The sequence below is a fragment of the Saimiri boliviensis genome, chromosome 6 (genome assembly GCF_048565385.1).
Source record: "Saimiri boliviensis isolate mSaiBol1 chromosome 6, mSaiBol1.pri, whole genome shotgun sequence".
Classification (NCBI taxonomy): domain Eukaryota; kingdom Metazoa; phylum Chordata; class Mammalia; order Primates; family Cebidae; genus Saimiri; species Saimiri boliviensis.
This window is the reverse complement of record NC_133454.1, coordinates 8,582,365-8,704,260: the sequence shown is the minus strand read 5'-3', so window position 1 is coordinate 8,704,260 and position 121,896 is coordinate 8,582,365. Positions and strand designations below refer to the sequence as shown.

General features: G+C 44.1%; 1 protein-coding gene across 2 annotated transcripts; it reads right to left on the bottom strand.

Annotated features, from left to right (window-relative positions):
- Positions 1-14,776: 14,776 nt before the first annotated feature.
- Positions 14,777-82,060, bottom strand: SMCO4 (single-pass membrane protein with coiled-coil domains 4). Of its 2 annotated transcripts, XM_074400345.1 has the most exons (4): positions 81,924-82,060; positions 38,489-38,565; positions 15,654-15,785; positions 14,777-15,558 (listed from the first exon to the last, which is right to left on the bottom strand). In XM_074400345.1, the coding sequence occupies exon 4, from the start codon at positions 15,481-15,483 to the stop codon at positions 15,304-15,306; it is 180 nt and encodes a 59-aa protein (XP_074256446.1). In that variant the 5' UTR covers positions 15,484-15,558; positions 15,654-15,785; positions 38,489-38,565; positions 81,924-82,060; the 3' UTR covers positions 14,777-15,303. The 2 variants fall into 2 exon arrangements, with proteins under 2 accessions (XP_074256446.1, XP_039318174.1); XM_039462240.2 differs by lacking the exon at positions 15,654-15,785.
- Between the last annotated feature and the right edge of the window lie 39,836 nt (positions 82,061-121,896).

Sequence of the window (121,896 nt, the reverse complement as noted above, 5' to 3'; positions counted from 1 at the left end):
CTGATAAGCCTGTTAAGTCTGGGCACCACCACTCACGCCTATAATCTCAGCACTTTGGAAGGCCGAGGAGGGTGGATCACGAAGTTAGGAGTTCGAGACCAGTCTGGCCAACATGGTGAAACCCGTGTCTCTACTAAAAATGCACAAACTTAGCCAGGTGTGGTGGTGTCCCAGCGACTCGGGAGGCTGAGGCAGGAGAATCACATGAACCCAGGAGGCAGAGGTTGCAGTGTGTCCAGCCTGGGCAATAGTGCAAGACACCATCTCAAAAAAAAAAAAAAAAAAAAAAAAAAAAGACTGTTAAGAGGATGAAAAGAAAAGCTAATAGAAAAAAATATTTGCAAACCACATATCTAACAAAGGACTAACACCTAGAATGTATAAAAATTTCTTAAAACCGAACAGAAAAAAAGGAAGCCTCCAATTACAATATGGGTAAAAGACGTGAAGATGCGTTTTCCTGAAGAGAATAGATAGGTGGCCAATAAGCTCATGGAAAAGTGTGCAACAGTAATAGCCATTAGGGAAATGCAAATTAAGCCACAGTAAGACATCACTATACACTTATCAGAGTAACTAAAACTAAAAAATAATGACAACCCTAAATACTGACAAGAACACAGAGAAACTGATCACATTGCTGGTAAAATGCAGAGTGGTACCACTCCTCTGGAAAATAGTGGGACATTTTCTTTAAAAACTAAACATGCAACCACCATACAACTCAGCATCTCTACTCTTCAAAATTTACCCCAGAGAAGTAAAGACTTATGTTCACCAAAAAATATATATGTGAATGTTCAGAGCAGCTTTATTCATACTAGCCCAAAACTGGAAACAGCATAGATATCTTTCAACTGGTGAATGATTTTTGAGAAAGTGATACCTCCATCCCAAGGAATACTACTCAGCAACAGAAAAAAACAAAGACCAATTGCTTCATGCAAAACCTAGAGGACTCTGCAGAGCATTAGGCTGAGCAAAAACAGGTCAATCCCAAAAGGTTCCATTCTGTACTCTACCATTTATATGACATTCTTGAAATGACAAAATTATGGAAACAGAGACCAGATTAGTGGTTACCAGGGGCTACAGAGCGGGTGGGAGCATGAGGGCAGGGGATGTGGCTATAAAAAGAGAAGCTAAGAGGTCCCTACAACCATCTGTTCTGTATCTTGACTGCATCAACGTCAATGTGCTGATCGTACTAAGATACTGTACTGTAGGTTTGAAGTTAATATTCAGGGGGACTAGGTAAAGGGTATACAGGATCTGTCTGCATTATTTCCTACAAGTGCATGTGAATCTACAGTTATTTCAAAAAGTTTAGTTTTTTTAAATAACTATTCTTAGTTTTCCATCTGTTCTAAAGCAGGTGGCAGGCTGGATTTGGCCCACAGGCTGTAGTAGTTTATAGAGTTTAGTGCAAACACCAAGAAACACTGTATGTTCATTCAATGGTATTTTAAATGCTACCACTACAGAGATCCAAACTGAGAGGTCCTAAAATGTGTTTTCAATCATTTGGTTCTTACAATTGCTATAGCGGTTTTGCTACAGGGACAATGTCCATCCCAATCCTAATTGAAAAGGGACAGGAACAGTGAGTATGTAACCTCTAGATTTGGAACCTTCAAAATCCTCTTTGTCTTAATATCACCACCGTGAGTTCATCTTCTCTGGTTATATTCTTCCATAGACTACATCTTGGATTCTCATTATATCATGGAAGCTGTGTGTGTTTTATTCAAACGTGTTGCAGGCCAGGTAAATACGATTGTTCTTTGAATAGGAGATCTATTTGAATTGTATATATTGGTTTTAACTTTCTCAGCCCTTCCATTCACAATCTGTTTTGGCCTCTGTGCAGCAGAAAAACAAATTTTAAACCATATTTAAAGCATCTATATTCACTCACATTAGGAAATTTATTTTGATCCAAACAGCAATCATTATTCAGTCATTCCATATGGCCTCTGTTTCCTTTGCATCACTATTTAATGTTCTCTTATGTTGGCTTCTGTCCTTTTAAAAATGTATTATGATCCTTAGCCATCTGCTTGTATTTAAGGGGGGACACTAAAAAGCTCTGTGCCCATAGGTGGGCTCAGTGGAATTTACTAACCCAGAACTTTACCGCAGGAGAATCCAAATAGATTTCTTTGAGTAGCCCTCAATGTTAGTGTCCTTAGGTCTTTTCTCTTGGATCTGTTACATTTCTCAGTGAGGCTGCCTCTACTTTTCTGTCTGAAGGATATACTCTTCCTTGCCACATTCTGGGGCGGCCAGGTGGAAAAAAGGATTGAGGACGTTAGCATTCCATATGTATATTACTTGAGCCCACATTTGTAGTACAAGACCTCTTCCTTCAACTATACCTGCTGCCTTAAGCCAAGAGATTCTGTGTTCTACTCTCTCTTGAGAATGAATCACCTGCCTTCTGCCATGGCTGGGGAAAGAATCTGGTAGTTTAATGAGTTCTTAGACTGGCTTTCTACCAGTCTTTTTTCTAGCTTTACCTTTGCAGTCACTTCCATAAGAACCTGGTTATATCCATTCCTGGGCTTTAAGAGGATGTGCAGTGACGGTTGAGCTGATTTTGAGATGCTCTCACTGCCAACTTTAACTCATTTTTCTCAGGTCTACAAAGGCAGTCACCATTCATCCATTTGTTTTTCATCTTTCAAAATGGAGCTGTTCTTACCTCTGCCCCCTTTCTCTTCATGCTAGTGATAGAGACAGGAAGCAGAGAAATTCTAGGCAAGAAAGGGTGGGTCCCTGGCAAAAACCTCACCCTCAAGCTGAAAAGCCTGGAACTGTGGACCAAAGTGAGAACTTTTAGCCCTGTTCTCCTGCTCAAATGTTGCCTTTTCCTAAACTACCCATGGCCCCGCCCCTCCCCTTCTGTGCGCCAGACTCAGCCAACAGAAAGGAGAAGCAGCTGGATGTCAGGACTACAGCTGGATGTCGGAGAGAAGCAAATTGACTTTAGACCGACAGCTTAATGGCACAACTTCAGAGAAGAATCCAGCTGGAGATGGCCAGACTTCAGAGGAAGATTACCTTCCCACCCCATTTCAGCTTCCCTTCCCACTGAGAACCACTTTCATCAGCAATAAAATTCCCCACATTTACCATCCTTCAATTCGCTCATGCAACCTCATTTTTCCTGGACAGCACACAAGAGCTCAGGAGCCGGAAGTACAGATACAAAAGGCTGTCACACTGTCCCTTTGCCCTTGCTGCCTCATGTCATGAGGCAAAGGGCCCACTAAGCTGTTAACACTTAAACCAGGCGTCCCCAAACTGCGGCCCCCTGAGGCCATTTATCCGGCCCCCCGCCGCACTTCAGGAAGGGGCACCTCTGTCACTGGTGGTCAGTGAGAGGAGCACAGTATGTGGCGGCCCTCCAACGGTCTGAGGGACAGTGAACTGGCCCCCTGTGTAAAAAGTTTGGGGATGCCTGACTTAAACCATCTGCAGATGGCAAAGCTGAAAGAACACTGTAACATTCCTTGTGGGGCTTTGGGGGTCACAGGCACCCCAACCTGGACACTGCCACAGGGCCTACATGGAGTTTCCTTCTGCCAGCACCGAAGCAGCCAACCAGTTCCTGCACTCACACACTCCAGTTCCTACCTCATTTGCTCACGTACTCCCCCTTGCAAGGAGTTGACAGTGGCAGGCTGAGTAAACGAGGTACCCCCATCACAAGTCTTGCAAAGGGGTCAGGGAAATATCCGGCTTCACTAGGAATGTATGTCTCTTTTCCTTTTACTTTACTGTGGTTTTACCTTTAGGAGGGAGCATGTATTCAACTCACCATCATTAACCAGAAGTCTTCATTCAGCCTTTATCTCGAATAATCACAGCCTGAGCCAACACATAGGAATTGTGGTTGTAAGGGTTTAACATGACATCTAAGTTTGTTAGCATTTTTTTTTTTTTTTGAGACGGAGTCTCACCCTGTTGCCCAGCCTGGAGTAGAGTGGTGCAATCTTGGCCCACTGTAACCTCCACCTCCTGGGTTCAAGCAATCCTGCCTCAGCCTCCCTGGGTTTGTCATCATTCTTATTCAGTTAAGTACTGGGACATAGGCTCCTCTCCCATGCCTACTTCATGCACATGGACTCGAGTTATTCTCACTGTAGCTAGGATTATTTCTTATCATTACTACAGGTAATGACTAAGGCAGGGGTCAAATCCCAAACCTAACTTGAAGGACGAAGTACAGTGATAAGATACCCTTAATTGGATATGAAATCTTCTTCAAAATTCATTTTCTCCTGTTATTTTGTTATTTTATTTTTTAACACCAGTATTTGGGGCCCATCTTCTCCAGTTCTAGGCTCTCCTAATGCCAGATATTTAATCAGAATCTATCAGGATGCTCCAGGAAGAGGTAGGAGATTGATCCAGTAAACCCTAAGGACCTATTCATCTCTAATGTTCTCAAATTCAAATAACTTTTTTAAGGTAGTCTGAAAATTATGGCCGGGTGCAGTGGCTCACACCTGTAATTCCAGCAGCACTTTGCAAGGCCAAGACAGGTGGATCATCTGAGGTCAGGAGTTCGACACCAACCTGACCAACGTGGGGAAATCCCCATCTCTCCTGAAAATACAAAATTAGCCAGGTGTGATGGCACATGCCTATAATCCCAGTTACTCAGGAGGCTGAGGCAGGAGAATCGCTCAAACTCGGGAGGTGAAGGTTGCAGTGAGCCGAGATCGTGCCATTTCACTCCAGCCTGGGCAACTAGCATGAAACTATATATACATAAAGATAGTCTGAAAATCTCATCATGAAATATAGACCTTAATTGCTATGTAAATATGGTCTGGGCTCCATGCAGCAAGTTTACATATTGGCAGTAGCCTAAATACCAGCCTCAGGGAGATATTCCCTCAAGGTTCAGCAGTGCAGTGGAGCCGATGACAGTGACGGGCAGCAGCTAAGCAGAGCTCCTGGGACGCAGTTCAGCAGGGGTCCACCCTTGTGGTGGGTCTATCTGGAGGCATGTCATCCTGCCTAGGTACAGGCCACTCATAAATCCAGGGGAAGTTAGGATGGGACATAACACAACGTAATCCATTTCCTCACAGACCATGGCTTACTTGGAAGTGTGCACGAGGGTAATGGGAATTGGGAAGAACTCTTCATATTTATTTAGCTCAACATTTTGAAAGTTGACAAATTATCTACATATGCATTTATGTATAAAGGAAAGGATTTAGAGCATGCTGCTTTTTAAAAGCTTTGCCAATTTGATAGGTAAAATGATATTCTATTGTTACTTGAACAAAAATTGTTGTTTACAGAGTTATGCTGGTTTGTTTCTCCCACCCCCCCCCCCCATAAGCTTGCAGGTCATTTGCATTTTTCTTTTGTGAATTATCTGCTCTTTCACTTTTTCAAAAATACTTATTGATATTCTCTTTTAGCTCCTAGGAAAATGGGGTTAACAAGACAGATAAGTTCTTTTTGTATCTCAAGGAGCTCAGGATTTAGAGGAAGGAAACACACATTAAGTAAATAATTTTTGTAAATATTTCTGAGACTTGAAAAATACATAGCCTCTGCTTTTAGGAACAGAGTTTAATATGTATGAGTCAGATATTTTTTTTGCCTTCTAAATCCTTATCTTTTATGTACCTGCTCTGATAGAGAGCTTTTTTTTAATGCTTTCTGCTCCCATTCAACTCTAATAGGTTGTAACCACGGCTTCCTCTGTTTCCCTGACAATTTCCTGTTTGTAGATACATGTTTAAAGCGATGAGTTTTTCTTTGAGCTCTGTTCTAATGGTATTGCTTTTTTCTAGTGCATCACTGATATACTTTTGTCCATCTTTTTACTTTCAACTGCTTTGAATCACTTTAATGTAGATCTTTTCTATAAGATGTACATTGGGTTTTCCTTTATATTCCAATTTAAGTCTTTTTTCTTTAAATAAGTATATTCAGGCATTTTCACAGATAGCTAGCTATGTTTGGTCTTGCTTCTGTCATCATATGTGACACGATACTATTTCCATCAATGGCTCAAAATAACTTCCAATGTATATATAACTTCCAATATGTATAACTTCCGAAGTATTCAGAAGCTGTACAGCTTGTGTTTCCTTCACTCATGTGTGCTGTCATGATTTTGTAAGTTTTTATTTTGTCTTAGTTGTTTCTAATGGTTACTTCATTATTTTTTTCTCTTGTCTTTCGTCAGGAAAGGTTTTTCATTTGTTTTTCAAATGATTGTTATATATTTCAGGCAATTTCCTGATTTTTCAATTTCAGCTTTTATTTTAGATACAGTGAGTACCTATGCAGGTTTGTTATCCAAGGATATTGCACCCAGGTAGTGAGCAGAGTACCCAGTAAGTTTTTCAACCTACACTCCTCTCCCTCCTTTCCCTCTCTAGTAGACCACGGTGTCTGTTGTTCCCTTGTATACATCCATAGGTGTTCAATGTTTAGCTCTCACTTCTAAGTCACAACATGTGGTATTTGGTTTTCTGTTCCTGCATCAGTTAGGATTATGGCCTCTAACTCCATCAATGTTGCTGCAAAAGACATGATTTCATTCTTTAGGCTGCACAGTATTCCATCTATCACATCTTCTTTATCCAGTTCACACTGATGGACATCTAAGTTGATTTCCCATCTTTGCTATTGTGAATGGCATGGCAACGAACATGTGTGCATGTGTCTTTTTGGTATAATGGTCTATTTTCCTTTGGGTATATACCCAGTAATAGAATGCTGGGTCAAATGCTAACTCTGTTTTACAAATTCTTTGAGAAATCTCCTAACTGCTTTCCGCAGTGGCTAAACTAATTTACATTTCCACCAATAATGTAAAGCGTTCCCATTTCTCCATGGCCTCTCCAGAATCTGTTGGTTTTTGACTTGATAAAAATTATATATTATCATGTATATGTTGTTTTGAAATATGTATACATTATGGAATGGCTAAATGGAGCTAATTAACATAAGGATTACCTCACAGAGTTGTCATTTTGTGATGGGAATACTTAAAATTCCAGTAATTTTCAAGAATACATTAACTGTAGTCATCATGCTATATAACGTGATGATCTCTTGAACTTAATCCTCCAAACTGAAATTTTGTATTTTTGACCAATACCTCTTAAACCCCTTTCCATCCAGCCCCTGTAACTCTTCTTTGAGTTCAACCTTTTCAGATTACACATATAAGTGAGACCATGTAGTATTTATCTTTCTGTGCCTGGCTTATTTCACTTAACATAAAGCCTTCCAGGTTGATTCATATTGTCACAGGTAACAGAACTTCATCTTTTTAAAGGTTGAATTGTATTCCATTGAGTATATACTTTTTCCTTTATCCATCTGTCCACTGATGGACACTTAGGTTGGTTCCATATCTTGGCTATCATCAATAGCGCTGCAATATGTACGGAAGTGCAGATATGTCTTTGACATGCTGATTTCATTTCCTTTGACTAGGTACCCAGCAGTGGGATTGGCAGGTCACATGGTAGTTCCACTTTTAACATCCTGGGGAACCTCCTCGTTTTCCCTAATGATTGTACTAATTTACATTCCCACAAGCAGTATGCAAGTGTTCCCTTCTCCACATCCTCTCCAACACATTTTTGCCATTTTAATAACAGCCATTCTAACAGGTACAAGGCAATATTGTGGTTTTAATTTGCATTTCCCTGACTGGTGAGGTTGAACATTTTTTCATATATCTGTTGCTCAGTTGTATGTCTTTTGAGAATTGTCTATTAAGGTCTTTTGCCCATTTTCTAATTACAGTTGTTTTATTACTATTGAGTTCCATATGTATGTATATATATTTGGGGTCTGGGGTTTAAAACTATTTAAAAATTCATGTGAGTATATAGTATGTGTATATATTTATGGGGTACATGAGATGTTTTGATAAAGGCATGCAATGTGAAATAAAAACATCATGCAGAATGGGGCATCTATTCCCCCTCAAGCATACTTCCTTTGAATTACAAACAATCCCACTACATTCATTATTTTAATATACATTATTGACTATAGTCACCCTATTGTGCTATCAAATAGCACATCTTGTTCATTCTACGTATTTTCGGTATCCATTAACCATCCCCCCATATATATTTGGATATTAACCCCTTATCTACTTGAAAATTAAGACAATTAATGTTTTTAATGTGCACTCTTAAAAAATGTATATTCTCGGCTGGGTGTGGTGGCTCACGCCTGTAATCCCAAAATTTTGGGAGGCCGAGGCCGGCTAATCACAAGGTCAGGAATTCAAGACCAGGCTGGCCAACATAGTGAAACCCCATCTCTACTAAAAATACAAAAAATTAGCCGGGTGTGGTGGCGGGCATCTGTGATCCCAGCTACTCAGAAGGCTGAGGCAGGAGAATTGCTTGAACCCAGGAGGCAGAGGTTGCAGTGAGCCGAGATCGTGCCATTGCACTCCAGCCTGGGCAATGTGTAAGACAAAAACAAAAACAAAACAAAACAAAAATATATATATACACACACACATTCTCCATTGAGTGAAAGGATCTATTTTTATGTATCCTATCAAGCTTATTAATATTATTCAAATTTTCTGTATCTTTGCTCCTTTCAGCTGTACTTTATTTTTTTAACCATTCTGTAGGTTGTCTCTTCACTCTGTTGATTGTTTCCTTGGGTCAGAAGCTTTTTCATTTGATGTAATCCCATTTATCTGTTTTTGCCTTTGCTGTCTGAGCTTCTGGGTTCATATCCAAAAAAACCACTGCCCAGACCAGTGATACAGAATTCCCCATGCTTTCTTCTAGCACCTTTATTCATTAATACTCTATTTCCTTAACTTCTATCTACTGACACCATACCTAAGCAACAGTAAAACAGTGTGCTTCACTTCAAACTGCTCTTACACCAAATGAGCTGGTTATATTATTACTCTTTATTCTTTCAGTACTTACTCTTACACCTCAAAGTATATTATCAGTTTTAAATAAAGTTCTAACATTAAAAGAGCAAGAAAGAATACATGTGCCACCTTGTATCTTCTCACTTTCAACTTGTTATACCATTTCTGAAACCGTGGTTTGCACAGTTGATTATATCTTAATCCCGTATCAAATTATTTTGCTGTCGCTTCTCCATTTCTCTTGTTCGGACATTATCCTCTTATAGTTTCTTCATAAAATACTCATGAGAAATAGTTCCTAATTTTTCAATGTTTAGAAATGCTTCTGTATTGCAGTTATACGTGTTAGTTTGATGTGTTCCCTTGATAGAATGTATTCTATTTAATAAAGAGAGGAATATTTCGTATTTTGCTCAAATGATGTATCTCCCAGTACCAAGAACAGTAGCTGGTCCATAGTTGTTACACTGTGAATAGTTATTAAATGAGCAATATATTATATAAAGGAAAAATACAAAAGAGCTCTTCGGTCGGTCTTTTTCCCCCTGAGAACTTGGTAGGCATTGCTCTTCAAGTGCTACATGGTAGAGACGTTTTAGGCTAGATTTCCATGCCCACCACAATGTATTTTTGGTTTTTAGCAATTTCACTCTGACATGCCTAGGTCTGGTTTTGTTTATGCTACTTAGGGCTTATTTAATTTCTTGAATCTGGGGGTTATTTTCCATCAAAGTTGAAAATCATGCCAATTTTTATTAATGTTTTTCATGTGCACTCTTTAAAAAATCTATATTCTCCGCTGAGTGAAAGGATCTATTTTTATATATCATATCAAGCTTATTAATGTTATTCATATTTTCTATATTTTAGCTCCTTTCAGCTGTTTGATCTATGAACTTCTAAAAGTGCTTCCTTAACAACAACTAAAATTGTGATGTATTTCTCCTCATGGTCCTGTCAAGTCACTTGCTTTATATATTTTGAAGCTATATTAACATACACATTCATGATCATAGTATCTTTTTTATTAGAGTACTAGTATGTGTCGTTCTTTGCCCTTTGTGGCATATCCACTTTATATTTCTTTAGCTGATGTGAAAACTGTCGCCATAGCTTTTGTTCATATTTGTCTTCCTTATATTCTTTCCTTTTTTTCAACGTTTTAGGCACTTTAGCTTTAAATATGTCTTTGTAGATATTGTTACAGCTTTTAAAATCCAATCTGGGAGGACTGTGTGAGAGAAGGCAATTTCAATGTCTCTGGAGAAATGGGTGGATTAAATAGGTGGGCAGACCGACAGAACCAGGTGGAGACAGAGGAATTTCAAGGTGGAGGAGTCTGCAAAAGGAGTTCATAATGGGCTTTAATTTATTCCAACCCAAACTGGTTGGTGCCTTTGAAGTTAAGTCTGATCACACATGGCTTAATATGCTTCCTGAAAAAGCCGGGGTGATCCGCGTGTGTCCAGCTGTGCCTATTTCCATTGGAAAAGGAATATTCAAAGGTTGGATGAAAGTTTCCTCGTGAGAAAGTTCAAAAGAGACTACCTTTATGAAACAATGGGGAAGTACACAACAAGGGAAGGAAAGAGAGACCCCTACCCATGACATTACTGAGCATCCAAATGCTCTCTTAGCGCTGCATTCCTTACGTTATTACTCAACAGTTCAAGGGACTAACAGCTTTTTGAAAAGACTGGCTCCTTTCCAAAGAACTGGCAGGCACGGAGATGATACACATGACCTGACTGAAATACACTGAAGTCAGGGACATTTGCCTGTAATGAGAAAATACTCAGAAGAGGACTGCCTGCTGAAGTACATTAAGATTCATAAGAAAAAATTAGGCCTGAAAGACTAAGAGGTTTGCCGGGTAGAGGCAAACCATATGTGCACAGTTGCACTGCCTGATATTTGGAGCATGGAGAAAGGGGAACACGGGTCCGGAGGATGTACAAACCCCTCACAATTCTAGTACAGATGCTCTCAAAAGATTTAGATGACGCTATTCATGTATTTTATTGATCCCAAAATTCTGTATCTCATTTCTAATGTTTAAGCAAAAGTCCGTGGCAAACATGGTGCAGAGCACAGAATTAGGCAGTTTCAAATACATTCAAAATAAAGCAGACATCTTCGGAAAACATCCTACATGGGATATTTTCAAGGCAGACCTGTAGGGAATATGATGGTAGACGGCCAGTAAAACGTTTAAGAGCCATCATTTCAAAAGATTTCCTGATTTTTCTACCTCTGACAAGTAAATAATGGTGCGAGACCCTTTTGGGGAAGAGGGAAGGACAATCATCTCTCGAATTTTCCTAGCAACCTACTGCAATGTCTTAACCATCTCCAGTTCACAGATGACCTGGCTCCAGGTTTCCCCATCTTACGTCATGAAGGACAAAAGGGTGCATACTTGCTATGTCTTTGAACTGACCAGGAAAAATTATAGCTGGCGGCCTCAGAACCAATCAAACTGAACTTAACCTTTACAGGTTTAGACTCATGACCAGTTGGTAGCAACCACTCCATTTATAGAGCACTGGGAAGATCGCAAGGAGAGACACAAGCTCCCTTGTAGCTTCTATCCTCAAACCTCTTGTACCAGGTGCCGCTGGTGCTCCAAGTAAATCTATCATTTCAAAATACCTATGTGAATGAATAGATGCACTTGTTCTCTGAGCTCCAAGTAAATCTATTCAATCACATACGTATTCTGTTAACTCTACGTTCACAGAATCTCTGGGATACAAGAGCTCTCGGTAGATTCTACGGTCCAACATACCTATATGAGGCGCCTGGCCAGTGTCATGCTCTTGAGTGGCAGACTGGGTCTGGACCCTTCTTCTCTCAGTCTCATACCCTCCACAATGACAATGATCATCACCACGATTTTCATTGGTCAGAAAATGAATACACAAACACATCTTTGTATCAGGACTCAAAAAAAAAATACATCAAATGACACCTTTTAAACCAATGACAATGGTTTCTATTCTTGTTTCCAACTCGATTCCTCTTTCAGAATATGCTCTTCAAGAAACATTAGGCTTGGTAATGAGGACTCTGAAAGCCAAGAGTCCCAAATTCTACTGCAGAAACACCAGCATGACTTTTTGTGAAACTCCTAATAAATAATTCAGTATTGCCCTGAAGCCACTGAGTAACTGGAAATAATTTGGAAGCTGGTGTCTCAAATCATTACCAAGTACACCCACGCAAAAATACTATTTCCCACGAGAATTGTTAAAAGTTCCGCCCAGCAAGTCCACAGTAAATTGGCATCTGGTCCCTGCCAGGTAACTCACATCAAAATTGTTATCTTTTAAAAGTCCGTTTTCAGCCTGCCTTCTCCAAGCTCGTCTAGTAGTTGCCTTCTGAAGGTCCAGTTTAAACCCAGTAGGCCCCCGATAGATAACAAAGAGGAAAACAGTGGTGAAAATAGAGTCACAAGCACCTAAAGGATCTTTTACAGGGTGTGGCGTGGCCGTTTGGCCAGTAAAGTATTGGGGAACAGGCCTTCATTTATATTCTGAGTTTTTGAACACACTGACGAAGAGGGAATGGCCATTTATGGGGCCTCCATAATGTACTAGGCACAATGTATGCCATTTTCATATTTCAATATATCCTCCCAACATCCCCTCGATAATAAACCTTACTTCACAGATGTGAGGCAAGTGAGGCTCCGGTCATGGGGCCTGAGTAAGGTCATTCAGCTAGAAAGCAGCTGAAGTAGAATTCGAATATATTGGTTTCCCAAAGATCATATTCTTTTCACATCATACGCCAAATCTCCTAAGCAAGAACACTGACGTGTTTTAAGTAAGGAGCCAATGGAAAAGATATTTCTCTTATGACTACCGGTTGAGGCTTCTCTTTAAGCAACAGACCACAGGCTGAGTGGAGTTAGTGCCCACAGGGCAGGCCAAACTCACAGCCCACTTGTCTAAAGATGGCATCAAAGGCTGTTCACCATGACCAGGTGAGGACTGTTCAAATACCTTGGGCAGGCAAGGCTTCCTTAGACCAGGAGAGTGCAGAAAATTACTTACTGAAAGTCAACAAGATTTGAATGATGAAGAAGAGCATGGACTCTGAAGCCAGGCTGCCTGGGCTTAAAATCCCATCTCCTGTTTTGTTCCAAACAGTCCAAGGCATGTGTGCACATCAGGGTGTCTGGATGTGGGGGCAGTGCAGATGGACGGGCAGGAGCAGCCAGGTAGCGGGGTTTGCTGAGGCATGCTGCATCTATTTTTGTGTATGTTTAAAACATGCCGTAACAAAGGCTTAAGAATAAACAAACCAGGGATCCTCCACTCACTAGCTGTGTGACATGGACAGGTTTCCCGGTCTGCCTCAGCTTCCTCATTTGTAAGATTGAGTGCTAATCGTACATATCTCATGAGGCTGTGTGAGACATAAATAAGTGTGAAATATCAAGCTACTTTTGTTTATATAGTAACTACGAGTAACTTGATTTGGCTTTACAAATACACTGTTTCAACTTAGCCCTTCCTACAATCCTATGAGGCAAGATCATCTCTAAGTGGACTCAAAGGGGTTCCAGCAGCAAAACCTGCATCAAAACCCACGTTTGTTCTAAAAGCCTTATTTTCTACTAGAGGGCTCACCTTCCTAAAAGTGACTTTACCAGTTCTTTACAGACAGGGAAACAGATTCAGTGGGGTTAAATAATCCACAATGCTGAGTGGTAGCCTGGGAGGGAACTAAATGCAGATCAGCTAATTCCAAGACGCGCAGACTGGGCTCTTTCTGCTGGAGTGGACGGGCTGTCCTTGCCCCATTCTCACAGCATCTGCCCTGGGAAGGGGACTCGCCAGCCGCCCAGTGGCCGCTGCAAGGAGCAGGATGGCCACAGATACCTGCCTCCTCCCTCCAGCCCCTGAAAGAGCAAGTCCTTGGGGTGGTGGCCTGCAGTCTTTTCTCAGGCCAGCAAGCTCTGAGGCTCACAACAGAAACAAATAAAAGGGAGGAAAACAGAAACCTTAGAGGAACTTGATGCTAGCAGCCTCTGAATTTGGTTAAGTATTTTAGCGAATCTCTTTCCAGGGCCATGGGCCCTTGAGCGAGCATGAGGAGGTACCAGGTCTCTCTGAGACCAGCTCATGGAGTGGAGAGGGCTGCAAAGCTGTCGGGCTCTCCAGGCATCAGCCAGAGAGTCCTTCCTTTCAATAGCTGCTTTGTCCTTTCTGAGAGATTCACTCCAAGAAGCCCCAAATCTCCACTAACAGCCTCTGCCATCGGTGAGCAAGTTGCGCAGCCACCAGGATTAGAAGAGCACTTCTCTCCCCACAAATCTCCATAATCAGCAACGACAGGAGAACAGACATCCTCAGAACAGTAACCATGAATCTGACTTCCAAAAAGGGGCTGCTCCATCAGGAAGCAGGACCGCATGAGCAGCGCTGTTAGAATAAAATGAGGCAACCATTCCAGCCAATTTGCACTGAAAACTCAGCTGGAATGCCAACAATTTGCATCCTTTCAGCTAAGAACAAAATCAAGCCCGACCTTTACTTCCAGGACCACTCTGTATTACTGTTTGCACAAACATATGGAATTAAAGTAGGAAAAACTAACTGGGGTAAAAATCACCTGTGGTCATATTCCAATTAGAACTCTCACTTCATAAAGCAGGCCAATTAATCCATCCTTTCTGTCCCTCTCCATCTTAAAACCATCATCAAAAAGCATAATTTTACTCGAAAATGATGAGCAGAGGGAGTGCTGGGGAAGGTGGAGAGAGCCACAGGAGAAAGGGAAGGAGAGGGAAGAGGGGCAGACCCGGGGCACAGGGAGTCCCACAGACAGCACCTCCTACAAAATATGATAAGCATCCACTTTAAGGCTATTATCTCCTTTATTCAAAAAATAAATATTTCACTTTGATTCAACATATTTCAAATCACATTAAGCACAGAGAAGAAATACAGTCCCTTTGGAGATTGTGAGCACGTGCTGGAAAGAGGCATGATCCAAACCATGGGAATGAGGTGAGTGCGGATTCCAGCTGCTTCCTGACCTAGAGGGTCCTCCCCTCTCTTCAGGTGGAGCTACTTAACTATTTTTAGGAGAGAAAAAGAAACACACACACACACACACACACACACACACACACGCACCCTTTGAAGTCTGAAAGGCACATGAAGTGGACCATAAGGTGTATGGCACATTCACTGATAAAACATCCCCTCCCTCCCAAGAAAAGCAGAGATACTTTAATCAAGTCAAAGATCAGAGAAGACAGGGTGCTCCTGCTTATAGCTCAGCAGCATGAACATCTCTGAATATAAAAGCCATTTTTTGTTTGCTTCCCCCTCCCGCGCCTCCTCTCCCTGCCGATGGGGTCTGTGGGCCAGCTGCAGGGCTCACTCGGTGACGGTGGGGCGTGTGGCCACGTACACAAACACCACGATCAACAGCACGACCACGGCCAGCGTGGGCAGCACCACCGTGGTGATCTGCTGCCGGGCCTCCTGCATGGCTTGCTTCCGCTCTTTCTTGTCCTTGGAGGTCTCCTTCTTGGGCTTCCCTTTGAGCTGCCGCATCTTTCCTAGAGGATGCTAGGAGGGTGTGTCCAGAGGGATTCCAGGAAGGGCCACACTTGTCAAGGCTGGAACCTCCTGTAGGGGGAAGAACCATGACCGTCAAGAATAAACCAAGTGGGAGAAAAAAGAAATCATAAAGGCAAAAACTAGGAAAAATATCTGCAACTTACATGACAAGGGGCTAAGAACAGAGGCCACACCAGGCTCTAAGTTCCCTTGGGATTAGCCCCCTAAGTAGTGGGCACTGGGTCGATGGTATGCTGTGAGAGGGGCCTCTGCTCCTGGGGCAGCTGGACAAGGTCCTGGATACCAGACAAATAATACTGTGTTCTGTGCATGCCACGAGGCGAAAGGACTGGGAAGCACCAACGACGCCACCTCCACTCAGAGAAGTGGCTCTCCCTTTCATGGCTCAAGCCACTTGCTTTTCTGCTCTAAGTTCCATGATCTCCCCAGCCGATCTCCAGCACGGAACTGCAGGCAGCCTGCAGTCTCCAGGCACATGGCGCCCCTCCTGCCCAAGCCAGGCCAGCCTCATTAAGGCTGCAGAGAGCCCAGGGCATCAACCTCTCTCATCTCATTGTTGGTTCCTTGGTCCATTCATCCAAACCTTCCCAAGCACCCACCATGTGCCAGGCATTGCTCAAGGAGCTGAAGAACGACTCAGTTGTGTCCCCACAGAGGTCACAGTCTAGGGAGAATGATGGAGACCTCAGTCATAATAACACTGAAGGGAGACGGCTGAGCCCACAGTCCTGCTACCTGCTCAACCTGGGATTCTCTTGTGAACTCTGTGGCTCACCGAGGTGCCAAAGAGGTGAGTTAGAACTTTCAGGGGCCTGAGGAATGAATAAAAACCTTTGGAAAACTACAGAGAAACATCTCTATTAAAGTTGGCTTCTTAGCTTTAAGCAAATGAAACAGACTTTAGCTGATTTAAACTGAGTTTACTTAAAGGCCTTGGGCATCTTACTGATTCCCAGAAAAGCCAAAGAAGGGAAGCTCAGAAAATGGGCAGGACATTATGCTGTGCTGCCGTAACTGGAGCCCAGCTCTCACACTCCCAGTGTGAGGATGCCAGAGCCTGTGTCACCAGCCGTCAGCACTGGACATGGGCACTGGAGCAGGAGGTGATGAGCCAACATGACCGCCCCCAAAAACTAGATATGGCTGCTGGCACACTCTCCACATGAACTCACCACCACCCGGCTTTCTGCATCACCAGCTCCCATGCATGTGCGACTGGCCAAGCCCAGGCTCAGAGGCCCACAGCCTACCCTTCCAATTTGTACATCGGGAAGAGTACTTTCCAAATACAGTGAAGGAGTGGGGCAGATGTCCACTGTAATATCCTGGGAGACTAGCAGAGAGTTACCAGTTCTTGGAAGCAGAAGAGCACTGTATACCAATGTTGTATACTGTCTGCCCTGTTTTTTCCCAGGGTAGTGGGTGACCTGTCATCTTCTTAAGAAGGTGACATTTACACCTAAGTGACCGTGGCAGGTAGCAGAATGTGGATTCCGAGTTAGGAAAGGTCTTATTGATACCATCTTGTTTTTTATGAGAGATCCTTACTCTTTTACCATTTCTCTAATTCCATTTTGACCGCAAAACCTTTTTTGGATCATTCACAATCAGGCAGAGTTTCCTAAGGTATGAGATGACAAATATTATAGTGCCAGGATGGCATTAACGCCAATCAAGAGCAAATATTAAGGGAAGCACCATTTGGCAAAAGTGTAATTTCCTTCGTGAATCAGGAACAAAGAGAAAAAAAAAAAAAAAAAAAAAAAAAAACTCTACTATTACTTTCTGAAGGCCTGAAAGGTTTAAGAACCCCAGGCTTTACCAATTCTTTTCAAGTCTTCCAAAGGACTTCCAAACACACTTGCCTTCAAATTCAGGACACCGCTTATAAGCTAAATAGCTTTGGGCAAGTCACTTAACTCCACCACGCCACCATCTGAACAATGAGAACAGCTTGTCTTAAAGGATGACTGCAGAATCTGGAAAGCAAATGCATCTGTATGCAGAGCTCTACCCGCCTGTAGGGATGCGGTACAGACAGGCTGCGACATCTCCACCTGGTAGCCGGGCAGCCGGGGATGGGAGCACTGAGCTCCTCTAAGCCTGCCCACCTTCGTGGGACCATGGTGAGGATGGAACAGGAAGCTGTATAACTCAAGGCTGGGCACAGAGCGGATGCTGAATTCATGCTAGCTGACATCCCAACACCTGGAACGCACCCCAACAGCCCTGTGAGTTGAACAGACAGGATTTATTATCTCCATCACAGAAGGGAGGAAACCAAGGCGCAAAGAGGAAAAATGTCTTGCCAACAGTCACCCAGTTTGCAAATACTTGTACCGTGGCTTCTAACAGAGCAATGGACAGCATTCCTGTTCAAGGCTGCAAACAGCAGCCCATTCTCTCTGACACAGACACAAAAACTCATTTAAAAAGAAGCCATTAGCAGCACTCTGATTCATGGCCATTTCCTTGGGGAGCTAACGGCCTGTTGAAGCCCACTGCTGTCTCTCCCAAATCCCTCACAGGACTGGCAGGTGATATCCTGGGCCTGCGGCTAGCCATGCCCTGGCTGTCTGGCTAGCAGTGCTGGGCCTGACTTCCCTCCTGCACTTCAAGCTGCTGTCTGCATCCGCCCACATACGTGCAGTTGACATTCAAAGGCACCAGCCTCCGCGATGACCAGTTCTCAACATTTGTAAGATGCATTCAGAAGTTCCTGGAGACATGGAAAAAAGCCTCAAGCTGCTGGAGCTGGGGCAGTCTGGTCAGGATTAAAAGGGCAAACATGCCCATGTGAATCCTGGGTGCTTCATCAGGCTTCAGGAGGCAGCCCTCTGCTCTCACTCACCTGTGACCTGGGGCAGCAAGGGAAAGCGTCTCTGAGATAACAACTGGGGAGAGGACCCTATGGTGACAAAGGAAAAGCCAGGAAAAAAGCTGGGAAGAGCACCAGGCAGAGGGCACAGTGGCCTGGGCTGGGAAGAGTGGCCTAAACCAGGCAGGGCAGGGCTTACGGAGGAGTGAGAGGAAGGAGGTGGATTTGGGGGAGGGGAGAAGAGGGAGGAGCAGAGGCACTGCAAGCCATGGCAAGATTATTTCAACAGTAGTAGGTGCTGAAGGGCTTTCTGTAGGGAGGTGCCGAAAACTCCCTCTGGCTGGTCAGTGGGGAGTGGATGGAGAGGGAATGCAAAGGGAGGCTCTGGGGCAGTCTGGGAGCGGGGGTGCTGGTGGTGGCTTGGACGTGGGGAGGGTCAGTGGTGATGAAGAGGAGGATGGAGTTACGTTCTGAAGGTATAAGGGACAGGCCCCAGTGACTGACTGGACATGGCAAGTGAGGGAAAGGGGGACCCAAGAACGAATCCAAGGTCTGGAGCTTGCGCCACCACGTGGGTGGTGATTCCATGTCCTGAGGAGCAAGAATGGGCCTGGGGAGGAGTGGGCACTGGGGAAGGGCGGAATGAAGAAGTGCACTGAGTGCTCTGTGTGTGCCTCTCTGCATGTGAGGATGCCTTAGACGATGTCACGGAAATAATATCAAGAAGGCGACTGGATAAATGAGTCAGGGGCTGGGTCTGGGCTGAAGATCTATATTTAGAAGAAGTCACCAACTATTGGATTATGAGAGATCATGGCCAAGGCAGGCAGAGAAAGGGCCCTGGACTGAGCCCCGAGGCCCTCTGACAGCTACAGGGCAGGTAGGGGAGGAGCAAGCAGGGAGTACTCAGAGAAGTGAGGAAAAAGAGAATCTGCCGTCGTGGGGACCAAGACAGTGAAGAAGGTCAACTGTCAGAAGAGAGAGGCACTCGTGCCAGAACGTAAGTGATCCCACTGCTTCCTTCCTTGAGAACATCTGGCCAGGGAAAGCCCGTCCATGGCACAAGCTCAGTGCAGAGCTGGCTGCCACTCTGCTGTAGGCCCCTCCATCTTCCAGTAGCTTGTGATGACGGGTCTCTGCATGCCAACGTGCCAAACATCAGCAGGGCAGATAACTGCTTCGAAGTTCTGTGAGAAGTGTGTGTGTGGCCAAAAGGGTTGTTCTTTCTTTTTCTTTAAATAATAAGAGAAACCAGAGAATGATGTTTGAGGGGGCTAAGAGAATGGGAGAAGGCCCTGACGCTGAAAAGAGAAGAGGTCTCTGTAGGAGCAAGACGAGAGGCCCAGGGGACAGACCTGCCTTTCAGAGGCAAAGTACCGTCCAAACTCAACGGGAGGAGGGCAGGAAGATGGCACTGGGGTGGCAGGGCGGCTCTGTACCGTGTGGGTTGGGGGACTAGAGGCTTCTGTTTTTTCAGTGAAAGAGGAGAGGGCTTCAGCTTCAAGTCTGGGCAGTTCGGAGGCAGGCTCGGGGAAAGAGAAACCAAGATGCAGTCACCTTTGGAGGGTGGAAAGGCAACCTTCACGGCGCACTGTGCATGTCCGCCTCTCTCTGGGCTAAGGACTGCCTCTGCATGGCTCTGGGCCCAGGGGCTGCCCAGGGCCGCCTCCTGGCCAGGGCTGGCTCAGGCATATCTGCTAGGACCCCTGAAATGCGGGGTTGCCTAGAGGAGAAGCCAGGCCAATTGGCCTCTACTTCAGGAATCTAAGAGACATGAAAGGACACTGAAGTTGGACAATCACACAGAAGTAGTCACTGGGAAAGCCGGAGGGAGAGAGCCCTGGGGGCGGAAGCAGCACCCCTGAGAGGCCACAAAAGAAGCCGCCTCCACGCTCTCCTCCTTCTAGTCCAGTCCCCTGCGAGGCCCACCTCTACACAGACTCCTCTCCTCAGGGTACGCTGACATGTCTCTGTGTAAGATGAACACCTCTTTCAACTTCAGCTGGCTCCAGGGGGTCTCTGTCCCTTCTGCTGGAAAGAGCTCTGCCTAAAACAACTGCTCCAGTTTCACAATGAGGAGTCCTGCCACTGACACAAAAGAAAGGAATGGCAGAGTCATAGGTCAAACCCACATCTGTGACTCTGAAGCCCGGACAGGCCCCGCCTTCCGGGGTGCACCCCACTTATCTCCCCGTCCTTCATCCACTTTGTGCCCCCATCATGGTTCAGCAGCCCCTTGCAGAGAGAAATAAATGAAGCTCACATGCTCAGCCTGGCTTCTGCCTTGCAAGGAGCTCAGGCAGGATGGACGCTGCAGCCTTCAGCTTCTCAAACGCCACTGCCCCACGGCCTCTAGCTTCCCTTACGGCCTCTAGCTTCCCTAGCCAGGGAAATGGAAACTTCACAAATGCCTGAGTTCTAATGATTCTAATGAAACTCCGCCCACTATGCCCCTACCCCCCACCAGCACACACCCATGGCAACTGGTCAGCATGGGAACATTCCAAATGGTCCCCAGCATGTGTGGGCAGGAGACCAGAGGCAGAGAGGAGGAAAGCGGGACACATTCTTCAGCACAGAATGTTTGTAATTTGTTTGTGTGATTATAACTTTCCCATCTTTTCCTACTAATGTGTATAAAGATACGCATGTATGCACACATGCTAACTTCTTATAGGTACTTTCTTCCGATTTGGAGATTATAAGGTACACAGTGTTAGATCCTAGTAGGGAAAGGTAGGAACGCAGGTTTGAAATCGGGTTTGTGCCTCAGCTCTGCCCCATCTGGTTAAACCACCTTGGACAGGGTACTAAATCTCTCATGTCCCGACTCTCCTCCTCTGTAAAATGGGTAAGAAACCTGTTTTGTAGAGCTATCAAAAAATTAGAAATAATGTATTATCTGAATATGTAGTGGATGAACAAGCCATACCAGAGGCTCAAGGAATGGTACACAGTGACTTGCCGTCCAGGGAGGTCTGTCCCGTGGAGATGTACATGAATCTGAGAAGCACCAGGGAATTCTACGGTTTTCATCATACGACCCAGGGATGACAAAATCCCGCAGTTTTTTCTCTTTTCCCTGAGTTACCAATCGGCTGTTGGGCGGGTCTGTTCAAAGGTCTGACGGGAGAAGGCTGGTTCAGGTTCTCAGGGGCAGCTTTAGGACAACGAAGATCACTTCAACTCCCGTCACCCCAGACCTGCTAACCATGTGCGGCCCAAGGCAGCAGCCACCAGCCACGTGTTGAACACTTGTAATATGGCTGTGGTCCAAAATCAGCTGTGCTATGGAATAAAATACAAGAAAGAATGAGAAATATCTCATTCAAAGTTATTCATGCTGATTACGTGTGGAAAAAATATTCTGAACATACTGGGTTAAATAAAATCTATTATTAAAATCAATTTCACCTGTTTTCTTTGTTTTAATGTGGCTACTAGAAAAGTTCTAAATTCCATGAGCAACTGGCATTATACTTTTACTGGACAGCTTGCACCATAGTCAGGGGCTCACCCTGCCCTCCTGTAAGCTTTCCACATCATAGGCTCAGCCCACAATGCTGAGAACTCCCTAAGCCTTCACAGCCCAGCCCCATTCACTCTTTACAGCATCACCACACCCAAATGACCCACTACTGCCACCACATTTGAGCACCCCCGTGGGCTCGCACCTCCCTGCCTTTGCTGATGGAGCATCTCTGCTGGAATGCCCTTTTCCTTACACTGTCATCCACATGCGCAGTCTCTCATCCTTGGATAACCAGCACACATGGCCTTCGCCACCTCCTCCACGCAGAAGCAACAGCCACCTCCTTGGTGCTATCTCAGCACTTGGTGCTATCTCAGCACTGACTGGCAGCTACTGCCTAGCTGGCTGGGGCCTCTGACGTCTCCACTTCTCAGGGACTGCAAATGTGCCTTGCTGGTAATAATATTCTCCTGGGCTGGCATGATGCCTTTTATGTAACAGGTGCTCAACAAACATCTGCTGGACTGAATATCAAAGATGGAATATTTTAAGACAAGCAGTTCATCTTAGGCAACTAACCATTGGGTTAGAATAGAAAATTATGTAATAATAAACTAGCTAGCTGCCATTTATAAATACTTATTTCATTCCCACCACAATCATACAAGATTGATATTTTTATCCCCATTTAAATGATGAAACTGAGATTCAGTAAAGTACACTGTTGCCCAAGATCAAAGACTGCTGGGAACAAGCACAATCTCAACACCACTATAAACCTGCAATAAGCACTCATTAAATATTTAATGAATGACCAACTGAATGAGGATTTTAACTTAGACCTCATTTCAAAGCCCACCTATCCTCTCTGTGTGACCCCACAGTGCCTCCCAACCACCCCACAAATAAGAACAGCAGCTGCCACTTCCTGAATGCTCAGTACCTGTCAGGCAACTGCACTGAAGCCCTCCACAACACGCAAGGCTCACAGCGGCCTTCACCCCATTTTGCAGAAAAGGGAACAGGGGCTTAGAGCAGGCCCCAGGTGGTCAGAAAGCCAACAGCGCAGCTGGGATTCCAACCAAGCTCTGTCTGGCTCAGAAACTGTGTTCCTCCCACTCCACGCAGTTGCTGCTGGGAGCCCAGGCTATTCCCTACAAGGCATGTGGTCCAATGGGATGCAAATCAGGAGTCCATGCCTGGTTCCTGGCTGTCAGCTCTGGCAGCTGAGGACACAGGGAGGGGTGTGAGAGGAGCACAGGCCCTCTGAGTGTGTCTCATTTGGCAGCAAGTAAAGTCTGTTGCTTACAATCAGGCTAGCCCTGACGCCTGGAAGGTGCTGCCGCAGGTCGGCTGGGCAGTCGTTCTAGGTTAAAAGATGCATCACATCCTGCTTGAGTTCTCAGTGTGGGCGAGGCTGCTCTCAAGGTCCCCAGGAAAAGTGCAGCTCTCTCCACCCACCCTTACACTGCCCAGGGCCAACAGCACGGAGAGAGCCAAGGATGTCACAGGATGTTGAAGGGGTACCTGCTGAGAACAGCATGACCAGACCTTGTGTCCATGCTAAGTCTCTGCACGTCAATTACATCCCACAGTACAACCCATGCGAGAACAGTAATTAAAGCCCAGACAGCCAACCACTAGCCTATTCTCAATGCTGTTCTCCTTTTCTGAAGTGTCAAAGCTCTCCTGTCTTCAGAAAAAAAGCTTTTAAAGTGCTCTCTAAATGGCTGCATGCTTCTCCCACTTCAAAATCAGGAACACAAATTAATAAACAAGAAGGGTATATATGGGGAAAGCTCCACCATCCCTTCTTGTAGCTGTGTCATTGTTACAGCATGAAGCATTAGAAGGGCCAAACTGCTCTATGCTTTATGCTATAAGCCCAGGGACACTGCCCTGGATTCAGGGAGACATAAATTCTGCACTTGAGAACAGCAGCTCTGTGGTTCATCAAGTGTGCTTGCTTCATTTTATGTCCCTGGTATTTAGTCATAATGGGTCTGTGATCACTTGACTCTAGTCTGCTGCAGAGTGGGGGCAGGGGGCAGGCAGGCTGCCAGGAGAATTGTGCAAGATAGGACTCTTGACACCCGCAAAGCACCTGCTAATAGCATGTCTTCCCCAGGAACATATATATCAACAACGACAGCCACACAGGTGCCAGCTCCACTGCTCCCTGCTACGGACAGGCCACAGGGGTCTGGAAAGCTCTCAACCTGAAGGCCAGTGGGTGTGCGGAGGGAGAAGAGATCACAGCTACAGACAGATAAAAGATACACACACACACACACACACACACTGTACACACACACACACACACACTCCTCACACCAAGGGCAGAAAGAAGAAAAAAATGTCATTTGGTGGCAGTCGCAGCAGTATCGGCTACTCCCAAATAAAAATCCAGGAACACAAAAGAACTTCTGAGTGGGTTGCTGAATGATAGACATGAAAAGCTAGGGTTCTCAATAAATTAGATAAGACACATTTTTGGAGGCAGACTTGGATTTACAAAGTGCTTTTCTGTGCATTATTCATTTCATCCTCAAAGTAACTGTGTCATGTATTATTGTCCTTACTTAACAAGAAAAAGCAGCACATAGTAAGTTAAGTGCATGGCAGGGTACCAGTCCCACCTTGGCAATTCTAGGGTCTGTGATCCTGGGCAAGCAACTTAACCTCTTAAGACCCTCAATTACTCTACTGTCAAGCAAAGATAAAAGTATCTATCATTCAAATATTTTTTAAGTGTCCCCTATATGTCAGGGGACAATGTTGAGGATGCAGCTATGAACAAAACAGGCAAAAATGTTGCCTTCAGGTAATGAAGCAGTCTTCATTCCCAGGGAATGTGGAGAGACAGACAACTAACAAATGGATAGAGCATGTGTCAGAGGATGCTATGTGCTGCTGGAGGCAAAGAGGCTACAAATTTAGAGTAACTCATCAGGGAAGGCTTCATGAGAAAGTGACAGTGGACCAGATGAAAGGACTTGTGCAGACTCCTGGGAAGATCTCCCAGGCAGGGCGGGACCCGGGCTTAGGCCCTCAGGTAGGACATCCTTGCACGTTGGAGAAGCACACAGAGGCCAGCAAGTCTGGAGAAAGCAAAGGGAGTGCTGAGGGGTCAGAGCAGGAGCTGCAAAGGGTGAGATGGGCCACGGGAGGGTGCTGCTTACATTTTAAAAGAACTCTGTGTGGACAACTGACTAAAGCTATGAAAGGGCTGAGACAGGGAAATCAGGGAAGATGGTAACGAATTATTCAGGTGAAACCTGACGGTCCAGGATAGGGGCCAATGTGGGGCAAAGTGGTCTCATGGCGAGTGCACTTTGAAGGCAGAGCCACACAATTTACCGAGATTGGAAATAGAGTGTGAAAAAAAGCAAAAGGACTAAAGGCTCTCTGGCCTGAGCGACTGGAAGAACGGAGTTGCCATTGAGGGAGGTGGGAAGTTTAAAGGGGATGCGTGGTGGCTGGGGAGAGCTGGAGTCTGACAACCTATCAGCCATCCCGAGAAGAGACACCAAAAGGCAGCTGGAGGCATGGGCCTGCAGTGCAGAGAGAATGAGCTGGAGACAGGACGTTGGGAGCTATGGGCCCGTAAAGCCAGGAGGCTGAGTGTGCGCAGAGCAGAGGACTGAGCCCTGGAGCAATCCAACTCTGGGGAGTTGAAGAGGAAGCAGCAAAAGACTGAAAAGCGAGTCAAGAAGAAAACTAGAAGAAGATGGTGGCTCAGAGGGCAAATGAAGAAGGCGTCCTGAGGAAGGGGGAGCTGGCCATTTGGTTTGGCCACATGTGGGTCCTCCATGACTTGCAGAGCAGTTTTGGTGGAGAGGGGTCAGAGGCAAGATTGGAGTAAGTCTGAGGGAGGGTGGGAGCAGGCAGATGGGAGGTGGTGAGGACAACTCTTCTCCAGACTGCAGTAACAAGTGCACAGGGAAGGCTCCAGGGCAGTGCTGGGCTCAAATCCTAGTTACGCCACTTATAAAACCTGCAATCTAAGGCAGGTCACTTAATCTTTCTGTGCCTCAGATTTCTCACTGGGGCTAATAACTGGACCTCGCAAACTGATACACAAGAACAGTCACTGGTACATATTAGGTATAAGTATTGGCTGTCATCATCATCATCATAAGGAATAATGACAAAGTAATTATGTATGAAAAATAACTCCTGGAAGAAGAGCATCCACTTAGGAGGCACGGAGAGGAGGGAGATGTTGGAAGTCTCAAGAGAGAGAAGCCACAAGCAGCTGTCCAGGAGGCAATGAATGAATGGGAGGAGTGGCACGCACATGGCTCGGGGCCCACTGCAGTGGGGGCCACACAGCTTGAAGCAGGCAAGTCAGGATGGCACCAGCCGCCCAGGTGTAGGCACAGAAAAAGTAGAGGGTTCCATTTAACCAGGGATGGGGTTTTTATCAGGCAGGTACAACAAAGTAAGAGAAGGACAACGTAAGGTCGATATGAGATTACAAAAGAAAAGCATCTGGCATAGGCACAGTGTCTAAAATCCGACCACCGTTCAAAGAACTTAAGTCATGTGTCCAAGGAGCCCCCTCTCTCCACACCTGTCCCTCACCTGTCCCCCCATACCCTTCTCTCCTTCCATCCCCAGCGCAGAGAGTGCAGGACCAGACAACAATGGTGGACTCTCAACTCTGCTCTTTCAGCTAAGCCACATCCCTCCCTTTCCACTTGGAGGTGTTGTCACATCCCGCAGGCCAAGTTGTGACAAGGTGTCTCTCTCGTCTATGAGAATACTTTCAGGCCCAGGGCAATCTAGAGACCAAAGCAGCCCATGTAAGTGCAGGCTAGTCCTCATAAGCTCCTTCCAAGAGCCGGGAGCAAAGGAGGCTCCTCCTGCCTTGAGGAAAGGCTGCCTATTAAGGACAGGCCCTAAGACTGCCGGAAATCCTCCAGGTCCAACGCACAGCCAACTCCTCTCACGGAAGGTGGTCAGGAACAAGGAGGAAGCAGAGCTTTTGAACAGAACTTGTTATTTAACCCTGAACCCTGGAATCAGAGTTGAATTAATAGCCATCAGCAACCCAAAACACAGCAACTTTGTCTTTAACTAGTTGACCTTCAGTAAATTCAACCATTAAAAGGAAAAAAATGATAACTAAATAAAAAAGAAGTTACTTGAAATTCCTCTAAGAGGCTCCAAAACAATGGCTTTTGAATTACTTATGATGTGCAGAAAGAATATAACAGCAGCACATGCAACACAAGTGAAAGCAGAGTTTTAGAAAATATGTATGTTTATACACTCTGGTATTTCATTTAAAAAAATGCTGTTTGTGATTCACAAAACGGATTTCACAATCAGTCAAGGAGTTGAGACCTGCAGTTGAAATACACTGGACTAGGCCGACCTACCAGTGAAGTCTCTCATAGACTTCATATATTTAATGGTTAAGTCCCAATGGTTAAATGGCCCAGGTGAGGTGGAAACACTAGCTCCAGAGGTCTATATATTCAAAGGGCATAAATTGCAGGTTGAAGAAGTGCTAGATTTAGCTGTGGCTCTAAAAGAAAGAACGTGAACCAATGCGTAGAAGATACAGGGAGCCAGACTGAACTGCCTTTGGGGTGGGGAGCTTTCTATCTCCTAGAGAAACCAAGCAGAGTCTGAAAGATGAATGGGATGCTGAAGAAGGGACTTCAGAAATCAGATCAAAGAGATGGACCCAAGAGTTACTGAAGTCTCTTTCCATTCTGACAGTCTTCTCTACCTTGATGAATAGGTGGCTCTAAGAATGAAATGGAAGCAATGTGTGTGAAAATGCTCAGAGAAGTTACAAGCTCCTCTATATACCATCATCCTTAAATGGCAATTCTTTATCCAAACCTGTAGGTTCCCTCGACTTCATTTGCCATTCAATTAGGTACTCTAAAACAGCAGGTACTAAAAGTAAGCAAGGCTAATTCATCACTTCCTTTATGGCGGCTCAACTCTAAGGCAAGGCTGGGGGAGAATTCCTGAGAAAGCACGCAAGCCATCCAACGGTGTGCACTGGGTTTTCTTAAGGCAGTGCTTCTCCTAACTTGTCCATCTGAAATATGTGGAAGTAAATGAATGCCTATCTCTGGAGGCCGTGTCTAGGGCATGGCCAGGGAAAGAATAAAATTTCATTTGGCTCCTCCGTTACCTTAAAACGCCAACTGATCACATGTAACATCCACCTGGTTGTTTACTTATCACGTGCACACACAGTGATAAAGCCTTCTGTGGCTCTCACTGATCCTTGACATCCCCATGCTGTGGGCTCTGCTGCATGACAGGCCCCCACCTTAGAAGTGAGAAATGAGTTTTGAGATTAAGTAACTTGCTCAAGTCCACCAGGCAAGTACGTGGTGAGGCAGAGTCAAACCTAGGCAGTCTGGTTCCACAGCCTGCTCTTAACTACAAATCGATACTGCATTCTCCTCTAACAAATACCAGTTTTTATTGTACAATTTTTAAATGTTATTTCTCCCAAATATTTGGGTTAAATGTGACCCTCGAGGAAGATGACCACACTGACCCTGTAGCTTGGCCGCCATGCTGGCACACTGGTGCACTGGAACTAGAGAAACACAACTTTTGACACAACTTGCCAGCCTGTCCCCATGTTTTTGTGACCAGGCATGGGCTAATAGCCCCTTCTCTCCTAGACACCTAACACAGCCCTCAAGTTCTTTTAGGCACTAACTTCATCAACAACCAAGATGCCACAAGCGCCAGTTGTTTATAACATCTTTAAAATGAAAAATTCATCTCTCAGCTAAATTACAGTAAGTTAATTACAGAGCCTGGCTGATGGCAGACAAACGGAAAGAGCAAGGGACTCACTGAATTTATCAAACAGGAACAACAAGAGCACACACCAAAGGTTGTGTATCCAACCTTCCCCCAGTAAAGAAGCTAGGGACTCACCCCAAAGAGAGGCGAGTAAGCTCCAGCATCAGTTCATTTATCCAGCTAACAGTTGCTGGGTACCAGTGTTGTCAACTAGCTAACCATGCACAGATACATTCACTCACTCACCAATTCACTCATTCAAACACTTCCTGAGCACCTACCCCATGCCACATGCTGATTAGCTGTTATAAATGTACAAACGGATTGACTGACTGGTCCATAGGAGCATTTACTGATTCACCAAATACAAGGCAGCCTCGATATGCTAAGTACTGTCCTGGTGGCTGGAAAGAATAATGAAAACAAAGCTCCTGGTCTCACAGAACTCACATTCCAATTGAGAGAGATAAACAATAAACAAATAAATGTGTAATATGTCAAGGAACAAACTACTATGAAGAAAGACAAAAGCAGTATATGGTGACCAGGTAGTGGACGTGCTGTAATACAGAGAGTGTCACAAGGGACTGCCCCACTGATTAGAGAGCAGAGGCCTGTAGGAAAGGCTGGGGCAAGCCCCAAGGAGCTCTCGAAGAAGAGGGTGCCAGGGAAGGGCATGGAGGGCAAAGTCCACAAGGCGAGAACATCCTGAAAGTTTTAAGGAATAGCAAGGGGCCAGGGCAACCGGAGCAGAGGGGGCTGATGTATGAAGCAAGCAAGGGGAAGAGCCGAGGAGCTAAGACAGCAGGTTCAAAAGGGATTCTGCAAATGCACCATGCAAGTGTCAATGCTTACCATATGTGCTTCCCTACAGACCTCTGATTCCTGAAAAAATTCAAATATTTTGCAAAAGACAGGCAGTAAGCTAATCTGCTATCAAATATTTACAGAGCGGTGTGTCAATGTTCTCCAGATCTCTTAAGAGTCTATTTTAGGGTAGGAGAAAGGGAATGATCCCATCAGAAAACGAACTTGAGGCCAGGAGCGGTGGCTCAAGCCTGTAATCCCAGCACTTTGGGAGGCCGAGGCGGGCGGATCACGAGGTCAAGAGATCGAGACCATCCTGGTCAACATGGTGAAACCCCATCTCTACTAAAAATACAAAAAATTAGCTGGGCTTGGTGGCACATGCCTGTAATCCCAGCTACTCAGGAGGCTGAGGCAGGAGAATTGCCTGAACCCAGGAGGCGGAGGTTGCGGTGAGCCGAGATCGCGCCATTGCACTCCAGCCTGGGTAATAAGAGTGAAAACTCCGTCTCACAAAAAAAAAAAAAAAAAAAATGAACTTGAGCTGTTGAAGTTGCATTGTCACTAACAAAGTGATAAATATTTGATCTTTAATTTAAATGTCCTCCTTTTTGCTGAACTTTAAGTTGATTTACCAGTTAACGAGATTGGTTTGGGCAAATGACACAGAACGAGAAGGCTTTTGGGCGCCAAAGACAAGGTTTACTGATCTTGCCAATGGCCCAACTGCGGACTGCACAGAAGCCTCCAGGTCAGCAAAGGTCAGACCAACTCCTCCAGCCTTAGGTCACTCAGACCACCATGGGGCCACTGTTAACTAAGGCAAGCCTGGGCGACGGAACAGAGGAAAGCTCTCCCAGTCACCTTCTACTCCACCTTCCTCTTGCTGCCCCCGCCTGCTCCTAGTTAAAAGCTTACTAAGGGCTGCTCATTCTCCTCTGTGCTGACTCTGGAATCTGAATATCATCCCACCCCGAAGTAAAACAGGGGCTGCACAGACACCGCACGCATACCCATGCCTGTGTATTCTCCCTGCCATCGCTGAGTCCTCAGCAACTCCACCCAGATGCCTCCCTGCCTCCAGCCTCCTGATTCCTCAGTCTCCAGGGAATGATTTCACAGAAACCCATATCTGATCTTAGTTCTCTAACTAGAATGTGTTCGTGGGTTCCCCGCTGTCAACAAAACAGGGTACAGATAGGAGCTGGCTTTCAAGGCCTCTGTGCTGAGCCCAACCCTGACCTCTGACATGGCATCATGCGCAGCTGCTCTGTCTGCACACAGTGGGAGAACAAGGTGCACTCAGGTCCACTTCCAAGCCTCCTCATCTTGGCCTGCTTTACGTACTTGCTGGATGATACAAGACTGTACCTCTCACCAAGGATGCCCAAGCCAGAAGTTTGAGGATCTGCTAGACACCACCCTGTAATTCCCTATATCGGACTGTTCTCCATTATCCTAAACATCTCTCAAACATACCCCTCTCTCCTTCCCCACAGCCCTCATCTTTGTTGATGAGGAATCCCGTGATAGCCTCCTCCAGCATTTTTCTGCCTTCATCTTACTGCTTTCTTGAGACTTAAGTAATGCAAACACTCACTGCCCACAGAGGCAGGGCAAAGCATGCCACCCTTGCTCATCCCACACATTTCTCCCTTAGCAGCAAAAAATAACGTGGTAATAACACTGAAGAATCACCAGAGAAGCAAACGTGGGAGACAGAGACATCTTTTGCAAAGGGATACAGATGACACATCTAAACCTCATACCTCTTTTGAAGTCTAGTTATCGTAAACTCTGAAGCCAAAACACATTCCTAGCATAAATAGGCATCACTTCATAGTTCAGGGTTAACAATCAACCAAATCATGTTAACCAAATAGTAAGAAAGCCAAGTTAACAGTGTAATTATACTTCTAGATTCCCAGGAACTTTAGTTGCTGTCACAAATTCAAGACCTCACTGATATTGCACCGTCAGAGTGACATTTTCAAAACCAGCAAGAATCCAACTGCCTACAACCATGCTCAGCAGGCACCTGGAATGCACCACTGCTGAGCATGGCTACCCAGGGGAGTACAACTGTTCAGAAACTCCAGCAGGGAACTAATGTAATACCAATCACGTGTCAATCACTTGACAACATACAGCCTGTAGTTATACCTAAAATGTTCAAGTCTGTGGAATTTTAAGTCTCATACCCATTAGAAATAACAAAAGGACTGCCAGAGCAATCAGACAGGCAAGAAAAAGAAATAAAGGTTATTCGAATAGGAAAGGAGGAAGTCAAATTGTCTCTATCTGCAGATGACATGATTGTATATCTAGAAGACCCCACTGTCTCAGCCCAAAATCTCCTGAAACTGATAGGCAACTTCAGCAAAGTCTCAGGATACAAAATCAATGTGCAAAAATCACAAGCATTCCTATACACCATTAACAGACTTCAAGAGCGACACATCAACAACGGACTGCCATTCACAATTGTTACAAAGAGAATAAAATACCTGGGAATACAACTAGCAAAGGATATGAAGGACCTCTTCAAGGAGAACTACAAACCACTGCTCAACGACATAAGAGAGGACACAAACAGACGGAGAAACATTCCATGTTCATGATTAGGAAGAATCAATATCGTGAAAATGGCCATATTGTCCAAAGTAATCTACAGATTCAACGCTATCCCCATCAAGCTACCAATGACCTTCTTCATGGAACTGGAAAAAAAACACCTTAAACTGCATATGGAACCAAAAGAGAGCCCGCATAGCCAAGTCAATTCTAAGCAAAAAGAACAAAACGGGAGGCATCACACTACCTGACTTCAAACTATACTACAAGGCTACAGTAATCAAAACAGCATGATACTGGTAACAAAACAGATATAGACCAATGAAACAGAACAGAGGCCTCGGAAGCAACACCACACATCTACAACCATCCAATCTTTGACAAACCTGACAAAAGCAATGGGGAAAGGAGTCCCTGTTTAATAAATGGTGTTGGGAAAACTGGCTAGCCATGTGCAGAAAGCAGAAACTGGACCCCTTCCCTATCACCTTACACTAAAATTAACTCCAGATGGATTAAAGACTTAAACATAAGACCTAACACCATAAAAACCCTAGAAGAAAACTTAGGCAAAACCATTCAGGACATAGGCATAGGCAAGGACTTTATGACCAAAACAACAAAAGCATTGGCAACAAAAGCCAAAATAGACAAATGGGACCTAATCAAACTCCAGAGCTTCTGCATAGCAAAAGAAACAGTCATTAGAGTGAATCAGCAACCAACAGAATGGGAAAAAATTTTTGCAATCTACCCATCTGACAAAGGGCTGATATCCAGAATCTGCAAAGAACTGAAACAGATTTACAAGAAAAAAAAAAAAAAAAACCCATTCAAAAGTGGGCAAAGGACATGAACAGACATTTTACAAAATAAGACATATATGAGGTCAACAAACATATGAAAAAATGCTCATCATCACTGGTCATTAAAGAAATGCAAATCAAAAGTACACTGAGATACCATCTCACGCCAGTTAGAACGGTGATCATTAAAAAATCTGGAGACAGATTCTGGAGAGGATGTAGAGAAATAGGAACACTTTTACATCATTGGTGGGTGTGTAAATTAGTTCAACCATTGAGGAAGACAACGTGGCGATTCCTCAAGGACCTAGAAATAGAAATTCCATTTGACCCAGCAATCCCATTACTGGGTATATATCCAAAGGATTATAAATCGTTCTACTATAAGGACACATACACACAAATGTTCACTGCAGCACTGTTTACAATAGCAAAGACCTGGAACCAACCCAAATGTCCATCGATGATAGACTGGACAGGGAAAATGTGGCACATATACACCATGGAATATTATGCAGCCATAAAAAACAATGAGTTCGTGTCCTTTGTAGGGACATGGATGAAACTGGAAACCATTATTCTCAACAAACTGACACAAGAACAAAATCAAACACCACATGCTCTCACTCACAGGTGGGTGTTGAACAATGAGAACATATGGACACAGGGAGGGGAGCATCACACACTGGGGTCTGTTGGGGGAAATAGGGGAGGGAAGGCAGGGGATGAGGAGTTGGGGAGAGACAGCATGGGGAGAAATGCCAGATACAGGTGATGGAGAGGAAGGCAGTAAATCACACTGCCATGTACGTACCTATGCAACAATCTTGCATGTTCTTCACATGTCACCCAAAACTAAAATGCATTAAAAAATAAATAAAATAAATAAGAAATAACAAAAGGACTTTCATATCTGAATCAGATCACTGACTTTCAGTAGAAGTCTTAGGAGTACAGACAATGCCTACAGAATCCCTATTCTAAAAGACAAACCCAATCCAGTAACTCCCCATTATAAAATTCTACAGTGGCATTCTACTGCCTTTAGAGTAAGATCCAAATCCCTTGCTTAACCTGGTCCCCAAGGAAGGACCTGCACAATGTGGCTCCTGCCCACATTTTAGCTCTCAACTCTGACCCCACCGTGCCCTCCACTGCAGCAGCTACCCTCCTCGGGGTTCTCTGGCATGCCACGCCCTTGCTGACCTCCCAGGCTTTTATCCCTGCAGCTGTCTGAAATGCCCTTCGCACCCCTTTTGTCCCAAGCATTCCTTCTGCTTGGCAAAAAAAAAGTAACAAGCATTTGGTACTTGGGGTCTCTTTCAAGACCCATCTCAAGAGTCACATGACTTTCTACTCCCAAAGGTGAGTGAGGGGCCATCTCGCTATACTCCCATGACACTGGGTAATAAACCCTATCACAACGCTCATCACGCTATAAAATCACCTTTGCTGGCATTCCCATCACAATCTTTGCTGTAACTCATCGGGGACCCACCAACTGAGTATTTAAAACATTTCAACTTCAATGTCATACAAAAGCTGTCTAAATTTTAGGCCACAGTGCACCAAACATCTGGCTAGAATTTCAGTGTTTCCAATAAATACCTTGGGGAAGGCCTCAGAATGGAGAGTATCATGCCTAAAATGAAATTCAGGTATGTGCTTTTCAGGTGTGTGCATGGCGACATGTGTACACACACGTAAACACACACACAGAAGAGTAAGGCTCAAGGCTAAGGAAAAGAAACAGGCTTTAAGTTAGGAGAAACACATTTAAAAAGGAAAGCTGTATGCTAATATTTAGCTTTGTTTCTTTTTCCCTTGTATAATAGAATGTCAGTCTTTCCTTGTACCAACCTAGAACCACGTTTCCTAAGCTAAAATGCTGTTGCACATTTTTATGTCTAAAATGTTGGTGGGGGGTGGGGAGGCTGCTGGGGGAGTACCAGGGGGCATTGCAATTTCAGTTCATTACTTATTGGCTATTAACATATTAAGGTTCCAAATGAAATAGTGGTCCGCTTCTGTGTTCTAGGAGGTGTTATTCCAGTGTTTGGAGGAACAAATCACTCCTTGTTCCAATTCCCTTAACACAATATTCATTCTAAGTACACCTTTGAGAGCCTGAGTTATTTTACTGTGTTTGGAAAATTGAAGTCACTGTAATCTTCCAGGGAAGTCAAGAGCGAAGGGGTGAGTGTCACAAACTACAACAACATGGTGCCAACAATGCTGTGCCTCTGTAGCCAGGCCTAGGGCCAGACGGTGCAGTCCTCTCCATAGGCTGCGCTGGGCTTATGTGTTTCATCGAGTACAGGATGAGGTCACCAACAGGTTTCAAGCAAGGGAGTGAAATGATGTCACAAGAATTTTTAAAGACTGCTGTGGGTCCAAAGTGATGAGAGGAATAGAAGAAAAGGGGGAAGCAGTCAGGGTAGCCCGTTAAAAGGCTTTGGCAGTCAGTCACCTTGGCAAAAAATAATGTTGGCTTGGACTTGGGGGTGGACGTGGGAGGGCCATGGATGAACTCAAGATCTACTTAAGGAGAGGCATCATTAGGACTTGGTGCTTTGGAGGACGAGAAAGGAGAATATTAACAGATGACTTCCCAGTTTCTGGCTTGACAAAGTGAGTTAACTACTATGCACCTTAATAAGATGGGGGAAGGTAGGAGACCTAGAACGGGACTATGGTAGAAGCAGACCAAGAGTTAAAATCTGGACACAGTAAGCTTGAGGTACTCATGAGATACCAAGTTTGCTAACTGCTACGAAGGGTGTAAGAATGCTACAGAACACAGAGGAGTCCTGGGGCCAGCCTCAGAGGTGACCCCTGCCCATCCTCTCATGCTGCTCAGAGGTCCTGCCACTTTGCCAGTTCAAGGTGGGCACAACCACTGAGGAGCACCTGGGACCAGGCTCAGCCAGAACACCTGTGGGTAGCCTCTATAAGGATCCTCATTAATGTAGATCCAGCTTTGGGGTTAAGAAAACAATAACCTTCACAGTAAAATACTGCTTACATCCTGATCCTGCCACAACTGGAAGTAAATGTACAGCCTGATGTTTCCTTCAATTAAAGCATCACAATAGGCTTGCAGATTTCTCGATACTGATGTTTCAGATTCCCAGCTAAAGGTTGCTGGCATCTGGTCTTAGGCCCCAGCGCTTACACTGTGAGGAGTACCAACCTGTTTGGGGGATTCCAGGTTAGAGTTTCCCACAGGAAATTAATCTAAGACAGTATCAGAGGAAGGTTTCTCAACGTAAAAAGACCATAGAGGATGGCCTGCTTCAGGAAAACAACAATTCACTGAAATCATATCCTGCTCTTAAGTTAATAGCCTCCCTTCTAGAATAGAAGATGGTTTTTTACTATGATGGTTCTATTTTCCCATTTCCCCATCAAAGGACAAATCAAAATGTCACTTGACAATCCGCTCTTTCATTAAAAGTTGAGCCATTTTTTAAAAACCACATTTAACTAAACAAATCCACATGGCAATAAAGCACTGTGCTCAGCTTCCTTGACTGATAGAAACCATTTGCAATTATTTAAAAGAGAAGGAAGGGAAAGAACATCATCGGATACAGCTGAATTAAGCTGATCAAACCCATTAGTGTCTTCCAGTTTACTCAGAGTAAGGCAATGCAGCATTCATATAAACTAATTAAATTTCTTGTATATAAATTAGCCTTAACAAAAACAAAACTTTCAAGACTGACTGGAAGGTCTCAAGAGGAACACATCTGCTTTTTCAAGAAAGTTGCCTGGCTGGGGGTGGAGAGAGCACCAGGGTCAGACTCTCAACAGATCAAGACTCCCCTCCTTCAAAGGTACACTAAGGGTGGGGAGGAGAGGGAAGAGACTGTTTTGTGAGTCTGGTAGTTTGCCATGGCTTCCAAAGGGAAGGACCAAGATGGGATGGGGTGGGAAAAACTGAACCCCATTCACATCAGCTCCTGACCTTATGCAAGACATTAAACTTCTGAGCTTATTTTCCAACTTTGAAATGCGAAGTTACCACTTGCCTCTGCCTGCTTCTCAGGACTGGCCGGAGAAGAAAATCTGCTGCTATGTGTCAGAGCACCTTGCAAAAGAGAAAGCACGCTACCTATGAGAGAGACAACTGCTGGTTACTGTTAGGCAGAAAGGGTGAGTCAAGTCTTCCAAGATGACGGTGACCAACTCAGCTGATTTTTTCTTTTTTGAGAACTGTCAATTGATTATTTATTTTGTCAAGTATACTTGATTTGCACACACTTGCCAAGTCTCACAGGATTCAACCACTTGGATAATTTTTTTATTGATAACAGGATATACATATTAAAAGCCTCACACTGAAGCCCAAATCACACATCCAACCTGGACAACAATGTGCAAATGACTATGCAAAACAATCTCTCAAAATGTGTGTCTCCAGGATCACCCACAATCTACCCTTTGTCCCTCTGGCTGCGATGTATAAACTGATAAAATTAATAAGAAACTTCTCTGGGATCTTCAGCAGGTACGGTAAACAGTTTGAGAAAAGGAACCTGCTGACTTGTTCATTTAAAGGACAAAGGTTGGGGGCAGGGAGGTGGGTTAAGACCTAAGGTCACTGAGTGAAGCAGTTGAGAGTTTGGCACAGATGGAGACGGCAATCCACCAGCAGCAAATAGAAGGGGCCCCAACCCCCACTCACACCCTCACAAGGTGTGACCCTGCTCTGGTGACCACCGGCTTCCAGCTCTGCCTGTCACCCCCCTCCCCACTTCTGGATTCCAGCTCTTAAGATGGGCATAAAAAATCAGACAGAAAAGTTTTGCTATTAGCTTTTCACCAAGAGCCAAAGGAGAAGTAGAGAAGAGATCAGGAATCTCGGATCAATGCTCAAAGATCAGAATGTATTTAAGAATGATTTCTAGTACAGACCCAGTAAGGGTGGCATGTTGGGGGTACAATGTGGGTCCACACAGGAGCAGACCTCTCGTGGGGAGTCTCCTTCATGAGTCATTTGACAAATGTTTTTATTTACTTATTTATTGATTGATTGCATTTTAGGTTTTGGGGTACACGTGAAGAACATGCAAGATTGTTGCATAGGTACACATGGCAGTGTGGTTTGCTGCCTTCCTTCCCTCACCTATATCTGGCATTTCTCCCCATGCCATCCCCCCCCAACTCCCCACCCCCCGCTGTCCCTCCCCTGTTTCCCCCCAACAGACCCCAGTGTGTAGTGCTCCCCTCCCTGTGTCCGCGTGTTCTCATTGTTCAACACCCGCCTATGAGTGAGAACCGACCATGACCCAGGCACACTTCAGATGTGCCCTCGAGGAGCATGCTGGGGAAAATACAACAGGTCATGAGAATAAAGTGTGGAAGTAAGTACCATGATGGGGAGTGGTATCATGAACCTCTACCCAACCGGCCAAGAGAGAGAAAGGGTGAGGCCATCAGAGGAAAGGCAAACGCGACCATCAACGTCACAGGAAGGAGAACGTGCACGGGGGTTCAACAGCAGGGGAAATCACCGCCAGCCCGGAGGAGATCCTCCGCAAAGGAGGCGGGTAGCATCTGACAAAGAACTTGAGGGGTGAAGAGGAACCCGGCCAGGCAGAGAGAAGGGGTAAAATATTACACACAAAGCTGGGCATATAGGAGGAATGACAGGGACGGTGACCTCTCCCCAGACACGAGTCTCCCTTGTAAGATCATTTTTACCTTTTCTTCAACGTCGAGAATCGTCGCTTGAATAATTTCAGCAAACTGATTTTCAGTGCAGGTGACTTGAGTTATTCCTGTTGAGAAATTAGAAGAAAGGGTATAATAGGCGATAGGGTGAACCCCTCCACAGACTTCTTTTTTGAGCCCCCCACCCCCCTGGCCCCTCAGCTCATGCTCAGAGAGCAGTCACACGGTTCCTCTCTCACAACTGACTTAGGGATGGACAACTGTCACCACCCTGCTCCAGAGGGGCAGACAGACACACATACCCCGGCACACACAGGCATGTGTGTGATGGGCAGAACCACACAGCCCCTGAGTTAGAGGGGCCTTCCCAGTCCCATCCCAAACAGGCAGTCAAGCTTTGCTCCCTGTATTCCTGAGATTCCTACAGCAAACTCTCTGCTAACTTAAGCTGCCATGAGAGCATGGCTGTTCCCTGCAATCAAAAATCACTGATTTTAATGAGGGATATAGGTTTGGGACTAGAAAAAGAAATGAAAGTAGAAGGTGAAGGAACAAATGCTTTTGAACCAAAGCCTTGAGAAAAATAAAAGATGATGAGAAAGTGACCCAGGCATCTGAACTACTGTTCCATACCATCAGAGAGGAAAGGAAGAGAGATGTGTGAGAGTCAAAGGACAGCCAACAAATTAACTCAAAACCTCAATGGCATTAATGTTAAGATGGAAACCCAGATACTGGGGGAAGGGGGCTTTTAATATGGGTATTACCCATAAAGCAAAATAATAAGAGTTTCACTGAAAATAAAAAGGTGGAAGACTCCGAAAAGTTGTCTATAACAAGCCAGACATAATTGAGTAACGGTACAATGCCTATCATTACTAAAATACATAGAGTCACTCAAAGATGAATCTTGGTTTACTCTGATTTTTGTTTTGTTTTGTTTCAGACAAACATTTCATCGACTCAAGGTGTGGTTGTGGTAGATCAGCAATCAGTGCTGAGTTCAGCTGGGCTTTTTCTTCTGGTCTTGCCTGGCTTATGTATGTGGCTACAAGCATCTGGTTGCTCCACTGGGCCAGATGTTCTCAGATGACCGTCGATGTCAGCGGTTGGTGCTGGCTGCTGTGCTGCCTTTATATTCTCCTTCAGTAAATGTAAACAGCTGCTGTCCTTTCCCCCACCCCCAGGAGCTTCACAAATGTATGCTCAACCTCTATCTCGCCATATTTTTCCAGTAGTTCCTGAGTTGGGCAATCATGAACTTATGTACTGTGGAGATGTAAGAAACTCACCTCTGTAGCCTCTTCTACTAGGGAGCACTGATTCTGGCCAAGTTTAGAGATTAAGGTATGTAAAAGGGAGGGAGGGGAGGTAGAACCGGAAAGGGGAAGGGAGTTGGTTATTCAGGAGTCAGGAATGCCAAGTAAAGGAGTTTGGACTTGATCAAAGCAGCATGTTGTCTAGTCCCCCGTCTCTAAGAGATAAGTCCCATTCTGAAAATACGGGAAGTTAAAAGAGGGCTCCAGAGGGAAAATATGACCCGAGTTAGAAGGTCCACAAAGACGGAAGCAGTCAGCTGGAAACTAAGTCATCAGTGAACTGTGACCTCTACCCTTGACAGGGTTCTTTGCCTGTTGCTGTTGGCTCAGTAGCTGCACCAAAGGCTCTACCAGTTTGCCCTGGTTTCTGGGCCTTCTGAGCAGCTTGTTGCTCCAGGGGCTCACTGGAGCATCAGCTTTCACCAGGCAGGATACAGAACAGTAATGGGGATACCGGCTGGCCTCAGAACAGGCTAAAGGGCAACTCTGCTGTCTGCTCTCCCCAGATCTGGCCCTGTCTAAACATTCCAAGCAGCAGAAGCACCTGCTGCTCGTCCCACACCTACAGCACTTCCTCTCTCTGGGCCTCAGTTTCTTCATTCACAAAATGATGGAGACTAGATCAGTGGTACTCAAAGGGGGTTCTGCAAACCAGTGCCAGCTCTGTTGCTGGGTCTTGACCAGATAAGTACAGAAATTGGAAGTGCGAAGAAGCTTTTACAGCAATATGATATTGTTACAGAGCCAAGCACATAATCAGCGGAACTGTCTTGGACAGGGCACAGACTAGTATATGAGTTTCCTGAGGCTGCCATAATTATCACTGGATGGCTTAAGAAATCTATTAGTTGTGAAGGTCAGAAGTCTGAAATGAAGGAAGAAGCAACACCATGCTCCCTCTGGAAGCCGTAGGGGAGAACTAGTTTGTTGCCGCTTCCAGGTTCTGGTGGCTTGGCATTCCCTGGCTTGTGGCCACCATCATCCGACCTCTGCCTACATCTTGGCAGACGCCTTCTCCTCTTGGCACACTGCCTTCTCCTCTCTGTCAAATCTCTCTCTGCTTCTCTCTTATAAGAATATTTGTGATGGCACTTAGGGCCTATCAAATAATCCAGGATGATCTCACCTCAAGATCCTTACTCAGTCACATCTGCAAAACTCCTTTTTCCAATTTAGGTAACATTTATAAGTTCCAGGGATGTTCTAACCTAAGCATATCTTTGGGGCCACCACTTAGCCGCTAACTAGAACAGATCTGGCTACTGTTGAATTTGTAAGTGACCAGCTGCACATGGTGTACACTGTGCATTTCCACTGGGGAAACACAGCCACCCTATGTTTCTGAATAGCCCGAACAGCAGGGACCAGATGACCTCTAATGCAGCAGATTCTCTTGAGCATACACACTCAGAACCCCTGCTACGCCTCTACAGTCCAGACTGCAATGGGCACCCTCTAGGGAAGGAAAGCAGGCAGCAGGTGACCTGGGAGACAAAGTGCAGATGCAGACTGTTCCCCCAGCTTCTCCCAGGGTTGATCTCCCAGATAATCTGGCGAACAGTGCAGGAGCTACCCCTTCCCACCCCATACTCCTGGCCTTCATGTGGCCTTAGTCGTAAAGTGATTAATCTGTTTTCTGTTCACATGTACCTCCCTCACCCCATCAAATGCTCAGTTTTAAATGTCCACATTTGAGAACAGAAGAAAAACTATGGTATTGAAGGCCCTATAAACCTAGCCTTGCCCTGGTACTAATATCCTTTCCCCCAACACTTCTCCCCCAACCCCAAAAACACTCAGCAAGTTTCCGGGCTTCATCACAGAATGGAGAAGGCACTTAGTGACTTCACAAAGCAAGGATTTCATTTTGTGTTAGAAGTTTTCTTCCATGGTCAGAATACTCCTTATCGAATGAACCACAACGTGTAGAGTCCCTATACTGTTACATTTCAGCCTTAAAGGGCAGACTATGTCGAAGTACCTGAGAGTACTGAAAATGATAACATGTGATAATAGGTATGGCCACAGTACAACAGGTATGCTCACCATTCAACTTTCTGGAAAGCAATTTAACAAATTCTTATTAAGTGGCTTAAAACTGTACACGCTCTTTGACACTGGAATTCCATTTCCAGAACTCCACACTAAGGAATGAAGTGGAACAAAACTTAATACTACAAGGCAACATCATAACTGAGAAAAAAAATGAAAATGAAACTTATCCAACCAAAGGACAGATTAGACAAATTATGGCAGATTCATTGAAAAACTCTTATGCAGCCATTAAAATGACATGACAAAGAACTGTTAATAAAAATAACAACTATAATAATAACAGCTACTCCTTACACACGCCAGCCACTAATCTCAGCTTTTTAAGTGTTTTGTATATATTAATCTTTGTAATTTGTATACCAACTCCAGGAAGTAGGTACTATTATTCCCGTTTTACAGATCAGAAAACAGAGGTACCAAGAGTTAAGGAACTTGCTCAAGGTCATCCTGCCAGTAAGAGACGGCACTAGGATTAGATCCCATACAGTCTGGCTCCAGAGCCCATTATCTTAAACCCTCTGGAAGGCTAAATAATGGTCCCAGAGATGTCAGGTCCCGTATTACTCCATTTTCATGCTGCTGATAAAGACATACCCGAGATTGGGTAGTTTATAAACAAAGAGAGGTTTAATGGACTCACAGTTCCATTATGAGGCCTCCCCAATCATGGTGAAAGGCAAAAGTCACACCTCACATAGTGGCAGACAACAGAGAATGAGAGCCCAGTGACAGGGGTTTCCCCTTATAAAACCATCAGCTCTTGTGAGACTTATTTACCACCACGAGAACAGTGTGGGGAAAACTGCCCTTATCATTCAATTATCTCCCACCAGATCCCTCCCAGAACCCACCGGAATTGTGAGAGCTACAGTTCAAGGTGAGTGGGTAGGGACACAGCCAAACCATATCAGGTCCCAACCCTGAAACCTGAAAATGTTATAAGGAAAAATGGTCTTTGTTGATGTGATTAAGTCAAGAATTATGAGATAAAGCTGTATTCTTGGTTATCTGGATTGGACCTAAATTCACATGTCCTTATAGGAAAGATAGATTTCACATACACACACACACACACACAAACACACACACACACACACACACACACACACACACACACACACAGAGTAAAAACGGAGGCAGATATACGAATGACAAGACCACATGCCAAGGAATGCTGGCAGCACCAGAGGCTGGAAGAGCAAAGAGTGGAACAGATTCTCCCCTATAGTCTGCGCACATGGAGCATGGTCCTGCTTATACCTGGATTTCAGACGTCTGGCCTCCAAAACTATGAGAATAAATTTGTTATTTTAAGCCACTCCATTTGTGGAAAACTATTAGAGCAGCAACAGGAAACTAATACAAGTCCATGTTGCTCTCAACACAAGAAGAAGTATTCATATGTTAAATGCAATAGGAAGAAATCAAAATTTATACATAATGATTAATTACGTATATAAAAATACATGCAAATACAACAAAATGTTTATAGTGATTATCTCTGAAGAAGGATTATGGGTAATTTTCAGCATTATGCCTTCTGCTACTTATCCAAATTTCTACAATTAGTCTGAATTATTTTTTACAAAGAAAAGAAAGTTATTTTTAAAGTAGGAATCCATGATATTTCTGCAACTCTAACTTAATCAAAGAAGATTAGAAATCAAGAGGTCCAAAACTCAATGGGAATTTTCCTAATTCAATCTCAGAGCAACAACAAAAAATTTAGCAACCTGGATACATGCCATTCCCTAAGTGACTATACACAGCTCTTGGTCTCTCAAAAGCCTGTTGGTTTTCAGACTCTGGTAGGAACATGATGGCTTCTTTGAAGTAAGATAACCTGAGAAGGTAAATGTTTTCCTGCTTATCTACCCATACAAGAGGGGGAATGAGAGACTTTTAAGCATTCCCAGAGCTCATCAAGCCCAAAGCCCGTGGCCACGTGCCAAAACCAAAAACACCAGTTACTAAACATGTAAATGTTTGATTTCTCTGTAGGTGACTTCACAGAATGAAACATCAAATCAAACACTGACATAATCTTCTTACAAAAGTCCTGACTCCAAGGCTGTTCTGTTGCAACACCCTCCTGCTATCATCTGCCCAGGCAGTCACCAGACCACAGGCCAATTTTACTGTATCAACATCATGTCCTTTGATTAAACATATTCATACAAATAGTATATTAACATTTTCCCCAATGTGTGGGCAGTACTGGATCAAAACAGAAAGATGTGTTTTTCTGTTTTGCATGGTGGGGAAGGGAAGTCATCGTATCCCTCTAAAATGGGCCAGGTCAGAGCCGGGGTACAGGAAATGCATGTTAAATCATTTTATTGAGTTCCCCTGTACAGCACAGTGAATTAGGGCAGTGGGTAAGGAAACCACAGTGTAGGATTTGTCCTTCAGTCCAGGCTTTTCTAAGCATATTTATGCATTCTTCATGCAGTCTATCAATGTATACAAATATCTACTAAACATGAGGCACTAAGAGAAAGTTGTCTCAAGCTGTAACAGATCATGTCTTCAACATGCTACACTCTCAGATGATGCAGCTGGGCAAACGGACATCTTTACTGATCTTCAGCAGTCTGGATCCCAGAGCTGCCAGCACTGGCAAAATGCTGAGAGGAAGATCTAAATGGGCCTGGCAGAGCTTTGAAAATGAGCAAAACAACAAAACAAATGACTTAGCACCATGTACCTTCCTAACATAACAGTAATAATTTCAGTAACTATTTCATTAATGTTTGTACCTCCCACTTAATCTTCTACTCCATATAAAGTAACTTTCCCCAAGTCTGTTTTTTTTTCACTTGCTATCATTCTATTACCCAACCTAGCAGTGTCTAACTTTAAGAAATATTCATTAAATAGCTGAGGTATAAATTAATGCAGAAGAATGAATATAGGTCATCAATTTCCTCATCTGTAAAAATGAAAAGGCCAGACTATGTGATTATTTCCCAAAGAAAACTCCAAGAAACCTAGTCCTATAAGTTATGCCAAAAAAAGAAGGTTCACAGGTTATTCAGCTTAGGAAACGCTAGATTCTATAGCTTCCCATTCCCCTTAAAGATTCACAATATACACTTTATACAATAAAGGAACTTGAAAATCCTTCAATGAAAAATGTATTTGAGCATTCTCAAATCCAGCTGACCACAGACGCCTTTTCATCCACACTTAACTGGTAGGTATCACAGAGAATCAATGTTCTAAGGAAACCATGGGAAATACTAACCCAAACTCTTCCTTTGTTAAAAAAAAATTTAAAAAAAAAAACAAAAAAAAACTGTATTAACCCCTTGCAATGATGATGATGATGATAATGATGATGATAGCTAACATTTAACGAGTGATTAGCTGTGCCAAACATGGTACTTGGTGCTCCTGCCCACCAAGATAAATATGAAACCTGGCCCACGTCTATAGGATGAGATCACTGCACACGATTATTATAACCAGTCCTAGCTGAATATACACACACGTGCATTTATACACACATATACACCTATACATGTGTAGATGTACACATATGTGTGAATACGCACATACACAAGGGGAGGGAGAGGTGGTAGTGAAGATGAATGTTCTGGGCAAAGGAGGCATGGAGCCAAGATATGGAAAGCAAGAGAATCTGGAGCACACAGATAAATGGTGAGCAGTTTAGTCTTACCCACCAGTTTTTTAAGTGTGGCCCAAGACCCCTTCTGGGAGTCCTGCAAGGTCAAAACTATCTTCAACTGTGTTGACACTTACAATGCTGGTGCAAAAGCAAAGGCAGGTAAAACTACTGGTGGCTTAGCGTAAATCAAGGCAGTGGCATCTTAGTGTATCAGTAGTCATTATATTCTCTACTGCCATCCACACAGCTATTATCCACCCCCACCCAGCTATTTTTTTAAGTCAATTTTACCTGAGTGTCCTTGATGAAGCAGTAAAATTACTAATTTTATTAAATATTGATTATTGAGTACACATCTTTTTAACATCCCACATAATAAAATGTTCAGCACTTCCACTGCAGGCCAGAGTACCATGGTTGTCTTTGGGAGGAAAAAGGACTTGCATGACTAAGCTGCAAGCTCAGTCACTGTTTTTCACAGAAAATCATCTTTACTTGAAAGAATGAGAAAAACTATGATTATTCAGATTTGGGTATTTATATAGACACTTTGTTAAAAATAAATACAGTGAGCCTGTTATTTCAAGGAAAACTGATGGTATTTGTTACTGAAGACAAGTTTTGGGCTTCCATGCAAAAATTAAAACTTTGGGGCCGGGTGCAGTGGCTCATCTCTGTAATCCCAGCACACTGGGAGGCCATGGAGGACAGATCATCTGAGGTTAGGAGTTCGAGACCAGCCTGGTCAACATGGCGAAACCCTCTCTCTACTAAAAACACAAAAATTAGCTGGGTATGGTGGTGGGTACCTGTAATCCCAACTATTCAGGAGGCTGAGCCAACTGCTTGAACTCAGGAGGCAGAGGTTGCAGTGAGCCGAGATCGTGCCAGTGCACTCCAGCCTGGGGGATAGAGTGAGACTCTGCCTCAAAACAAACAAGTCAAACTTTGGGAAACTTGTATCCAGTATTTTGAGCTTTAGAGTATCCCAATACTTAAAAGACTTTTCAGATGAGAATGGCAGTGACATTAACAAATTTGACATGTTGATATTTTTCCAAATGGTGATATTACATGTGATATTTTGATATTTTCCAAATGACATGATGCATGATGTTACAAATGATGGGTGAAAAAATCCTTTCAAAGTACCCGATAGGACAATGGACTTCAATGTAACAGCATTATGAAAATTTCATTGATTGGTATCAGATTCTATGTTGCAACAAACCTTTACAGCTGGTCAAGTTCTGATATAGTTAAAACACTATCCACAATTAACAGAAAGGGTTATCAAAACACTCCTCCCTTTTCTAACCACATGTCTGTGTAAGGTTGGATTTTCTCCATATAGTTCAACTAACAACATATTGCAACAAAATGAATGCAAAAGCATTTATGAGACTCCAGCTGTCTTCCATTAAGACAGACATTAAAGAGATTTGGGAAAATGTAAAACAATGTCACTCTTCTCACTAAATGTTTGTGCTTTGGAAATATTTTTCAGTAAAAATGTTACTTTATGTTATTATATATAATGGGTTCATTGTTATATTTAAGCAAGTTTAATAAATATTTTTAAATTTCTTTAATTTCAATTTCTAATACAGTAAATATTGCTAGATACAATCGACATAAACAAAATTTCTTTGAGGAATCTCACTAATTTTTAAGAGTTATGTAAAGGGGTCCTGAATCAAAGTTTGATAACCGCTGATCTAGGTTACAGGGAGGCAGGCAAAGAAAGGGGGACACCATTGGTCTCCAGCACTGGGATGGGGCATTCAGAGCTGATGTTCAAGAGCCTATCGAGGGTGTTGAGTACCAAAATGGTATGGACAGATTTGCCTTTTAGAAAAAGCAAGAACAGCATGAAAGTGTCTCTGCTCCATGAACGTATAATTCTGAAAACGAGTAAGTATAAGAAGTCAAACTGCAGGGCACTGAAGGTCCATTATTACAAACTAAAAAATGAAATACAAATTTCTATAAAAGAGCGGGAACAGAAGAATATTAAAATTTAATGATTTAAGAAGGAAGAAAAGCAGGGTCTTGTCAAATAGAATTGCAACCAAATGGAATTCTGCAAAATGAGGAAAATCATCAGTAACAAACTGCAGGGCTTTAAACTTCTAAAGATGCCGGAATCAAGATGCATTTCAGGCAAGTCTGGAAAATAAAAATAAAGGAGTCAGCAAAGAGCAATAAACTACAGCAGTAAAGAGGGAAAATGAATGCAGCCCAGAAAAGATGAACAGAAGTATTTAGAAATAAAAAGAAGTAGCAAGGAGAGGAAATCGGTTCCTATTTCCAGAGCATGGACTCTCCAATCATCACACACTCCACTACCGTAGGTGGGAAGAGATGGAGCAGGAAACACCTCCAGAGCAAAGCAGACCTCTGCAGAGCCTGGACGAGCAGACCCACTGAGCAATGACCTCACCTAGGTAAAATTGGGTTATGCCAATCAAGAACAGAGGCCATACAGAAGAGACAAAAGACAACTATTAAAAATTGCTCAAGGCTGGGTGTGGTGGCTCATGCCTGTAAATCCAACACTTTGAGAGGTCAAGGCAGGTGATTCACTTCAGCCCAGGAGTCTGAAACCAGTCTGGGCAACATAGTGAAACTCTGTCTCTACCAAAATAAAAAAAGTTAGCTGGGCATGGTGGCATGTGCGTATAGTCCCAGCTACTCGGGAGGCCAAGGCAGGAGGATCGCTTGAGCCCAGAAGATCAAGACTGCAGTGAGTATGACTGCATTGCTGTACTTCAGCCTAGGCAACAGAGTGAGACCCTGACTCAAAAATGAAAAACAAAAATTGCTCACAAGGAGCTTACAAACGGCCATCATGTTCTAAGTCAAAAAAAAAAGCAATTAAAGCAATTATGGGAATGTAAACTAGTACAACCACTATAGAAAACAGTGTGGAAATTCCTTAAAGAACTAAAAGTAGGACTACCATTTTATCCAGCAACCCTACAACCCTGGTATCGACCCAGAAGAAAAGAAGTCATTACATGAAAAAGATACTTGAACATGCATGCTCATAGCAGCACAATTTGCAACTGTAAAAATATGGAACCAGCCCAAATACCCATCAATCGACAAGTAAAGAACCTGAGCTACACATATACCATGAAATACTACTCAGTCATAAAAAAGAAAGAAATAAAGACATCTACAGCAACTTGGATGGAACCAGAGATCATTATTCCAAGTGAAGTAACTCAGGAATGGAAAACCAAACGTCCTATGTTCTCACTCGTAAGTGAGAGCTAAGCTATGAGGGTGGAAAGGCATGAGGGCTTTGGGGACTTGGTGGGGAAAGGATAGGAGCAGAGGGAAGGGTAAAAGATTGCACACTGGGTACAGTGTACACTGCTCAGATGATCAGTGCACCAAAATCTCAGTCATCACCACTAAAGAACTTATTCACGTAACCAAATACTACCTCTTCCCCAAAAACCTACTGAAATGAAACCAAAAAAACCATTAAAAGAGTAGTAATAACTAAATGAGAAGGAGGTCCTATAGAGAACTCCAAACAAGAGACCTTGGCAAGTTTCTCAAACTCTCTGGACTACAGTATCGTCTTCCATAAAATGGGGAGTCCACCACCTACTTGACAAGGTTGGTGTGAGCAACACGGACTCTGTGAGCACAGGTCTGGCAAAGAGCAGACACTCAACAAGTGAAAGCTGCAATTATTATCACTCTAGTTAGGATCTCAGGGCTAAAGTGGGACTAATAGTTGTCACTGCACTAGCCTAGGCCAGAAAGCTCTCCAAGGTCAAATATCAAGGTTTTAACAATCACCAACCTGTGAACCTAAGAAGTACTTTAAATGGCTCTGGCCTAGGGCTACAGTTGCTCTGCTGATGAATAAACTGCCCTTGACCAACCAAGGCCTGGATCTAGGTGGAAAGGCACACTGTCAAGCACAAGGAGACCCAAGTAAGAAGAGATTTTAAAAACACAAACAGCCCCTTTTCCTTAACAGCCAACACTGTCATGCCAGGGACCTTTCACATACTATTACCTCCGAATTGTCAAAATCAGCCCAGATGTAGGCTTGTATGCTGTTACCACCCTGACCCCACTGCACTCCACCTTCCTTTTATGGGCCAGGAAGCTGTCTCATGGCTGAATTGCATGAATTGGTATAGTCAGGACCTCCACCTCTTGATCTGGGGCCCAGGACTCCTTCATTAGACCAGACTGCCCACCCTACGGGGACTGAGGACCTGCCCAACAGATGTAAGCCAGCATATCCTCATCTAGTTAGAACAGTACACTGGAGATCCACAGATCAAAAGACAAAAACAGGCCAGTGCAGTGGCTCACACCTGTAATCCCAACACTGGGAGGTCGAGGTGGACGGATCACCTGAGGTCAGGAGTTTGAGACTAGCCTGGCCAAGATGGTGAAACCCCATCTGTATTAAAAATAAAAAAATTAGCCGGATGTGGTGATGGTCACCTGTAATCTCAGCTGCTGGTGAGACTGAGGCAGGAGAATCGCTTGAACCCAGGAGACAGAGGATGCAGTGAGCCAAGACTGCACCACTGTACTCCAGCCTGGGCAACAGAGCAAGACTCTGTCACAAAAAAAAGACAAAAACAAAAAACCCACTCAAAAGATTTGGACCCACCCACAGAAACAGACATGTCCAATTAAAAAAAAAAAATGCTTCCTGGAAAGTTAAGACAGGAAGAAGAAAGGACTATTTTGACAGAGATAGACAATTCAGCCAAAAAATGAGACCCCTTCCTTCCGTCACCTCCCACAGCTAATCAAACGCCCAGTTACTGTCTCCCTGATTGGAATGCCAGATGCTGCCCTAGAGACTGAGGATGTGAGCCAGCCTTTGTGCCCCTGAAGTCAGCAAGGAACTACGGCAGGTTCTCAAATAGCATCATTGCATTATAATGTTGATAAAAAGAAAAAAAAAATCAGTTCCCAGCAGACGCCACTCTCTGTGTGGAGTTTGCCCATTTTCTCCATGTCTGTGTGGGTTTTTAACTCTTGTTTATATCAAGTAGCCTACAGTAAAATTGTTTTCATTATACATGGTTTCACTTCAAGACACAGTTTCTGAGAACCCATGTATGAGGTTAAATGAGGACTTACTATACAGTCATGCGCCATGTAATGATGTTTTGGTCAACAATGGACCGCATCACGACAGTGGTCCTCTAAGATTACAATGGAACTGAAGAAATTCCTACTGTCTAACGATGTCACAGCCATCACAAAACCGTACCACAAAGCATTATTCCATGTTTGCAGTGATGCTGGCATAAGCATACCTACCGCACTGCCACACGAGGGTGTACAATGCTGTCCCAGGCCTTCACCTTCACTCACCACTCAGCCACTGACTCACGCAAAGCAGTCTCCAGTCCTGCAAGCTCCATTCATGCCAAGTGCCCTATGCAGGTATACATTTTTCAAATCTTTTATACTGTATTTTCACTCTACCTTTTATATGTTTAGATACACAAATGCTTACCATTGTGTTATAAGTGCCTACAGTGTCCAGTATAGCAACATGCTCTATAGTTTGTAGCCTATGAGCAACAGGCCATACCACACTGTCCAGGTGTGAGCAGGCCACACCATCTAGGTCTATGTAAGCACACTCTACAAGATTCACACAACAAAATCGCCTAATGACGCATTTCTCAGGATGTATCACTGTCATTAAGTGAGGCAATGACCATATATCTTGGTGGCTGCGATTAAGTGCTATGAACTTGCAATACAGGGTACTATGGGGGCAGATCATGAAGGGGCCTAACTAAGTCTGAAAGGCCAAAGGCAAAGTCTCCAAGGTCTTTCAAAGCCTGGCACATCTAGAAGCTGAAAGGTAGTGAGGCAGGAGGATGGTAAGCAGGCCCCTGAGAGGAGTGGGGAAGCCAGATTACAGAGAGACTTATGATCAGACTATATACTCTCCTAAGAGCATGGGACCCATTAATAGTGAAGAATCATCCAATTTGCATTTTATAAGCCTATTGTGGCTACAGTATATAAGTCTGGGGAAGATAAGAGTAGATGTATAGGAGTCTGTGAAACAGAAACTTCAACTTTTTTTTAATCATAATGCAGGGGTAAGAAAGACACTTTACTATGCAAACCCGTAGACACACACACACACACACACACACACACACACACACACACAGCCTACGGAGAAGGAGGCCAGCTTGGGCTAGTACACTAGCATTCTCTGTGACCCTGGGCCAGCTTCTCAAATTCTCTGAGCTTCAGTTCCCTCATTTATAAAATAAGGATAATAATAATGGTACCTACTGTATAGGTACCCACTACATAGTCAACATATGTGAAGATCTTAGCAATGTTCGCCTTTTGCATGTGTGTGTGTGTGTGTGTGTGTGTGTGTGTAACTATTACATACAAAAAAAAAGTTTCACAAAATAAAACTCAAACTTACTATATGCTATTTAATGTCTTCCATTCTACTATTTTTTATTTTCTTAAATGATGGGGGGAGGAAACTTCTAAATTAATATAAGAATGCAATGAGCCATGACCTGCAGTTGGAGTTGGGTTAGACTTTGGTGACAGAAATGGAAGCGAGGGCAACAGAGTTCCCAGGACTTGGTGGTTAATCAGATACAAGTCATCAGGGAAAGGGAGGTATCAAAGATGCTCTCAAGCCTCTAGGTTGATGACAGAGACAATTTTGAGCTGGGGAGCCCAGGAGGAAGAGCAGGTTTATCTGTGAGAGGAAGGAAGACTGGACTCTTCAGTGGAAGAGGATTTGGGTCGAGGTGACAAAAGGAACCTTCACTTCCACACTTTCCCAAGCAAGGCACTATACAGAGAGACTTCACATGAGAATCGTAGTTATTAATAAAGAAGGCATTTTCCCAGATTGCTCCATCAGGTGGACAGCCTTTCTGAACCAAGTGCAGCAGTAAGTGACTGAGGGAGGACTCTGGGATTTGGGACTCCAGCCAAAAGTCTTTCCTTATCTGACCAATAAAAGCACTAATCACATTTAATTAGAGTCCATTTGCCCATCTGTTTCCTCTTCTAACCAAGCTGCTTCAGGGCAGAGACCGCCTGGTTTCATCGATCTCTCTATTCCCGAGACCTCCTTTGAATACTGCCCCACATACTGCCTGTAGTAGGTGCTCAACAAGCATCTGCTGAATGAATGGCCATGACTCCACATGATGGAACTCATGAGGCGGCCATTTCCAGTGCAGAAAATTAAAGTGGAACAAATGGGAGAAGGGGTGTAGAATCTGTTAGGAGAATTCTGATCATTGAGGGCTGTAACGGTTCAGGTAAAAATGAGTCTGCAAAGAAAATGCTAAACTCTGGAATGGGCAATGGGCATGAGTCATCAGTATAATGATCAGAAATATTAAGCAGGTCTGGGAAGGAATCAGGAAGACAAAAGAAAAACAAAACAGGAAAAATGAGGTTATATATAAATATAAATACATAAAATTTGGTTTCTACCAAAGATCACCCTAAGTGTTTAATTCCTGGTATCAATTCCCTTGCTACCTTTGTCCATCAGCTCTACAACTCTAAGAAGTCTCCTTATGTCCAATCCTCTGCCACCCTCCAAAGCCCAGCGGCTTCACATACTACTTTTTTCTATATGTACATGATTTATTTCCCTAACAAACAGGAATCGTGTACCAAACTTCTTATCCACTCCACTGCCACCCCTTGCACAGACAACGCACTCAATAGTATAGTCAATTAATAGCTGATTAACTGATTTTGGCATGCACATCTAGCCTCATTCCCTTTAGTTGCAAATGGCTTACTGAAGGTATCATTTCTTAGAGTAACAGCTGCATTTGTTCAGCACCTACCATGTACCAGACATAGCTAAGGACTTTAAATACATCCTCTCCTATAATCTTCCATCTGCAGGATTGTGGTAATTATCTCCATTTTACAGACTTCAAGATTGAGGCTGAAAAAGACAACACAGTTAACTAAGCAGCAATGCTGACATTCAAACCCAAGGCTACTTAACTCCAAAGCCAAATAAATGTACCATTACTCTAAGATTTTAGCACTGTTATCCCTGGCACAGAAACATGAAGAAAAGCTGCATCTGACCTGGAGGCAGTACTTTCTGCTCCCCAAATATAATTAAAACTCATCTCAGAGAAAGCTTTTTTTAGGCTTGAAAAGGCCACAACTTATCAAGAGCCATTCATTCATTTCCTACAAATACACAGGTCAGGTCAAGGAACTCTGTGATTTCAAAAAGTGGAGCATGTTAATGGCATCATTTGTTTCTGAAAGATATGGTAAGAAAACCAGTGATGTTCATAACAATCAGATCATTAGTGACAGGTAGTTAGTAAAATAATCATAAAATGCTAAAGCCTCCATATCTCCTATGTTATACGCCTCCCAAGCTTCCATGTTCATTATTTTATTGGATCATCTCTGTAAATGTGAGGTAATTATTTGTATACCATTGTATACATGAGGAAAAATATCACAGTAGAGAAGTTCAATGAGTTAAAAGAAGGTCATGTCTGTTACTCAGGACCCTTGGTTGTAAATAACAAAATACTTTGGCAAAAGAAAACTTGGCAATAAGGAGGAGCAGCCACACAGGTGGAGGTTCCCAGGAGAACACGTTCCCTTCTCTGCTTCTCTCTTCCTACAACTTCCTCCTACTCCAAGCCAGCTGGAGCAAGCAGCTTTCTCCTCCAGACAGGAAATCAGGGTCACTGGAGCTTCAAACTCCCACTTCTCTGGCTCCACCACCCCAGAAGAAAAGGCTCTTAGGCCTCAAGTTCAAAATTCCAGGGAGATGAGTTTGAATGAATGTATACTATGTTGCTGTACCTCTCCCCAGCCCTATGATGGGCAGAATGGCAGCAACACACAGCAGCTCTCTCCAAAGACAACTACCCATCAAATCCTCTCCCCTCTCCAGTCTGACCCCTTTTAATAGCTTCGACCTGGTAAGGGGTCCAAATGCAGTAAAACTGGCTCTGTTTTTCCTCTGTAATTTCTTTTTTTTTTTTTTTTTTTTTTGAGACGGAGTTTCGCTCTTGTTACCCAGGCTGGACTGCAATGGCGCGATCTCGGCTCACCGCAACCTCCGCCTCCTGGGTTCAGGCAATTCTCCTGCCTCAGCCTCCTGAGTAGCTGGGATTACAGGCATGCGCCACCATACCCAGCAAATTTTTTGTATTTTTAGTAGAGATGGGGTTTCACCATGTTGACCAGGATGGTCTGGATCTCTTGACCTCGTGATCCACCCACCTCGGCCTCCCAAAGTGCTGGGATTACAGGCTTGAGCCACCACGCCCAGCTTCCTCTGTAATTTCTACACAGGAGGCTGCTTCACATTCATTTGGGACAGGGAGATTCCCCATCTTAACATCCCATTACATGGCTGCAATTCCTGCCTTGAATTTTCCTGAGGCGTTCAGGTTCTCATAATCAATTCTTCCTTTTACAAAAAAAAAAAAAAAAAAAAAAAAAAAAAAATTATTATTATTAAAATTATACCAAAACCAAGAACACAGGAGACCCAGAACCATGCTTGGCAGGTCCCAAGAATGGATAAGGGAGAAATAACGCCTCTGAAGATGGAGGATACTAGTCCCAAAAGAAGGAAGGGGAATGAGGCAGATAAAATAAGTAGAAATCCCGTATATACAAAGCTCTGCTCTTCCGATCCCAAGTCCAATAAACTTGCTTCTTTCTAGACCACAGTTTACATTATCTGGTCACTAATTGTGAAGTACCAACAGTAAAGAACCGCCAATATATAAAAGATGCTAATTGTGCATAACAACATTTAGGGCAAACACAATTAGAAGAGAGAGATCAGCCAGGTGCAGTGGCTCAAGACTGTGGGGTCGGGGGGCGAGCGGTGAATCACTTGAGGTCAGGAGTTCAAGACCAGCCTGGCCAACATGATAAAACCCCATCTCTACTAAAAATGCAAAAATTAGCTGGGCATGGTGGTGGGTGCCTGTAGTCCCAGCTACTCGGGAGGCTGAGGCAGGAGAATCACTTGAACCTGGGAGGTGGAGGTTGCAGTGAGCTGAGATTGCATTCCAGTGTGGACAACAGAGCAAGACTGTCTCAAAAAAAAAAAAAAACAAAAGAGAGAGATTTACATAACTATTTACATTCAGCAGTATCCTAATACCAGAAATCTCTACAATTGTGTGCTAAGAAGAAACAGAAATGATTTCTTTACCAGTGAAAGTCCAACTAGCCTTCCCTGCCTCACAGCCCTCTGCCTTCCATCTTCCCTTAAAGCTGGAAGATGGGAGCCTCTCCTTAAGTTCAGGGTTTCTTTGTCCTCTACTCAGCTAGAAAGTTCATCTGGGCCCAGGCGATGATTAAGACCTTTCTTCCAAAGAAGAAAGCAGGAATCAGAAACACAAAATAAATTTACAAAGGTGATGCCGGTAGCTCACTCAGTTTCCTACAAATAACGGAGAGCTAACAAAAGATGCTGGCACGTCTCCATTGATGTGTGCTCAATACTCTCTCAACAAACCAGCTCCAGAATCAGACCACCCAAGCACGAAGCAGAGAGCTCAGAAAGGGAAGTGGGCAGGGGTCCTTACCCTACTGCTGCCTTAAGACTGCCATAATCCAATTGATTTTCTTCTTCTTCAATTTAATCAAGCTCTTAATTGACCCCTTGCTGTCTGGCTGGCACTATTCTAAAAGCTTTATAAATATTCTTTGTTTTGGTTGGTAGAAATCAGCTCCCAACAGCATCATTGGCTGCACAGGGTTATGGCAACTACTGAAAACAAATCTAGAGGATAAGATTTTTAAAATTCTTCTCAAAGGTCTCACCTAAACCTAGATGGCTGAAATCAACCCCAATTTCTCTAGTTCTAGCACTTTGCTTCTCTCTTGGAGTCCACTTTATTCTTCTCCTTCCACAGAACAGAGGTAAAGGTTAACATTTATTAAGCACTTACAGTGTACCAAGCACTTTATATCCATTATCTTCGCTGATTCTCACAGCAACCCTAGAAAATAATGCTTTTAAGCTCTTTACAGAAGAGAAAACAGGCTGAAAGGGGAGGCAACTCACCAGGCTAACTTGCCTCCAGGCCGAGTGACAACCCAGCCCCAGTAGGCTGACTCCACATCCCTTCTCCTACCCGCACTCAAGTACTTTGTTAGAGACCAATTGTTGTATGGTGTCTCTGGAAAAGCCATCTTTCGCAAGAACACATATGCTCCCCCTCCAAATTGCTTTTAATTGAAGTGAAATGCATAGAACATATATCAGACACTGTAAAGTACGTAACTTATGGCATGCAGACATTCACAGTGTTGTGCAACTACCACTTCTAACTAGTTCCAAAACCTTTTCATCACCCCAAAAGAAAATCAGCATCCTCTTGGCAGTCAATCTGCACACCCTCTTCCCTCCAGCCCCTGCAACCACGACTTTGCTTTCTCTATGTATGGATTTACCTATTCTGGATAATTCATAGAAATGGAATTACATAATATGTGGCCTTTGGTGTTGGCTTCTCTTAACCAATAACATGTTCTTAAGGTTTATGCAGGTTGTAGCATACATCTGTACATCATTCCCTTTTATTGCTGAACAACATTCCATTGTACAGATACGGAGATACCACATTTTGTCTATCTATGTATCCACTGATGGACACCTGAATGAATTACTTCTACCTTTGGCTATTGCTAATAGTGCTGCCATGAACATTTGAGTTCAAGGAATTATGTCCCCGACTCAATTCTTTTGAGTATATACCTAGGATGGAATTGCTGGGTCTTATGATAATCCTATGTTTAACTTTTTGAGGAGTCATTCCCTTTAAAATATTTTTAAAATTTGAAATTCTACAAAGGAAAGTCAAAAGGAAACTGAAAACAAAATGCAAACCACAATGAAATCAAAGGAGATAAAGCACATATTTTTCCAGTCTCATGTCATTTGAGTAAGTTCAAATCTAGGCCAAAGAAACCCAAACAGTACACATCTGTTTTTGAAAGGCTAAGAACACCACAAAGAGAAAATTAAGATATGTAATTCTACCAAATAACTAAGAAGGGGTTGCTGTATCTCCAGGATATTTTTAAAAACAAAATCACACCTAAGCCAGGGTTCCACTAGGAGCCCTGTGGTTGGTTACAATACTTCTCAACCAAAGAAAACAGTCAAGAAGACAAGCATGGGCCATAAACAGGGGCAGCTTTCTGTGATCAGAGAAGACCGAATTCCCCATCCTGGCTCTCATTTTTAGTAAGACCATTCTTCTCTTTGGAAAGGTCCAAGTCCCTAATGTCAAAAAATGCCAGCACTCTTTTAAAAACCATCTTGTGTCCCATCCCTTAACAGACTATTTCTAATAAGTTCTAAACCGTCAGCACTAGTTTAAGAATGGCTTGCTGGAAACTTAGTCTGGGACCAAGGGAAAGATACGCAAGCAAAAGAAGCAACCCAGGGTGCACATATGCCCTCGTCCTGCATCTGGTCTTCCAGCAGTTTTTATGAGGCCTAGTGAGCAATGATCTTAACTGGGAGGACCGTGGCAATATGGGAATGCGGAGGGACTGTAACAAAAGACGATGCATGAATGCCTTTAAATTACACGAAAAAAAAAGTTATTTGAAGAACACAGAAAGCTAACTACAAATGAGAAGACTGAATCTTACACAAGCAAGACACTGACATGACAGGGATGACTGGCAAATCAGGTAACAGGCAGGTGAGTTGGCAGCAATCACTGGGCAGGTGTTCAATTAGGCAGGAAGTGGGCTGAAAACAACTCAATTAATTCATTGTGCATGCCTGTCCATGAGAACAAGATAAACCTAAAACATCAATGACCAACCAGAGATTAACTCCACAGCTCCACCTTTTGCAAAAGTAGGGGTAACAAAGATGCATGTGCAAAATATAAAATTACACCAAGATGAGCTCTGGTAAGCTCTTTAAAAGTTCGAACTACAGCCGGGCACGGTGGCTCAAGCCTGTAATCCCAGCACTTTGGGATGCCGAGGCGGGTGGATCAAGAGATCGAGAGATCGAGACCATCCTGGTCAACATGGTGAAACCCCGTTTCTACTAAAAATACAAAAAATTAGCTGGGCATGGTGGTGCGTGCCTGTAATCCCAGCTACTCAGGAGGCTGAGGCAGAAGAATTGCCTGAACCCAGGAGGCGGAGGTTGCGGTGAGCCGGGATTGCGCCATTGCACTCCAGCCTGGGTAACAAGAGCGAAACTCCGTCTCAAAAAAAAAAAAAAGTTCGAACTAAAACCAAAGCAAGTAAGGAAACAAGGCAAGAAGGTAGCTTATTATGGATTCAGAAAAGCCATTCCTTTCTCATGAGTGGCTTGCAATGGCCAGCCTCAGACACACGCAGCCTCAGTGCTTAAGTTGGAGAGCATGACAGGTACAAACACAAACATATTTTAAAAATCAACAGTGGCCAGGCACAGTGGCTCACGCCTGTAATCCCAGCACTTTGGGAAGCCAAGGTGGGTGAATCACAAGGTCAGGAGTTCAAGACCAGCCTGGCCAACATAGTAAAACCCTCTCTCTACTAAAATTACAAAAAAAAAACAATTAGCCAGGCATGGTGGTGGGTGCCTGTAGTCCCAGCTACTCGGGAGGCTAAGGCAAGAGAATCGCTTCAACTCAGGAGGTGGAGGTTGCAGTGAGCCAAGACTGCGCCATTGCACTCCAGCCTGGGCCACAACGCAAAACTCTGGCTCAAAAAAAAAAAAAAAAATCAACAGCAAAGTGAGGCGCTCACATTTACTTGTAATATCCCCTATGTGTGAGGCTCTCCCAAGCTGAGACTTAACTCTAATGCCAGACCTACAGTCTGAACACACTAGAAAAAAATATAAAACCATGAGAAATCATTTGGCAGAGCCAGAAAAAGAAAGCTACATTATGAAAATAAAGTCAAGGTAAGAAAAGCAAAGGTTATCAGGGCCAACATCTAGCAGACCCACTGCAGGATCTTACTGGAAAACAACCCTGGCAGCTCACATGGCATCATGCAGGACTGATGAGAAACAAAACATGCTTCAGGCAGAGTAAAACGTTTGCACTAGAAGCATCTGGACAACTCCCTTGTTTGAGAGAAAAGAATCCTGAAGTTCAGAGGGGTTCAGCAACATATCCAGAGGAACTATTAGCAACAGCAAAGCCAGGTCTATAATTCTGGGCTCCTGGAAAGATCTTTCACTAAAGATAATGATGATGATGGTAACGGCTCTCATTCACTAAAGTTTAGGAGCAGGCACTGCATTGAGGGTTTTACATGTTACCCTGTTTAATCCTCTCAACAACTTATAAGGTAGCAGTTCTCTTACTAACCCATTTCATAGATGGGGTGCAGACAGGTTAAGGTACCAAAGTCAAACACCTTGTTGGAAGCACAGGTAGGACAGGAACCTAAATCCAGCTAAAAGTTTGTGCTCTTAACCATTATATTTAACTGTCCCTAAACTATACTGCTTCCACACAAGAGAAAAAGGCTATTTTCAATCAAAGTATAAACCAGTATCTACCATTAGATAATTTTTCATGTCTACTACCTTTCCCTATCAAGATACAATCAGCACTTAGGGATAAAAAGAACAAAATTATTTTGACTTTGAGGAGAAAGAAGGCTCAAGACTGTCCAGCCTGGAAAAGAGAACTGAACAGAGATCCAGACTTGCAAATTAGGGGCTAAAGCCAAAACCAAGTCTCTCTAGGATTTCTATTGCACTCTGGGAGTGCCTTGCACCTTCAGTATGTCACATATTTTCATGGAGTTCATTCTAAGTGCACATGGTGCTGCTAGGCTCAATGAATGATTTCAGAAATCAGGATTTATCAAATCTTGGAGTTTCCACTAAAATTCTCACTATGCCAGACACAAAACCACCAGTTTAAGCATACATATTGCTATATTCAGTTTTAGGAAACTGTTGTTTTTGATGAAAACACAAAGCACCTGCCTTTCCTAAGAAATGTCATTTAGTCTCAGACTCCACTACGCAGCCACATCTCTGGAAGATGCTGTTTTCTCTAACTAGCAAAACCAGGACATATTTTTGTATGCACACACCTGCTCTGTTGCAACATTCACTTCCTTTCACAACCAAACCACAGATTAGAGCTACAAGTTTAACTCAAGATCAACAACCATGACAGAGCTGCAACTCTAGAAGGGGCCTCCTGCAGCGGGCCTGGTTCCAGGTCGTGCCCTGGGACCCAACAGGAGTCACTTCATCTCTCTTAATCATAAAAGGAGGGCAGCAGATAATGCTTACTAACTGTTTGTCAGATGCCAAGCACTGTGCTAAAGCCACCTAACTTGAGCTATCTCATCTAGTTGTCACAATACCTCTGAGGTAGGTGCCCTTATTATACCCTGCCTAAAGATAGACAAAGCGAGGCTTAAGGAAGTTACCTAAAGTCACATAACCACAACACTGCACACACAGAATTCAAACGCAGGTTTCTCAGACTTCAGAGCCCAAGCTCTTAACTATCACACTGTGTGTCTTTCTGCTTTCCTCATTCATAAAGCAAGAGCAAGAGTACCCTGTCATTCCCTTGTAGAGAGAGTATTCTGCAAATTGTCCTTAACATCATTCTGACTTTTCTTCCAGTCTGAAGAGTGAACTGTTACAAGTTCTCCCAGACAGTCCAACCAATCAGTTAAGTATTCAGCACTGGACTAAGGATGAAGGAACATAAAAGAGAAAACATCCCTGCCACCAAGGACTTTGCAATCTAGCCAATACTGATCGAAACTATAAAGATATTCTGACCACTGATCCACAGTCGGAAGTGTATTTCTATTATGACCTGGGAGGGAGGTACCTAAATAGAGCCTCACTGTGTGTGACACACTGTTATTTTTCACTGCTCTATTTCATTTAAAAATGTATCAACCCACTAAATCAACTCTGTGACTGTAGATTATGATTAACAGTTTGAAAAGCCCCAACTCTTAAAACAAAAACAAAACGTCAGGAAGTTCTTCGTCAGACCTAGTTTAAGTTTCTTGGACTATCAGGTTAATTAGATTCGTATCCCTGGATATGTCCTCAGGGGCAGGTGCACCAGTATATCCGATCTCTGAAGGATGTAAAAAGTGGACTCCTGCAGGCCCGCATTCAAATGCTGACTTTCAGGCATATTAGCCATGTGACTTCTTCAGACCTTGGTTTATAAAACAGAAGATAATACCACTCACCCCTCTGGCTTATTACAAGGGACCTACCTGGTACTGGTTCTGTTTTTCTCAGCAGAGAGGCCATGGGCATGGAGGCAAGGGAGACAAATCTGGTCGTGTAACATGACAAGTTTACACAACAGAGGACCAGCGGCAGCCAATTCTGCCCCTCGGCCTGCTACCACGGTAAGTGATTAGAAGTCCTTCATCTTTTATGTAGGTGTCTGTTGTGTTCCACATGAAGGTATAATACTAAGATGCCTAAGATATAACAGGGCATAGGCCAAGTCTCTGCCATTGCAGAGCTTGCTGTCAAGCTGGGCCAGTGGCCAGGTAAACAGGTATCTGTAACTGACTGTACCAGGTGGTGTAACAGAAGTCTGAGAGCCTGATGAGAGACTGTCTCATGCAGGGAAGTCTAGTCCTTGATTCCACTTGCAATTCTTTCGGCATGAAAATCCACACCTTGCAAATTTCTAGTTTATAACATTAAGACTTAAAAACCACCACCACCACCCTAAGGAAATGAATCCTTGTCTGTAGCCACAGCAATAAGAGGTCTATCAACTCTAGGTCTATCTCCCCTATGAGACACTAAGTTCCTTGAGACCTAAAGTAAGAGAATTGTTCAAGATGACACAGCAAGTACACAAAATTGGAATCCCCAAAGATCAAAAATTGCAAGTCACTTTGCTGTTTCCTCTGGAACTTCCCCTATACTTATCTAGGCTCAAACATAAAAACGAATGTGGAAAGGAGAGAGAAGGAAAGGGAAAAAAGGTCTGTCGTTAAGTGACCAAAAATGTAAGAGCTGGGCAAGCATGGTAGCTCAGGCCTGTAATCCCAGCACTTTGGGAGGCCAAGGCAGGAGAACTGCCTGTGACTGCATGCAGTCCCAGCTACTCAGGAGAATCTCCTGAACCCAAGCTGTGATATGCCACTGCACTCCAGCCTGGGTTACAAAGTGAGACCCTGTCTCAAAAAAAAGTAAGACTTAACCACTAGACCCTGAGTAGATCTTTTAAGAGGGAAGCACGCCGGGCATAGTGGCTCATGCCTAATCCCAGCACTCTGGGAGGCCAAGGCAGATGGATCACCTGAGCTCAGGCATTCAACACCGGGATGGGCAACATGGCAAAACCCCATCTCTACCAAGAATATAAAAAATTACCTGGACATGGTGGCAACATGCCTGTAGTCCCAGCTATTCGAGAGGCAGAGATGGGAGAATCGCTTGAGCCTGGGAGGCCAAGGTTGCAGTGAACTGAGATCATGCCAGTGTACTCCAGCCTGGGTGATGGAGCAAGACCCCATAGGAGAGACCAGAAAATCTCAAATTTAAATTTTTTAAGTCTTTTCAAGATGATTATACAATCAGTGAAAGTGTATGTGCTAAAAGTGCTGATATGCCCAATATGTACATTTAAAACACCCCGCTTTCTAAAACCGTGTTTTGGCATTTCCTCATTTTAAAAGATACTGGGCATTACTGAGAAGCTGTGTGGTTAACATGGACTTCCTTGGTTTTTGTTTCCAGTAGATGAAGCAAGTATCAGCACCCCATTCTAAAACCAAAAGAAATGGGAAAATCTTGGAAAGATTCTAGCTGAAATAGGGTTTTTAAGCTTCATCCTGTCAACCTTGTTTTGGGGGTGGAAGGGTGCAGGGAGATCAGTTAGTAATGCCCTTCAGGGGAGGGGAGTTTCTCAGGCCTCAGCCTCTGTAGCCGAAATCTGTGCTTTCTTCAACCCATCCTGGTTGAACAATAAAGGTAAACAATAACAACACATTGAGCCCTGAGTGATCTCACATACACTACCTCATTTATATCTTACCACAGCCTCTTTCAGATAGTACTATTATCACCAATTTACAGGACACGGACTCAGAACCGGTTCAGTAACCAGCTCAATCTCACACAGCCAGGAAACACAGCTGGGAGGGAACCTAGGATGGGCGCACGCATTCCTGCATTCCTGCATTCCTGCATTCCTGCATTCCTGCATTCCTGCATTCCTGCATTCCTGCATTCCTGCATTCCTGACGGAGAAGAGAACCCCACTGTGCACGCGAGCCCCAGGGCATTTGAAAAGGTCATTCTTTCCCCTTCAGAATACAAACTGATTTTAAACAGACACCTCCTCAGCTGTGTTTTATGAAATTTAGAAGGGAAGCTATGGTATAGAAGTATGCTACTTAAGAGTGTCACATCTGTGACTTCCCTGAAGAATCCCCATCCGTAAAATGGAGATGACGATGACTCCCTAGGAGCACTGGACAAGACTTTCTGAGCAAAGTCCTGAAAACTCTGACACTCAGCAAACACAAATGACCTGAAGCAGCAGCATTACTGCCATCCCCTGGAAGTATCTTATGGGGACAGACTGAAGAGAAAGGCAAAACACACACTCCCCACTACAAACTTGTGTTTAGTCCTCCAAAATGCAAGGAAGGCATGAATACTGAAGATGAGGAATGGTGGGCCATCAGCTGGTGCACACAGAGGAGGTGGTGCATCCAGTGCAGTCACCACCTGCGTTAACTCACAGATCTCGCCCTCTCACTGCACTCATCCAAGGTCTTGAGCAAGGACCCACAGAAAAAGAGTGAATCAGGAAGAAGTCCAACAAAGGGTGAAATCTCAGAATGCTGCGATCCAGTCACATCAGGGTGACATTGTAAAACCTAACTCCAGTTCCACAAAGACAGATGCTGCCCTGGGCTGGGAGGCCCACATTCCCGACATCCACGGCCTCTACTCAGAGGAAGGCTGCACTCAACTCAGAGCGGCTAAGGAGCCGCTACTGCACTGTCACTCACAGATGGCCAGAACACCTTCTTCCAGGGCTCCTAAGACCACTGTGCTGTGGAGCAAAAGGCCACACTCTGATCAGAAGATCTCAGGTTGGAATCTCAAGCCTTGCTACTTACATGCTGACTGGGTCTGTCAGCAAATTATTGCTCCACTTCGATTCTCAGGTTTTTTCCTCTGTAAAATGGGGAAAATAGTAACCACTTTCTGAGCTTGTTGTGAGGATTAAATGAGATAATCTGCAAAAAAAAAGGCAAGGCACACAGCAACTGAAGCTATTATCCAACTTGAAGCAGAGGCCCGCTAATATTGAGCAAAAATTAAAGTTGATTCCTTGAGAGAAAAAAAAGTTCCATGAAGTTAGGGAGGATCAACAATTTTCAGAATATTTAAGCAAGTGAGGTAAAAAAAAAAAAAAAAAAAAAAAAACAAACCACTATACTCCTCCCATTCCTAAAGGGTTTTAAACCCACCCGCTCCTGGCTCTCCTGCAGGAATAGAGTAGTGTCTCGTTACCTCTAGACTCTTCACACTTTATAAATACACCCTATGACCAGCCAGAGAGTGCGTGCTGCCAACCTCCTGGGCAAACAAGTCCAACAGGATTGGATCCGGAAATTAAATGTCCATGCAGCCCAGCCATCCTCAGTTCAAAATAGGTATCTGTGACCTACTTAGTCTTCGAGTACCATTCTCAAAGCCAAAAAACAAGACAGGGCCGCTGACTTCAGCAGAGCCCTGCACAGACCCCGGCTTTCCCGTCCGATGAAACGTGCACTGCAGCAGTGACGGCTCAAGAAATTATCTCAGTGTAGCTGGACAGAAACCCCAGCTTGGAAACAGCTAATTCAAATTGTTGTAAAAAAGCAAAAAGTCACAGAAGTCCCCTCGATAGTTTATCCCCTCTGACTATCCCCAGTAATGTATCTTCATCCACTTGGACTGAGGGTTATACTCTCATGACAGGGACTTCTCAAGCTGTCTATCCCGAACACTCATAATGGTTTGAGTATACATATCTTCCCCATAAAACAAGGGGTTCTGTCTACCGTACCTTGATGTTCTACAAAGCATCATGCACACAAGGGGTCCAATGAGGAGCAAGCACCACGCAAAGGGACCCTTCCCCTCCACACGGGCCAATCCCCAGGCTCCAGACCATTCATACGGTTGGCTGCTCAAGATTAGAGAGCAGAAACAAACATTTGCTAATAAAATGAGGCAGACAGGCAAGACCAGGGAAAGTTGCTGAGTGCTTTCAACCACCGCAGAGTTACAGAACGACCTCCTAAATCACAACTCATTTCACCAGTGAGATGTGAGTTTTCGGGAGAGTGAATCCAAGTAACTTGGCAGGGACAGATTCCGGGGAAATCCTAGAGCACTCGGCATTAGGCAGTACAATTCTAGGTAGACAGGGGAACGTGACACTTCACCAGTGAAGCGATGGTGGGGGAAACAAGCTGGTGCCAAAAACAAAACAAAATAAAGCAAACCTGCTGCTCTTCACATCCCCATCTGCGAGGGCAGCCGCACTCTCCTCCCGCACCACTGTACCGTCACAGTGCCCATCACAGAAACGTCCTTGAGAGCCCTGTTGTTTCCTTAGCACTTTCCCCCCACATGATGACATTTAATCATCACCACCATCCTGGGATGCAGGTAGAACAGGCATTTTTATCACCCACCAAGAAATGAGGAAATGGAGGCCAAAGTATGTCTACCACATGGCAAAATCAGGACTAAAGTACAGACTAACCCCCAAGTTCAACATGCGTCCTCCAAAATAAACCAGACCTGACAAAGCCACATAGCTGAGCTCTAGGCCGCTGCCCTTTCCACGGCACTCCTGAGGACCTTGTAGAGACAGAATTCCAACACACAACCCTCTCAGCACCACAGCCCACTCTTCAACCTTCTCCAGAGACAACAGAGCGCACAAAGTAACCGTGGCGGCCGCCGCAGGCAGCACCTGCGTCAGCCACACATCCCAAGTCAGGCTGACCACCACCTCACTGGCAAACACACACAATCCAACCCTTAGAATTTTAAAAAAGAGACACATACTTAGCAAATGGTTTTCTACAGTCAAATGGTGGGCAGGGGCAGGAAAGCGATCATGGACTCCAACTGCCACACACCACAGATCCCAGGAACCTGTGACCTTTCTGGGTATGTCAGTTCTGGGTTCAAATCCCACCTCTAAAGCTGACTAGCTCTGTGATCTCGGGAAAGTAGCTTTGTTTCTCTAAGTCTCAGCGTCCTCATTTATTACATAAGGGGTTCAAAACAAAAGATCTCTCAGGGGATGTGGTTAAGGTCACAAAACTGTACACATAAAAATGGTTGGAAAGGCAATTTTTTTTTCTTGAGACGTGGTCTTACTGTTGTCCAGGCTGGAGTGCAGTGACATGACCACAGCTCACTGCAACCTCAGCCTCTGGGGCTCAAGAGATCTTCCCAACTCAGCCTCTTAAGTAGCTGGGACTACAGGCACACAACACCACGCCTAGCTACATTAAAAATTTTTTCTGGTAGAGATGCGGTCTCACTATATTGTCCAGGCTGGTCTCCAACTCCTAAGCTCAAGTACTGCCTCAGTCTCCCAAAGTGCTGGAATTATAGGCATAAGCCACTACACCCAGCCTAAAAAAAAAATTTTTATGTATACTTTTCCACAATAACAAAAATTAGGTTAATATTTGTTTGCTTTTAAGAAACAGGGTGTGTTTTGCTATGTACCCCAAGCTGGTCTCAAACTCCTCGGTTCAGGTGATCCTTCCAACTCAGCCTCCTGAGTAGCTGGGTCTATAGACACAAGTCACCACGCCCAGCATATTTGGTTTTTTTTAATAGGAATGTCATAGGTTCACAGTGAGAATTAAGTAAAATATTGTAATGGCAAGTTCTTACATTGTCTGGCACATACTAAATCCTAAAAAATAGCTGTTTATTATTAATCATAATTTTAGTAATTATAAAGACAGTACATGCTCAATGTAAAAAAAAAAATGCTTAAAAATAAGTCTCCTATAATATCAAAATCTAGAGATGACCACTAAAATAAAATTTTTTTTATAGTATTTTTCCTACACATAGATATTTCTTAACAGATCTGGAATGTAATCGATATAAAATTCTGTAGTTATGATCCATTCTTTTCTGCCTTACTTGGAAACGCCAAAGCTTCTCACAACATCATCCAGAAATAAAAAGGCTTTGTTCAAGGAAACGATGAAAGTTGTGTGAAACCTGAGAAAAGAACAAGGAGACCAGGTTGAGCAACTGGAGACACCCGCCTCCAGAACCAAAGGAGATTTAGCCAAATCCTCCACCATCTGCTCCTCGTCTCTGCCTCCAAGTTGACCCAGAAAGCAAGAACTCTGGGGGTCTGGCTAGACAGGCCATCAGGGAGCACCAGGGCTGAAGTGCACTGAGTTTGGGGAAAGCTCTGTATTTATCAGGCTGGCTGGGACAAAAAGTTCATACGCCCTGTGCCTAGACTGGTACTGCCCTCCAAGAGCTCCCCCTGCAACCAGGGAGACTGGAGCAAGGGGCTGCCCAGAGTGGGTACAGGGGTGAGGAGAGACCCTCATGCCGATCATTTCATCCAACCCTCCAGATTAAAGACGAGACAACTGAGGCCTGGGGAGGCAAGTAACTGATGGAAGGCAGCAGTGATGAAGTCAGAACTTAATGTTCCAGTCCCAATCTGGACACCAGAAGATCAACTTCTCAGGGTTCTAAGTGAAATCACAGCATGCTGCCTGCTCAGGGACCAGCAAAGATGTCAGGACCCACATCCAATATATCCGGTCCATCAACAAGTATATATTTACTAGCTGCTGGGGGCATATCAGCGGAGACAAAAGCCACCCCTGGGTATAGGACAAGGAGGCTGTCTTACGGGAACACTTGGAGCCCTGTCTGGCTCCCACTCCTGGGCAAGGCCTCCCTGTTCTAACTATAACATGGAACCAAAGACAGCCTCCACAGGTTCTGAGCAAACACTACCTGAGTCAAAACTTCCTGTAGCACTCTGGCAGAGAAAGGCTGTGCAATTTAAAAGGCAGCTCCTCGAAGGAAGCTCTTTTGATGTGCTAAGGGAAGGACCCTAAAAATAACTCTGAAAAAGGAACTACACACTCACAAGACACATTTGTAACACTCACTTTTCTAGCTAGGAATTGTCTTCACGACTTTCATTTTGGATGGGTGTATTTTGTTTGGGAGGAAGGAGGGGCCCCAAAGGGAACTCCTGAAATACTACAGAAGAGCAGCTGCTCCTGGCACTGGAGAATTCTATTTCCATCTCAACTTACACATAATTATCTTCTAAAGCGATGCTCCCCAGAGGGGTAACAGCAACATCGGCCTCCCAGATAACCTTCCCAAGCAGGCTGCTTCTGGCATTATCTCGGTAAGTGGAGGCAGGAGAGGGAGCCTGAAATCAGGCCCCGCCCACAGCCCACTTCCCCAGAGCCCTCATTAAATAAGGGCCAGGCCCCTTCCTTTGGATGCCAAAGAGGAAATTAAATGTCAACCAGATAAAAATATTTCCCTTCAACTCCAACACCAAGAAATCTGAAGTTGTGATTCCCCAGTAACCAGGCAAAAGGAACTGGCACGGGCCTCAGACCAGAAGGCCAGGTCTGCTGAGGGCCAGCCTCTGCCTGGAGTTCCTTCCTCTTTTTAATGACCCATACTGAGATTGCAGGCTGAAGTGTTTTTATGACAAATAAGAACAACACTGTATGAACACTTTACAGGCCAGTTACAAGGCTGGCAGCAGAGGCCCCTGGGCCCGCATACCAAGACCACACAGCCATCTACTCACTCTCTCCAAAGGTCCTCTTGGATGTTCCTCCCTGTTCTATATTTTCAAGGCCAAATGTGGCCCGCTGACCAGGCGAGCTGACTCAACTGTTTTCACAGCATAGTGATTTTATACACAGAAGAATCCTGGAAGCACAGAAGAGTTTGCACAGCTTGCACAGTGACCTCAGCATTTTCTAAATCTACCCAAGTAAAAGACCACCTGAATGGCAGACACAGCGTTCACCAGGCAGGCCCAGGGCTGGCAGGGTCATGAGGGGAAGAGCCCATCAGTTCACATGTATGAGGCTGTGCAGCTCACAGCAAGGCAGCTATGCACATGGAGTTTCCTAGCAATTTCTGCCACCCTAGCCTTGTCTGTTTGCTCTCTCTTCTTCACGTCTATGGTTTATGTGTGGGTGGGTGGGTAGGTAAAAGGCATACCAAAAGGAAAGGGTGGTGGATCAAGGGTCAGTATAGCACTAACATTTTTTAAAAATCTGCCTAGAAACAGTTGCTGCAAAATATCTAGGCACACACAGAGCTCAGCTACATCCATACGAACTTGGAAAAGTCCTCAATGAGCTGGCCCACACTACCTGCTTTTATTCATGCTCACAGGGACAACAGTGGCTTCCACCTTACTAGAGCAAAGGCCACAGTCCATGCAATGAAGGACCTCTTGATCCTCACCCTCTTCTATGCTCTCAACTTCTCCCTGTCCTCCCGATACAATGGACTAAAATTGCAGTATCCCTGCACTTCAGGGCCTCTGCACGTGCTGTCCCCTTTACCCAGGATGCTCTACCTCCACACAGCAGCTCCTCCCTCTCTCCCAAGTGCACGCATTCCCTCTCAGCAGGGTCCTCCTTGATCATCTCACCTTCTTCTCTGCTGCGAGACTCTTCTGCTTTTTAGCAGTCACCAACATCTCACATACTACCTGGGCAGAACAGAGTGCCAGAAACCTCATGTCCACCTGGAACCTCAGAATATGAGCTTATTTGGAAATAGGGACTTTGCAGATAAAACCTTTTAAGATGAGGGTGATGGCTAATTTCATGTGTCAACTTGACAAGGCCACAGATGTGCAGACTGTAGGCCAAAGATTATTCCTGGTATGTCTGTGAGGGTGTTTTTTTGGAGACGATTAACATTTGAATGGGTAGACTGAGTAAAGCAGCTTGACTTCCCTCATCTAAGTCAATCAAATGATGACCTGAACAGAAAAGCCTGAGTAAGAGGAAACTCCTTCTGGTTGACTGCTTGAACTGGGACACTGGTCTTTTCTGCCTTTGGACAGAAATGAACGGAGACAGCAGCTCTTCTTGGGTCTCGAGCCTGCTGTCTTTTGGACTAGAACTTACACCACTGGCTCTCCTGGGTCTCAAGGCCTCAGTACTTGGATTTGAACTTATATCACTGGCTCACCCAGGTCTCAAGCTTCCTGACCACAGCTCTTACAACTTCTTAACCTTCATAACCACGTGAGCCAACACCTTATAATAAAAAATCTCTTTATACACATACACATGACCGTATTGGGTCTGTTTATCTGGAGAACGCTAGCAGAATGAGGTCATACTGATGAACAGTAATGTGCAGACAGGTAACACTAATATATTGTATGTTTAAAAATGGTTAAGATAATAAATTTTATGGGTTTTTTGCCACAGTTAAGAAATAAGGCAGCTGTGAAAGAAAAATAAATCTAGGGGCCCCAAAATCTAAGCTAAAGGGAAAACTCAAGCTGGGAACTGCTTAAGGTAAACCTGTCTCCCTTTCTATTCAAAGTCATTCCTCTGCTCACTGAGATAAATGCCTATCTGCTTTCTTCCTTTGGAAAGGCTAATCAGAAACTCAAAGGATTTGTCTCTTATCTACCTATAACCTGGAAGCCCTCTCCACATTTGAGTTGTCCCGCCTTTCTGGACCAAACCAATTGTTCCTCTTACATATATTGATTAATGTCTCATGTCTCCGTAGAATGTATAAAACCAAGCTGTGCTCAGACCCCCTTGGGCACATGTCGTCAGAACCTCCTGAGGCTGTGTTGTGGGCGTGTGTCGTTAACTTTGGCAAATAAAACCTTCCTAAACTGATTGAGATCTGTCTTACAGGGTCATACTAGAATAGGGTGGGCCCTAATCCAATGACTACAAGAAAACAGAAACACAGATTACAATGGCTAATTTCAGATGTCAACTTGACTGGACTAAAAGATATCCAGATAACTACTAAAGTACTACATCATCTGGGTGTTTCCAGAAAAGACTGTCATTTGAATCAACGGACTGAGTAAGAAAGACTTGCACCAGCACATCCTGCCCCCAAACCCCTAGGTTCTCAGGTCTTCAACTTCAAACTGAGACTTACGCCATCTGCTTTCCTAGTTCTGAGGCTTTTGGACTTGGATGGAGTCCCACTACCAGCCTTCCTTGTTCTCCAGCCTGCAGACCACCTGTCATGGGACTCCTCAGCCTCCATAATCATGTGAGCCAATTCCCCTAAAAAATCCCCTCTGGGCCAGGCACGAGGGCTCATGCCTGTAACCCCAGCACTTTGGGAGGCCGAGGCGGGTGGATCACCTGAGGTCGGGAGTTCGAGACCAGCTTGACCAACACGGAGAAACCCTGTCTCTACTAAAAATACAAAACTAGCCAGGTGTGGTGGTGCACGCCTGTAATCTCAGCTACTCGGGATGCTGAGACAGAATCACTTGAACTCAGGAGCAGAGGATGCGGTGAGCCGAGATCACACCACTGCACTCCAGACTGGGCAACAAGAGCGAAACTCTGTCTTTAAAAAAAAAAAAATCCCCTCTCATCTATCTATATCCTATTGGTTCTGTCTCTCTGGAGCACTCTGACTCTCTCTCTCTCTCTCTCTCTCTATCTCTATCTCTCTCTCTCTCTCTCTCACACACACACACACACACACACACACACAGACACACACACACAGGGGAACACCATGGGACAGCAGAGGCAGAGACTGAAGCTACGCTGCCACAAGCCAAGAACACCAAGGCCAGCCAGCAACCACCGGAAGCTGGAAGGGAGGCATGGAACAGACGACTCAGAGCCCCCAGAACCATGGGGAAACTTTCTTCTGCTGTCGAAGCCATTCCGTTTCTGGCACTTTGTTATAGCAGCCCTGGGAACCTAATGAACATGCCGTGTATTTTAATCACTATTGTCTGTCATCTTCATTAGAAAATAAGCCCCATGAGAACAGGATTTTGGTTCCTTCTGTTTGGTGCACAATCCCCAACACCTAGAACAGTGTATTTCCTGAATGAATTCTGAGTGGAGGATAAGCCTAGAAGGCAGGTAGGGGTGCTGTATTAATCCCGGAGGGCAAAACAGGGAGGCAAATGTCCTCACTTCAGAGACACAGAGCCAGGGAAAGACTGAATTGGGAATTGGATCTTACTCATGTATTTGACTGAGTGCCACACCAGTCCCCAGGATAGCTGCTCCATGCGTAAAAGGTAACGACATACGTGGCATGATGGGAAAGAGGGAGCAGGATCCAGTCTTGGTCCTCCCTTCAGTTACAGGTGACCAGGGGAATGAAGACATCAACCTGTGGCTGGTACTACAGGAACAGAAGAGCATGCGTATCTCAACCTCATCTCACAAGAACCTTGGGAGGAGTAAACGGCAGATCCTTGCAAAGTGCTTAACACCGTGTCTCTTTCCTGCATCTGGCTATGAGCAACACATGGCGCTGTGGAGAAGGGAGCAGAGAGCTGGGCCCATGCGCGCTTTCTCCTGGCCAGCTGTGTGACTTGAGGCAGACACTCTGCCGTTCAGCCTCCTTGAAATAAATGGCAGAGGTTGCACTAGCAACCCCCTAGCCCTCAGTCTACCTGAAAAAAGAAGAAAAGGCCTCTGCGTGTGGGGCTCTGGTGTGCACAAAGCAGGGGTTCCTGCAGGAGAAATGGTGTTGGAAGATAACATCCCAACTCAACTCCCCTGCCCACCTAAGGCCTCCGTCCAAGCCTCTCACCTTCATCCCTTTTAGTTCCCATAGCCCCCACCCTCATCTGCCCTAGGCAGCTGCTAATCTCCTGACCTCTCTTTAAGGTTACCAGATTATGTCTACTTTCATAGTTAGCAAATATAATATGTAGTCACCCATTTTAAAACAATTATTGGCCTTGTGCGGTAGCTCACGCCTGTAATCCCAGCACTTTGGGAAGCCGAGGCAGGTAGATCACCTGAGATCAGGGATTCAAGACCAGCTTGGCCAACAGAGTAAAACCCCATCTCTACTAAAAATACAAAAATTAACCAGGCGTGGTGGCACACGCCTGTAATCCCAGCTACTAGGAAGGCTGAGGCAGGAGAATTGCTTGAACCTGGGAGGTCGAGGTTGCAGTGAGCCGAGATCACACCACTGCACTCCAGCCTGGGCAACAGGGTGAGACTCTGTATCCCCAAAAAAAAAAAAAAAATTATATATATATATACACACACACACACACACACACACACACACACACACACACATATATGGGGAACACAAATAGGTAGAGTTACTTTAAATTACCAAGTACTAATCAGGTGATATGCTGAGATTTATGAACATTATTTTTTTAATCTTCATAACAACCCTGTGAGGCAGGTATTAATTATAACTCCTAATGTACAGGAAAAAGCTGAGGCCCAGGGAGATAAAATAGAGGCTCAAGTCGCACAGCCACAACGGGCCAAATGGCAGCCGGGTCCAATGTGGCTCGGCTCTGCAGTCCCTTTGCCCCCCAGGGGTTCCCCCTCCCCGACTCCTGCCCTCTGCCCCTCTGAGGGGTACGTAAAGGACTCTTGTCCAGTAAGCCAGGGCTTCCTGAAGCCCACTGTGTGGCCCAGCCCTCAGGGAGGGCCCTGAGATCAGCCTATTCATGGAGGCCACAACACGCCTCCTCTACCAGCCCATTGTGCCACGCTCCTCAAACACCTTCGAAGAAATCACTGCTTCTCCAGAAAGCACTCTGCTAAGGGTTAAAGCCCCACAATACTCCCCCAGCAAGCCAGGAGAGGGGAACAATCACATGCAACTAGAAGAAAAGACCTGCTTTACCACATTCCTGGAGGCTTTTCCAGAAAGCAACAGTGCCTGATTTTCCAGCACACAGTCTTTAAGTGTCCTCCCAGGACTGCTCCCCAGTCTCCAATCCATGCCTCGGCAGTGCAGGACAGACTGATCTTAATCAATATCTACATACCCTTGGTTCCTCAGATGAAAGGTCTGGAGAAATACCCTGGCAAGTTACACCAAAATTAAAGTGACCTATTACCATACCTAGCATCTGGGAGAAAGAGAGTGTGTGAAACCAGGAGCTCTTACGTCCAGGTGCCACAATGCCACCACTGGTAGCATGATGCTCACACCACCCTGAGCTCAGCCATGATCCTTGAGGGTTTGGTTCCCTCATCTTCTATGGTTACTACGGCCCCACCACTCTGAATGTCTCAAATCTCAGCACTAAGAATCAAGAAACCAAATGAAGAGTTTTACAACCCCATCAATAATAAACGAAATATCTACTAAACAACGATCCATTTATTTCACCCAGAAGAATGGCAGTCCATACGCTACTGGTAATAGGAACTAGTACCTCTCTTGAGAGCACAGTATGGGTACTGCTGTAACATTTTAAATAAATTCAACATTTGACATGCCAATTCCACTCCTAGAGGAACATATACATATTAATATGTATGTATGAAGATACAATAGCAAAACTAATGAGTTGGTTTATATGTCCATCAATAGGGGACCAATTCATAAATTATGACATACTAGAAAATATTTTATAGGCAAATAAAAGACAAAAGAAGAGAGAATAGCTACAGGCATGAAAAGATCTCCAAGATATACTATGTGAAAAAAAGCAATATGATGCAATCAGATTCATGCTTTGAAAAGAAGGAAACACACAGTGTATTTGTGTATACAGACTGACAGTTTCAGGACATGGATCCAACTGCTAACACTGGTTATTTCTGAGGACCTGGTGGAGGTGGGACCTGGGGAAGGGTGCTGGAAGAAGGGGAATGTGACATGTCTGCTGTGTCCTTCCACGCTATTTAAATGGGAGGGCAGAATGCAGGAGAATACATTTGCATATTACCTACATGGTATGTGAAAAGCAAGTAAACTGATTGAAAAAAAAAAAAACACCACCACCACCAAAACAGGCTTCTTACGGTGATATGAAATTGCTGCACCAATTTGAACAGGTTTATATGCTGCAATCCCAGGTCTTCCCAGGACTGACAAAGTTCAAACCAGTTTCTACGGTACTGATGACAGACTGAATTGGAACCAACAGGGAAGAAGGGCAATGTGGGATGCAAGGAAAACATCTGTAAAAGCTCTGTGCGAGCTGCAATCAAAGCTCATCCCCACAAGATGAGAAATAAGCCAAAACCAGAATTAGCAGAGAATTCCCTTTCCCATAGAAGAGGGACTCTCCACTATCACCAACCTGGCCAAACTCCACCTTCCTGACAAAGGCACCATGTGCCCGGCTCCGGGATTGCAGGGACGGCCAAGACTGGCAGCCCTGAAGCCCACTTATTCGAGCCTCTCCACTTCGGCCAACAGCCCAGGAATCTTTTCACACTCACTACGGAAATCCAAGCTGAACCAGTATACAAATCAGAGGGTTCTGCCAACAAAGCAGCAACAACATGGAGAAAAAAGAGTGATAAATCAATGATATCCTGGCTAAACAGCTATTCCTTCTGCTGCCTAAGCAGAGATGCTGCTGTGGATTTAAGCATTTGATAAATATCTTTTTTGCTTCCCAGTAATAATTAAAGCAAACACACCCAAACATGCACCAAAATGAACAAGAAAAGGACTCTGCTCAGGACATAATGTTCAAGAGGTAGGCATGGTAGTTACATCCACAGGAAGAAATGCTCTTCTCTCATTAAAGCATATACCTGCCTGGCACAGACTCTAACCCCACGAAAGAAACGCACTGGACACTTTAGGGGACTGCCGAGAAGTACCCTCGGAACAAGGAGAAGAGGTTCCCTCTTTGAGGGAAAGGTGTAAACATTAAGCAGAAAGTGGGTGAGCAGACTCTTGCATAGAGTGACTCACCGCAGAGACAGCTTGAGGCTGAAAATGCTGGGAGCAGGCAGGTCCAACAGAGGTAACCTGGCTGCCTCCTCCCAGCGAGAACAGCCCAAATAAAGCCAGAATCTGACCACCTGATCTCTGGCCTGACCAGAGCCAGCACAAACTCTCAGAAGGGCAGGGAGGTTGTACAACTTGGAAAAACAGAAGCCCAAAAGCAAGTTTATTACCACATCTGGTGCTGACTAGGGGAGAGGGCCCAAGACCAGTATATTCCTGGCATGGCAGCAGTGCGTCCTACCAATGACAGGACACAGAGACCTCAGCCAACCATCTCCCTGTGCTCTGATGCCCGCTCCCCTGAGCATGGCTTGGCGCCCCAGAGACTTCGCCCATCAGAGGAGGCTGGCCTCGACTCCTCTAGGGGCTGGCCATTATGTCCATAGTCACTCCTGCTTCCCATGCAACCCCTGCAAATTTGGTGACCACAAGTCAACCCCATCTAAAGCAGATCAACTCTTACAGAACTGAAGACCAAACCCGGGTAGGTCCCCTGTGTCACCAGGGAAGAGAGGTGCGCAGACGACACCCCAGGAAGCCATCTTCCCTTCCTCACTTCTCACCTTAAGTTTGATGGCTCAAACTAGCATTTCCCAAAATGCAGTCAAGAATCCAACTTCCACCCTCTGCGATGCTCCTGGAAAGTTAGGAATGATAAGGCTGGGATGGCACAGGGAGGGGAAGGCCCTTTCCGACTGTGCTCAACCACCTTTCTCTAGCTGTTGGCAGAGACTAAAGGACGTACTTTTGGTGTCTGCGGAGATTTTTAGCCCGCACATAGCATCTTCAACACCCATCCCTGGGGCATCAGACCTGAAACGGGAAGGGATGAGGCAAGGAAAGGCAAGGCTCAGATTTGATTTTTCCCTCAATTCTAGTATCCAAAGGCACTGAGCTCTATGGATTCCAACAAGTCCCCTCTTCTCCACCACCACTGCCACTGTCTCAATGTCTTCCATTCAGGCCCTTGTCATCTCTCAAGACAATTACTTTAATGGACTCATTTCTCTACTCCTAATTTCTACTTGCTTCACTTCAAAAATCCAGACAGCCACCGAGCTACCTTTCTAGAATACAGACCTGACCCTCTCTGCCTATAGGACCAAGTCCCAACCCTGGCACAGCATGCAAGGCCCCTGCCTGCCTTTCTAGCTGGAAGCATGGGCTTTGGAGTCCTACAGATCATTGCAGCTGACACTCAGATTAACCTCTTGCTGGCTGTGTGAACACACATGTGTTTCTGCACCCATTCCCACATCTGTGTGGAGGGAATAGCAGGATCAGCCTCCCAGAGCTGCTGTGAGGACTGAATCCAAGTTCTAAAGAGCCTAGCTCTTGCCAACCTAGCTCCAGGGTCCTCTCTCTTTCCCACCTAGCTATACCAGCTCTTCATAATGAATGAGAATTGACTTAAGGGAAAAAAACATACACGCAAGATCTAGAAATGAAGGGTCAGAAATTTAGAAATTAGGCCACAACAATGTGAAAGAAACCAAAATTAACTCATTATCAAAATAATGTGAGAGGAGGGGAGGAACAGGAAGAGAATGAAAACATTACATTTAGGAAGAAATGCTTTTAAAATATAAGTCTCTATGATGTTTTGAGCCTCATTTGCTCCAATGATTTAGGAAGACGACATTTCAAAAGCTCACAAAGATAACACGTCTACTTTTTAAAAACTATTTCCTAATTAATATCTTCAGAGTATTAAGAAGTGCTTTTATAGACTGAAATCTTAATAAAATTCTCAGAGGAATTCTGGCATCAGTCACAACAAACACCCTTTCGGAATTTAATTTCCTTTCAGCATACAATTTACTATGGAAACTCATTTATGATGCCACCACAACCAGTCAAAATCTGCCTGCAGCACAAAAACTTCAAAGTCCCAAAAGAGGGCCTTAAAGGACTGGAGGGAAATCGGCCCCATATTTAGCCAAATCCTGCATCTAACAGAAATTTCCCCCACACCAAATTCTAGCTTTGACCGTCAGCCAGATCGCGCTCCTCCCTCTAGCTGCCCTTCACTACAGGCTCTTCCGGGCCCGCCTCCAGCTAGAAGCCCCTGAATTCTGTATCTTTTCCCTGTCCGGCAAAATTAATAAAAAAGGAAAGAAAGCCACAAAATGGGCAACGGGAGACCAAGCTACATTCATCTTCAACTTTCTATCAAAGACCTGTCCTTTCTGGCTTACGGTTTTTTTCAGTTCCCTCTTAGACAAGACAGACAATTACAGGCCCTGGAATATTCAATGTGCATGCTGGGGCTTGGGTTGGGAAAGCAAAAAGGCTAGAAGAATTATTGATAAGTACAAAAAAAGTACTTTAAGCCTTTTCCCCTTGAGGATAATTGCTGAAAGACTTAATCAATCCCATTATCCCAAGTACCTGTGTGCAAGGGAGAGAAAGGAGTAGATGCCAACCTTTACTCAGCACCCACTGCAATTAGTGGGTACGTTTCATTGAATATAAGGCAGACAGTATTACCCTGACTTTACACATGGGGAAATCAGACTCACAGAGGTCAGGCAGCAGGTTCAGTATTGACACCAGGCCTGCCAGACTCCCAAGATGCTTGAACTCACCACTTCACCACACTGCTTCCAGAGTCCACAAGTGCTTATGTTAAAATGTGCTGGGCTAGGGAGCCCGTTACAGTTTACTTGTTGCTAGACATACAGTATCTCATTTAACTAGTACAACCCTGTAGGACAGCTGAGAATTCCTTTTCCACTGTTACAACGGCTTGTGGACTGAAAGGTCATCAGTAACTTATCCATGACAGCTATGCCAGAGTCGTGCCGTCTCTCGGGTTTGTTTTCTCTCCTGTAAAATGAACTTGGCTCACCACAATCCCTGGTCAGTGGCAGGGGCTCCAATGGTGACAATTTTGATTTTTATTCATACTTCTCGATTAAAGTAAAATTTGTACCTACAGCTATTTTAAAATTTATACACACTAGATATTTTAAAGACTTAACCTAATTAGTCAAGCCTTGACTTGTTGGAGAAGGTATCGTTTTTACCACTACACCTCATCTGGTCTGAAAAGGAAAGTAGTTTTTTAAAAATTTAGGAAAAAAAAAATGTTTAATAATAAAATACCACTACCTCAAACTCAAGAGATAACCACTAACTGCGCAACTTCCAAAAAGCTGACAAAAAAAAGGATCACTGAAAATGATGTGATCAAACCCATTACGGATTTTGAAAGCTACTAACCGACAAGTACAGGAACATTAAGTTATGATAAAGTACAAAAAAAAAAAATCCTTAAAAAAATAAAAATAGATTCTCTTCTTCCAGAACCATGGCTTGATCATCAATGTGCGGTTTGACCCTGGCCAAGTCATTTCAACTCTGTCATGGCCCTCAGCATCCTCAATGTCAAGGCCAGCTTAAGACCAGGACATTCGAGTGAGAAGTTGCCCAGAGGGTCTAAGGAACAGGAGTGGGATGCAGAGGACACACATGATTGCCTGGAGCAATTGTTAATGAGCTGCATCTAACGCTCTGCTTGCCTTTTACTACAGTCATTTGAAAAGACACCTGGGAAGTACGACGTGTCAGAGGCGAGAGGAACCAGCTCACCACTTCTCAAGCCATAATGGAAAAGATGGCAGAATCATACTTGTACAAGGACCCCAGCCTCAGTCAGACAGAAGGAAACCTGTAAGATTATAGCAGTGAGAGACCCTGAGGATGTTCTTCAGGCAAACCGCAGCAAGACCAACCCAACTGAGCGTCCACTCCAAGCTTGAAGGTTAAAAAATAAGAAAAAATTCGGGTCCACAGGTGAAATACATATTTTCTATGCACAATAAGCAACTTTATAGTAAAGACAGCAGGACAACCAAGTACACTAAGTGCAAGCATAAAACAGTATTCATGCTGTAAATCTAATACCAACTATTATTAGTTTTTTGTTTTGCTTTGTGCAATCTTTCTTGCTTGTCATATTTTCTTTTAAATCTATCCTAATTTCTTTATAAGAACAAGCAGAGGCTTATTTTGTGTGGCAAATCCAGCTTCACAGGGAAAAAGATTTCACCGTGTCCCTCAGAAACCTACTCCTGTCTCCATCAGTCCGTGCGGCTCTCTCTTTATACCCCATGTGACAGATATGAAAACACACGTTCAGAGAGGGCAAGTGACTCATCCAAGGTCAAACTTCTTGCTAACACATCTGGGACGACAACACGGGCTCAAGAAACCCACTATGGGTCTCTTGCTGTATCACTGCTGCAAAGGACCAGGCATACTGGTGTCTTGACTACAAAGTTTATTTGGGGGAGGTGGGGAAGCCAACATGAGTCATCTCCGCTTGCAAGGGGCACCACACAGGTTGTTCTAATAAAGCATCCAGTACCTCCAGAACCACTTGTTTCTGAAAGCACCAACCCACGCAGACACCCAGCAGGCCACTCTTGCCACCCTCAAAGCTGTGAGCAGATGCGCTGTTGGGCTCTGGGGACCTAGAGGTGTCTCCTAAAGAGTAAGGGCAGCTGGAGCTCAGCAGTAAGCAGTACTGACTGCATGAGTGGATAGGTGGGTGTATGAGGAGATGCCACTGTTTTCAGCTCCCGTTGATAGTTACGATATCATACAGCCTAATCCCACTCATCTTGGAACTCCCCAAACATCTCATCCGCTCAGCTGTTCCTCAACTTACCCAGGGCAAAAGCACGGCCGTCTGAGGTGAATCCGGCCGCTGGGGAGGGACGGGAGTCGGCCCCGGCGACAGAGGAAGCAATGCTCCGCTCCCTCCTCCACCCACCCCGTACAGGAACTCCCCGCTGGGTCTTCGGAAGCCGCAGGCGTCCCCAGCTGTGAGCCGGCCCCGGGTCTCCGGGTCTGCCCCGACCGAGCGGTGGAGGAGAGAGGCACCGTCCCGCCCCGCCCCACCTCTGCACCCCGACCCCCTGGGTCCCAGCCTTCTCACCGCAGGGCCCCCGGCCGGACTCTCGTCCACCCCCAGAAACCCTGAGCGCACCCCATCCGCGGCGCCCTCAGAGGACCCGCGTCTCCCGCCTTCCCGCACCCGGCGCTCCCGGCCGCCCCGGCCCGCGCCCTTCGCACCGCGTCCCCCGACCCCTGAGCCCGCCCCGCGCCCGCACTTCCCGCCCGGCCCTGCGGGCTCGCGGTCCGCCCCAACTTTTCCCGGCCCGGGCCCCGCAGCCCCCGGGAGGCGGCGTCCCGAGCCGCGCCGGGCAGGCGAGCTCGCGCCCCTCGGCCCCCACCCCGCCCGCGCGAGCTGCGCTCGGGACCCGCCCGGCGCCGGGCCTGAGTCGGGAGCACGGGACGGAGGCGGAGCCGGCGAGGCGGGAACCGCGCCGTCCCGGCGCCGCACCCCCGCCCGCCGCCCCGCCGCCCGCCGCCCCGCCGCCCCGCCGCCCGCCGCCCCGCCGCCCCGCCGCCCGCCGCCCCGCCGCCGCGCCTCTCCCAGCCCACCTGCCCGCGGGCGCCGCCGCCGCTGCCGGGAGGACGTGGCCGTGGCCGCCGCCGCTCGCGCTCCCCGCCTCGCCTCTCCTCTCGGCGCCCGCGCGGGCGGCTCCGGCGCGCCGGACCGCAGCGCCAGGCGCCCTCTGCCGCCGGGAAGCCGCATCCTCCCGCCCTGACCCTAACTCGCCGGCCGCCCCCGCCCGGGCCTCGGCCCCCGCCCCCCCTTCCCCGCCCCCGGCACCGACTCCCGCCTCCGAGCGGCCTGGGTTCGCGCCCCGCCTGCGGCCGCTGCTGCCTCCGGGAAGTTCTCCCTGACCACCTCTGCAGGCTCTGCGCGCTTTCTCGGGCTCCCGCGCAGCTGGTGCTGAAGTCGCCCCCTTGTTGATGTATTTCCTGCTTCTTTGAATGCCTGGCTCGTGAGACACCAGAATCGGGAAGGGGATCGTTGGAAGCAAACGTATCTGTTGTGCTCAGCGTTCTCTCCTGCAGAGCTAGGTTAGCGCCCTGTGTGGAATACTAAAGCGCGCAATAAATACTTGTGGAGAAAGCAAACGAGTAAATGAATGAGTTGATTTTTGCCTCTGTCTACCCAAGTAGGCTTTTAAACTTCAGGCAGACAGAGATCTTGACCTGGATTTGTTTTTTGTAAATGACACGTGCATGCATGTGCGCAGCTCAGCATAAAGAAATGAGATTCACAATTCCCCACCTCAGACCAGCTCCAAAGCCGCACGAGGCCCACAGCTAAATGCTACTCAGGGCTTTTGGTCAAACACACTTAGGTTTTAGAACTACCACTTAAAAGCTGGGCAATCAGGGGAAAGCTCATCTCCCTGGGCCACAGTTAACACATCTATAAATTAAGAAGAATAAAACCTACTTCATAGAGGTGTTGTGAGGATTAATTGAGATGGTGCTCTGTAAAGCACTTTTCACAGCCCCGATGTGCGCGGCGATGTGTAAATGGTAAGTTATTGTTGTATTACTACTGATGCAGTAGGTGATTTTAAAAACTGTCTTCAAAACGTAGTATATTGACTACCTTTTCACCTGAGGACAAACCCTAAATCCTTTGTATGTGTGGTATTGCCACCTGCTCGGCAAGGCCAGCCCTGGGAGCAAGGCCACTCCCTCCCACTGGAAAAAATTAACACATCTTGGGGTTGTTTTGTTTTGAAGAATTATAGAAGCCACTCTTCTGCAGGTTTTCCACCTGGATTTCTGTGGCCAATCTCTTAATTAACAAGTTTTTCTTCTATGGAGGTCAAAGGGAGCTCTTTGAAAGCATCTGCAGTCTACTGGCTCTTCCGGTTTTCTTCCTAACCCTCTCTCAAACAACCTGAGGCTTTCTTTCCATTTTTACAGGAAGTGTCCTTCCTGCTGCATGCAAAAGACAGCAGTGCGGTGGAGTGAGATCAGAGGGGACTGCTCTGCATACACTTAGGGCTTTCTGCACCTCAGTCCCCTCGATGGTAAACCTTGGAGAATTAGACCGTGTCACCTTGGGAGAGAATTCGTTTCAGGTATTTCTTATGAAGGTATTTCCTTCATAGGAAATACCTGAAACACAAGTATATTTACTAAAAGGCAACTACTGATCAGTTTATTTAGCAAGCATCCAAGGAGCATCTATGTAGTGTTCCATGTGCTGAAAGAGTGAGAGGAACACGCATGTGTGAGGTAAGTTTCCTGACTTCAAGGGAGATTAAGCTGTAGTTCCACACTAGGGGAGAGGGATTGGGAGTATGTGGGATTTGACTAAATATGAAATTAGCAAGCCTCAGGGTCTAAAGTGGGGCAGTGGTATTGCCATGTGAATTGCTTTAATTCATTATCATTGTCAATGCCATTTTCCTCTAAATATTATGTACATAACTTTCCAAGGCCACTGCTAAAAATTAATGAATAATTTTATGAAGCAAGCAGAGCCACTGATGTAGGACTTAGTCTCTTAATAAGGTGACTCCACATGTTCACGTATACTAGTAATACCATAATATTGTGTCTCTGTGAAAGTGCCATCCTTGGGCACGGTGGCTCATGCCTGTAATCCCTGCACTTTGGGAGGCTGAGGCCAGTGGATCACCTGAGCTCAGGAGTTCGAGATCAACCTGGCCAACATGATAAACCCCGTCTCTACTAAAAATACAAAAAATTAGGTGTGGTGACAGCTGCCTGTAATCCCAGCTATTCGGGAGGCCTGAGGCAGGAGAATCGCTTGAACCCAGGTGAGCTGAGATCGCACCACTGCACTCCAGCCTGCGGAGCAAGAGTGAAACAGCAACAAGAAAAAGTGCCATCCTTTATAGGTTAGAGTTGCATATCTTGCAATGCAAGTCTCAGAGGGAAAGTTTACACATTGTTACACTATTGGCTTCTAATGAATCACCCCTACTGAGGTATCCATCTGTAGCTCCCTCCCTCATTGACTCTGGAGTTGGCCTTGTGACTTGCTTTAGCCATTGGGATACAAATATGACACAAGCAGGGGCTTTCGATGTGCATTCGTGCCTTCCTCCTTGTTCTCTTGGAATGCTACCCTGAGACTGCCATCAAGAAACCTGGTCCAACCTCCTTGAAAAGGAAAGATCCCGAGAAGAGAAAGCCTTGCCATCCAGCTATGCAACCCACCAACTCTCAGCCACATGAGTGAGCTCCAGGGAAAGCCAGCCAAAAATAATCCAGCCAGCCTAGGAATTGTGAGAAATAAAATGGTGGTTGTTTCAAATCAGTACATGTTGGGGTGAGAAATAAAATGGGGGTTGTTTCAAATCAGTACATGTTGGGGTGGTTTGCTACACAGTAATAGGCACCTGACACACAGATCACTCATAGGCACTCCTACAGTTAAAAGTTCTGGAGGAAATTCACTCAAGAATCAGTACTCCCACTAGTGTTTTCTGTTATGAAGCACTCAGTTGAAGTTACTAAATCTAAGCTTAGCAGAGCATCACATTTCATGTAAATATCCTCTTTAGAAGTTCTTCATTGAATGGGATACTGAGCCTAGTACTGTTTAAAATCCTTCTGCAATGTCAGATAATAGATGAAGGGGAGGAAGGCACCAAATCACCAAATCACACCGCCATGTGTGTACCTATGCAACAATCTTGCATGTTCTTCACATGTACCCCAAAACATAAAAGGCAATTTAAAAAAAAAGAAAAAAAAATTATAATAAATAAAAATAAAATCCTTCTGCAGTCAACGTAACAATGGGCAGACAAAATCAGCTTGTAAGCTACCAAAACTTTAAACATTAGAATTCCCTGGAACATCAACAGCAGGTATCATAAAGGTTGGGTGTGTTTATCTCTCCCTCTTTATTATGAGCCCATTGCATTTATTTTCTTTCTTTTATTTAGGTTTTTTTTGAGACAGAGTCTCACTCTGTTGCCCAGGCTAGAGTGCAGAGGCGCGACCTCGGCTCAATGCCACCTCTGCCTCCCAGGCTCAAGCAATTCTCCTGCCTCAGCCTCCCAAGTAGCTGGGACTACAGGCGCGTGCCATCATGCTCAGCTAATTTTTCTATTTTTAGTAGAGATAGGTTTCACCATATTGGTCAGGCTGCTCTTGAACTCCTGACCTCGTGATCCACCTGCCTCGGCCTCCCAAAGTGCTGGGATTACAGGCATGAGCCACCGCTCCTGGCCTGCGTTTATCGGCATGGTTTTATCATAGATCACAAAACGTCAGAGAAGGCATTAGACATCATCTAATCCACCACCTCATTTTATAAATGAGAAAACTGGGGCCAAGAGAAATCCTCAGAGCCTTACAAATACCCAAGGTCCTGGAGCTACCTCAGAACAGAACTGAGATAACCAATTCACAGTTCTTTACGCTGTTAGTTGAACTTTTCTGTTTTTCCTTTGTGACATTTGTTGCTATTCCCATGCTTGAACTACGTAACTTTCCTTTGCACTTAGGATAAAATCTGAACTCTTATATATGGCCCCATGAGGTCTGGTGTAGCTTGCCCCTCCAGAGATGTTGGTATTGCTCTGCCACTTGCTGAGCACACTCTACCCAACTGGCTTTCTTTCAATTCACCAAACCCACCAACTCTCAGCCACATGAGTGAGCTCCAGGGAAAGCCAGCCAAAAATAATCCCGCCAACCTGGGAATTGTGAGAAATCAAATGGTGGTTGTTTCAAATCACTAAGTGTTGGGGTGGTGTAGAGAAAAGCAAGCTCTTCTCTACTTCAAAGCCCTTTGCACATGCTGTTCCTTCCACTGGCATGCTCCTTCCCAAACTCTTCACTTCCCTAAGTTTTGCTTTCCCGAATCCAATAGAGTTCTGTCGTTACAAGCAACAGAAAGCAATTTGGGGAATAATGTCAACAAAAAAATTTGGTGGACATAGAGGTAATGTTAAAACACCCACTCCATCCGGTTTGTGGAAGATTCTCTCTGCTGGATCCCTTTGTGATGCCGTGGAGAGGACAGGACAGACTCATGCGCAGGATAAATGAAGAGACTGCCCAAACTGGCTTTGTGTGAGCCACACGGCTGTTTATTCATCTGGGTGCGGGCGGGCTGAGTCCAAAAAGAGAATCAGTGGAGGGTGGTGGGATAGGAGTTGGTTTCATAGGTTTGGGGTAAGCAGTGGAAAGTTACAGAAGTTACAGGTTAGGGAGTTTTTGCAAGCCGGGAGGGGTTCATAGGATCTGGAGTCACAAGGCTGACCAAGGTCGGTTACAAAGTCCAATGGCCTTGTCAGCTGAGGCCAGAAGAAGAAACCACAGAAGAATGTATCCAGTTAGTTAGGCGCTGCAGGGGTTGATTTTTTTTCCCCCCGTTTTTCATTATCTTCCAGCTACTTCATGTTTTCTAATTCCAGAAGGCCCTCCAGAGGTGTATGGGTGGGCCATGGCACAGTCAGTCAGCCTAAAAGACCTTACACGTAGCTGAGTGTTTTCAGCCAACTTTTGGAAGGCTCAAGGACAAGACAGCTCAGGAATCTTATGGAGATCTGATTCCGGACTAACAGAAACTTTGCCGAGGCTCAACCAGCGGAACAAGCCACTCTGGTTTTTCTGTTTTTACATCACTCTGCTCAAGATTCCTAGCCCTAGAAGAAAGTCAGCCTTACCTAGTCACATGCCTACTCTCAGCCAGAGAAGAACAGGACACCTTGAATGAAAGCCCCTATTTAGGGACTGTTGTCACCAAAGAAGGGAAAGTTGATCGAGGATGACAAAAACAGTGAATGTCCACTACATAATCTCTCAGGCAGGCCTTGCCTTAAATGTCATCTTCTCAAAGAAGCTTTTCTTAACCACTCCATCTGTTGCATGCTTTCGTGACACTCCATATTTTTTCACTGTTCTCATCACATTTTTATAGTTACATATTCTCATGTGTTTGTCTGTATCTCTCAAATTCTCCCTCCATGAGAAAAGGGACTGCTCCTGTTAGCCCACTACTGTACCTTCAACACCTAGCATGGGGCCTGGTGCCTATAGGCACTCAATAAATACTTATTAAATCAATCTATAAATGAGCAAACAAATGAAGGACTAGTATCAGCCTTGTGATTCTTCTGACTTAATCCATGTGATATTAACTTTGCAGGAAGAATGAGAAAAGATGAAGAGAATCAAATGAGGGCAGGTTTGTGGAAGATTCTCTCTGCTGGGTCCCTTTGTGATGCCGTGGAGAGGACAGACTCGTGTGCAGGATAAATGAAGAAACACGACCTTGTGCATCAGAGATAAGACAAGCAGTGCTATGCTATACTGTTCTTGAGGGATAAATTATATAAGTAATGAAGTAAGATGAGGAGGCCTAGAATGGTGGTCAGCATGTCTCAGAATGTTTGCAGAAGTAGGAACCCTCAAAACTGCCTGACTGCAGCTGCCGGGAGCTGAGGTCAGCAATGTATGCTCATAAAACTGCTCCCTTGGCCCTTGTTCATGCCGGTTGTGCATTCTCTGCAGCAGAGGTCCCAGAGTCATCTGCCAATGGCTGCACATCCACAGACAGGTTTTTCACACCTCAGAGACAAAATGAGAGTAATCAGAGCAATGGAAAGATAAATGCATGCAATTCTTGTATCAGTGATTATTACCTTTGTAATCATTTGCATATAGGTTTTTGTTTTGGTTATTTTTTGGCAAAATAAAAAGTAGACAACCTCAATTTCTATTCCCATTCCCAAAATGTTTTTGTAACGATTTTGGTCTATGAAATCTGAAAGCCTTAGAAATCCCCACTTCATAATCTCAGAGACCCGGGGGATCCATGCAAAGGCTTTAGACCCATCAGAAAATCAGCTGTTACTGTTTCATTGTTTCTCGTGTTTTAATCGTGTAGCCTGTTTGCTTTTCTGCCTTATCCCTTCTCGGCAGTCATATAATTCCAGTGGTTAAAATATGGGGTTAAGGAGGCTTCGCTGCCAGAATCACATCTGTGGCCACGGGTCATCAGGGAGCTGGGCCTGGGTTCTGTCCTGTCCACAAAAATCTGGACTTGAGCTTTGGTTGTTACCAGTGGACGGCCCAGGTTCTTGGTGTTTTCAACAAAGAACTGGACAAAACGCACAAAGCAAAGAAAGAATGAAGCAACAAAAGGAGAAATTCATTGAAAATGAAAGCGCACTCCACAGGGTGGGAACAGGTCCGAGCAAGCAGCTCAAGGGCCCTGGTCACAGAATTTTCTGGGGCTTAAATACCTTCTAGAGGTTTCCCACTGGTTACTTGGTGTATGCCCTACGTAGATAAAGAGGCGGAAGTGAAGTTGCAAAGTTATCTACTTGGTGTACACTCTTTGCATATCGAGAGGATATTTCCTGTCATACCTGAAGTAGAGTTACAGAGTTAATTTACTTGGTTGTAAAAAGTTGGGGTTTTTCCATTTGATTCAGTTCTAGGAAGTCCTTAGTTTCCCTGCCCTGAGACCCTATTCTCCTGCTTCATGGTCAGTGGCAATGAGTGTGTGAGGGAGGGGGGAGAGAGAGAGAGAGAGAGAGAGAGAGAGAGAGAGAGTGTGTGTGTATGTGAACACTAACATGCATGTGTGTATACTTGTGGCAGGGAGAGTCCTCGGTGGGTATCCAACGCTGTTCCACCATAGGGGAGCTACTTAACCCTAAGAGGACATATTATTCTTTTTTTTTTTTGAGACGGAGTTTTGCTCGTTACCCAGGCTGGAGTGCAATGGCGCGATCTCGGCTCACCGCAACCTCCGCCCCCTGGGTTCAGGCAATTCTCCTGTCTCAGCCTCCTGAGTAGCTGGGATTACAGGCACGAGCCACCATGCCCAGCTAATTTTTTTTTTTTGTATTTTTAGTAGAGACGGGGTTTCACCATGTTGACCAGGATGGTCTTGATCTCTTGACCTCGTGATCCACCCGCCTCGGCCTCCCAAAGTGCTGGGATTACAGGCTTGAGCCACCGCGCCCGGCCCATATTATTCTTAATCCCTGTTTTACAAAGAAGGAAACTGAGACTTAGAACATTTAAGCAATTCACCCTAAGCCTGGTTAAATACAAAGTTCAGATACGTAATTAACCTTAACCTCTTTGGTCCATAGTTCAGGTGATTAATTGGTGTTACCTGAAGTTAAACCAGATATGAATTCCCAGAAGCCAACATTATGGAAAGACTTTTCTAGAACTAAAAAAGAGGTTGAAAAAAATTTTTTGAGTCAGGGTCTCACCCAGGCTGGAGTGCAGTGGCACAATCACAACTCACTACAGCTTCAACCTCCTGGGCTCAAATGATCCTCCTGCCTCAGCCTCCTGAGTAGCTCAGAGCACAGGTACACACCACCACGCTCAACTAATTGATTAATTTTTTTAAATGTTGAAACAAGGTCTCCCTATATTGCCCAGGCTGGTCTGGAATCCCTGGGCTCAGTTGATTCTCCCACCTCAGTCTCCCAAACTGCTGGGATTACAGACATGGACCATCGTGTTCAGCCGAGAGGAAAACTTACCCTCCCTAAGTGAAAAGGGAAAACTACCCAGCTTCTTGAATTTCGGGAGTAGAGCTTTAAGGGCTGTAGATTTACTTAAGTATCAAGGGTTATAATCAAAATTTCTTTTCTTTCACTGGTAGTAATTTTTTAAATGACTTCAAACAAAATTATACCTACTCTTGGACAGTAAGTAAGCATGCCCATTTTCATAAAGCTTTGGAATCCCATATAAGGAAAAGTTTTAAGATCTCTGCTTTCGTTGGTATAAAAGCACCGAAGCACTGCTGAAAAGCTCAACCCAAATCTTCATGCTTACTGCCTCACTTTCTGAAATTTAAGTCTGTAGCTAAACAGTGGGAAGGAATCCCTACTCTACCACTCCTGCCAGCAACCAAAGCATGCTCTCGAGCCAAGAACACCAGTGAACCCTTTAAATTTCTCCATAACTTTCTCCCTGCTAGCAAATCTCAAGTTTCTATTTCAATAGAAATAAGAGTGTCACTAACATGCCTGGCTTCATGCTCTTCTAACTCCTTTCAGAATTTTTGGGGGATTTTGCTTGAGAAAGTAAGACCACACTACATCACAACTCCCCAGGGTACCATTAAAAGTGGAACTCGACCGGGCACGATGCCTCACGCCTGTAATCCCAACTATTTGGGAGGCCGAGGCAGACAGATCATGAGGTCGAGAGATCGAGACCACGTTGGCCAACATGGTGAAACCCCGTCTCTACTAAAAATACAAAAATTAGCTGGGCGTGGTGGCATGTACCTGTAGTACTAGCTACTCGGGAGGCTGAGGCAAGAGAATATCTTAAACCTGGGAGACAGAGGTTGCAGTGAGCCCAGACTGCACCACTGCACTCCAGCCTGGCGACAGAGCAAAATTGTCTCAGGAAAAAAAAAAAAATTAACCAGACATGGTGGCACACCCCTATAGTCCCAGCTACTTGGGGGTCTGAGGCAGGAGGATCACTTGAGCCCAGGAATTTGAAGCTACAGTGAGCCGTGATTGCACCATTGCACTCCAGGCTTGGTGACAAAGCGAGATCTTGAATTTTTTTTGCTTATTTTTATTTTTATTTTATTTTTCAGGGAAAGTATGTGGCAGAGAAGAAAAACAAAAGTGGAACTGTTGCTATACTTAGAAGGGAGCAGGGGAGCTCCACTTTTATTCCGTAGGTTGTAAATAGCCCATTAGCATTTTTAAATTCCAAATTGAAAATAATGCTTAATTACCTTAACTTTCAGATCCGTAACCACAAGATCTTCGTCAGTGACTCATATAACAGCTGTCCTTTTTGGTCTGGCACATTTTTTAACAGCAAAGGTGTTTCCTATCAACTATGTCTTTTTCCCCAAGGGAGCTGCATCTTTCCTGGAAAGCAATGATCATGTTTCTAGTCTATACTTAACTCTTCAATCACTTCACATGTATTTATGGAACATCTAGTACATGTAGGCAATTTATTGAGTTTTGTGAATATAAAGGCATAAAAGACATATAATCCTTTCCTTCCCTAGAGGAACTCACAGACCAGTGGAGAGAAAAAATATATACGATGACAAATTTTACAAACTATGTTAAGTGTGCTGAAGGAAAAGAGCAAGGTTCTATGAGAAAGTCTCATAAAGAGAACGAGTTTTATATTGAGAGGTCAGGGAAGGCCTTTCTGGAAGTGATCTGAACATTTGACCAAAGAGATGGATACAGATTGGCCCAGTGAGGAACCTCCTAGGGACACAGACTTCCTCACCCAAGGCTTCTCTATGTCCTGGACAATGACCGGGACAAGATGTGCAACTTCTCAGTGCATCATTGATTTCAGAGAGGAGTCCTGGGGCCCTGTCTCCCCACAGGTACAAAGGCAAGACAGGGAGTCCCCAGCTCTCCCCAGGGGCTTCCTAATTCATCCACCCACACTCTGCTCTCTGAATTCCTGACTCCTCTCAGCTGCAGCACTTAGGTGAGCACTCCAGGTGAGTATTTTACTAGTTCCTGTGTGTGTGCAGTCTCTACACCTAAACTGTAAGTGCCTGGAGAGTGGATGGCTCTATCTCATCCTCCTTTTATAATGCTCATGGTATCTATAAGAGAACTTGATTTACAGCCACAGTTCAACAAACACCTGTTTAATGGGATTGAATTTTATCTCAGCATTAGTAGTGTACCAACATCTGATGTGAAATAAGAGCCAAATTAGACAAAGCAAGCACGCGTTAGAAGTGCAGAGATGGAAAGAAAATGGCAGTGAAGAGCACTGGTGTAGAAGTACTTCCTGAAACTTTAAGGAATCCGTCTGGTTTCATTTTGATTGACTTTGTTAAGGACACAGTTCCTAGATTCTGAGACTCCTCAACGCTAAGATGCAATACTCATTGATTGGACAACCGTTTACTTTTCGAGGGGTGAGAAATGGCTGCTTTCAATGTATACCTATATTGAGAGCTACAGAGGCATAGCCTGACTTTATTTCCAGAATGTATGCTTTATAATTTTAAAAAATCAATACTCATCACTACTTTTCTTTTCTTTTCTTTTTTTTTTTTTTTGAGACACAGTTATTCACTCTGTTGCTTAGGGTGAAGAGCAATGGCATGATCTTGGCTCCCTGCAACCTCCCCCTCTGGGGTTCAATCTTCCAAGTATCTGGGATTACAGGCATGCACCACCACACCCAGCTAATTTTTGTATTTTTAGTAGAGATGGGATTTCACCGTGTTGACCAGGCTGGTTTCAAACTCCCAACCTCAGGTGATCCACCCACCTCAGCCTCCCAAAGTGCTGGGATTACAGGTGTAGGCCAGTGCACCCAGCCACATTATTATTAATATTATTATTATTATTATTTTGAGATGGAGTCTTGATCTGTTGCCCAGGCTGCAGGTGCGATCTCGGCTCATCACAACCTCTGCCTCTTGGGTTCATGCAATTCTCCTGCCTCAGCCTCCAGAATAGCTGGGATTACAGGTACCCGCCACCAAGCCCGGCTAATTTTTATATTTTTATAGGTTTCACAATGTTGCTTTGGCTGGTCTCGAAGTCCTGACCTCAGGTGACCCACCCGCCTTGGCCTTTCAAAGTGCTGGAATTACAGGAGTGAGCCACAGTGCCCAGTCCACATTATTACTTTTAACAGAATTTTGTTTTCTCTTTTGCCTACCTCATGTCCACATCAATTTAATTCTTTTTTGTAACAGCACCTCGAATTCATTTTAGAAATCATTCTCCCTTAGTAGACATAGCTTGCTGGGCTGTTTCATCTATATGTGCTGCTTTACCCCTAGTGAAGGGATGGAGGGGCACCCTACCCAAACTAGACTATTCAGACATATCGAGAGTGACCAGAACATCAAAGGCCTGGCCACAGATGGAGCTTACTCATTCCAGACAAAAGATGTAGACAAGACTTTTCAGAGCTTCTCCTACAAACACAGTCTCTAAAACCAACATGGTTTCAAAGTCCATTTCTGTTATTTACAGGCAAAGAATTCTAGATGAGACAGTGCCTTGGCTGATGGTATATCTAATACTGAAGCTCTTAATCTGAGGTCCAGAGTCTTGGACATGGTCCATGGGTTGGTGTCAGGGCTCAATAGACAAGGTATAATTTTTATATCTGCTGATGAGTATATTTTCCCAGTGAGATGGTCTATAGGCAGCTTTTATCAGACTCTCAAAGGGGCCTATGGCTGAAAATGGGTTAGAAACCATTGATCCCAGAGCAGGAGTTCTTAATAAATCTGTGGATAAACTCAAATGAGGAAAAATTACATCTGTGTTTTCACTAACTTCCATTCATGTTTTCTTATTTATGAACGTTGGTAACAGACCACAGTATTATTATTAGCAATTCCCATGACTTTGCTACCAGTAGAAATCAGATATTTTCATATCATATTATAGTGTTGCAGAGCTCAAAATATAATTTACACTTTTCACTGCTTTAAAATTACAATGTGTTAATAAAGAAGCATATATATTACTTGATCATGAGATACTTTAATATTTTAAAGCTGCATCTCAACATAATTGGTTTCCTCGGTAAACTCTATGCTTTAGTTTATTCAAAACATTATTCTTCATCAGACTGCCAAGGAGCCTATAATACAAAAAAGTCACTAGCCCTCTTAGGAAAATCTTGGTAGAACCAAGCCTCGTAGCCTTACCTTCACTTGCTCTACAAAACTAGGTTCCAAACGGTAGTTCCTCTCCTTTCAATAAACTGGCATCTTGGTTCCCAGCATTGTAACCTCTGAATACTTACAAAGCAGCAGGCATTGCCTAAGTCCAGAAAAATACACCAACTTATGCAAACCATAGGAAAAAACAACAGCAAAAAGACAGACAAAAAGAGAGAAATCTGGAATCGGTAGATCCAGAGAGGCAGAAAGCAGAGGAGTGGTTGCAAGGGTCTACAGAAAGGGGAAAGCAGGGAGTGATGGCTGAATGGGGGGATTGACCCCTTAATGGGTACAGGATTTCCTTTTGGGGTGATGAAAAGGTTTTGGAAATGGATAAACATGATGGTGGAATAGCGCTGTTAAGGTACTAAATGCCAGTGAATTGTATACTGCAAAAAAGCTAATTTTATATTCTAGGAATTAGCATTCATTCGCTCAATAAAACAGAAAATCAAATAAGAAATAAACGAATAAAAGGCAACTCCATAACAATTTCACCTGCAAATTATACAAAGTCCTACTTAGGGTAACAAAGAAAAAAATAAACCCAAAGTTTAATGGTATTTTATTTCCCGTTTTTCCCCCGAACCCTCCCTCCCATCAAGTTGCTTGTGTATACTGCAATTTGAGATCACTTATGAAATTGTTAACGTGTACTTTAGCCTACACATTCAATTCTGGTTTGCGCTTATGCATATTAAAACACACCACTAAATACACATCTGACAAGCTATATTTTAAACCTCAAACTAGGCTTTATTGTGCCTGGATGCATTTTTAATATACCCACTAAATTTCAGCCGGCCTGAAGACTAGCTGGCAACGATGATTTATAAGGGAGGGTAGAGGCTCTTACTTTCTATCCCAGAGTCCGCTCCCATCTGCAGGTCTGGGAACTGGCAGCACCCTACTGCCTGCTGGCTCTGTGGAGCTTTTAGGAAAAGATTTCAAGCATGGCCTCAACTTGGACCTGAAAGATCAGTGAAGAGCTTCCCATACTGGTAGCAGGCCCCACCCAAGACCTCGGGATATCCCATTAGAGCTTGCTGGCCTCCATCGCAGCAGGCACGGATCGACTGTCCGCAAGCCCGTCTCATAGCCTCCTCCATCGTTCCTCTCTGCCAGGGTTTTGACGTTCCTTTTCCTACTCACGAACCCTGTTGGCACCACACAGCCTATAGGATAGTGTCCAACGGCCTCAGTCTGGAAAGGGAGAACTGACATTTTTTGAAGCCTCACACAGTAGAAGGCTTTTGTCTCAAGCACCCCATAACTTCATGAAAAGCACAACCAGGCTTATCATGACCATTTAGGGATGAAGATACTAAGGCAAAAGATCATGTAACATCACACAACTGGTCAAGCTTTCACCACGTCTCCCTTCCTCCTTCCTTTCCAACTTTTTCTCTACCACTCACTCCTTTGCTTCGGCCAGGCAGGCCCCCCTACTACTCACTGTCCCCTGACTGTCACACCTGGTCCACAGGGCCCCTCCACCTAGGGACCTCTACTCTCCACGTTCCAAATCCCACCCATTCCTCAAAGTTTGGCTCCAGTCTCTTTTTCTCCGAAAAGCTTTCCCAGACCCCAGTTCTCTCCCCGTCCTCTGAATTTCCACTTATTACACCACTACTCCTTGAACATATCCAGGTGTTGCCTGGTGTGGCCTCCTCCATTAAAAACTAAACTCCCTGAGGACAGGAATCGTGTCTTATTCCTTTTGTATTTGCTACAAGTACCCCGTTGGATTGAGAGATCAAAACTGCTTGATTCTCTCCATCAGCAAGAGGTTTATTTTTTTCAGGCCAAAGCGTTGATTCTTTTCCCCAGTTGCTGTCTTCCCCGTCTCCTGCCACATTCCCTGGACAGGTCTCAAGGGGATCCCAGTCGTCCTCTCCAGGCTGCCCTGCACAGCAGAGCCCCGCCCAGCCCAAGGCTCTTTCACTGCTGCACCATCTCCCTGAGATGCAGCCTGCTTCCTCTGTAGCTAGAAGATGAAGAAGGCTTTTTTTTCTTTTTCCTTTTACGTGTCTAAAGACATCATTCTTTTCAGAGAGGGACTCTGGGAAAAGTCATGGCAGTGAAGGATGGAGCTTATTCAGAGAATCAGCTTGTTGTGTCCTGTCTCCAGGTGTGTGACAGCTGCCGAGGGGGTCGTACGTGGATTGTTTTGGCAGGAAAAGGGGCTTTGGTGGTGGTAAGCACTCACAGGAAAGGACACAGGCTTTGGGATGAAAAGCACTGTTGCCTGCCTCATGTAATTTGACAGAGGCCGTAAGACTCCAGAGGTTCGCAACCATGTCCCTCTGAGCTTTTAATGTTTACTTCTTTCCTTCTGTGTTCAAAATTTCTCACATTTTGGTTTTCCTCTGTTTTAGATGATGTGATTAGCTAATATTTTGCAACAACATTTGTGTTCTCTTTCATTCTACTCCATCTTCTTCTCCCATGACTTCCAAAAACACCTTATTTTTTTCAAGGATGTGGCAGGGAAGAAAACAGGGATTGATCATAATATCTCTAGGCCTTTGTTTTCCAAAGGCCTCTATCTTTTGAAGACCTCAGAGGGCTCATGAAGGAGACGAAAGAAAGAGGCAATTCATAGAGTAACTCGAGCATTTGAATCAAGGCCTTGGGAAGAATAGAGGATCCTCCCAAGACCACACAGCAACCCCAGGCCAAGGCAGAAAAGAAGGAGGCTGTATCGTGACTCCAGAGAACAGCTGCAAGCTCAGATGTTCAAATGCCTTCAAAGGATTAGAAAGATATTACCGACAAATAAATGCATCAAGCTGATGGAGAGACAAGTGGGAGTGGTAAAGACTGTGTCTGGGGTTTTATTCCTAAGTGTATTAATTTTGTTTAAAAAATGTACATTATGCTGGCGAAAAAAACACACATGTAGCACTTCATTCTACCCACTGGCAATCTCTGAATCTAGCTAGCTGTGATAGCCTCGTAAAAGATTTTTGTGCCTCAAGCAGCAAATAAAATCTACAGAGCCAGTCATAGGGCTATGCACCTGTAGACTCAGCTACTCAGGAGGCTGAGCAGGAGGACCGCTTGAGCCCAGAGCATCTGGGCTGTAGTGCACTATGCCAATAGGATGTCTGCACTAAATTCAACATCAATATGGTGACCTCCCAGGAGTGGGGGACCAGCAGGTTGCCTAAGGAGGGGTGATCCAGCCTGGGCCAGAAATAGAACAGGACAAAACTTCCATGCTGATCAGCAGTGGGATCACATCTGGGAATAGCCACTGCCAGTCTGGACAACATGTAGACACCCTATCTCTAAAAAGAAAAAAACAATGATACAGAGAGACACTAGTTCTAATCAAGCCCTATACACAGCAGAAAACTGTGAACTGATAACCTGGTAACAAGGGAGACATCTCCCCACGTCAGACGCCTGGAAAACGTGAATGACCCTGGAACTGTGATCTAATTTCTGGGCTTGGAGAGGGCAGAGAAAGTCCATGAATGGCTTAGGTTAAGTCCTTCCCCAGCTACCAGCCCAATGGGATGGGAGAAATTAAGGTAATTTATAAAAGTATCTTAAAGGTACAATATTTGTGTATAAAGTTGAAATTCCTATAACTACAAACATGGAAGCACGTGTTTGGGTTAATTCAATTCTCCATACATCTCGTACTCACTGCCTATATATCTCTGCTGTGTGTATATGTGTCTCTTACATAGATACTGAATTGAGTTGTGCTGTAATGGATCTGTCCCATTTGAGTCTTGGAATAAAATAAAGCCACATCCTTGTGTTCAGAAGATGGGGTCACATATAGAGTAATGGACATTTCTGTTGGTGGTGGTCCTGAGAAACAGTGGAACTTGAAAGAAGTGAGGGATTAGAAGACAGGACTTAGACTGGGATAAGGAAAGAATGATTTCCTTTCTCTGATGTGGCTCTCTTGACCTCAAGCTCCTAGAAGTTTAGCAAGATTTGAATGTCCTACCTGGTGTAGAGAATGAAAAATGACTTTTGCCATTTGAAGCTGATAGGGAGGCAGATCTGGAGGGGCTCCCCAAGGATGGGCAGGTGCAGGTGATGAGAACAACCATTTATCCACCTGAGAGTTTTATGAATCATTCTCTGCTATTAGCACAAAGGTTTAATGTAAGCACAGCTGTTCTGAAAAATATTAAAAGAAGAGAATTGGCCTATATTTAGGCTAGAAAGGTAAGGACTTTGATGCCACCTAAGGTCATGACAGTGGTGGAAGCCGGAATTGAAGACATTCCCAAGAAGAAGGTGATACTGGAGGAACAAATGTTAGGCCGTTACAGGGATCCTTCTACAATTGCTCACCTTGAAGAATTGCAGAGTGTTATTTTGTTAAGCCAGCTGGTAGTTTCCTCGGTCAAACAGGCTGAATTCTGGGGGATGACTAAGACAGAGCCTCTGCCCTCCAGAGAAAGTGGGCACTTTTTTTTTTTTGAGGCAGAGTTTTACTCTTGTTGCCCAGGCTGGAGTGCAATGGCACGATCTCGGCTCACTGCAACCTCTGCCTCCTGGGTTCAAGCGATTCTCCTGACTCAGCCTCTCAAGTAGCTGAGTTTACAGGCACACGCCACCATGCCCAGCTAATTTTTTGTATTTTTAGTAGAGACGGGGTTTCACCATGTTGGCCAGGCTGGTCTCAAACTCCTGACCTCAGGTGATCTGCCTGCCTCAGCCTCCCAAAGTGCTGGGATTACAGGCATGAGCCACCGCGCCCGGCAGTGGGCATATTTTTATGGTGGAGGAGCTTAAGCGTGATGTGTCGTCAGAGAAATTTAGAGTGTTTCTCTAAAGAAACACCGGATGAATAGAATATTAATGACAAAAGTGTAGCTGGGAGAGTGTTCCAAGTGGAGTAGACAGCAGAAACCATGGCATAGACATGGGATAGCCCAGTCAGGAGAGATGGAGCTACACCTTCTGGCAGTATCAAAGAGTCATGAAAAGAGCAAAGCCTGGAGAAACAGCTGACATCACAACAGGCAAAGCTTCAGTCGCAAGGGAAGACATTTGGTCATCATCAGAGGACAAAGGGGGCTGTGGACTTTGAGACTTCTTAGTTACAAACAACCATTCCAGGGAGTTTAAATAGAAAATAGGTTAATTAAAAGACATTACAGGGCCGGGCGCGGTGGCTCAAGCCTGTAATCCCAGCACTTTGGGAGGCTGAGGCGGGTGGATCACGAGGTCAAGAGATCGAGACCATCCTGGTCAACATGGTGAAACCCTGTCTCTACTAAAAATACAAAAAATTAGCTGGGCATGGTGGCGCGTGCCTGTAATCCCAGCTACTCAGGAGGCTGAGGCAGGAGAATTGCCTGAACCCAGGAGGCGGAGGTTGCGGTGAGCCGAGATCGCGCCATTGCACTCCAGCTTGGGTAACAAGAGCGAAACTCCATCTCAAAAAAAAAAAAAAAAAAAAAAAAGACATTACAGACTTGTAAGAAGAATAAATTCTACAGACCCAATGTACAAGCATAGTGACTACAGTTAATAATAATGTACTATGTATTTGCAGTTTGCTAAGAGAGTGGGTCTTAAGTAATCTCATCACCAAAAAAGGGAACTATGCGATATGACAGATGGGTTCACCAGCCTGATTGCAGTCATCATGTCACAATGTACACATAGAGCAAAACATCATGTTGTATACCTAGAATATATACTATTGTTATCTGTCAATTATACCTCAAGATAGCTGAAAAATACGGGGTAATTTGAGTAAAATTATTGAGATATTGGGTAATTTACAGGAACTGTGGGAGGGCCAAAAACAAAACTTGAAAACCGAGCATCTAATCCACCCTCTGTGCCAATTCCACAGAGGCCTACATTTACTACCACCAGGCGCTGGACACCAGACCTCACCTCTGCCTCCAGAAAATGGATCCCACTCTATGTGGCTTATTGGTGGTGCTCTTCTCTGAACCTACATCTGCTAAGAGCCGTCTATGAGCAGAGCAAAGGTCCTGAGCCTGTGCTCCAGCTGCAAGGGAGGCTGTGTAAGAGTTTCCAGTATCTGCCTTGGGAAGGCAGGACTCCTAATGTGCACATTTCCCTAAATGTACAAAGGCTTTCAGAAGATACTAAGTAGCAGTGAAACACAGAAAATGTCACTACAGTTGCCAGTAAAGGTTTCTGAGGAGGAGAGTAAACATAATCTAAGCACATATTGGGAAGACTAATTAGGATTTGGATGGGTGATACTCATATGTTTTCTGAGAAGACTCACCCAGTTGGAGAAGGCAAGGAAGGTCTCAATGAGTAGCTTTCCTTCCACTTCTGCAGAGAACTCATTGTCACTCTGGGGACAGTTCGACAGGTCCAGGGAGTCAGAATGGCAGGACAGCTTTAAGGCAGGAGTAGGGTAGGATGGTAGGAAAGTGGCTACAGGAGAAAAAGACTGAAGGTGAGTGGGGAAGCAGACAGGAACGTGTTGACACAGGTCAGCCTGACCAGCTCCCTGAGTTGGGGCAAACCCAGGTGAGGCCCAACACCAGGCCATAGAAATCCAGCCACTACAATGCCATGCTGAAAGTGAGAGTTTAGAGTTTAGACTGCTATCAGCAGAGCCACATGAGAGACGGAGGTGCAGAGCCAGGCGCTGCCAGTGGGCAGGAAGTGGGGATGAGTGGCACTCACCACAGCTTCTTCCTGCAGGACAGAGCTCCAAGCCAGAAGGGAAGGAAAGCAGATGAGTGCTCTGAAAAAGCAGCAACCCTGCAGCCAAGAGACGGTTTTTTACTGTGAGATCCAGTTCCCAGGTAGGGACTGAGAATCAGAAACAAGGCAGAAGCATATCCTGTTGTACAGGAAAAATCAAGGCCTGCAAAGGTAACTGTAATAGGTTTCCATTTGACTGTTTTTATTATGGTAAAGCATGTGTGACATAAAACTGTTATAAGTAAAATTTCAATGCCACAAAAGGAATAGCACTCAAAGATAAATCCTCTCAGCAAGGCAGTTTACTTCTGCAGAAGGGTGCAGCTTATAGATGGAGCAATGGTGACCACATTTGGACAAGGGAGGAAAAGGGGTACTTGCTCCTGACAGGGGTCACCCTACTGCTATGTCATCCCCCTATTGGCTAGGGTTAAACTATTTTAAAGAGAGCAGGGGTCTGAGCCGGGGTGGCAGGGAGGGTGGTTTGGCAGGAAGGACAGTTATGGGCAGGTCAGAGCAGGTGGCCAGGGGTGACCTAGGTCAAAACAGGTGACTGGGGCAGGTGACTGTAGCAGGTGACCAGGATAAGTAGGATGGAGCCGGGGGTTGGGGGAACAGATGTGAACTACTAATTAGAACTGATGGAGAAGGTTGTTTCCTGGAAGTAAAAGAAAGTTAAAATGGAGGACAAATAACTGAACATAGTGGCATACTGATTCTTTGAAGAGAAGTTTAGAACTTATCGCATCCAATAAAACTTACCATTTTAACCAATATAAAGTATATAATTCAGTGGAGTTAAGTACACTCCTAATACTGTGCAACTATTACCACTATCTAGGTCCAGAACATTTTCACAAAGGCAAACTCCACACCCATTAAGCAATCAGTTTCCATTCCTTCCTCTCCACCGGTCCCTGGCAACCACTCTGCTCACCGTTTCTATGGATTGGCCTACCCTGGATATTTTATATAAATAGAATCATACAATATGTGACTTTTGTATCTGGCATCTTCTCTTGGCATATTTCTGAGGTTTATCCATGTGGTAGGTCTATTCATATGACGGTCAATTTTATGTGCCAATTTGACTGGGCCACAGAGTGCCAGATTTTGGTATTTGGTTAAATGTTATTCTGGGTGTGCCTGTGATGGTGTCTCTGGAGGAAATTAACATTTGAATTGGTGGACTAAGAAAGCAGATTGCCCTCCACAGGGTGGGTGGGCCCCGTACAATCAAATAAAGGCTTGAACAGAACAAAAAGACTGTATAAGAAAGGATTGTTCTCTCTCTCCATGAATAACTTCCAGTGAGACATTGGTCTTCTGCCTTTGGACTTGGACTCAGAATAGAACTTACACCATGAACTCTCCATGTTCTCAGGCCTTTTGATGAGGACTGAAACTATACCATCAACTTTCCCAGGTCTCCAGCTTGCCAACTGAAGATTGTGGTATTTCTCAGCCTCCATAATTGCATGAGTCAATTCTTTTTTTTTTTTTTTTTGAGACAGGGTCTGGCTCTGTTGCCCAGGTTGGAGTGCAGTGGCACAATCTTGGCTCACTACAACCTCTGCCTTCCAGGCTCAAGCAATTTTCCTGCCTCAGCCTCCTGAGTAGCTGGGGTTACAGATACCCCCCACCACGGCTGGCTGATGTTGTAATTTTTTTTGTAGAGATGGGATTTCACCATATTGGCCAGGCTGGTGTCAAACTCCTGACCTCAAGTGATCCGTCCACCTCAGCCTCTCAAGTGCTGGGATTATAGGCATGAGCCTCCAATATTTATAATCAATCTCTACATGTGTGTGTATATACACACATATATACATACACACATACATAAATCCTATTGGTTCTTTCTTTTTGAGAATCCTGACTAATACACAGCATGTATTAGTACTTTATTACTTTAGTGGCTGCATAATATTTCATTGTCTGGATATACCACGTTTTGTTTATCCATTCATCAGCTTATCAGCATTTGGGGTGTTTCCATCATGCACCAACGTTTTAAAATCCTGGATCCCCATTTACATTGAAGATTGGCTTGGTCAAATCATTTACCCTCTCTGGGTATCTGTTTCATCACATGTTAAATTATTAGGAGGCTTAAACAAAATGAAGCATGTAAAAGCCTGACATAGAGAGGATAATTAGCAAGCAATCAAAAATTGGTTCCCTCAACTAAGTTGGAACTTAGATCGGAGTGGGCCCAGCAGCAGCAATAATTTGCAATAGATCAAGGCTCCTTATTTTCCCCCAAATCAGAACTGGACCCAGAGCCAGGGCAGGGTAGATACCTGCAGGCAGAGGAAAGAGAGACCTTAATTCTAAGGGAAGAAAATGGACCCTTCCTTGCCTTCCTGCCTCTTCCTACTGTGCATGCTTGGAGATTTAGGGGTTCTAAATCAGGGCCCTAAACCATGGCTATGCCTCTGTTTCACAAAGTTTTAGGCAATAACTATTGTATGGAAATATCTCAGGTTTAAACTGTTAGAAATATCACACATTTTACAAATATTTGAAAGACAGGCATATACTTCTATCATATCCTGTCTTAAAAATGAGTACTCTTCAGGTTTATTTACAACTTTTGTTCAGATGATTCCATAGCATGCACTCACGTTATATAAAACTTGTGAAAAAATAACACCTATCATTCCCTAAATCACAGTAATTTCAGAAGTTTACACTTGCATTCATTTTTCTTTTAATGTTCTGTAACCATAAATGTCCCTCTCCTGGGTGTCATAAAAGGCAACATAAAAAAGTGAGTTTAAATGCACTGAGTCTTCCTTGCTAAAGGCACATAAGCAGAATTTCTTACTCCACATTTAGGGGTGAACAATTCAATAGCTGACCCAGGAACACAGGCCAGGGAGTCCCTTGGTGCATGCTCCAGTGGGACCCTGAACATATTCCTCAGTTTCCTCATCTGTGCAATTCATTCATTCGGCAGTAATCCCTGAGGACTGCACTGGGCCAGGTCAGGCTGTAGTTACAGAGATCAATAAGACCTGCATCCAGCTGGGCGCGGTGGCTCAAGTCTGTAATCCCAACACTTTGGGAGGCCAAGGCAGGTGGATCATGAGGTCAAGAGATCGAGACCATCCTGGTCAACATGGTGAAACCCCGTCTCTACTAAAAATACAAAAAAAATTAGCTGGGCATGGTGGCGCGTGCCTGTAATCCCAGCTACTCAGGAGGCTGAGGCAGGAGAATTGCCTGAACCCAGGAGGCGGAGGTTGCGGTGAGCCAAGATCGCGCCATTGCACTCCAGCCTGGGTACCAAGAGCGAAACTCCGTCTCAAAGAAAAAAAAAAAAAAACCTGCATCCCCATGCTGAGAAACCCATAGCCTAGCAAAAAAGCAGCGAACAAACTTAATGATTACTGTATACCAGGGATTGTTCTTCAATTTTCCATGTATTAGCTCATCAGGTTCTTCCAACAACCCTCTGAAATGAACAGTATTTGCTATGACTTGACTCTTTGTGTCTCCCACTTGCAGAGTCATATGTGGAAATTCCACCCAGCAAGCTTATGGCTTCAGGAGATGGGCTTTGGGAAGATGATCAGGTCATGAAGGCTCATGAATGGAATTAGTACCTTTATAAAAGAGGCCCAAGAGAGACACTCACCCCTTCTGCTTTTGAGAAGGCAAAAGTAAGAAGATAACTATCTGTGAGGAAGCAACTCCCCATCAAACATCAAATCTGCTGGCACTTTGATCTTGGATTTCCCAGCCTTCAGAATTGTGAGAAAGAAATTTCTGTTGTTTATAAGTCACCAGTCTAATATTTCATTGTAGCAGCTAGATCGGACTAAGACACCATTAGCATAGATACCATTATTATCTTCATCTTACAGACAAGGAAATTAAACCACAGAGCAGTTCAGTGACTTAACCCAAAACAAACCTGGTCAATAACAAACCTTGGCAGCCTAGCTCTATCAAGTCCACACCAGTAATCATCACGTGAGTGAGCCTTACGTGTTTCACACAATAGACCTTGATGTGAATAACACAGGTGCATACAGCACAGCATTAATTTTACCTGAACGAACTTAAGGAAGTCACCGGACACGACTCTGTATCTCGGCCAAGAAAAATGATTTCACACAGCAAGGATGGGAGAGAAAAATGAAGAACTGAGGGACCAGCAAGAGCAAATGACTGGAGATGTGGCAGAGTCAGGGACCTTGAAGAAGCCCCCGACGGAAAGAGAAAGGCCAAGCAGGTAAAAAGAAAGAGTAAGGGCACAGGTCTCCTCTGAAGCTCCTTTTAGTTCTCAATCCTGTGACTTATGTAAAAATTGCATCTACAATCCTTTGTTTAAGGACATGCAATGCTTGTCTATGCATTAATCATGATGGGGTTTAAGAAGGCATTACCCTTTCTATCCTATTACCTACATCAATTTTCCTTTAACCAGTTTGTATAATGTGCTGTATATTTAAATGTGCATATTTTAAATACCTGATGTTATTGAACAAACATGCTGAGCGTTAGCTCAGTGCACAGCATCCTCTTCATTCTGACTGCACCACCTTAGTGGAGGGAGTGCCTCATGTCTTGCCTGCAGTATTTGCTTTATCCATCCAAGTCCCCTCTTCTATATGACATTAACCTAATCATGATTTCGTAAGCCCCTCCCCATTTCCAAGGCCATTGCTTCCAGCACAAAATCTGTCCTCCTTAGCATAGCACTCACCTGCTTTCTCCATTGTTTGCAGTCTAACCTTCAGCCTCATCTTCTGCCACTCCTCACCCGTCCATCCTTATCCCATCTATCCCAAGCTCCAGCTCGAACCAAGCCACCCCCCACCCAAAGAGGATTCACCTGCTGCCTGAATTGTCGGCCTTACTGACAGCCCCAAACAGCTCATCACTCCTTCCTCCCGCCGCTGTCTGTTTTAACAACGTGCTGTGCTAGTACTCATCTTATATCCAGCCGTATCTAAAACACCCGAGTAGGTTTCCCTAAGTTCACCTGAACCTTTTTTTGCTTACAATCACTCAGCCAACAAATACACACACATCTAGTGACCATATGAAATCCAAGCCTGCTAAATTATTAAATACTGACCTGAGTCGATGGTCATGACTTGGAAGAAATGTATTTTTTTAGCATCGATTACTTAATATTCATAAGATACATTTATCAATTCATTTGCCAAATACGTATTGAGCCTCTGTTCCTTGTACATACTAGGCACTGGTGTGGTAAACAAGACCGTGGTGAAGAAGATTCCATGACAGAGCTTACAGAACATTCCAGGTGGAGAAATAGAAAAGCACAATAAAAGACATCAACATGACCATGAAAGGCTCCAGTAAATTATGAGCAAGAACCCATCAGCAGAAAGCAACACCATAATTGGAGAAAGCTGCTTAGATTGGGTAGTCAAGGGCAACCTCTCCAAAGAGATGATGTTTGAGCTGACACCTGGTGGGTGCACACGAGCCAAGTGTGAGAAGAGTTGGAGCCAGCATGCCCAAGGCCAAGGAGACAGTGAGTACAAAGGCCCAGGGGGTGGGAAAGAGCTCTGTGAGCATTTGGAACAGAAAGGAGCAAAGTATGGCCGCCATGTAAATTAGAGAGGAGGAGAGGTAAGGTTGTAAAGATTAAATGAGACTAGCATATTCTTGTTGGTATTTTTTTTTTAATTAAATGAGAGAAAGCTTATAAAGTGCTTAGTGGATGCTCAATAAATGTAGTCTATTTTTCATCATCATCATCATATCAGTTTGGACAGATAGGAAATAGATCACAGAGTCTGGGTTTGAGCCTAACAGTTCTGAATTATTAATGGGCTTTTAGCTGGTAAGGGACATGGTCTGACTTGCGGTTTTAAATGATCCCCTGGCTGCTCTGTGCAGGGGGATTAGAGCAGGTTACAGAAAGAAAAGGGGAGAGAGTTAGGAGGCCTTTGTAATAATCTGGACAGGAACTTAACAACATACAGTGTTTAAGCATCCATCTCTTATTTCGTCCTTGATATAGTTCATAGAGATGAAGTCTATGTGTTTTTGAGTCGGCTACACAATTTTCACAATTTTCACAGAAGATGTTTGTATTTTCTGATACCCATGTTTAGCTATGAACACATTTATATTGCCCTCTCAAGAAGCCCACTGTGGTCTTTTCCAATTCCAGTGACCAATTATCTAATTTTCTGAGCAGCAGTGGAGTGTCCTATGATTCAACTAAATTCCAATACTATTCAGAGTTAGCGTCAGATCCCACAAGGTAGAGGCTCAGTCTGACAGTACTACCCCCACTGCAGACACCAGTCACAGGTCCCACGGCACCTGTACTTCTGACTGGCTGGCTATAAATCAGGAGTTCCCATGACTCCCCCTCAGGTTTGATAATTTGCTAGTCTGGCTCACAGAACTCAGGAAGGCATCTGACTTTCATCAGTTTATTATAAAGGGTACAGCTGAGGAGCAGCCAAATGGGAGCTGCAGGGAGGGAAAAAGGAGGGTAGCATGTAGGGTTTCTATGCCCTCTCTAGGAGAACCACCCTCCCAGCACCCCAACGTGCTCACCAGCATGGAAGCTCTCCAAATCCCAATGTTTAGGAGTTTTTATGGAGGTTTCATCATATAGAGGTGATTAACTCAATCTCCAACCTCTGGCCCCTTCCAGGAGGTTAGGGTTTGGTGCTGAAAGTTTCAGGCTGCTAATCAAGGTTTGATCTTTCTGGTGACTAGCCCCATCCAGGAGCCCACCGAGAGTTACCTCATTAGAACAGGAGATTTTCCTATTACTCCAGAGGTTCCAAAGGATATGGGAGCTGTGTGTCAGAAACCATGGCCTAAGACCAAATACATATTTCTTATTATGCTACACCACCACTGGATTAATTTAACTATATTTTATAAGAACATTTTTATTAATTGTATTTAGAATAAAATACAAGATAAATACATAAAATACGTGAATAGTCTATAAATAACTGCTAAGATCTGCTAGAGTGTCATACCCTATGCAGGGTCGACCTTGTTATTTTGTAATAACTTATTGACTTCCCTGAGTATTATCCTCATAGGATTATTAGCTCCCAAAGAGCAGACTCAATGATTTTTTGCCTTTTTATTGACAAATGCTTGGCATAGTCCCTGGCACATAATAAGTGCTCAATAAATCTCAGTAAATGTTTCCCAAAGGCATAAATGAATACTATAGAAACACCACAGTAGAAATGGCCCCACACCACTACACTCCAGCCTGGGTGACTCTATTTATTCATTTATTTATTTTAGAGCCAGTCTGGCATTAATTTATTTTAGAGCTAGGTTCTTTCCCTCAAGAAGCTATTGGGTTGGTGCAAAAATAATGATTTTGCCATTAATTTTAATGGCAAAACCCACACTTACTTTTGCACCAACCTCATAGAAATCATTTGGGAAGAAAATAGAGAAATGAACACTTAAATAATAATTCTTTTCACAACCCTCATGAGAATGGTACCAATACGTGGTTAAGGCTCTTAGACTTTGGAGTTAACCTGCACTCTCAATGTGTGTGCTCACTGTGTGCTCTTCAGTGAGTTACTTCATCTCTCTTCACCTTCATGTTCTTTCTTGCAAAGGGTGGTTGTGAGAGACAGATAATTCGCAAAAGAAAGCTTATGGGCAGCATCTAAAACAAAGAAAAGGATATCATTTTTGTCCTGTATAACTCTGGAGTCAAGGCCAAAATATTTGTTTGAGTTAAAAAGAAACAAGATTCATAACGAGATGACGGAGGACCTGTGTGATTTGGCATTCTGTGAATCTTGGAGGCTTAACCTCAACCCAGCAGAGAGGTTTCCGGTCTTCAAAAGAGCAACTCACATTGGCAGCCCTTACCACAACATCAGGATCTTGGCGAGTCCTCCCGGGACCCTGCTGTGAATTGTTGGCTTGGGACGGATCCCAGGCATGGCTGTGGCTGAACCATCTCCAAGAAGCCAGCTTCTCTGATTTTGGCTGGAGGGAGGTTTGGGTGGTCACTACTGCCAAATTCAGCTGGGCACTTGCCACGTTTTGGCGCTGAAGCTCTGGGAAAATGTGACCTCTTATTTCACTATATTCTGCACAGGCTCATTGCCAGAGCTGGGTTTTGGCCTGCACGATGGAGCTGGTGCAGAGCAAGGAAGCAGTGGTTGCTTTACAGAGCGAGTGATTCATTAGCCCAGGCTGCACCCAAGTGAGTTAGTGTCAAGCAGGGTAATGCTGCCCACCTGGCCTCTCACCCCTACTCCAGCTGCAATATGGTGCCCTCTCAGAACTTTTCCCTGACTGTCTTTGCAATATCATGAATTTAAAATGCTGAAAAGAAGGCTCAGAGCCAAACCATCATTCTTCCTTCAGTCCCATCCTCCACCCTTGCCAAACTATCAAAACTATATCACACTTCAGAAACCTGAACCAGAGAAGCCCAGCAGAAAATAAAGGTGATGTGCCAATGTGCTCAGCCCTTGACACACCAAATTCTTCAACTGCACTCAAATGCTATCTGACACATTTCTAGAGCATGCCATTTTTACATAAAAATGAATATGATTATGGGACTCCTTTCTAAGTTTGCCCCAAATCTAGTTCAATGATGCAACCTGTTACTCTTTCTCTCAACTGTCTACTGATTCTTCTTTCTATTTATATATCACTTAAGTTAGAATATATTATATATTTTAGCTTTACTATAAGGAGGAAGACTATCATGGTATTATAGCCCAAGTGATAGAGTCTGGTTGCCTGGATTGGAATCCCAACCACAAGACCTACTAAGGGGTAATCTGGAGCCAGTTATATAACCTCTCTGTGCCTCAATTGCCTCATCTGTAAAAATGACATAGATGGAGTTTTTATGAGCAAATGAGATTATTCATGCAAAATACCAAGAGGAGCACCTGCAACGCAGGAAGCTTTCAGTGAATATATGTATTTGGTTTTGAATATTTGTCAGTAACATTTTTATTCCCGAGACCTCTGATCAGTTATTCATATCATTACCTCTTTTCATTCTTAACTTTACTGAATACAAATACAACAGGCATTTCATTCATTCATTTATCAAACTTTTAAGTAGAAAAGTTAAGTGTTTTAACTTAAGCTTGTATTATTCAGGATTCTCCAGAGAATAGGATATATAGAGGGAGCTGTCCTATATATAGGATATATATAGGAAATTTATTATAGGAATTAACTTATGGGACTATGGGGGCTGAGTAGTCCCACAGTCCACCATCTATAAGCTGGAGAACCAAGAAAGCCAGTGGTGTAATTCGGTGTACATCAGCACTTAAACCCTTGGACTGAGATGGAGGGGGTAATGGTATCAATTCCAGTCCAAAGGCCAGAGACCCAGAAATGCCAGTGTCCAGGGCAGGAGAAGGTGGATGTCCCAACCTAGGCAGTGGAAACAAACCTGTCCTTCCTCCACTTTTATGTTCTTCTCTTCAGGCCCTCAGCAGATTAGAGGATGCTCTCCTGTAGTGATAAGGTCGATCTTCTTTATTCAGTCTACCAATTCAAATACTATTCTCCTCCAGAAACACCATATCAGACACACTCAGAAATAACGTTTTATCAGCTATCTGGGCATCCCTTAGCCCAAACAAGTTGACACATAAAATTAACCAACAGAGTTGTGACAAAAATAATATTAAATAGTAACAGTTAATATTTATTTAGTGTTTTCTCTGTGCCAGGCTCTACACTCAGCTATTTATGCATATTATCTTACTTAATCTTCATAATTAATGGATTTAAGAGGCTGCACACAGATGGTGCTGGTGTAAGACTAAAGTTTTCACCAGCCTAAGATAAGGTCATTGGAAAGTATTTTTCTTTTTAAAGATATTTCTATTTAAGGAAACTTATCTTTATCACTTTTTGGTGTTACTCTTTCTTTTATGGTGATGGTAGATGATAGTTTCTTTTTTGGAACATTCTTACTTGAAAAAATAAAAGGTTGGTGTTAGACTTCTGTTTAGATGCATTAAATAAAAAAGTCTAACATCTGTTTCTTACAACTCTGTGATGTAGATGTTATTATTCCTATTATATAGATAAGAAGCTAAGGCTTGGAGAGGTTAGGTGACTTGCCCAAGGTCACACAGCTAGCAAAAGGAAGCCAGGTGCAATCTCAAGGTCTAGCTCTTAATTCCTTGACAATCACACTTATTAGTACCTAGTACATCCAGGACACATATCTCATTTCACTCCCCCAGCAGCCCTGCGAGGAAGCGTGATTTCCCACTTTACAGAACAATGGAACTTGCAGAGGTTAAGTAATTGCCATAGTTCCATGGTTTGAAAACATGAGTGCAGGACTGGAGCACAGAGCTCTGATTCCAGTTCCCTTTCTTGTTGTACCTACCATGTGACACACACGATAACAAAAGCTAGACCTATCACCGATAGCTAAAAAACGTGCCATGTCCTCAAAGGTTCGCAATCTCAGCAGAGACTCTCAACAATGTATTGTCATGGCCCCAATAAGCGCTATAGTGAGGTCCCATATATATACGGGACATGCAAAAACATGATGCTCGATTAGTTAACTTGGTGAGAATTTTCTGGCACCTTGTAGACTAACGCATTATTTTTTAGTAGAGACAGGGTCTTGCTACATTGCCCAGGCTGGTCTCGAACTCCTGGTCTCAAATGATCCTCCCACGTCAGCCTCTCAAAGTGCTGGCATTATAGGCATGAGCAACCATGCTCAGCCTCACATTTTATTTTTAAAGTTAGAAGGAATTTTTAATAACAAAAAAACATAAAACACTAAATACTCTAGCTTCTGTTGTATCCTAAAGTAACGAAACATTTCTCCTTGTGTCTTTAGCTTTGGTTAAACAGTAGAAAGAACTTGATTCAGCTTAATTTTTCAACTATTATAGCCTCAGCTCTGCATTTTGATTTTTATCTAATAGTTCATATGTATGTATACATACATACATACATACATATATATATAATTGCATTTTAGGTTTTGGGGTACATGTGAAGAACATGCAAGACTGTTGCATAGATACATACGTGGCAATGTGGTTGCTACCTTCCTCTCCATCACCTATATCTGGTATTTCTCCCCATGTTATCCCTCCACAACTCCTGACCCCCCGCTGTCCCTTCCTTAGTTACCCCCCACAGACCCCAGTGTGTAGAGCTCCCCTCCCTGTGTCCATGTGTTCTCATTGTTCAATACCCGCCTATGAATGAGAACATGCGGTGTTTGATTTTCTGTTCTTGTGTCAGTTTGCTGAGAATGGTGGTTTCCAGGTTCATCCATGTCCCTACAAAGGACACGAACGCATCATTTTTTATGGCTGCATAATATTCCATGGTGTATATGTACCACATTTTCCCTATCCAGTCTATCATCGTTGGGCATTTGGGTTGGTTCCAGGTCTTTGCTATTGTAAACAGTGCTGAAATGAACATTCGTGTGCATGTGTCCTTGTAGTAGAATGATTTATAATCCTTTGGATATATACCCAGTAATGGGATTGCTGGGTCAAATGGAATTTCTATTTCTATGTCCTTGAGGAATCACCACACTGCCTTCCACAATGGTTGAACTAATTTACACTCCCACCAACAGTGTAAAAGTGTTCTTATTTCTCCACATCCTCTCCAGCATCTGTTGTCTCCAGATTTTTTAATGATCGCTATTCTAACTGGCATGCGATGGTATCCCAGTGTAGTTTTGATTTGCTAATAGTTCTTAACTAATAAAATGCAAGGAAATACAAATGTACTAGTAAATGAAAGTTATACCATGGCAGGCGGGAGGGGTGGCATAAAGGCTGCATTTCACTTTAAACCCCAAAACAGGTAGCAGGTGAAATGTCTTCGGGCCAAAGTCTTCCCTTCAAATTGCTCTGTGGAGGCTGAGCGAGACACGCTGAGCACGGGGAACTCTCACTGACGTCAGTGCATATTTGGAGAATCAGCTATTAAAGCTGCAGTCAGGCAGGCAGCCTGTGCAGCAAAATCGTGCCCTTGGACTTTGCCTTTGAGGGTTAAAGTCTCACTGTGTTTTCAAAAGTGTAGACAGCCGGCTGGCTTTCAACATAGGGTATTGGGTATTGGCAAGTCAAAACCTTTGGAGAGAGAGAGACGTTTCCTGGCCTAACGGGGCAAATGCCTCTGCAATTTATAGTGTCCTTGAATCTCATTCATTCAAAGCAAATGATTCTCTGACCCAAGATTTACAGGCTAGGCTTGCATCGTCCTATAGATTTTTTTTATTAATCCATTTCCTAAGGGTCCATTTACTCTTTAACAAATATTTATTGAGGACTTGCTATGAACAAGGTCCAGATACACAGAAAAGCAAGCACAGACACACACACATGGTTCATGCCTGTATGAAACTCAGAGTCAAATTGAGAGCCAGACATTAATCCATCAAATCAATAACACTAGTGAATGTGTCATACTGAATAGGGATAAATAGATTTAGGAGGGAAATAAGGTTCTTTAATAGTGAATAATAAAGAAAGCTGACCTACAACAAGGACTCAGGAGTGACGCAGGTGAGGAGGAGATTTCTAGGCAAAGGCTGGGCTGCAGAGGGGATGGAGAGGGAGTTGGTGTGGCTGGGGAGCACAGGCAGCATGGTAAGAGGGCAGTCGAGAGCCAGGCAGGCCACACCAGCCAGGACCTTAAAGGTCTAGTTAAGGATTTGATCCTTGTCTTAAGAATGATAGGGGCCTCTGGAGGGTCCTAAGCAGGGAATGATGTGATCAGATATGCCTTTTGGAAAGATGGTCTGACAGCAATGTGGAGAACAGAATGGATACGGGAGGCTGTCAGATAATATTGGTAAGAAGACCAATTAGGAGATTATTGGGACTGACCACACCAAAGGCTGGAAAGAATGTGGAGCTACAAGAACTCATTCATTGCTGGTGGGAATGCAAAACGGTGCAGCCACTTTGGAAGACAGTTCGGTAGTTCTTTATAAAACTAGACACCCTCTTATCACACAATGCAGCAGCTGTGCTCTTTAGTATTATCTACTTAAAGGAGTTGGATTTGTATGTCCACATGAAAACCAGTCTGCAGATATCTATAGCAACTTTATTCATAATTGCCAAAACTTGGAAGTAACCAAGTTGTCTTATGGTAGGTGAATGGATAAACAAATTATGGTACAGCTGGACAAGGGAACATTATTCAGCACTAAATCAAAATAAGCTCTTGAGCCAAAAAAAGACATGGAGGGACCTTAAATGCAAATTACTAAGCAAAAGAAGCCAATCGAGAAGGGCTACATACTGAATGATTACAGCTATATAACATTCTGAAGAAGGCAAAACTATGGAGAAAGTAAAAAGATCAGGGGTTGAGGTGAGAAGGAAGGGATGAATAGGCAGAGCATAAAAGGTTTTCAGGGCAGTAAAAATACACAGTGTAATACTATAAGGGGAGATACGTATCACTCAAACCATATAATGTACCACAGCAAGGACGAATCCTAATGCAAATATGTGCTTTGGGCAATTAAGAGTCAATTGTAGGTTCTTCGGTTATAACAAATGTACCACACCGGTGAGGGATGTTGGTAATGGGGAGGATGTGCATGTGTAAGGACTAGGGGTATATGGGAATTCCCTGTACCTTCCTCTCAATTTAATTGTGAACCCAAAGTGTCACTAAAAGATTAAGTCTTTAATATCTTGAAGGGGAAAAGAAACAGAAAAAGGAAAAAGATGATTGTTCTGGTCCAGCCAAGATGTGACAATACCTTGGCCAGGAATGGTAACAATGAAGATGGTGAGAAGGGATATTTAGAGTAAATGTGACAAGGCTCAATATAAGTTGGATATAAGCGTGGGGGAGGAGGAGGTATTAAGGATGGTGCCCAGGTGCCCAGCTTTTGGAACTGGGTAGATGCTGGTGTCATTTAGTGAGATGAGAGCACTAAAAAGGAACTTGAGGGTAAGGGGAAAGATAATAATTCAGCCTAAGCCATAGGAAGTTTGCAGTGCCTTTGAGATACCCAAGTGGAGATGACGGTCTAAGCACAAGACAGAGATGCCAATGCTTGAGATAGAGATGTGGGAGTCATCAGTCAGCCGTGGTCATGTAAGATGAGAAGGAAATCTTCAAAGCCAGGGGAGTATATAGCATTAAAAGAGAAAAGGGCTTTGATGTGTCTTTAGGAATTCGACCTTATGGCATTGGAAAAGAAAATAGTCATTAAAAAAAAAAGGAAGAAAAAAATGCCTGAGGTGGATTTGCTGTGAAATAATTCTCAACCTTGTATGAGCACCATCCAAGGCTTTTTATTTATAATTTTGTATTTCTTTAAAGACAGCCCTCCAAAATAAAAATGCTTCAAGCTCCAAAATTCTGGTTGTGCCCTGGCATTCTTAGACGCAGGGGGAAATTTAAGGAGACGTGCAACACACAAAATCATCAGAAGAGTTTTCATGGTAGGAGGAACTGTAGAAAGGCTGCTGAGTGAAGTAATGATGTTTTAGAATGTGGATCTCCTAGGACTTAAAAACCATCAGGTAGGTAGGAGGGAAGGACATGAGTGAGTGTTGAGGAACCCTCCCAGGCTTCCAGCTTGTGGGACAGAGTGGGTGTGCTGCTGAGGGACGAATTTGGGAAGAGGATCAAGACTGGCCCAAAATCTCTTGAGGCAACGGAGAATTCCCTTCCAGTCACAGAAATCAACCATCATGATTCCGCGGGCCTCCACCTCCCTTCTTGAGTGAACTTTTTCTTCTACCACTCTCTTTTCTTTTCTCTGAACAAGCTCCACATTCAGAAACTGAAGGCTGTCTCCCAGATGTAGTTTAAGCAGCCTAGAGGAGCGCACTCTGCAGCACAACATCTTGGTCCTGGAGACGCTATCCCAGTAACTCTCCATGGGGGCTTCCTTTCCCAGCCTTGCCAACTTGTCAACAGAACCACCCCACTTTCTGTTCACCTTCTGCTTCTTCTTTATTTTATTTTAGAGACAGAGTGTCACTCTGTCACTCAGGCTGGAGAGCAGTGGGGCAATCATGGCTCACCGCAAGCTCAAATTCCTGGCCTCAAACAAGCCTTCTGCCTCGGTCACCCAAAGTGCTGAGATTCAGGCATGAGCCACCGAGGCCAGTCCATGTTCTGCTTCCAAGCCACATCTCCCCCATCCTATATTTGTGCCATTGAACTTTTTTTGTACCCAAATGCCATGTTTTACGTTTGTTCATGTTAAATTTCAAATTTGTAGATTTAGTCCATCTCCCTATCTTATTAAAGATATTTTCCAGCTCTGATATTTTTTTTTTTTTTTTTTTTTTTGAGATGGAGTCTTGCTCTGTCGCCTAGGCTGGAGTGCAGTGGAGTGATCTCAGCTTGTTGCAACCTCTACCTCCCAGATTCAAGTGATTCTCCTGCCTCCTACTCCTCCTCAGTAGCTAGGACTACAGTTGCCCACCACCATGTCTTGCTAATTTTTGTATTTTTAGTAGGGGTTTCACTATATTGGCCAGGCTGTTCTCGAACTCCTGACCTTGTGATCCCCCTGCCTTGGCCTCCCAAAGTGCTGGGATTATAGGCTTGAGCCACCGCTCCCGGCCCTCCAGCTCTGAACCTTAGTGAATTGACACTTCAGGGACATCTGTACTGTATTGTGGCATGGTTGCCTGCACAGTAGCCAACAAAAGGAATGTCATGTATTACGACAGGCAAATAATAAGCATCTTGACTGCATTATATAACATGTTCTCAGCTTACAGAGTCAGACTACATCTAGTTGAATATTCATGCATGCATACATGCTATAACTTTCTCATTAAATTATAGTTACAAGTCAATGTGAACACACAGACACAGGGAGTGGAACAATGAGAACAACACAGAATGTGGCCTGTTGGTAGGGGAATATGGGTAGGAAGAGCATCTGGAAAGATAGCTAATGCATGCTGGGCTTAATGCCTAGGTGATCAATTGACAGGTGCAGCAAACCACCATGGCACATGTTTACCTACATAACAAACCTGCATATCCTGCACATATACTACAGAACTTGAAATTTAAAAACATTATAGTTACAAGTATCAACATGGATAAATCTAAAAATATAAGTTGAGCCAAAACAAAAACCAAATTGCAGAATATCGGCGCATTATTTTATTTGTATAAAGTTTAAAAATATGTAAGGCAATACCATGAATTGTTTATGAATTCATACATACATGGTATAAAAATATGCAAATAAATGAGAAACACCAAATTTAGGAGAGTGACTGCCTTCAAGGGGAAGAAGGGAGTGGCATTGGGAAAGGGTGTCAGGAGGCTTCCGCTCTATACACAAATGTTACACTTACTTTTTAAAAACATCTATAACTAATAAAGCAAAAATGCTAAGATTTGATAAGAATGAGAGTAGTTGGGAATTCTTTTTATTATTCCTTATACATGACTTTTTCTGGGTGCTTAAAATATTTCAAAAAAAATTTAAGTTCACAATCTAGTGGAAGAATAATAAGTGATACAAGAGGCACTGATAAAAGATTATGGGAGTATAGGAGAGGAAAACAATTCTAACGGGAGAATTTATATTGCTAACTTCATTGTCAATAGAAATACGGCCAATGTATGTGTCTTGTTCTTTTAATTCAATAAAGATTTTTAAAGCCCCAACATATTAGTTGTTAGAAGCGCAGTTATGACTATGGCAGAGTCCATAATATCACATCATACCCAGTCTACAAAGGAAACAGACTTTGCAGACATAATGAAGCAATTGCCAACCAATGCTATGTTAGGGTTACATAAAAGGTTCTGAGATTCCCATGTTTGCCTGCATCTTTGGTAAAATCTTCATAGAGGGGGAAGAAATAAATGGGAAGAGAGAGACAGAAAGGTGAAACCGGTGACAGGGACAGTATATTAGAGATGAGGAGTTGTGAAATTTCAAAGTAACTAATGATGAGCCTTGAAAAGGACCAGTTTATGAAATGGTTCTTTAAGATGTGCTAAATGCCTGCCTCTTTCCAATAAGTATTTACTGAAGGAAGAAATCTGTTTCTCAACCTAGGGACAAAAGGCAGCCAATGGAAGTACTTCATTAAGGGAGTATGAATAGAAGCGGTGAGAAGGAAGATGTTGGCTGGAGTTGAATGTGAGAGGGGAACAAGACCAGAGGTTCTCAGACTAGTACAGTGGAGAGGGGCTGGCGACCTGAACTAAGACTGGGCAGTTGAGAGGGTGACAAGAGACTCATTGGTGATAAGTGTTTGAAGCCAAGTAAGCAGATTTCATAACTGATTAGTTGTAGAGAGTAACAAAAAGAAGGAAGTTGAACACATTTTAAAATCCCAGTCGGCCAGCTAAGTCAATTTTGTAAAGATGTACTTTACATAAAATAAAAATGTACCTATTTTAAGTATACAGTTCAATAAGTTTGGGAGAATGTATATACTTATGTAAGCACAATCAAGATATAGAATATTTCCGTCATCCAAAAAGTTCTCTTACGACTGCTATAGTCAATAAACCACTTCCTGACTTTGCCAAATCCAGATAACCACTAATGTGCTTTCTGTCATTATCAATTAGTTTTTTTCTTTTCTGAAACTTCATATAAATAGATTTGTACAGTATGAACCCTTTTTATCTGCCTTCCTTCACTCAGCATAATATTTTTGAAATTCATCCATTTTTTTGGTTTATAGCAGTAGTTTGTGCCTTTGTATTACCAAGTAATGTTCCGTTTTGTGGATATACCATGCTTAATTTATTCACTCACCTGCTGATGGATGTTTCAGTTGGTTCCAATATTGGGCTTTTACAAATAAAGCTGCTATGAGGTGTGGTGGCTCATGCCTGTAATCCCAGTACTTTGGGAGGCCAAGGCAGGCAGATCACTTTAGGCTAGGGGATGGAGATCAGGCTGGCCAACATGGTGAAACCCCATCTCTACCAAAAATAGAAAAATTAGCCAGACGTGGTGCTTCTCACCTGCAGTCCCAGCTACTCAGGAGGCTGAGTTATGAGTTACTTGAACCTGGGAGGCAGAGGTTGAAGTGAGCTGAGATCACATCACTGTACTCCAGTCTGGGAGACAGAGCAAGACTCCGTCTCAGAATAAATAAATACATAAATAAAGCTGCTATGAACATTTACGAGCAAGTCTTTGTGTGGATGTATGTTTTTATTTCTCATGAGGAAAATAGCTAGGAGTGAAATTGCTAAAGCACACGATAAGTCAGAAGTGAACTGTACAAGACGGTCAATCAGTGTGCAAAGTGGCTGTACCATTTTATATTCTCATGAGCAATGCATCAAGTTTCAGTTTCTCCGTAACCTTGCCAACACTTACTTTGTCAGTCTTTTAAATTTTGGACATTCTTGGGGTGTATAATGGTGTCTCATTATGAATTTTTAATATTTATTTATTTATTTTTGAGATTGAGTTTCACTCTTGTTGCCCAGGCTAGAGTGCAATGGTGCGATCTCAGCTCACCACAACCTCCGCCTCCCGGGTTCAAGTGATTCTCCTGCCTCAGCCTCCCAAGTAGCTGAGATTACAGGCATGTGTCACCATGCCCAGCTAATTTTGTATTTTTAGTAGAGACAGGGTTGCTCCATGTTTGTCAGGCTGGTCTCAAACTCCTGACCTCAGGTGATCTGCCCACCTTGGCCTCCCAAAGTGCTGGGATTACCAGGTGGGAGCCGCTGCACCCGGCCCTCATTGTGAATTTAATTTTTATTTATCTGATGACTAATGGTGTTGAGCATCTATTCATGTGCTTGTTCATTTGTATATATTCTTTCAAAAATTATCTATTCAGCATGGGCACAGTGGCTTATGCCTGTAATTCCTGTGTTTTAGGAGGCTAATGTGAGCAGACTTCTTGCACCCAGGAATTCGAGATCAGCCTGGGCAATATAACAACACTCTGTCTCTACCAAAAGAAAAAAAATTATCTGAATGTGGTAGGACATGCCTGTAATCCCAGCTTCGTGGATCGGAGGCTGAGAAGGGAAGATCACTTGGGCCTAGGAGTTTGAGGCTCCAGTGTGCTATGATCATGCCTCTGCACTCCAGTCTGGGTGACAAAGTGAGACCCTGTCTCTAAAAAAGAAAAAAAATGTCTATTTAATCTTGGTTGAACTCTATTCAACTCTTGGTTGGAAGAGTTCTTTATATATTTCAGGAGACTGGGAAGGTAGAGAAGGCATTAAAGTGAGCTGGGGAGCTGTGGAGAAAGCAGTTTTGAAAGGATAGAGAAGGAGAGGCAGGAACAATGGGTTCAGTTTTGAACCCCTTATGTCTAAAGTACAAGACTTTTTTTTTTTTTTTTTGAGATGGCGTTTCGCTTGTGTTGTTCAGGCTGGAGTACAATGTCCCAATCTCAACTCAGTGCAACTTCTGCCTCTGGGCTCATGCAATTCTCCTGCCTCAGCCTCCTGAGTAGCTGGGATTACAGGCGCCCACCACCACACCTGGCTAATTTTTGTATTTTCAGTAGAGATGGGGTTTCACCATGTTGGCCAGGCTGGTCTCGAACTCCTGACCTCAGGTGATCCACCCACCTCGGCCTCCCAAAGCACTGGGATTACAGACATGAGCCACCGCACCAAGCCATACAAGACATTTTGGTCGAGACGCAGGAAGAAAGCTGGAAATGTGCTCTGAAGCCCATGAAAGGGTGATCTGCTGCAAATAGACTGCATTACAAGATACAGAAGCTTATCTAAGTATCAAATGCTACAAAAAGGTCAAGTAAAATAAATACTGGAGAAAAAAAAATAGACTTCAGGAGTGGTTTTTAAACTGGGCAACAACCTTTTAGAAACCAATTTAGTAGAGCCTGACCAGTATTTCTTTTTAAAAATTAAATAGAAAAGTGTATTGCAGGTACTAAGGTTAAGTGCAGTTCAGTGAAATTTTTTCTCCGTTATATATGTGCATTATGTTCTGGGTCACAGAGTAAGATGTATCTTTAACTTTGGATTATGGTAAAAGAAAATCTTAGAAGAAGAAAGGAGGCCACAGATGTCCACCCCAACATTACCCTAGAATAGCGCAGTGGCTAAGAATTTGGACTCAGATCTGGCTTCAAGCCCAAGCTTCTGCCCCTTTGTTAGATGTGTCATCTTGAATAAGTTACAGAAACTCTGATTCTCGCTTTCATTTTCCTTAAATACAAGTTATGAAGAATGACAACATTTACCTCAAAGAGCTGTTAACACAGCAGCTTTTGGGCACGCTGGAGCCCAGTGCCTCCCTCTCAGGACAGACACAACCTGAGCGAGGGGCTCAGCTGAACCAATGAAGTTTGGATTCCATTTTAGCCCTGGCCCCTCTGCTGGGATGCCTGGTGTAAAACCAAACTGCTCAAGTTTCTGCCCCCATCAGGATTAAAGGGGATGATGCTGGCAAAATATTCTCTATCATATCTAGAACAGGGCAAGCTCTCCGATAACCATGGGCTATCATCATTACTGGTTGTTATCCTTGTTAGAGAAGAAGCCAGATCCCAAAAAATTAAGAATATAGAGATATTGCATAGAATCCATGAATCCACCCTTAAAACAATCTAAATTTGGTGGAAACAACCTAAGTGTCCATTAAGTGAACAACAAAAGATGGTATATCCATATAATGGAATACTATTCAATCATAAAAAAGAATGAAGAACTGATGCGTGCTACAAAGTGGATAAACCTATCTAAGTGAAAGAAGCTAGTCACAAAAGGTCACATATGAATATAAAATATTCAGAATAGGCAAATCCATGGAGACAGCAAGTGCTTGGTCATTGCTAGGGCCTGAGTGGGAGGAAGGAAGGGGAGCAACTGCTTAATGGATACAGGTTTCTTTTTGAGTCGATGGGAATGTTCTGAAGCTGCATAGTGGTGACGGTTTTACAACACTGTGAATGTACTAACTGCCACTAAGTTGCACACTTTAAACTGGCTTAAATGGTAAATTGTATGTGTATTTTACCACTTTTTAAAAAAGCCCCATTCAACTTAAGGATGCTTCACCAGCCCTTTATCATTTTCCCAAGCTATCTCCAAGAAAAAAGTTTGCTTGGGAGCACAGTGAAAAAGATTAGCCCAAGAGAGTGGTAAAGCTGAGGGAAGGTTTTCCTGAGAATGGGCAGAAAAGAGCAGGTTTGGAAGGGAGGGAGCCGGGAGAAGGGAAAGCGACAGAGGAAGAGGGGAACAACA

Bases quoted from the DNA above. Each gene is read 5' to 3' on its own strand.
- SMCO4 (XM_074400345.1), bottom strand. From the start codon at position 15,483: ATGCGGCAGCTCAAAGGGAAGCCCAAGAAGGAGACCTCCAAGGACAAG.